The sequence below is a fragment of the Poecile atricapillus genome, chromosome Z (genome assembly GCF_030490865.1).
Source record: "Poecile atricapillus isolate bPoeAtr1 chromosome Z, bPoeAtr1.hap1, whole genome shotgun sequence".
Lineage (NCBI taxonomy): Eukaryota > Metazoa > Chordata > Aves > Passeriformes > Paridae > Poecile > Poecile atricapillus.
This window is the reverse complement of record NC_081289.1, coordinates 112,721,349-112,865,527: the sequence shown is the minus strand read 5'-3', so window position 1 is coordinate 112,865,527 and position 144,179 is coordinate 112,721,349. Positions and strand designations below refer to the sequence as shown.

Here is a 144,179-nt window from a genome sequence, read left to right as displayed (position 1 = left end):
GTTGAAAAGCATGTCTGTACTCTACTTTTTCTTTGCTTTTTAGACTTAGAAGGATAGCACTTCACTTTGGTTTTTGACTGTGATAGATAAAGACCATAACAGATGTAGCTTAAAATATATTGAATGTTTGTAGCTCTTACTTTTTATCTAATTCTGTATTAAGAATTTAGGGATGTTGATTTAGATGATTCAACTGTTAACCAAGTTGTAAGGTATGTCAGTTTTTCTGTAGCTGTGCATGTATATATCATGCAAAGTTTAGATGCATGTCTGACATGCACAGGTGATTTTGTTGATAATGGTGCTATTTTCATTTTTCTTAGAGTACAAGAGAACCATTTTCACAGACCATGACTATAATTGTAGATAGCATGTGAACAGATCCAACAAACTTGAACTGGAGACTGTTCTCATTCACAAAAAAATTCCATTTGTGCCTCATTAAAAAAATATAAATCATGTAAATTTAACATAAAATGAGATTGAAACAGGATCAGCTGGATCAGCTGGGCGCTAGTTGGAGACTCTGTACTGCATTTCCTGGAAGGGTCTAGATCCACCTGGGATTTCTTTAAATGTATTGGAGAGACTTCTTTTTAAGGCTCTTTCTCATTCCCTGCTGGACATAGAAAGATACTTAGTTTAAGGATAACAGCCAGTTGGAGGTCTAAAAGAGAGAAACAATGTTCACTGGAAAAAGGAATGACTGGAAGACTTCAGGGGTGGAGATAAGAGTACATACAAAAGGTTCTGGGCTTGAAGTGATTAGAAAACCTTCTGGCAAAAATACAGGAAAACTAGAAAAACTTGGAAAGGAGGAGAAAAGGTCTCCCATAATGATTTAATTAGGAGTTCACATAGAAATAGTTGTTTAATATATGTCAATCAAATTGTTAAGAAAGCAAGCTGAAGCAGGGAGAACACAAAGCACTCAATAATATACAGGGTCTTGTGAAGTGTCCACAGTAACTGAGGAAGTTGGGAGTTAGGGGGATTCCCCAAGGCACATCCCAGAAGGGCTACAGAGAAGTAGGAAGAGCTGTAGGAAGAAAGAATCATTAAAAAAAAAAACCCAACAAATTACAGTATTTTAAGGAAACATAGTTGGTAAGTTTTATTGGATTTTTTAAGAGTCTAAGCAATGCCAGAGCTGACCTCTTAAGTTGGGTTTCAGACACATTTGTTTCAGAAGTGCTGCAGTCTTACACAGAGCATCTGATTTATAGTTCTTAGGTTTTTTGTGTGTTTCTGCAGAAAGATAGCATAAGCTTAGACTCTGAGCTGAGTGTCAGGAAATCATGGTGTTCTTCACATCTTGGTCACTGACCTGCTATGTGACCTTTGGAGTGTTGCTTCACCTGAGTATTTCCTGGTCTGCCCTGAATATCTTTGTTTGTTACATCTGGTACAACTGTGCTGAATTTGTCTGCCCTAACTGTTCAAGATAATAAACTCCCTAAGATCCCAGGCATTTCTTGCTACACATGTGTGAAGCTCTAATTTCTGTCAGTGCTTTTTTCCCTCTGTGTAAATAGCCGTAATATATGAAGTTTTAAAGGAATGAGGGTACTTTAGCTAGCACCTGTGTAAATCAGAGGAAATTCTGTTGAAACTAAAGAATTTACAATGAGCAAAAAATTAATATAAATGAGGTAGTACTTAAATGCAGAAGTAAATAGGACTTTAAATTATTATTATTATTGCCCATTCCACATAAATAGAATTTTAGAAACCAATATATTTTGATAGAAATATTCTGCCTGTCATCTCATGCTGATTATACATATTTCAACTCATTCTCAGCTATAAAGAAAACTTATTTTTTCTCTGTTATAGGTCACAAAACATGGTAATTATGCTGAAAATTTAGCAACAGTACAAAGAAAACTATGAAGTGTTTGCTGATACTTAACAATTCGCATCAGACTGAAAACATTTGGGTCGACAGTTCAAGTTTTTGACAGTCCTAAAACTTAATGTACAGGAGAGATCAGATAATCGTAAAGCTGTAAAATTATATATGACCATTAGTCCCTCATATTAGTAGCTACCTATACATATTAGTATAAATGAGGTGTCCAGCTGATGCAATGAATTGTACTTAAAGATATTACAAAAAATGTAATGAAAAAAAGCAGATTTTAAAGACAAGATTTCAGGCATAAAGTATGATAGCTAAACAGTGCTCAAGAGAGGATTAGAAAACAAAAAGAGAAAGCGCTGGCCAGAAATACAAAGGCACTTAATTTTTATTCACACAGGGAATTTTAAAACACATAAATGTACGTTTAAGAATATATTGTATAGTCTCTACTGAAACATAAACTACATTGTAATTGTAGTAGTAAGTCCATTGCTGTATCTTTGTTTAAATATGGCTTGTTTTGAAGACAACCTATAATTAAAATCTTTCCATGACTTAAGTCACTTGTCTATGTATTTGTAAATAAATAATTTTTTTTTTCAGAACATAGCACAGTGTATTCATTTCCATTTTTTATAATTCAAATATAGAACATCAAATTGAAATATTTTCAGTATTCTTACCTATGGTTTTCTGCACCTGGATATGGCTTAGGAAATGCAGTCAAAAGAAGATTCTGAATTATTAAGTCAGAAATATATGGTTATAAAGAAACTATTTGTTCTCAATTGTTTTGAATCAAGAGGGATTGGTATTTTGCTAGAGTCTGTAGGATGAGGTATTTTGGAGAAATCAGGAGCCAGCCAAGGAAGACTTCCACCCCTAATGGCAAGTAGGTATAGAACAGTATAAGCAAGCATAGTTTTACAAATTCAAATCTTGCCATTGATGGGGATGAGATTATAAAATTTTATGCAACGAAGTTACTAATTTGTGTCACTGTATATTATTATTATACATTTTAACTGAGTTTTTGGGGTCTGTGGTACTAAGTGCCAAGGAGCAAAAGTTTTGTATGCAAATACTGAAATTGTCAGGCCCTTTTTATACTGTATGACTTGAGGGATTTTCAGAAAAGCCACAGTGGGTTTAGATTTAGTAGTTGAAAAAGAAATACTGTGCAAATCTGTGTACACGTCTTCAAATGTGTGTTTTGGGATGTTACAGAATTCACCTTTTCTAGTTCACAATCTGTCAACCATAGCTCAGAGCCATGGAGAAGGTAGGGCTGCTCTAGGATGTTGGACTGCAAACTGGAGATAGCTTTTGCTATCTCCAAGAGATAGCAAAATAACCAATAGGATAGAAAAGAATGATAATATTTTAAATTATTTCAATGAATTTTTCAGATCTTGTCTGTTATAATCTTAATTATGTATGTGAATCTTAATTATGTTCATGTGTGTTCAGGTTTGCCTGTGTTAACTGAAAAATCAGGAAATTGTGAAATATCAGGTTGTAGATGCAACTGTAATACCACATTATTTTACATTCAGACTGCAATTTCTCTATATTTATGTATAATGGAATTCTGTCAGGTCATCAGGTGAGGCAGTTTTTCCAGGCCATGTGTGCTTTTATCTTACACTTACCACTGTGAAGTTGTGAGTGCTATTCTCAGTGCCAATCAACATAAGACTGTTTAATTTAAATCATATATATTGGTTTGATATCTAGCTTTAGAGGATTTCTTCCTTTCAGCTATTTATTGAATTAGACTTTGAAACTTTGCATCTCTGCTAGCTTTTAGGTGTCACACTGACATTCTCTTAAATGCATCTTTTTGATTTTTGAGTGGTTTAACAAATTCAATTGTTTACTGGTTTACTTTATTCTTAATAGAAAAGATAATAAAATCATATCTTTGTTCCTCCAAGTATACAAAATTATGAGACACGTAGTTTGAACATGTATATTAATAGCTTTTAGAATCACAGCAGAAATTGTGACTTTAGACAGGTAAATAAAACCAACTCATCACCTTATAAATGTGGCCAGTGTGACATTAGTAAAATAATATTATTACCAGTTTAATATTTGGCTGCAGAAGCTTGAATACTGAACTTGGTGAAGGAAGTTAAGTCTATATGTCCTCTTCATCTTTACTAAGAAGGCATCTGCTGGAGTCTCTAAAAATGACATGTGATCCCTGTGAACTGTAAGAATGAAATCAATCTCCTGAGGCTTTCTTATTCCCTTGAGTCAGAATGCTACATGTTATAGCCCTAGGCAAAACAAGTCTGTTGTAGTGGTGTTTTTTTTTGTGTCCTGTCTTGTCCCTTTTCTGATAAAAAAAGGTTATGCTTAAAGGTGTATTTTTTTCAAGTGAAGGACCTGAGGTAGTTTAAATAACATATATAAATATATATTAAACAACATATATAAAAATGAAATTACTATAGAAGAGTTTTCAGTCCTGCTGTGATATCAGTTTAAACATTATTACTGAAAGTACTTTGAAAGTCATTCTTCAAGAGGCAATAAGGAACAAATAACTATGCTTTCACTGAATGTTTATCTCAGCTGCTGAAATGGTATATGACATTTATCTCTTTGTGCCATTTTGTCCATTCATTCTGTTTTGTTTTGTTGATTATGAGGTATTTGGGGTTGTAATATTTCTCAGCCTTTTTGCAACACTAGGATCTGGGCTAACCCTAAGCCAGCAAGAAACATTCCACCACAAAAGTAGAGTTCTTTAAGCTCAGTGTTCAGTTCTGTGAAATTTAGCTCATATTATTCAGAGACAGCTACAACATCTTCATAACACTTTTGACTCTTTAGGAAATTAACCTTGTTTCAAAAATTATTTTTCCACTTCATTTTTGGTTTAACACTTTGAGCCACATCCATATACTTTTCTAATCTACAAAACAAGTGAGTTTCTAAGATTACTTTTATCTAAAGACATCTCCATATTGAGCTACACGCACAATACTACATACAAAATTGTTCTGTATATTATATTCTATTCTTATATATATTTGTGGTTGGTTGACCTGGCCAACAGCTAACCACCACATAGTTCATTGTTGACTCCCTGCTTGCTCCCTTCCCCCAGTAAGACTGGGGAAAGAATAAGAAGAGCAAAAGTGAGAAAACTTGTGTGTTGGTAAGGACAGTTTAATAAAGGCAAGAAAGGGGGATAAATCCCCAAGGAATGTAGATCAATGCCTAGCCAGTCTCTGAGCTGACAAATCACCATCCCCCTCAGATTTTATTGTTAAGCAGTGTATGTGTGAAATGTCCCTTTGATCACTTGGGGCCAGCTGTCCCAGCTGCGTTCCCTCTCTATATTTTGTGCATCCCAAGCCCACTTGCCGAGGTGGCAGCATGGGAAACAGAAGACCCTAACACTGTGCCAGTGCTGCTTAGCAATGTCTGGTATGTTATCAGTACTGGTTTATTTACAAATCCCAAACACTGTACCTTGGTAGCTGCTGGAAGACAATTAACTCCATCTCCATTTGAGCTGCAAGATAAGCCAGCAGGAAAGAAGACTGGCCTGGTTAGTAGAGACCTTAGGCTCAAACTACTGACAAAAAAGGTGTAGCATCTCTGGAAGGATGAAAAGGTAATTTGGGAGAACTAAAAAGATGTCAAGTATGTGGAGAGAAAATTAGAAGGGCCAAAGCTAAACTGAACCTTAATTTGGCCACTGTGGTTAAAGACTAGGTGATACAGAAGGTCTCTTCCAACTTTGATGACTCTGTGATCTCAGACACATGCAGCACACTGTTATTACTATTGTACAAAATGCAGTAAAATATAAATTATCCATGACTTGTGAGCTACTTTTGAGCCATGGACTCTGCCATGATATCTGCACCAGTGCAAGACTGAAATCTGGCTCTACGTAGGTACAATGGTAGCTAGCATCAGAATTGGTCTTGGGACCATTAAGTTTTATTATGCTACAAATAATAATAGTGTGTAAATTAAGATGGTAATTACAGGAAAATTTTTGGCATTGCCTTGATCATACAACATTATTTAGGGCCATTGATCAAATTATGTTAATTCCAGGATCAACGAGTGTCAGTGTTTTGGGATGTGAAGACCTTATTAATAGTGTGCTGTCAGGGTCTTTTTGTCACTTAAGGCTACTTGAGTGTTTAATTAAAAATGACCTTTTAATTGAAAGAAGACCTTTGTCTTTATACATCTCAAAACTGGCAAAAGATGTAGTGCTAAGAAGTGATTACATGCTGAGCATAAATTTGAAAACAATGTATTCTTAAAAATGAATATTTGAGGTAGTGAAAATAAAGTAAAAAGGCTTATAATGGATATATTTCAGAATTCTGTGTAACCAAACATCTGTAATGCATACTATATAAGTGACATGGAGTTGTTTGATAATTTAACAATTGCTACTGATTAAAAAAGTCTAGGAACTATAAGGTCATTTTGTTAGATTTTTAAGCTTCTTTTTTTTCTAGTCAGATCGGTGGCAGTTGCACTGGTCTAACAAGAAGTGATGTAAAGTCATTTTACGAATTAATCAAGAATTCCTATTCCAGTTGGCTGGTAGCAGCAAAATGTACCCCACTGAAATAGCTCTGATGGTAATATATAAGGTAGGAAAATGGCTTTGCTAATAAAATATTCTATAGATTTGACAGAAAAAGAAAAAAAAGCAAAGAGAGAATCTCAAATCCTAGTGTTAATGGTACTAATAAAGGCATTGTTATAAATCAGTATAGTACAGAAGTCATGTATTGCACTGATTTCATTTTAGGTAGCTTGCATCACCAATGTGATGCCTTTTCATATTTTTCATTATTCTGTGCTGCCTAGGTGTGTAGTTCTGAGTTTCATATTAAGTGTTAGTGAGCTCTCTACACAGAGTAGGTAGACAAAACAATTCCTTTTCCAGCTCGATACCAAGGATGATTGTTAAAAGTTTCAGGCCCAAAAGCATAAACAATGGTGGACTGAAGAGAGAAAATAAGAAGGATGTGACTTAATAATCTGAAGCAGTGATTGGACAATTAACCCCAATATACTGATGGACCAAAGCTTATAAAAGTGTGAGACCTCATAACCAGTTGTCCATTTTTTTAGGTCCATATTGGGTGTAGCCCTGGACAGGGACTAGTTCTGACCAAGGTGTATCCTTTAAGGCCTTTCAGTAAATTCCTACTTTATTCTAAACTCTGTGTAGCCTCTGTTCTAGGACAGCCTTCTCAAGGCATCATATGTATTAGTTTAAAAATAAGCAATTTGAAATACAGAGAGGGAAATGTTTTAGTTCAAAATCTACTCCTAGCTCCAGAATGCATTGGATCAAATTCTTGATCACACAACAATGTTATACTGGCTTCAGTACACTCATCAGCAAAACCTATGCTGCTTATTTCTTGAGTTTTATACTCAGTTTCTAAAACCTGTGTGGCTTGAGACTGAACAGTTCTATATTGGAGCATGAACTAAGATATAAATTAAATCACTAATAAGTAAACAATTTAGCACTTGACTACATTAGGATATGACAGATGAGAAAATATCAGAAGAAAAAGCAACTTAAAATAATAGGAAGACTATAATTTTTTAAGGCACTTATTTAGTGACAAAATTTATATCATAACGGTATATCAATAACATGAAGGAGGAAGGTTCAAAAATAGCTAGTCTCTCAGAGTCCAATTTGAAAGTCCATAAAATAGCCTTATTTTTCACATATGGTTTGTGCTCCACATATGCTTTAGTGTATTTGAACTGCTCAAGGGACAGAGGAATTGAAGTACAAGTCCTCCATATGTATGATCTGCTGTGATTATATATAAAATGTGTGCTTGCATAATAAAATCTATTAGTTGTAATTTTCTCTTTCTTTGATTTTTGTTTAAACTTGCTTTTTCTTTGTTCTTTTTTTCTTTCTTTCTTTTTTTTTTTTTTTAATTTTTATTCATTTTGTTTTAAATTGATGCTATATATTCTTCAGTGTCTTTCTCTACCTTCATTTCTGGAACTGTGGGCTAAAAGCCAATTACACTGGTGTTGTGGTTCCTGGATTCCACTGTTGCTATCAGCTTGTTCATTCATCATGAACTTCTTTTGGAGTTTGGATATACCAATAACATTTATGTAATAATGTCAAATGACTATTGCCTGGCAGTGTTTCTGTGATTCTTAAGGTGTTCAAGTGGATGTTTAACATTGTTTATCATCATGGGTTTTTTGTCTGTTTTTGGTTATTTATCATTTTTTTGGTAGCCTTTCCAAGTGGCTTTGTAGGTAATTTTCTTTATATTTTGCTTCTTTAATTTACATCTCCTCTTTGCATCAGGTTATAAATGTGTATATTCTAGAGTGATTATTTATGCCTGAGAGACATTTCTTTTTAAAACATGGGAAGCTGATTCAATTTGATTGAAAAAGTAGGGTTGAACTTAATTTTCCATTCTCAAATACATCTCCTATATGTTGCAAACATATGTATATGTTGTTACTGTTATACCATTCAGATGCTATAAAAACATATCATTTATCTGTACTTTTTTTTATAGTGTGTGCTTTTCTTTTTGGGGCTGCCTCTTCTCTTAGTCTATTTCCTCCTATGAGCTTAGTTCAAGTTGCCCTAGGTCCCTGCCCATCACATTTCAAGTTTCTCCATTCCTCTCAGCTCTGCACTTGCAGATAGGTTTATGTCTGAAATAGTTTGTTGGAAATTCTGTGGCTGGAGGGACCCACACTTGAATCAGAAAATTGGATAAATTTCACTGTATCTCCTCTCCCCAGATTTGTGGAAGTATATTTTTATTTTTAATAATTAAGTTTTATTAAATGCAGAAAAACAGTAAGTTGGGAAGTGGTAGAAAGAAAACAATCTTGGAATTGGATGAATCTGCTGTGCCTTCGTTGAAATGTATTAGCAAATGCTCTCTTATGCCTGTTTCAGATATACTAGAGGCTATAGAATACTTTACCCAAAATGCCAATAAACAGGCTTCATAATCCTGTCGTCAGTTTCTATGAAATGAAGGCATTCTGTAGTATAAGAATTTGAGGAGCTGATCAGCATCAGCTGAGGTGTATCTTAATAAGATGAGCTAATAAGATGAGCTTCACTAGGATGATCAAAAGAAAACCTTCTCTCATTTTAAACTCAGCCAAGTTACCTGTGTTGACAATCACAGTTCTGATTGAGTCATAGAAGTTGAATATCCTAGGAGGATCTTCTGAAAATGGATTGCTACTCTTCTTTTTAGTCAACGATTTTAAAATAAAATTGTCTTGCTCAGCTTTTGATGAAATCATTTTGTCATAGTAACATAAATAATAAACCAAAATTACTTCAGTTATAAAACTGATGAATTACACTGATGTTGAGAGTTATTTCATTTAACCAAAGAATTTAAGATGTAGGAAAGGTAGGAACTTGGCAGCCAGGACAGTTTTGAATTACCCTCTCTTGCTGGGAAACAAAATTTCAGGTTTTGAATAAAGAGGTGTACTGGTGTTTCTGCATGCAGAGAATGTCAATAAGTTTTAAAAAAATAATAAAAAAAATATATATTTGACCATAGTGAAGCCTAGCACTTATGTTCTTATTTCAAGAACATTTCTGTTAGACTGGGTCAGGAAAGAATTTTGATTGATTCTGTGGAAGCTGCTTTGTATTACTAATGATGGCTTTATAAGAATAGTTACTTTGCTAAAGATATACCAAAACAGTATGTACATTTAAGAACATTTTTTGGTTTACTGTATTAATTCATATTTTCTGTTCTAAGTAGCATGTTTTTTAATATCCCAGCACGTATACTGTTGAACCAGTAACACAGAATGAAGATAATTCCGATCTAAAGGAGCTTAGTCTAAACCATGCTGATTTTTCCATCTTATGTGCACTATTAAAAAAAATAACAGTACAGTATTTTTTGCTTATGTCTTCTAGACTCTAACCAGAGAGTTACACCACAGCATACAAGAGCAGAGAACAAAAGTTAAACTGGCAAAAAAAAATGGAAGAAATGAAAGCATGCAAAAAGGGTCTTTCCCAAGAGAGTCTTCAGTTGGCAGCATCTATCCTTAATGTTTAAACAACTAATCTTTACGAAATAGTACAAGAAGGAGATGATGAGGTAAGTTATTTTAAGGACTTCAGTAAAAAAGGCGTAGATGAGAAGATTCTGACTATATCCCTCCTTGAGGAAAAGGATTTGCAGGTAAAGATTGAAATTTCATTGTGCAAGACACAGCACAGAAATCAAGAAGGATTTAATCTGAATGAAAAGTTAGGTTAGAGGCTCATAAGGTGGCAAGACTTATGGCACATATAAATATAAACATACTACTTTGAACATGTTTATGTAGAGATATTATTCAGTATTTTCCTTTCTTGTGAAACTATTTGGCAGGATTATACATTTTAAATAGACTTCTTCATTGAAGAAAACAAAATTAGGATGTGTCTTTCTGTGCCAGATTGATTTTGTTGATACTTCCTTTCTGAATTGTTGCTATACAACAAATTGTGATACCTATTAAAGGTATTTCTGGTAGACAGATGGTTTCTGGGTGAATTCATTGCCTTTTTTGTTGATTCTATCATACATTTTTCTATGAAATATTTGATAGTGTTTCATCAAATCAGTCTATTAAATAGATGCAGTGATAGCATATCTTATCCAGATTTATTTAGTCCTGATCAAATAATAAATGAAGAAGCCTGTACAGTTACTTTAGCAAGTGTCTAGCAGCTGGCCATTATTGTAGCAATACTCTGGTGATGACTTAGATTTAACCTTGTTGGAGCTTTATATTAAAGAGGTCACAAAAAGGGAGTCTTCCCGTTGGTTAAACAACAGTGTATAGTATGTGTATGCACTGATAGGGGATTACACTCATGAATACAAATAAAATGGGCTGATCCCTGCTCTGTTTACTAACATTTGTACAATCCTATAAAGTGATTCAATTTGACAGAGTTGTTCCATGCTTATCTCATTCTCAGAGTAATTTCTACATCCTGTATCATTTTGTTTTAGTCACTGTGAATATATGTGTAAAACACATAAACATAGTTAACTCTAAATATAAAACAAACTTATTAGACAGGAGATGAATTTACACTACACATACACTACATATTCCATCTATCAGTGCATAGACTCAGGCACCTTTATGTTGAACTCATACAATTTAGACATAGATCACACAAACACCAGCGTATTCATATGAAAAGAACATGCTATGCACATTTCTAGAGGCATGCACAGACACAGGTAGGCTTAAAAATTTAATAGAGAACTGATACTTGGTGAGTATGTTTCAGATAACTAATTTTGCAAATGTGATTCTGACTTGCACATGCTGTATACTTAATGTACACTCAGTTACACAATCCCTTTATTGCTCCTGATGTTTTTCTATTTTTAGGAAACAGAAAAGACAGAAATGGAATTGGAAAAAGATAAAGAATGTCTGTGGCATATACAGAAACTTATTGAAGCACAGGTGCTCAATTTATATCATCCCACAATGAATTATAACTCTCTGAGCTGATTAGCTAAATTATTTTAGATTGTAATTGATACATTGTATTTTTAATTATGGTGCTGTTGGTCTAAAGCTATACTGTGCTGAGCAATGTGAAAACCTTGTTTTGTAGCATTTCCTTTGTATTTCTCTTAAAATCAGAGTTACTGTATAGAACTGAAGAGGTGTTAATCAAGGATTTCTGATAGTTAACAGCTAACTTAAGGCAACATAACCAGTAAAACAATGCTGGAGAAAACCAGCGCAAATCTTGGCAAATGTGTTAATTGAATTATTGAAACACTGTATAATGCTTGCTAGAGCGAAAATGATCTGTTCTCTCATACCTCTTAGGAAAAAGAGACCTTTTTTTATGTGTCTTTAAAGTTACTAGTTGTTATGGACACCTGAGGAGTTCATGGGTTTCTGTGACCTTTTACTGTGGACCTGTTTCCAGTCAATTCATGTTTTCCTCATAGCCAGACAGCTGTTTATTATCGTGTCTTCTCGCATTCTCTACAATATTTTCTACTGAGACCTCGAGCAGCTTGTTAGTGGGAAGTAAATATTGATTTGGCATCCTGTCAATGCAGAAAGAATGAAAAAATTTCCACCAGAGGCCCCTCAAACATTTTCCTATCGACATTTTCTGGGCAGAGAGGAAAGCTGCATAGAGGATGACAAGTCTGAGACTAGCAGAAATCCCTGAGGGGTCCATTGAGACTGCTGCTGTGACCTGTGTGATACTTTTTCTTCTCTTTCAAGTCTTTTTTTTTTAATACACAGAGAGTCTGCTGGGATGCTCCCCTCTTGTAAGTGATCAAGGGCAGTTTATTGGCAGGTGAGAGCCCAGCTTTTCTAGCCATAGTCAGCTTTTGTTTGGACATCACTGACAACATACACTGACTCTTAAAACTTTTCTGTTATATTTTTAGTTGTCTCTTTTATTTAAACGATGGGCAGCTGATATCTGGACAGAAATAAAACTTGATTTTTAAATACAGTGTTTCTAATGCATATTCACTAGCATGGGTTCATTGGTGATGTAGTTAATATTCAGTTAATGTGAATGATTGAAAATATTTTGAATGTCATTTTAAAGGAAAATTCACATCAGATTTATGTATTTTACCATCAACAACCTTTGTATTGAGATTGTATCCTCTGACCAGATTTTTAAGAAATAACAGTTTTTCTCTCTTCCATTTTCAAAACTTACTACCATGAAGACTGCTTAATTGCTGCAGCAGAGGAGATAGAAATAGCAGTGCTTTCACTGGCGTTGTCAGAAAAACTAGCATTTTAATTAAACCTCATAATGCTACATGAAACTCAGCATTAAAAGCACAATTATTTATATTCACTCAATTGCCTTAATTTTAAGAGTTTTTTAAAAAATGTATAAATTTCAAGATTCTGTTCATATTATGAACTCCAAAATATGAACCAGATTAATGGAATATACTGAACACTTCTCGTTCTATTTTTCTTTTATTTGGTAAATCGCTAAAAAACTAAGCAGAATTTTAACCAGGGAAAGGACAGTGAAGGAATTGTTGAATGAAACTAGGTATATTAAGATTGCAAATGTTATATAAGGATAGAAGAGCTCATTGCTCTTAGCCATATACATTTGTGTACAAGTTAATGGTGATTTTCTGTGATTTTTGCTCCATCTTGTGGGGCTCCTCAGAAGAAACACTGAGGGTAGAAGTAATTTTTGGCAAGCAGACAATTTTTAGAATTGCAAGAGGATTATAGTACTTTTGGGGAGCAGCCAGCTCTGCTTTTCATTTCTGTCCATGCTAAGGCACATAGATGGAAAGAATTAAGATTTCTTCATCTGTATTTGAGAGCAGCTCATGGAACAGCTCTGTGTTATTGCTTTACTCATATCTTGCAGAGTTTGGTTGTGGTTTCTTTTAGTAAGCTTTGGTAATATTTCTGATCAGCAAACTAAAGCCCACAGTGAAATGTAAGCTTTCTGCAGGGTTTTGCTCACAACTGACTGCCTGCTTCGAGTTACATGTTGGCAAACTGTGTTATCCATTTGCATCTTGAACAAAGATGCAGGATTGCCCTTTTCTGTTATTCTGAGTAAACGTTCAGTGGAAAATTGCATCAGATCACTTAATATTGCAGTTTGATATAGTGTCTTTTTGTGCCATTGAGCCAGGACTTTGGAACGTAATTGCCCAGCAGTATTGATTTAATTGCCTGGGTTTATTTGTGGACTCCTAATTATTGACTGGAGGTAAATTTAATGGAGAAACCTTTATGAACACTGGGAAACTGCTGCTTTTGCTGTTATACATAATGAACTGCATCATATCCCTTTAGATCATTCTTCAAGCTAATTTTATTCTACTGTGACAGTACGATAACATTTAAAATGTCATAGACATTTTATTTTTATTACTGACATACGCCATTTTACTGCTGCACTAGAATTTTGGGGGGGACTGAGCGAAGCACTAGTTGCTTTTTACTGTCGTTTTATAGATTCCCCTAAAGTATAATGATAAAGGATACCACAACTCTGTTTTCACTTCATCTGTACCTTTATTTTGCATACTCTTATGACTTGGAAAAGTCTCATATCTGTCAGCTTTACAAGAATATTAATATTTTAGTGATATATTGAATGTAATGAATATTCTCGCATTCCTGAAACTCACAGAGTTTGTGTCAGAGTTTGTGTCCTTGTTTTATCAATTACTATGTCAAGAAACTAGACCACTACTGAGAGGCTTATGATTTGGAAGAGACATCTCTGCATAGCGATGTTATTATGTAAACAAGAATCATATAATAGGAAAGTATAGTCATATTATAAACTCAGCAGAGCTGACAAAAATCACTTTTTGTCTAAATCTACATCTTGAATGGCCAAGAAGTGGGTTTTTTTCTGTTGTCTCTGTATTTATACTGTATTTATTCTAACATTCATGTAACATTCTGTAACATTCATGTTCTTACTATAGAATAAAAGAATAAAAATAAATCATCTCAATAACTGGCACTGGGATAAAAGGAAAAGGTTCTCTGACCTGTGAAAGACTGCTATGTGGAGAGTTTTCACATGATATCTGCTACCTGCACAGGTGTAGGGGCATCAGACTAATTACACACTACTGTTTGGGCTTGGGACAAGTCCCACATTATAGATGTTTGAGCTTTTAGTGCTTTATATTATTTAGGGGAGAATAAGTATGATTATCTCAACATGTATGTGTGTTTACATCTTGCAAGGCAAGTGATGAGGCTTTTACTCACTTTATCCCTCACATCTGAGTGTGTATATCTTATAAATTGAGCCTGGCTCTTTATAGTAATACTCTCTTCTTATAATCATAAACACTCTCCCGAAAAGCTCACACAAAACAGCAATCTTTTCTGTCTTTTTCACATCATAGGAAACTTATGGCTAAGCCAAGACAATGACTTTTTCTCATGTAACTTATACATGATTTCTTAAACTACCCTTGTCTTTCATTTACTGTGACTTGTTGTAAGGAACACCATCTGAGAAAAATCTATTAATAATTTTGTGTGCAAGTACAGCATGGTAGTCCAATCCAGATTACTGCCTGAAGTCTCCCAGAATTACTTTTTAATGAAATGCAAATCATCTGCCTAAGTTTTCCAAGCACTGAAGCAGATGACAGCATTGATTTAGCATGTCCCTGTGAGATCTACAGCAGCACTTGGCTTTCCTCCCTCATGCACTCCGTGGGATATGACATCTCACACTAAGAAAGCTGCCTAGTAAAATCTTCTCTCGTGTGACTTCAGTATGGATCTAAAAGCCATATTCCAATAGTGAAAACCTCTAGAAAGGCTCCTTTCCCTCTATTCTATGGGCACTCTTTTTGTAACACATCTCTAGAATAGGGTTTAGAACAGTATATTCACTAATCATCAGTTAGGATTTTTCTCAACTCCTTTTTAGGATTTTCACTGGCTTCTAAATGCATATTTCTGTTGCTGTCACCTGGGAATGGACATTAATGACCATAGCTGTTTCCTTCTAAATTTCTTGGCTTGTAACTTGACTGCTTTGCTTTCATTAAATTCTACAGTCTGAGTGTGTCTTTGAACTGCTCACACCCAGAAATGTGTATTCACCCACACACAAACATCTGGGCACAATCACCACTGCCACCATCACCAGGTGTTTCAAGTACCTGCACCTTAAAAGTAGTACCAGCACTGTCTGAGCCACATTCTGGGTACCATTAGCACTGATACCAGGTCCTGATTTTCTTCTCATTATAAGAGGTTAGTCCTGTGCACTGACAATCCATTATGGTATAAATCTATGTTTTATCTCATGCACACAAAAAAAACTACATTATATCACTCATCCTGAACTGAAAACAAGGACAAAATTGGCTTGGTCACTCAAGATAAAAATACAGATAGGCACATAGTATTTATATAATGATGTATATGGAGCCACCATGAAGCAAAATAAGAACAAAGAATAAGATAAAAACCAAAAATAAAATGAAGCATTTATCTTCCTTTTTTCTTTGTTAATTTTTACTTTTATTTTTTAGTGAAATTAGGATGTTTTAGGTATTGGTCTTAGTGCCTAGTTTTATTTCATACTATTTTTTGTGGTGCAGTTAATTCAATCTAAGGCAGCTCTGCAGTGTGTTTGAATAGTTTCTTGTTGGGAAAATGTATACTGATGATCCACATGGGGAGGTGTGAAATAGTTGTAACCACTAATTTACCTAAATACTTTTATTTTTATGTGAACACATTTTAGAGTTGGTGAAGCAGAAGCTGGAGTAATGCTACACTCTGCAAATGGAGATGCTGTGTCTCATTAGAAAAGAAACATTGGCTTGCATTCATTATAAGACTTTTCACTGGCAGATCGGTGTATATTTATGCACTTGTGCTGACAGAGATTCAGACATGTCGTTTAAGGTCAATAAATTTTTTTTTTACAGAAGAGATCTCAAAAAGAAGCTAACCTAGAGTCAGAATAAATAGGTGAGAGAAGGAGAATTAACTGTCACTATTTCTGACTCTTTAGGATCACATTACCTTACGTACACTAAGATATCTGTCTGATAAGTTATGTAAGAAATATGCCTTTCATTCATACAGCTTCCTACTGTCAAAGAAGAAATTTGTAATTCTGGGAAGTCAAATAAAGGAATAAAATTCTTTTAATCCAGATGTAGTTTGCACATTCAGATGTTGTGAAATCATACAGATCAATTAAATGCTACTTCTGTTAAAGCCTACAATACTGTACTGATTTAGCATTGCCGCAATTAATGTTAAGTGGGTTGTGGCACAGGTATTGGTAAAAAAATATGAAAGAAGTATCATTCTGCATTAAAATATCTAATTATCAGTGGGCAAAACAAGCTTTCACTCCTTAGGTGTGCACTTGGCACCCACTGAACTTCCAGAGCCTTCCCCAAGCATATGGCACCTTTTGAAGCTGGGATGAATGCTTTAGAGTAGAGATGACTTCAGTGGTTGTGAAGTTCTGGGGAGAAATGTAAAGGGAAGTTTCAGGATAGTTGCAGAGCCATCATTAAAAGCATATCTGATAAGCTTCTATTAAAAATTAAGACTATAGAGATCATCCATTTCTGGGTGTGTGTATGGAAAGAGAACCAGAGAGAAACATGCAGCAATGTCTTTGAAACCAACAAATGTTGAAAGAATGACATAATGTTCCACTTTCAAATGCTCTTGATTTAAATGAATCACTTAAATGGCAAGAGTTCTTGAAAGATCACTTTGCTATGACATGGAAGCCACAGAGAGTAGTGAGCAGCAAGTAAAATGTAGTTAGAATGATATAAGCCAGAGACATCAATAAGAAGCCATTTATCTCAGGCACAGCATTAAGGAGGTGAAATGTAACAGAAATGGATGTAGTCAAGCTAGGCAAGAAGAATTAGAGACTTTGAGGTAATGATACAGTGTTCTTATAAAAAACATACCTAGAAAAAGAGGAATTTGAGTGAACAGGATACTGGAGTCAGTGTTTTTAAAGTGCAGTAGCAACAGAAAGTCCCAGAATTTCAGATAAGATTATGTCTTATATTATAGAATAGATTTGTGCTCAGTGAATTTGAGCCCTCTATTCCCCAAAAAGTCATCACAATAGCACACAGGAGAAAGCTGACAGGTGTAGAGATCTTCTAGAAATTTCTTACCACAAATGTACATTAATTATGACAGATGGAGACATATCTGGCCAGCAAGAACCAGCCCTTGAAAACCCCCTTTCCTGCAAGGGAAAACGGAAAAAGGAAATAATACATATTGTTGTCCTTTTTCTCTAACTACGAAGTGACTGTTGAGAAGCATGTAGGATTGCCATTGTATCTCTTCACAATACATGCCTTCTATTAACAAGATTTTCCTTTTGTAGATTTTTTTATGACTTGTTAGCAATTATAAATATCAGTATATAGATTTATGTCTGTATATCAGTCCAAATGTTACATTTTGCATTTAATGTGCTTTTATGTCTGGGGTTTTTATTTGTTTCTGTTATATTTTTTGTTACACATCAATGTCAGAAACAAGCACTAGTCTGTCTGGTGAAAAGAGCATACCATTTTCTCTTTCAGATGGAATAGAGGAGTGAAAAAATGAAACTAGAACAGCAATACTGAAGTGTGGAACTAGACAAGAGCTCTAGATTGAAAAGTGTTGCTTTGAACTAAAGTTGTGAAACACAGAAAATTATGATTGGCCAGAAGCTTGTTCCACCAGATTATATTTTATCTTATTTATTTCTGGTGGCTTTATAATGTAAAATTATCTCTCCTTCTGAATGTGCTGTTAGTTTTGGTGTTCTACTGACCCCTCAATCACCACTGATCTCACCATGCAATAAGCTGACAGAGTTCTGTGAAGCTGATAGAGACTTTTCAACTGTCCTGTTCTCTGGCACAGCACTGGCCACTTTGGATGAAGCTGCCAGGACCACTGTTCTGTACCACCTCTAAAAATACTTCCCAATAGTGCACAGATATACCAAGACTTTGAAAGAAAACCTCTGTAAGCATTAAAGTAATGACACTGATAAATATACCAAATCTACTTTGAAAACATTGATTGTGCAAATGCATCTTTTATATCAGAGAAGTTAAAAGAAGTTTTATTTTTTCTCTGTAGATATGTCAATACAATTTTTTGGTATCATGTTTTAGAAAAGCAGACATTTGTGTCACATTCCAGTTAATGCAGTATAACGGAGGTTTGATATTTTCCTTTGCTTTGGGAAGTTTCTTTGTGGTTTTGTTTGTTTTGTTTTGGGGTTTTGTTGTTCATTTTTTGGAGGGCTTTTTTGTTGTTTTGTTGTTGTTGTTTAATTATTTACAAGGTTTTGTGTGTGAGTCTAAGGCAATTTGTGACAGCATTGAGAATTATACTGGTAGTTCTGTCTCTTCCTCCTGAGAGTAGTGAACTTACACTCATACACTACCATTTCTGCATGCCCTAGAGGTGACTGTAACCTTTTATTGATCAGCTGATTGAAGATAAATGACAGAGATGCTGGTGCTGCAGTTTACATCATTAACATGGTCAGTAAAGCATGAATTGTTCAATAAGGAGTTTATCTTTTTTCATTTTACACTGCTCTTTTATCATTTTTATGATAGAGAGCAAATTTTCAGACACTAACCAGGCAGATGAACTTTAAAGATCAGATATGTGTGTGTGGTAGTTGTCAGAAGTAAGTGAAATCTGATAGTTTAAAGATATTTAATAAATGTATTTCACATGAAGAAAATAAAGTTCAATGATCATTTTTCTTACTCTGTTTCTTTTTCAGTTTCCTTTTGCCTCATACTTAATGGATGATATACTGGAAAAATTAAATGAGAAGTAAAAATTGGTAGAAGAGTACAGTTCCCTCATGAAGCACATTGTATGATATTGCTAAAATTTATATTTGCAAAGTGTGACTACAGTGTGTGCATTTTCCTCATGTCTTTCCTCTTCTCATAAAGAACTGTCAATATGCATGTTCAATACATACACAGAAACCATGAACTAATTAATTGTTGAACAAGAGGAATTAATTAAATTCCTATTAGAAAGCAATGTGGTATTTGATTCCTGAAAAGAAAAAATGCTCCAAATCAATGCAAAGCTCAAAATTATTTTCCTTTCAATGCAATGCCAGTGAACACATGTGCAGGTTTTGTAAAGAGATGTCTTTGTTATGACTAATACACATCTGTACAATTTTGAAAGAACAAAAAGCAGTCAAGTAACACCTGATTGTACTAATCAGAACAGTAGAAGTAGGATCTATAAAGGAAAAATATCACTGGGCTTTTAAATTCCTAATTTCTTTAGCTTCTTTGTAAAGTCCAACTTTATGATATATGCTACATAAAAAGAAATGGCTTTTTTAGAAAAAATGAATGATTGTAGAAGAAAAATATTCTGTGTGGAGTAATACAGGAAAAGCTGTATTTCTTCTGAGCATACTGGAACATAATGTGTGCAATGTATTTAGAAGTTCAGTAAAATTAAGTTTTGTCTATTATGTTTTTTTTTCACTAGTAGATCCAGTTCTTTCTCAGCTAATAAGTAGCTGCAAGCTCTCACTTGCCATGGGAAAGTAGTGTAGAGTTTTAGTTAGTTATTTCCACAAAGCTTTCTCTGGCAGTACTAGCAAGTAATTGCTGCTTCTTCACATTTTTGATCTTAGAATTTGAATTCCTCTGGACCAACCCACTGACAAAAGAAAACAAGACAAAATTTTCTAAGTTCATGTGTTAATAATGTTTAGGTCTTACATATGTCTCATTTATGGATATCTTTTACAAAAAGCTCTTTTACAACAGATATCATTATCCATATTGGGTAGGGAATCAAAGATCTATTTGGACTAAGTTCACTCCAATAAAGCATGAAACAGAGGTTTTCTGCATGTGAGACCAGTGATTTTCCTAGGATGTAATAATGTATATTCTAATTTATGGAGTTCTCTATTTGATGTTTCTGACAAAAGGAAGACATCTCTAAACTTCTGCTCAGTTGCACCTGGTGAAAACAGGGGCTTGAGAGAATTTTTATTGGAATTAGAGAAAACCATGCAAACATATTCCACTTGCACCTATAAATTAAGACCAGGAACTAGCCCTGTATAAAAAACCTGCCACATCTTTAGGAATGGTTGACCACCATCTTTTTCAATGCAAGAAATAAGGGTCATCATGTGAAACTGTGTGGTGATATATTCAAAATAAGCAAAGGGATGCCCCTCACATGCAAATGAAACTGAGTTGTTGGAAGTAGTTGCCTCAGGTTTTACAGAAGCTAAATATTTACATGGATTCCAATGCCAATAAAATAATGACAACAAAAATTAAGGAAGATATATCTGTCAAGACATGGAAATCATGCTCTTAGGTTGTCCAGTAATTCCAGCAAGATGTATTTGAACATAATTTCAACAAAATCTCTATTGCAGCTTAGTGAAAAGAGCTTTGAGAGGCCAAAGATCTCTAAAAATTTATCCAAGCTCATTACATTGAGTGAAGAACTGATTCTGATTGGGGGAAAAGCATTAGTTCAACACTTTCAGGATGATATTGCTAACGAAGCTAAACATTAAATGTATTAAAAGCAGTGCTCTTTTGAACTACCTATGCCTACGGACATCCAGAAAATCCATTTAATCCGTTGTTTGTTTGTTTTTTTTTTTTGGTTAAGGTAGTTTTCTCTCCTGGTGCTGCCTGATAAGGCCTCTAGATGGCAAACTTTCCCAAGAAATGGGCTCAGAGCTTTGATCTCTGCAGCCCCCGAGATCTTGTCACACTGGGCTGTCCCTCGGGCAGCAGCAGCTGACGGCTGTGCATGCGAAATTAATGGGCTGTTTACGGTCATTATGTACAGTGACACAAGGGTGATGCCCTGAAATACTGCGACTTTTATATTCATACAAAAATTTATGCATATATATACAAACGTGTGTGAGTGAGTGTGTGTGTGTGTGTGTGTGTGTGTGTTTGTGTTTGTGTGTGTGTTTATGCATGTGTTCATTAAATATGAAATATGCAATGTTGTATGGTTCTTCAAAGTTGTTTAAATGTTTAGCCCTTTCAAGTCTTCATTATGCACTATCAGGTCCTCATGAGGATGTGAGAGACTAAAACATTAATGGTTAGTGTTTCAAACCATCAGGTGTTTGGCTGTTTATGCTCAAGGAAGCAACCCATGTGCAGGGGGTGTGAGCATGAGAGGATGACCATGACAAATCAACCTTTGCTTAGCAAGAAGCTAGGGTTTCAGCTAGATAAGGGAAGAGGCTGAGAAGCAGATCCTGTGAGATGGGATAATGCTTTTAATTCTAGAAGTGTCATTGCTTACATAACTGTCTCAGTTGTAAAACCCCTCTCCCCCTCCCACCAGGAAAAGCTACTGGGACATTCATATTATTCATCCCTTCTGATGGAATATAATTGGCTGTATTTTACTGATGTGAGAGAAGGTGTCATAAACCACCAAAGACCCCCAAAACACTCCCAGAGTAATTTCTGGGGCCTTCTTCTAGAGGAATGGGCATGTTCCACAGTTTTATAGCATGATTCACAGTGTTGCATTAGACAGTGTAAAAGTCTGCACTCCAGGGAAAGCACCTGGGTGCTCCACCTGAACTTGAGTGTATATTAACCTGTTGAACTTTGTTATCATGGTCTTCCCCAGATCAGTAAAGACTGTGACCATCACTTCAACCAACAGACATCAAAATTGCAACAATGAAGTATCATTGATGGATCCAGAGATGGTGGTGTTTTTCTACTCCTATAATTTCTTCTTACTTTTTCTCAAAATATATTGTAAACCAGACTGAAAAATTCCAGTCAATGCCTTAGTAAGTGCCTTGTTGTGTCTGGATATGTTGAAGTTCAAGTTTGTGAAAAGCCTTACTTTGTTGGCGTCTTAAAATTTGCCACATTGCCCAGAGTGAATTTAACAACATTCCCCTAAACCTGCCGAGTGGATTGGGATATAACTGAGATCTGCAAAGATAATCTGAGGGCTGGAGCACCTTTCCTATAAAGAAAGACTAAGAGAGTTGGGGTGGTTCAATGTGGAGTAGAAGAGGCTCTGGGGAAACCTTGGAACAGCCTTTAAGTGCCTAAAGGGGGACAACAAGAGGGCTGGAGAGAAAGGGTGTGTTGTAGTAGGACAAGAGGGGATGGCTTTAAGCTGAAGGAGAATGTGTTTGGGTTCGATATTAGGAGGAAGCTCTTTACTGTGAGGATAGTGAGGCACTGGCACAGGTTGCCTAGGGAAGCCCCATCCCTGGAATTATTCTAGGTCAGGCTGGGTGGGGCTCTGAGCAACCTGTGGAAGGTGTTCCTGCCCATGGCAGGAGGTTGGAATTGTGATCTTTAATGTACCTTCCAGCCCAAATCATTCTATGATTTTTTACTCTAAAATGTAAAAAATTAAAGTCAAAGTACCTGGCAATAGTCACTTCCCACATTATGTTTCTGTAGTGTCATCTGTTTAACCCACATAAATCCTAATTTACCTTGATAGAAATAAAGATACAAGTCTTCCTAAAGATCTCTTATACCAATGGGATCCATTTTTTTCTGTACTGAGGATTCTCTGTCAGAGAAGGCACTGTGTGTGTCTTCCCATGTGCTTCTGGACTTCCTCATTGGCTGAATGGGTTGCAATTTTCAAGGCTAGGTATTCTAAATGAGACTGAAGTATAAGTGTAAGACCTAATAGAAGGAGTCCAGGGAGAGGATCAAAACATCTCAAAGTATTCATGTAGCTATCATGTAACATCTCATTTTTGTATTCTTGAAAGGAAGAAACTTGTTTGAAGCATTATTTTTTCTCTGTCATGCACCTGTTCTATAATCACACATTTAGAAATTAATTAATTTGTGTTGCTGGCTATGTTAAGGTTTGGCTTTTTTCTTCAGGATTGCAGAAAGGCAAATGGAGTCAGGAAGGTCTGAATTTTAATTCTGTCATACCTCCAGCTAGGTTAATTCTCTTTTCTGTTTCACTTCTACTACTGAATAAATATCTAGCTACAGTACAAGCTAAATATCAGAACAAGAAAAACAAAAGCTAATTTCCATTGCTGTGTGCCATTGTTGTGTGCATCACCACTGGATTGCTTCATGTGATTTAATATTTATATGTAACTAGTTGTGCTGGTTTCACATTGATTGACATTTGGGGAAGAAGTAAAAAACCACCCATGGAACTGATTTCTCTGAGAGAAGCTGCTGGGAGCTTCCTCTGTGCCTGGAAAAAACCAATAGCTGGCCAGTTCTGAGAGCTGACAACATTTTGCACCATTCAGAAATTAGATCCGCCTCTGTTAGATCCGCATTTTAAAAGCACCAAGCCCAGGAACCTCCTGCTCTTTGCTTCCAGCCTCAGGAGGTATCAGAGCTCTGGTGAGGGCGGCCCCGCTCCCCTGTGGCCTGTGCGGGGGTTGGAAGCTGTGGGGCAGTGGCCCCAGGCTGGGCCGGGCCATGGCTGCTGACACTCACCAACACCACACTCCCCAGGCTGGTCTGCACCGAGCTGGGGACCACCAGGCCTCGGGAGCGGCTCCAGGCCGTCCTGTCTGTCCCCCTCAGTGGCTGTCAGGTGGAGGGAGGGGTCCAGCACAGCCTGAAATCCAACACCATGATTGCTAGGCCCACTGCCCACGGCCATCTGCAGGCTTGGCAAGATTTAACCCTTTCAGTGCACAGATGAGACCTGCAGACCATGACTCTCCCCTCAGGTGAGAGAAAAGGCCAAAGTGACAAAGGACATGTAGAAGAAAACGTGAGGACACTTAGGTCACTAAAGAAAGAGTAAAGCCCTAGATGGATGGTGAATGAGGAGATGCCGTAGTGTTTGGCTGAAACATTCTTTTAGTAGGGCCATGGAGATGAACAATGATATACTGAAATACCTTGTTTAATTCATGAGAGAGTCTGGAGGGATGAAGTGTTCAAATTGTAAATCTGAGCAGAGGCATCCATTGAAGGCAGGCAGATGTTGGAGTAGCTGTGATCCCATGGGAAGCATGAACAGAGAGAGAGATGAGAGTGATGAAGACCCTTTGCCCCCAGGGAAAGAAGCCTCTTCCCAGAGATGATCCCACAGACAAATGAAGAGAACCTTTGCCTTTGAACAAATCATCCTTAAAATAATAACCCATGAATTCATAGCCCATGGACACAGCTGTGGGAGAGCTGTGAGAGAGCTGTGAAAATGGGAGGGAATTCACAATTGCAGAACTTTTTGCCTAGGTGACTGCTATTTGTGAAAGTGAAAAGCCATCAGAGAACTGTTTCTTGTGGAAAGTCTCCATGGCATGGCAAGAAAAAACTCCTCTCCCTACAAGAACTGATGAAAAGACTGTTGTACAGTTGGTACTGCTTTAACATCCCAGGTTTTGTCTCTGTGTGGTCAGTTGGGAAAGGAAAGAAGTCAGGCAGAGGGAGGAAAAGTGTTCTGGAGGTTTTATTCTGATGCTTCTTATTCTTGTAGTTCTGTTAATAAAGTTTCTTTATACCTTTTAAGTTTTAAGCCTGTTTTGCCCTTCTCCTAATCCGTATCTCACAGCAAGAAATGAGTAAGTGCACCGGTGATTTTAGCCAGCACTAAATTACATCGTGATTATTTGGTGCATTGTCTGGGAAACTTGAATTGGCAAATCTAAATCACTACACTAGTATTTAAAGGGAATATGACTCCAAATGGGTCCAGAGCCAGGTGAGCAACAGGTCCAGCTCTTTGAGGATATTGACTCAGTATCTTGGTGTTTAGGTCAAGATAACAACCTTTCTGAGATAAGTGGAGAAGTATTCACATCTTGCTCAGCTATATATAAGTGCAGCATTCTGTGAGGGGTTACTTTACAGCGTGTTTAGCAGGCTAAGGAAATTTAAGGTTCCTGTCTTTGTGAAAGAATAAGCTTATCAGATTAAGAGCCTATTTGGAAATCTCTATCAGACAGTATAAAGGAGAGGTTCAAGTGACTGACCTATTGACTATTGAACCTATTGCAGAGCACAGATTTGACATTTTTCTGGTATAGAAAAATTCCTTTGGTAAAGGAATCACACAACACTATCTGTAATTCAACAAATCCCAGATTTTGAGGGATGACGCATCTCCTTCATGATTGTTTGTTATGGAGGAAAACAGAACTTTTAGCATAAAACACTTCAATTTGTATTTAAAAACAGTACCCAACCTAGACTGAAGAAATTATGTGGTAGAGAACCCACCAGAGCAGCTCTTTGATCGAGAATTCTCACAGCTCAAGATTTCCCATTGAAATTTTTTAGATTCAGTTTCAAAGCTTGATATTTATGAGTGTCAAAAAAAAGAGAAAAAATCCCTCCATGCTGGTAATGAAGGCTGTGAGCTAGACAGAGCTTATAAGTCATGGTGTGCATGGGGGGATGAAGCACATGAGTGGACCTCAAGCCTCACAATGCATCTTTGATTTATCTTTGCACATTGTTCATTCTGCAGAAAAACTTTTTAATGTATGTGTCAAGTAATAACCTCAATATGTATGATAATTATTGAAAAAGTAGTGCTATTTCCTTATTCTCTTTGGTCTTTCTCTAGTTTTACATGCACAGATTACATTTACCCTCTTAGCTACAACTTTGCTCTGGGAACCCATGCTAAACTGGTTTTCTCAAGGGTTTTGCGTTTATTCTATAAGGAATTTTTCTTCTGTTGATAACCACACATCAGAAATTACCATAGCCAACAGGAGCTCTAACTATAGCTTATCCACGTACAAATCAAGGTTTGAAGGTGTCAGTTGAAAAGATAATTATTTTTACACTAAAAATATTATTTTTTTGTATTATCTACCTTTTATGAATGCAAATTGGAGAACAATATTGATCTAGAAAAGCTTGGGTGAATGGTTATTCAACCATTCACTATCTTTATTAAATTTAATTTGGGATGTTAAGCTGTAGTTAAGCTACTGATTCTGAAGTTCTTTTTCAAATTAGAATTTTTAACTTTTGAAGAAAATAATATATGAAAAATGAAATCTGTTATTTTACCGGAAGAATATCGTATACATCAGAAATCTGGGGAGTGCAGTTCTGTGCTCTCTGTACTGCCTACTCTTGAGCATCTGGCTCAAGATAGGAATTTCTCTTGTCAGTTTCTCTGTTTTCATGCATGTTTTCCCAGGTCTTAGAAGCTTGTGAGGCTACTAGCTGGCACAAGCATGACATGATCTAGCTCTGGAGACCTGTAGTGTTTAGAACAGGATAGTTTGATACTCCGACACAGATACTGTATGAGCTAGGGCTCACCCATTGGCCTCTCTGGGCCCTGAAATGTGCCGTCTTAAGGAGCACAGTCTCCTCCAGCACCTGGATCCAGGAGCTGTGGGAGCAGGCTGCTGATGGCCACACATTGAGTGACAATCATAAGGCAACTAAGTGGTGACTCATGTCCAGCATCAGCCCAGGAAAGCCAAAAAGGTGACAGGACTGGAGACAAGAATTCCTGGGGTATAGGTCAGCCTGGGCTGAGGCACTTTTTCCTGCTTTTCCTGCAGAGCAGATTTCACTTCCCACTTCAGCCCATCAGGCTCCCTTGTGCTGCTTCACTTTTAGCTTTGCTTTGATTCCTTGCTCTTTCTTGGCTCCTGCTGTGCTTCCAATCTGATTTTCCAAGCCTTCACAGTTATGATTACATGATTGTGAAGTTAATGAATGTTTGTATGCCATTATTGTGGCTATTGTTGCATTTGTTTATTATTTTAGAAATAATCTATATTTGATAGGAGTGCCTGTGAAGTGTTAGTTTGTTGAACTAGAGCTAAAAAAAATCTAGTATATCAATTCAACACTGACTGAAGATCATGATCTTTAAAGACAGAAAAATGAAATGCCACGGTCCCTTCCTTATGGGAGATTTCATGTGAGTTCAAAGGGAAAATAACCATATATCACTATATATATATAGTGATAGATATTTTTTAAAATATTTTGCCAATAAAAGTCTCTCCTTCAGAGGAAGTTTTTAGTGGGGCTTCCTAGGGAAGGAAGTTCCACAGAGTAAGTTCTCAGCCTTCTAATATGGAGACAGCTATTCACTGCAGATAATGTAGACTTCTCCTCCAAACAATGAACGAACAGGGAACAGATTGTTTGCAACTGATATAGGTTGCCACTAAGTGTAATAGGAGTCAGATGATCTTTTATTTTTTCAGGACACAGAATTTCTCAGATCATTTTGATCCTTTTCCTTTTCTATGCTTACCACTTCCAATTCTGTAATTGAATTTAAAAAAATGTTTCTACAAGATTTTAAATTAGTGTGTGTTGGACATACATGCTATAAACTCGGAGAGGTAAATTAGGAACTGAAGTATTAAAGTATCAGATAGCTTATTTAGGTATATGACCTTGTGTCTAACACTGGATGGCTCTGAAGTACACACTATGGAGCCAAGTAGGGTACAGGAAGTGGCTAAGTTCCATTAAACACTTCATTCTGCATGGAACTAACTGGATAAGGGGTTTTCATGGTATTAACCTCTCCCAAAATAGTTCTCCCAAAATCTCTTTAAGGTGCTATGCAAAGAGGATTTGTAAGTCGTCTGTGAGGTCTGATTCAGAATTTATCCTGGCATTATGGCAGAAACTTAGCAGGCACTTAATATAGTGATAATTTGAAAATTTGTAGTGAGACTCCAAGGCAGAGTGCAAACTCTATTCTGACACAATGTGGGATAAGTTTCTGTCTGGTTTCATGTGGAGCTGTCTTACCTACTGACTGACATACACATTTGCTGAGAGTTGAATGCCTTCTATTTAAGAGGGATATTTCAATAATATTTCCTGTTCATTAAAATGAAGGATTTGCTGTGGTGCAACACAGATGAGAACAAAAACTGAGCATGTGCTGAATTTTAAACATACTAGAAGTCCTCTGGGTATTAAATATCCTCTTGCTTCAGAGATGACCATGAAAGAAGAATGAAGAACGAAGAATGATGCTGCAATGCAAGCATCAGATGACTGCCAAGGTCTCCTTCCTGCCTTCTCATATCTGTGCCTAGTGTGTATTCTAAAGAAGAGAAGAAAAACATTCAATTTTGGGGTGATTTTGAAGAAATCATCAAGCCTGAGTTTTATGTTTTGTGTTTTTCTTACTCTTAGAATCTCTGTGTCTTCAGAAGTCTTGTGTTTAGCAGAGCAATAAAAGGGCAGGATCCCTCCTGTTTTGTACATGTCACAGACCTTGTCAAGTCCCTTGTAGTTGCTATGACACAGAGGCCATCTGTAAGAGTTGGGCTGATTCCTTCATGAAACTACCTTTAAAACAAAAATCGTAATTTTTTTTATGTTGCAATGAATACAAGTATTTGCCTTGTTTCATTGTTCTTTTGAAACCATAATGTTTAATTTTTAGTCTTGTCGTTAACTGCATGCTGTTAGTTTTGGTGTTTGTACTACCTTTGAATATCATCCTGTATTTTTTCAGAGATACATAAAGTATCAGAAACTGCTTAGTTCATACAAAAAAAAAAAAAAAAAATTCCTCAAACAGTAAGCATATCCCACTAATTGTATTAAGATGATAATTTTTATGGCAATCATTACCAAGATGAAGTCTCCCAGCTTCCTGTTTATGCAAAGCTTTTTTTCAACAACTTTTCAGTGACCTCCAAAACACCTCCTTAGTTATGACTTCAAACTGGAGGAGGTTCTGTGTTGGTAATATAAACAAATCAAAGACTAATTTTGGCACCTTTGTCCACAAATTACTGAGATCAGTAAGTTTTTATCTTGTGTGATTGAGATTGGCACATGGCAACAGCATCTGGAACCATACTAGTTTCAGCATCTGGCTAGTAACTAATATTTAAACTCACTGAATTAAGCCAAGACACATATGTAAAGTAGTAGAAGATCTAGAAGTCTTTATGTCTTACATCCAAAAACTGAAATCAGGTGACAGGACTACAGTGTCCATGTGGAAGTGTGGACTGAGTCAGTCATAGTCCAAGACAGACATAAAAACCAGAGCTGTGGTTTCCAGTGCTGCACTACACCAATCCCAGATCATAATAAGATATGACAGCCTGTGGAGCTCCTCTTTCCAATGGAAAACCCACACTGCTTTTCCTACATTTTAGTTCTCCTGTCATGCTGTGTTGTTGCAGTCTCCTGTGCTGGTAGGTTGTACATTAGATACCTAACCTAGAAGACTAGAGATTGTTTTGAATTTATGATCAAAGAACTGGAAGTTTGTTCAGATGCTATGATAAGGATGGGAAAGCTGTCCAGCAAGGAGATAAACTTAAAAGTACTTTTTAGTAGTTAAGAATTTGTATCTTACAAACAGTTCCAAGAAAAAAAGCACACTAATATGGAATATGGTTTTAAAATATGTATATTTATGTAATTCATAAAGTGAGATGCAAACATATCATAATTTTTAGATCATCCAGTAATAAATTCAAACATCAATGATTTATTCCATCACTTCCTATTCCCTCAAAACTTTTATGTAGATTTTGTGACAGGAATAAGTAATGGCTATTCACTTTCATGCTCTACTCTTCTGAAACCTGCTGACTAAAAAAACAATAGTGACTCATTGCTCTTGTGTTTTTTTGCTGCACAATATTTTTTGATAGTGTTTTAAATGCCACATGCATAAACCAAAATAAATATGCCCCTCATTATGGTCTGTACTTTGAAGTTGTGAATCTTGAAATACTGCTAAAAATACTGTGACTTTTGTATGAGTGAAAGAAAAGTGTCTCACCTTTTCATCAGCTGCTGATGTCCCTAAGTAAACAATTACTTGGTCTAAAAGGAACAGTAAATGGGTAGAAAACAAACATTCCGTCTTGTGAAATATCCAATGGCATTTACTTTACAGGGGTTACACAGAAGTCTATCAATCTAGGGAGAAGAAAATAAATCAATTGTAACATGTCTATAGATTGCCCCACAAAATAATCCTGATCGATGCTCATGAAATTTTCAGTATAGTTCAACCCTGAGAAGCCTTAAATTGATTCTGACTTTGCAGTGGTTTATATATCATTTTTATTGGCTTAATGAAATATACATGTGTACATTCTTCCTTGCCTGCCCTTGACTCTTCCTAATGAGCTCATCCTTTTGTAGCCTTCATTTGCCATAACAACCACCGTAAAGCAAAAGGAACAGCATAAATAATTTGCTAACTAGAGGGAGTTAAACTTGATATTAAGATGTATTCTAGGTATTTTACATATATTCTAGGCTTCGTACAGTCACCCATTCAAGCTTTCTGTCCTACCTCTGCTTATGAAAAAAAATTGATTTCATTGATAAAGAAAAAATTCTTAGATAAAACTATTTGACCACGATTATACTGATCATCTTATTATTTACTGCTTACTAGTATTTCTATTAAAATTTTATAATCCACTGTAAACCCAAGAAAACAATCAGCAAGAGGAGGCAATTTTTAATGAAGAATAGGACTGAGCTTTAAGTGTTGATTCCTAATCAAACTCAAGTCACAGGATAAATTATTGTGTTCATTTTGAATATGGGGTAATGATGACATCTTTGTATTTAGGGAACCAAAAGCAACTTGCTGGTTTTTCAACCCATAAATGATGGGTTCATTTACACCACGGTTTTGATACTAGAGATACCAGAAGAGGAAGGTGCAAAGAACAAAATTAATTTATTTAAATTCTGATGATATTGCTACATCAGGATAAACTCAACACTGTATTTTATTTGCATTTAAACCATACTTTCTGTGTTGCTGTGACACTGTTTTTGCCTCCAGTGTCTGATGTATAAGTGCCACAATTGTAGAGCCTTTTCCATTGACAGAGGTCATCTGAGCACATATATGTACAGTTAACATGCTTTGCTGATGTTTGTATACTTATGGATTTTATCTCTTGGTTGATTATCTTGGCTGGTAAGAATTGAGAGGGAAAGAGGGAGCAAGAGGAAGTTACGGTGTCTTCCCAAGTCTGCTTAATGTGATGGGGCTCTGCTTTCCAGGAGGTGGCTGAATACCTGCCTACATGGGACATGGTAAATGAATGGTGAATGAATGAATTGATTTGTTTGTGTGCACAGTTTTTGCTTTACCTATTAAACTGTTTTTGTCTTAAGCCATGAGTTTTCTCACTTTTACTCTTCCAATTCTCTCCCTCATCTCCCCATGGTGGTAGTGAATGAGCAGCAGCTTGGGACTCAGCTGCCCACCAGAGTTAAATTTCACACCTGTCTTCTTCAGATATTGTTTCTTGTCAAACTGGATGCTCAGTTACAGAGCGCTGTGAACTCTTGCGTAGCTTCCTTACAGACTCTGACTTCTTGTCTCTGACAGTGTCTTATTGTTCTGTCAGAAATTCATTGTGTTCGCCCCACCTCACCTGATCTATGACGTCTCGGAACTTCTCGTTCCAGAATCTGCTCCTGATCTGCTCTCTCAATAGGTGTTCAGTCCTTCAAAATCATAAGACTGTTTCTTTTTTAATGAGGTTAGCCACATGCTCTTTTTTGCACTTTCCTTAAAATATTTCACTTTTTGTACGGAGTGCTATTCTCTCTGGTTTCATAGAATTCAGTTACCATTGCTCAACAACTAAAAGGCATTTAATTTAGCACGTGCTTCGAAACCAAATATCCTTTTTTCTGCTTGCAAAGTGAGGTTTCGTTTAACATTTTTCTAATTCCCATGTCTACAGCCCCAAAGTCTGTACTCATCTGTACAGATTTTAAACTATATTTAGACTTGTAGCTGCTCCACCTTTCCTGTTAGGGTTTCTTTCCTCTGTAAGTGATGACCAGGCAGTGTGGTTTTACAATTTCCCTAAACCAACAGAATAACTGGCTGCCATTAAAGGTAATGATCCCTTCTTTACTTCCCTCCTTTGGCTGCACATTCTGCTACTGTCTATGGCCTGGTGCTAGCAGCTATCTGGATAAATGAAAACTCAACCTTTTTTCTTTGCTTTGGCTCCTTTTCAGCTGTGTAAGTTTCCTGATCCAGTCTGTTGTACAGATCCAGAAATCCAGCCTGTCATAGCATAAAGGTGATAGGAGGGAAGGCAGAAAATCCACAGGCCTGGGGAGGATGAAGAAGTGTCAAAAACTTTACATCCTAATCTTTCTGCTAAAAAGCTATTTACCTTCTGTTCACCTTGTAAAGCAAGACGCCCTATCCAGATTCAGATGTAATACTGGGCTATTAAATTCAGGTTTCTCTATGTGGCAAGAATGAGAAAATGGACCAGATTCTTTTGACAACAGATGCAAAATCCTTTTTGATTTAAATATAAAAAAATTTTGCTTTGGGAAACACAGAAATCAAAGTTGTCCTTGTTGGTTGTTGTGTGCCTAACATCTGTTAATCTGTTTAGTCATGTTTAGACTGTGTGGGCAGGAGAATATCCTGCAAGCAGAATTAGTAACCTGTAGGAAATAATTAGTTTGTATATGTTATGGGCAAAGTAGTACAGGTAAACTGGCCCCATTGTTAAAATACCAAGCTTTATAAACACAGTCCTCAGTTTAGCCTTTTGGGTGTACAGATAGCTCCACCTCTGATTCTGACATTGTGGCTATGTATGCACTGCAGATTTTACAGGTCACAGCAGTGTAATGGTGTGCTGGGTTGATTCTGGGTGGATACCCCACGCCCTCCGAAGTTGCTCAATCACTCCCCCTCCTCAGCTAGACGGGAGAGAGAAAATATAATGAAAGTCACATGGACTGGGATCAGGATGGAGAGAGATTAGTCACTAATTACTGTCACAGGCAGAATAGACTCATTTCAGGGAAACTGGCTTAATTTGTTGCTAATCAAGTCAAGAGTAGGATAATGAGAATAAAAATAAAAAAAAATCTTAAAATGCCTTCACCCCATCCCTCCCTCTTTTCCAGTCTCAGCTTTTCCCCACATTTTCTCTACCCATCCCCAACAGCAGCACAGGTGCACTGGAAATGGAGGTTGTGGTTAGTTCAAAATTTATCTGTACAGCTCCTTCCTCTTTTCTCTTCCCTTCCTACAGTGTGGTGTCCTTCCCATGTGAGACAGTTCTCTATGAACATTTTTACCGTGGATCCTTACCACAGGGTACAGTTCCTCACCAACTGCACAGCGTGAGTCCCTCATGTTTTGCCATCCTCCAGGAGCAGGCTGCTCCAGCATCGGTTCCCTGCGGGGTCAACAGTTGTGCCACGTACCTGCTCCAGCCTAGGCTCCTTTCCATGGGGTCACAGCTTTGTTTGGGCATCTACCTGCTCTGGTGTGGGATTTTGCATAGGTTGTAGCTGGGTATCTCCTCCACCCTGGGGCACAGCTACCTCATCATGGGCTGCACCATGGGCTGCAGGGGAATCTCAGCTCTAATGCCAAGAGCACCTCCTTCACTTTTTCTCCACTGACCTTTGTGTCTCCACTTGAGCTTCTGTCACATGCTCTCGATCCTCTCTCAGCTTCAGATGCTGTTGCACAGTTTGATTTCACTCCCTGGTCTTCTCCTCCTGCCACTTCTTAAACAAGTTATCTCAGAGGTGCTGCCACTGTCACCAGTGGGCTGGCACTGGCTCTGTTGACATAGAGATGGGTAATGGCAGTTTCTTAAAGAGTCAAAAACAGCCTTGCAAACCCAAGACAATTAGGAAAAGTTTAGCAGGAGCATCACAAAATTTTTCATATGCTTTCTGCAAGTGAACCATCATGTGGAAATGCCCTTTGAGGTCCTAGTTCACAAAAGAACAAATCAGTCTTAAATTCAATAGGAAAATTGTTGTCTCCAGGAAGTTTTGGATTAAATAGCACCCAAGTGCTATTTCAGTAAGTTCTTAAAATAGTTGCTGCATCATCTCATTAAAAAAAAAAAACACAACCAAAACAAGCACAAGAACAAAAAACCCCACCACTGTTGCTACAGGAATGTTAAAAAGTACTTTGTGAGAGAGTTTCAAAATGTTTTATTGTGCCAGGACAAAAAAAATTGTTTGTACCTGAAGAACTTTTCTTTCTTTCAGATATGTTTTCAAAACATCTAAAGAGTGCATCAGTTTTTTGGGGTTTTTTCTCCTGGAGAAAGATATTAGAGTGCCATGGATGTATGAAGAGTTCATACCCTCACTGTAAAGATCATGACACAAAAAAGGAGTGTGCCTTGAGGTTAGATAATGATGTTGTAACTGCTCATAACTCTGCCAGTTGTTTTAATTTGAAATCTGAATACAGGACGCTGCTGCAGAATTTGTAAATATACAGGAAATAGAAATGAAGTAAAACTATTCTTCAAGTAATTGTTTAAAAAGGCAAATAAAAATGTTTTCCTTCTCTATTTCCATCTGAAAAGCAAAGTTGCTTATCCACTAATAGCTAGTTCACAGTGTATTCAAAGCTAGCAAAGGATTTTTCTCTTGTGCTCAGTTTTCTCTCTGGAAACTTCATCTAGACTATGATCACTGCACTAATCAAAGAGGAGACTGCTTTGGGAACCATGCTGTAATTCTGTCTTCCCTTTGGAAATGACTCATTCTTACAGAGATTATATGCTATTTCTTATATTTAAGGAAACATTTTGCAGTATTCAAAAATCTCTCACTAATCTTTCTCTCATGCAAAATAAGGCACTATGTGAATTTCCATCTGAAGCCTCTCCATACGTCGGCTTTTATATTTAGAATAAAAAAAATATGTTGGTAACTATATCTGATAGAAGCACATACATTAAAATTTTACTCATGAGATGAGTGAGACCAGACACTACAATAATTAATTTCTTTTATATGATAATGTGTTTGGTGTCACTAATGCCACTGCTTCATCTCTCAAGGAACCCATAAACACAGGCCATTATTTTTAAGACGGTTGTGTGATGACTTGGACATTCATTTGTCTAGTTTCCTTTTTACCTATCATCAGAAGGAATGGTATCATCCCTGGTGCAGGTAACTTCCTACTGCACCTTTGTGACTGAAGGGAAAGAAACAGAAAGATCAAAGATGGCATACAGATGAAGTAAAATCTAACACGTAAATTGGAGAGCAAAAGAGCTGTCAAGAGGAATCAAGACAAAAGTGTAACAGTGCAAAAAGATAAAATATACAGGGAATTAATGATTATGAAAGAACAAACAGAAAAAGGCAGTAAGAAAATAGTTTCGTGAATGAGGTCAGGAGGAACTACATCAAGGAAAACAGATTTCATGGTTGTGAATTTGTCAATGTATGTGAATTTGAAAATGTATGTGAAAGACTGTTCCTTCAATGATTAATACAAGTTGGGTGTCTGATACGATGCACATTTTTAGTCTCTTTCTACAGTGGCATAACTGAAAGTATCTAAACATGTGATAAAAATAATGTAGTAGAGATCATGCAGAACAGGAATTGGAAAGATTGAGATTTGGTGCTTTTTGAAAGTACCCCATGGAATAACAATTGTGCTTGGTCTTTTCCCATTTTCTATGAATAAATTATGAAAGCACAATGTTGAGATTTTGGAAGTGGTCTAAAATAAGGGTTTGTTAATAGCTGTAAGAACAAAGCTGCAAAATTTTTAGCCTAATATGCTTTGAGCACAGAATCACAACATACACTTTCATACTTAATTTCTCTGGGACAATTACTATATACTGTTTTTTTTTGCTTTCTAAACATATCTACTAATTTGTGATGATATAAGAGTTTAATGCACTGAGGTTTCCTTACTGTTAATGCTAATCTACTGACCTTAAGCAGCTTGAACTGAAGATATTTATAGTTTGGCACTGCCTGAAGTCTTGGATGTTGAATGGGAAAGCAGTAAGTTCCCCCTTCAATTGCTCATTTCTGACTATCAGGTTAGACTCTTGGCATTCCATCAACATCTAGGAGCAGGTGGCCTGCTTTGTCTTGTATTCACAAATGTTGCTGAAGTATTTAAAACTACATTAGGGAGAATAGTCTGATGACAGCACTGTGCTACATGACCCGTGATCCAGGGTCAGTTACCAATTTTCAAGCATTATGACAGAGGCAAGTGCAGAGCACTTCCACTTTGAGCAGTTCTAAAGACCCTAGGGGGCTCTGAAAGACCGAAAAACAGATGGAAAGAGCATTTAAGCACTTCTCTTTATAGCAGGGCAAAAGCAAATCTTCTTACTCTTTTTCGTTGTTCTTCTCCAAAATAAAAAAAATATTTTTTAATACTTGGATAACTTTATTGCAGAATCTGCTTTTTTTTTTCTGCTTTGGTTTTGGTTTTTGTTTTTTTTACATTTAACTTCATGAAGCCAAATGAAATTTTGCTAGATAAAAGTGTTTCTGCAAAATTTCTATCTCCTCTGTGGAAGGTCTGACTTTCTAACTAGTCTTAAATTTCAGTTTGCAAATGAAACTGTGCACATAAATTGGGATTTTTAAAATGGATCTTACTTTTAATATGAATGTTTCATTTAAGAAGTATAAACCAAGAAGCAGTAGAAGGAGAGTTTGGGGCAGAATATCAGAAACACATTTTAGTTAATGTGCTGAGCAAGCACTGCACCACTGGAAGTTTAAAATCATCTTTTAGAAGGCCCTTCAAGTCTGCAGGGAAAGAAATTCCCTCATATTGGATGTTCAGACTGGCATACTTGGAAAAAGAAGCCTTCTGCAAAAAGTTGTGGACACTAAATGTACCAAAAACCTGCCTGATTTTACCAATATTATCCTTTTTTTTAACAACCTACATATAAAATATTCACAATTCAACAAAATATTATAGGTACTTAATTAAATACAGTTTACTTTTGCTGTTTACATACAGGTCTTATGGAAGTCTCATTGGCACTTCAGCAAAGCATGCCTCTATCTGTTTAACTGGGAGGGGAGATACCTCCCATGTTAACCAGATCTCTCTTTCCTTCCTCAGTCTCACATAATATTTCCATTAGAAAATATTTTCAAAATAGTTTCCAGCAAAATTATTTTTTAAATATGCCAGATGTTTATACCAGCATATTTTTATTGATTCTGAGGTATTGTTTTCGCACTTTAGCAAAGCCTCAGTGTAAATTGCTGGTACATTTAGAAGACAAACCAACTGATTGCAGTGAAAGTGGCATTACTGGCAAAGAAGTTATGTTGCAAACATAACAAACCCACAAATGATCTTTCTTTCAAGCTATAAGGAAAAAGTATGATTAGAAATAGGTTCTTGCTTCAAAAAGTATCATAAATTTTGAAGTTATTGTCTTATTTCAATATTTTTTCTTCAAGAAGGCAGCCTTCAAGATTTGCCCCTCTAAACTTACTATTAAAGAAAACATAAAGGTCACTTATAAGTTAAAAAAATTCAAACAAGTGAGGTTTTCGACAAGCAGCTGCAGCCTACTAATGGCAAATTATGAAGAGTATCTGAAATAGACACAAACTGAAAAAAAAAGAAAGAAGTATTAATGAAAAGGGGGGAGGACATTTAGATTACAAGGATTCCCCAAATATTTTAAAATAAGCAACTCAAATTAACTATAATTAACTGCCTCTAACTATTTCTATCATTAGCTCTTCAGTCTCTCTTTTCCCCTTCCATCATTATGAGGCTTTCAGGCTATTTTTGTAATGAATTAAATAATCTCTTTATAGTGGTTTGCAGTCTCTCTAGGGAAACAATAGCATTGGGAAAATCCTGTGGACTTATCAGGTAAGCTGTGAATTCTTTGTCTTGAAAACCTACCATTATCTGCCAAGTGAGTGTCAATGACTGGTTTACTTATACAATCTTCAGTTAGTAAGAAGTGGAAATATTTTTCTATATCTTTCCCTTTGTAACAATCTGTCTTCTGCACCTCTTTTGTATTTTTAATACAATAAACAAATGTACCTCCCTCACTCTACCCATGCAGTCTTCTCTTCTACTCTGTCCCAAGAATTATTATAATTAGCAAAATGCCTAGTTTTAGGCATTTAGGTACTAAAGAGACCACATCTAAGGTGACGATCTAGTTATCTTTTAGAGACTATTGACAGAATAGAAGGCAGTCCTGTCATCTGAAAACAGACAGATGAATCAGCTAACTTCTCCTTTAGAAGTAGATCTATCTCTTTATAATTAAATAGAGCGATACAGAGATAGCTTAGATGTACTCTCACTGACTTTGCAGATGACACCAAGCTGAATGATGCAGTTGATACTTTAGAGGGAAGAGATGCCATCCAGGCACTGCACAGTCATGGGCTGGAGAGGTGAGCCCATGTGAATCTCATGAAATTCAACAAGGACAAGTGTAAGAAACTGCACCTATTTTGGGGCAAACCCAAACATGAATTAAACCTGGGAAATGAGAGAAACCTGGGTTGAGAGAAGCCCAGCAGAGGACTTGGGTTATTGATGGACACAAAACTGAATATGACCTGTAAATGGGCACTCACAGCCCAGAAAGCCAAACATATCCCGGACTGTATCCAGAGCAGCGTGGCCACCAGGATGAGGGAGGGGATTCTGCCCCTCTGTTCTGCTTTGGGGAAACCTCCCCTGAAGCAGTCTCTTCACTCAGCTCTGGTATGTCTGGCATGAAAAGTACATGGACTTGTTGGAGTGAGTACAGAGGACAGCCAACAAGCTAATCAGAGAACTGGAACACATGTCCTATGAGGAAAGGCTGAGACAGCTGGGGCTGTTCAGCCCAAAGAACAGAAGGCTCCATGGGGGCCTTATAGCATCTTTCCAGTACCTGAAGAGGGCTTACAAGAGAGCTGGGGGAACATTTGACAAGGGCTTGTGGTGGTAGAACAAGGGGGAGTGGCTGATGTAGATTAGATATTAGATTAGAAATTCTTTACTTTGAGGGTGGTGAGGCACTGGAACAGGTTGTCCAGAGAAGTTGTGGATGCCCTTGAACACAAAGTAGAGGAAGGCTACTTCCATTGAAAAACCTGGGGAGATGCTTATGAATTAGCTAAATACTGTCTCTTTGGACTGTATAATGTATCAATGACTTGTAAAATACGCTTTTCCTCCTAACTTTTTTTTTGTGCCAGGCTCAAATATCATACACGAGATTATGAAAGAGCAGAGAAATGTGATAACAGCATGTGGAAAAAAATGCATGGTTCTCAATTAACCGGTGGAAGTGGCTGTGACTCCCTGCAACAGTTGGATATTAAACCTCTGACATAAGCATATCCATGAGAATTAGCTAATTTCTGAATTTTTCTCAAAAGTAGCATTATTACCCTCTGGAATAAAAATGATTGCTGTGGGTCTATGGTGGAGATAAAATAGGAAACAAAAAACTGTACCTTTTGGCTAAAATCTGGTCAGGAAGGAATGAAATGAGCTAGCCAGTGCTTCAAAGAAACCACGTGTCACAGAATCCCAGAGATGATGTAATTTTATAAAATATTGTCTAGGAAACACTAATGACCCCTTTAGGCTACTAAAGAAAGAGATGGGTTGAGGAGTTTGGAGAGTGCTTAAGATTCATTCTTTTCTTGTTGACATTCTGCTCCCACTTCTTAAGGGGTATTTACATTTTAAATGCTAAAAGGCTAAAGACTGGAGCCTTTCTAACAGGAATCTGCTGCCTGCTTTTATGATGCTCTATCTGGTCTACAATGAAGTGCAAGTTTAGAAGAAGCACCAGGAACTTTGGCTGTTTCACCCTGTCCTGCCTTCTGAGATTACAGAGTCCCTCATGCAGGTATAGAAAAGGTCATGAGAAAATACGCCTTGATAATCCCACAATGTTTTTGTGAACTACTTTGTCATGTTTTTGGGGAAAATCCCTGAGAGGCCCTGCAGCAAAGAATCACAAGCTACAGAGAAAGGACAAGCTATCTTTGTTTTGTCAGGGTAAGATTGGTTTTTGAGGATTTTTATAGTCAGTGGGGCAGAGGGACTTGTTTGTTTTCTATTTTATGTTTATAGAAGAAAAAAAATTAATTTCTTTTTCTTCTTCTCTAGCCTTGAGGTTAGTCCAAACAGTGGTTCGTAATCAATTAAACTAAGACAATTTCATTAATTGTATGACTTCACCTTAGCCACTGGAGAAGCTTTGACATCCAGTTTGTCACTTTCTGTATAACTGTACAAACTCTGTTGTAACCCAAGCCCAGTCATACAAATGATGGACAACAAAATCTACACAGGAATTCTGAAAGCCCCTCTTGTGTAGGGAAGAGAAGGAATATGAATCATCTTGATAGCTGAGAGAAGTGTACTGTTTACTTAATTAACAGAAAGGAATCTATAATATGGAAGCTGTGTGGGTGATGCCAAGCTTGGAGGCTCTCCCTGTTTCAGCTTCTCTTACTCAGTGTCGGGATGGAAACACAAGGCTGGGAACCTGGGATGCTCTATGATCTTATTAAGGCTGGTGCTTGTAGAGTAGCAAGCCTAGTGAGTGTAGAACAGTCCACTTAATGACGGCATGATGTATGCTGAATAACAAAGGCTTCTTTCTTTCCAGCTTGAACATCAAGGTGAGAGAACTCAAGGCACTCGTGTTTGAGATTGAGGTCCCCGGCACAGTGCTTACCTGGGATTGGTTACTTGGTGCAGTACATGGCATTATTAGATGATAATTATTGCAAGATTTTTAGTGAAGCTCTTAATCTTTACATAACTAGTGGAAAGAAAAAAACAAACAACATGAGCTCAAAATGGAGGGAGAAGGATCTGGATGTTCCATTCACAGTACATAACATCCAAAGCAACAGGTCAAGAAATCTTTATGACAGAGGTTAAGAGTTAATGGTACATCATTGAACTAGAATTCACTGCTTCATTGACTGCTCCAAACCGGAGAGATCTGTTTGTTATTTAAAGCTCTTATTCTAATATAAGTTGTTATGAAACTTTGGCTGTTTCATGCTGACTGCGCTGGTTATTTCAATCTCTGAATATTATTTTAACTGCAATGAAGTCCCTAAAAAGGGCACCTTGGAAGGTGTTGCAGTTTCATCCAGTATTTCTGTAATTCCCTCCCAACAAATCTCCCAACACAACTTGTTTGTAGTGTTTTGTCCTTACTAAACAAGCCATGTTTCCATAAAAGAAAATAAATTTGAAAAGTGAGCAGAATCATAGAATGGTTTGGGTTGGAAAAGACTTTACAGAACATCTAGTTCCAAATCCCCTACCATGGGCAGAGGCAGGGAAACCTTTTACTAGACCAAGCTGCTCAGAATGTGGCCTTGGATACCTGCAGGGAAGGGGCCTCCAAAACTTCTCAGGGAAAGCTGTACCAGTGTCTCACCACCCTCACAGTAAAGAATTTCTTTCTAATATCTAATCTAAATCTACTGTCTTTCAGTTTGAAGCTGTTTCCTCTTGTCCTGTCACTGCATGCTATTGTAAACAGTCTCTCTCCATTTTCCTGTCGGCTCCCTTTACATACTTGGAAGGCTGCAATTCGGTCACCCCAAAGCCTTCTCTTCTCCTGGCTGAGCAATGCCAATTCTCTCAGTCTTCCCTCACACAAGAGGTGTTCCATCCCTCTGGTCATTTTAGTGGCCCATTCTGCACTCTCTCCAACAGGTCCATGTCCTTCCTGTGCAGGGGACCCCAAAGCTGATGCAGCACTGCAGGTCTCACCAGAGAGGAGCAGAGCAGAGCAGAGCAAAGGGGCAGAATCCCCTCCCTGGCCCTGCTGCCCACGCTGCTCTGGATGCAGCCCAGGACACAGTTGGCTGTCTGGACTGGGTCATGTCCAGCCTCTCATCCCCCAGCACCTCCAAGTTGTAGGCAGAGCTGCTCTCCATCTGTTCATCCCCAACCTGTGTTGACACTGGAGGTTGCCCTGACTGAGGTGCAGCACCTTGCACTCAGCCTTATTAAATCTCATTAGATTACCTTGGGTCACTTCTCAAGCTTGTCCAGGTCCCTCTGAATGGCATTTCTAGTGATCCAAGATATTTTTTTCAGCAACTTGAGAAAAAATGGCCCGACTGATTCTCAGGCCTATTAGTCTCAAGAGCCAGAATTTTCTTTAGAAGGTATGCATTGTTAGCTACTTGTGCATCACGAGACATGTGTTAGCTACTTGTGCATCACGAGACAGACAGCAGGCTAAAAGTATTTGAAGGTTAAAATACTTTGTAACATCTCCACTGGAATTAAAAATAAAAGTAAATACAAAATGGTCAGTTCTGTACAACTGGAATTACAGCACAGAATTGAAAACCTGAGTAAGAAGTTTTCAACATGAATATAATTGTGATAATTTCTCACTGTGTATGATCTCTCTGAACATATTGTTATACATCTATATGTAATGAAACTGTAATTAAGCAAACAGATGAAATATATCACTATGCCTACGTTAGATTAAGTCATCTTAAAATATGTCTATTCTTGCTGCAGTGCTTCATTTATGACAATCTTGCTGATATGGTACTGTGGGGAACTGCCTACCAACACAGAGATCAGAAGGAGCACTCATTAATTTAAGGAAGAGCAAATGATGCTTACCTTTTAATATGCTCAGTTTCCTGGGAGCTGGGGATGTGGCTGTGCTGGCATCTGTGCAGCTTAGTAGCTCATCATCTGTTGCAAGGAGACAAGGGACAGAGTATGAGCAATTTTGCCTAACTGTTCTGCTGATTAAAATTTTTGATTCAAAAATCTAAGTTGCACACCTCAGGCATGCTTCTTGTTCTTTTGTATGCACACAGACACAGGCATATCTATGCATGCCTCTTGTCTACACTAGAAACAACCTGAAGATGTCCAAAACGCACTTTCAGGACTTGTGGCCTACTAAGACACCAGAGCCTAGACAATGCATCAAGTACATAAATAACTGTGTAAGGTACTCCAGCATCTCTGAAATCGATCCAGGTTATTCAGTGCTGTGAGGTGCCCTAGCTGCAAACTGGTTTACAGATTTATAGGCCAAAGACTGTGTCTTATTTGCAGGTATTTTTCTGATAATTCTTGGTTGTTGTGCTGAAGTGGCTGATCCTACAAAACATAGCTAAAAATAATACTTAAAGAAATTAAGGTGGCTGAAAATTAATTTTAGATGTGATTCTTAAAATATATATTATCCAGACTAGGCAGTATTCATAAATGAGGGATCTAAGTATTTATTTAACTTCTTGCAACAACAAAATTAAAGGATATTAGAAGCTTGGAAAGAACCTGTCCATGCTCTCTCTTCATAATTGATGGAGCAATTAGCAAAAACTAACTAGTTTAGTGCTGGTGGTAAACCAAAAAGACAAGTTCATGATGGCATTGTCTTGCATTTTTCAAATATGTAATTATAATGGACAAGGCATGACATTCACACAGAACGGCAGGATTAATAGCACACCTCAAAGAACATGGACTGGAAGTAAGTAAGTATCTTTGGGAACAGATGGGACAGAGCTCAGCAATACTCTTATCAAAAGCATCCTGTCAGAAAAGGCTTCCATCAGTTAAGACAAGCAAAAAAGTCTTTGTTACTAAGGTATGATGGAAAGAACACAAGTCTTGTTTTCTTTTGGGCATGGGGACAAAAATCATGCTGTACTTTAACAAACAGTATTTGAGGAAGAATATTATGAAAGCAATGGTATTGTGTCCAGTCAAGCTTTTTGTACTTTTATAAGGAAGAACTCTTGGACATTTCAGGAAAACTCATCTGTTGATCATCTATTAAGAAAGAAAATGCATGTTTTAAATTCATGAGACTGGAGATAGACGATTTGGAAGGATGAATCTACCAAATGTGGATAATCTATGCTATGGTTGAAACACACAAGAATTCAACTATTCAAACTGTATCTACTCTGATTGGAAGAGTAATGATACTTAACTGATAAGAACAATGCTGTTAATCCTTTTATTTATTGGTTTGTGTGAAATTAAATTAAAGGGTTTCTGTAATTCAAAAAAAGGATAGGGGTTATTGATATTTTTCTTCCTTGATTCTATCCTTGTTAGATGTTTCCATTTTCCCTTGCTTGTAACTTATTGCCTATGTGTTGAGCACCTTTCTACCTTCACAAGCTGAAAAAGTATTTCCTAATCAGTGAAGGAATAAATTTTTTAAGAGATAATACAATAACAGATTTTTTTTGTTTGTTTGCTTTATGTATCACACTTACATGCCCATCTTTCACCCTTTTAAAAGGCCAGTGTTATTTTAATGTTCATGCAATTATTCATTGCCTGCTGATTTACACATCTTGGATTTAAATGTTTTTGCCAGCTGACCTGTAGTAGTGTAGCCCAGATTAGATTTCAAATGAGGGCTCCGATTTTTAATTTCTGGCTTAATTTCTGACTGAGATACAAAGTTCTGATCAGTTGTGGGTGAGCAAACCTTCTGTGGAGCCTTTCCTATTCATAAGGATGTTCATGTTTTTCTGTCTTAAGTAACTATTGTGCAAATATCAACAAATATTTAGTGTAAAATTACTGACATAGCACCATAGGGAACTTTATAAATACCAAAATTCTTCCTCAGTAAAATATGAATGTATACTCTAAGAATATTTTTCTATTTTTATTTGGTGTTACTTATCTGGAAAAATTCATATTAATAATGCCTTCCAGTTTCTTTTTTCATTTCATCATATTTATCTTTAGTTTTTCAACATGATTTTATTATCTGAGTGCTGAACAGAGTGATTTAGGACTTAGCATCCATGCCATTTTCTCCTGGAATTAGTTTTTTGTTTCAGCAAACAGTTTTTGCTAATGTTTTAATTGTATTTTTAGCACTTTTTTTAAATTTTGGTACACAACTTATCAAGTGGGTTTTATTATGCTTTACATGACTTTGTGCTGTTGAATTACCTACTTGCTTTTTAAGAGAAAAAAAATCTAAAAAGCTGCATCAATTAAGTATGAATCAAATTCTTGAAGACCTATTGAAGTGAATATTTCTACTCATTTCACTAAATGACTCAGAATGAGAATGCAGTTCTAAATTTGCAGATTCAACTGTTGTTATGTAAGAACTATAGTGATTTACAACCTAATGTCATAACAGTCCATGAAAGAAAAGGACTAGGCTTGCACCTACAAAAGTCTTTGTCCTACTTGCACTTGATTATTTCTTGCAGCTGCAACAATGGCAATATTCTTGAGTTATTGTTAGAATTTTTTTTTTCCATGTGGAATAAAAAGTGCTTAATCTATTATATTTATTCATTTAAAAATGGGGTTTGGACTTACAGGTATAGATCTCATAAATACATAAAAATATTTTAGAATTGGATGTGATACATTGCAGGCAAACATAATTTGTTATGGTTTGCTATAGTTTATTAAAACCAGAAGTCACCTCACTGAAGCTAATTTCAAAGCATTATTTAAATTCCTCCAGGAGAAAAAATCATAAATGACATGATATACCAAAGAGCAGGCACTAAATTAATTTTTCTTTGTCCAAGAAGTGTCACTATTTAATTTACACAAAGGGGTTTTAAGTCCATTAACACTGATACACATGAACTGTGTTTTAGTAAAGATAATACTTTCCACTCCCAGTAATATAGATATTCTAAAAGAAATAGAAAACATAGTTAAATAAAAAGAAAAGGAAAGATGTGTGACCAGTAGTAGAAGTGTCAGATACAGCTGTGTGAATACATATAGATGTCTACATATAGATGAGCCAGGGCATTCAATTATGATTTGGGTTGATTTATAGCCAGGCACCATACCATCATTTCAATCAACAGGCAGTGGGAGCAGAAGGGGTCTCATACCCTTGAAAATGAAGGATACCTTGTATCTCCAGCTCATCACCCCAGTACTGAATTTGTCAGACGTTTATATGTCTATTTATTATTTATTTATTTATGAAATTTCCACATAAAATTTCTAGCAGACAGAAAATAGCCAGCAAAAGTTAGATCCTGAAATGTTACCACGGAATTCCAGTTATCCAGTAACATGCAAATATATTCTTAATTTATAAGAATAATTTAATATTGTGGCATTTATAATTATCATAGGTTTACTTTTTAGTTCTTACTCTGTTTCCAGAATGAAATGCCCTCTCCCAAGTACTTGGTACAATGGGAGTTTTTCGTTAAAAGCACAATGGCTGGCACAGGAGACTCCCACTCTCTGCCTAGCATGACCATATGGTCTCATTTTTCATCCTTTAAAACAATATTACTACTAGAGTGGATGGAAGTGTTTCTGTGCAGACCTGGGCCTGAGCCAGAAAGCAGTGCCTCCTACTTATGCTCAGGACAAGGCTGTTACCATCTCCCACTCTCTAGTGAGAACAGAGGTATTCTCATTGTGCCGTTCTTGATGGATGAACGACTTTGATAATGCTTCCAAAAGCACTCACAGGACTTCCATTTCAGATCCTTTTCTTCACTGCAAGTCATTTCCAGGAACTGCACTGTATCAGTGATCTGGGGGCAGGCTCTGCCTCTGGATGCCCATCGTCCGTTTCCCCATACCTGGTCAGGCTGAGATGCTATGTGTGCCTGAAGACTGCAGCAGCACGGTATGGCTAGGTGCAACAAGCCTGCGTGTAGCACCATGGCGAGCCCTCACAGAGTTTTTAAACAGCTTTAGGTGCTTCTGAAAATGCTGACTAACTAGCTTGAGTGATGAGTGTTGTGATGGAATTAAACGCCAATGTAGTGTGGCTGCTTTCGAACAGCTGATGAGCTGTGAGTGTGCATCTCCGTTGTGCTAATTTGCAGCACACATATGCAGTGACTGGTTCAGCCTGCAGAGAAGGATCATTGTGTTTGGATCACATTGCTCATGTTGTTTAGTCTTTTGCTGGCAGAGCCTAATAATTGCTAATTACTGTTCTGCTGGTGTTTGTAACACAGAACTGCTAAAGTACGTGACTTTTATCTGGGTTCTAGGCTTTTGGTCTCCAGCCAGCAGCCACACCAGCAGGCTGAAACAGGCAAGATTTAGAAGTGCTTTTCTATGCATCACTGGCAATCTGACGGGAGAAGAAAACAGCATTTGTTGAGAGAATCCCAAATAGCCGGGGTTTGACTACAAACTGTGCTCCAGCGAGGCACAATCAGGCCCAAAGAAGCTGGCGTGGCTAGAAACGCTTTTTTTTTTTTTTTTTTTGTTTTTATTTTTCCCGAAAACTGGCTAACACTGATATTCTTTTGTTACTGCTTTCCTCTCCTGCCCCCATTACTGCTCCGCCAATTTCTTTTCTGGCTCCTTTCCGCGGGTGATGTCCCGCGGGGACGAATATCCCGATCCCTGCCTGGGAGGCTGCTGAGGCGAGACCGAGGTCCGCGCAAGGCGGGGAGGACGGAGAACGGGCCGTCACCCGGGCCGACGCTGCGGGGCGCGGGTGTCCATCCCGGGCTGTCCGCGCCCCACGAGTGCTCTGTCTACCGTCCGGACACACGTGTGCGAGGGCTTTTACGCCACAGGCGGGGGCGGGCCGCGGGTCCCCGGGCCGGCGGCGGCCGCTGCCGGGGCACCTGCGGGAGGGGGCGGCCGGAGGCGGCGCGTCCTGCCCTGACGTCACGGCGCTCCCGCACCGCCGTCGCCGTCTGACAGCCTCCGCCGGGCGCGGGTGCTGTGCGGGCAGGCAGGGCGCTCCAGCTCGGCTCGGCTCGGCTCGGCTCGGCTCGGCTCCGCTCCGCTCCGCTCCTGACGGCTGCAGCGCGCTGCCCTCGCCATGTCGGTGGCCGGGCTGAAGAAGCAGTTCCACAAAGCCACGCAGGTACCGAGCCCTCTCCCCGCGCGTGGGGCGCGCTCGGCTGCGGCCGGCGTGTGCGTGGGCATGCACGGGTGTGCGTTGTGCGGGGTGGTGCGCGGGTCTCCGTTCGAGTGAGAGCAGGGTGAGGGGGTTTGCGCGGATGCTGTGCCTGGTCGTGCGTGATGAGTGAGCGTGCGACGGGCCGTGTGTTCTCACGGGTGTGTGCGGAGCGTGAATGTACACGGAGGGCGCTGGGTCTACAGGGGTACCTATCTGTGGAGGGCCGGGGCTTGCCGGGCCGCCGCGCCTCCCCCCACTCGGCTCCGGCCGCGTTGCGGCAGCGGGCAGGGGTCTCGAGGTGCGAGAGTGGCACCTGGGCTCCCCTGACCTCCGCGCTTGGAGCCCGCGGGGACAGCTGCTGGAGCAAATCCCGCCGTGGCCTCCGACCTTCCCTACCGAGGTCTATGCACCTCTGTTTTAGCCTGACTTCGGGGAAACAGCAATAAACATGACCTTTTTGTTTTGTGGGTCTAGACCACAGCTGAAATCTGAGTAATGAGGTTTGGTTCCGTTTGCTTTAGGCATGGTGTGATATTGCAAGAAGGTCAGGGTGAGTGTTTCACCAGTAGTTGAATTGTTTCATAATGCAAAATTTGTGTGTTACAGTCTGGGTACAATTCCTGACTCAATGTGCTTTGGGGCTAAGTCTGAATTGGTTTCAATGGAAGTCAGAGGAATTGCTTTGGATCTAGAAAGCTGACACCAAGACCTGTGCAGTGTAGCTTTTTTTTTTTTGGGGGGGGGGGTGGGGGTGGGGGGTGGTGTGGTGTGGTTTTGGGTTTTTTTTGTTTGTCTGGTTTTGGTTTGGTTTGGTTTTTTTGGGCTTTCTTTGGTTGATGGATTGGTTGGGTGTTTTGTTTGTTTGTAACTAAGTACAGAATCTCCAGTTATTTCCTACTACTTGCCGTTGCAGACATCTTCAGGTAGGAGTCTTGGTCACAGCAAGCAATCTGTAGATGTGGTCAAACAAGGTATATTCAGCTGTTAGACTTTTCATCACCCATGTATTTCCCTTTCTCATGTATCTCATCTCTTGCGCACTGTGGGGAAGTATTCCCTGAAAGAATGATCCTTAATCCAAGTATTTGTCCAAATTCTGATTTTCCATACCTTGCAGTTACACCAGGACACATTATAACTCTGAATGCAATGGTTTTATGCCAAGTCCTGCATAGGTGCGTGCAGGCATTGAATAACACTGTGTCTCACCTTTCATGCCACATTGTGCTGCATCATTGGTAAAATAAGCCTTGAAAGAAAACGGCTGCGCTCAAAACAGATGCCATAAGGAGCAGGTAAGGGTGCCTGAGCCCATCCAGAAGCGCCCATCTGCTGCTACTTTGTTGTTTCTTCCCCTGCTGCCTATGGTGCTATGAGAAGCTCAGGAATCACCATTACTGCAATGAGTTCTGGTACTGAAAATATGAATTTCAGTGGCTGTGCTATCCATATTTAAGAAGCAGGCAAGCTTTAGTACTAGAGGTCTCAGTTCTCCATTATTGTAAGCTAACGAGAATGCATCTACAGCAGCAGAGGAAAACATCTTTTTTTTTGAGGGAGCATGGTGTGAAAGGTCTGTACATGATGTTTTGTCCTTCAGATGACACTCTCACACTGATTGTCAGCACTACGGTCATTTAGAAGGAAGGAAGAGTTTTAGCTGTCTGGATCCAAAATATTTCAGTCTCTGATGCCAGATTTAACAGCCTGACATCTGATGACCCAGGGATTTTTGACCCCAGCCTTGACTTTCTCAGTTTGTTTCCACGCAGGCCATGAGGACACATTCACGTATGAGAATGACTCACAAGTATGTTGAAGACAGACCTGCTTATTGGCTCATTTGCATTATGAGTGAGAAATCCATGACATAGTTGTACTGACCTTGCTCCAGGGAGTAATCCTTTTGACTAGTGATTAAACCCCAGGTGAAATACAGATTGACATTGCTGGCATGAATGAAGCTTTACAGATAGGACCAGACAAACAGGAAGTTTCAAAAATTCTAAATTATTGATTTGGTTCTTACTAATATAATTAATTTATTTGATGTGCTGTTTTAGTAGAGTCCCAAGTTGTATCAAGAACACATGTGGATTATTTTATAGAATATAAATAATTTATTTAATTTCATTTATTGTTTTCTGTCTTGTGAAATGTCAAACTAACCTGCATGAAGTACTGCCAGTTTAGAAGCCATGCTGAAGAGCTTAATGCCTGTCAACTTTCATGGACCAGCTGCAGCAGGAGTGAGTCATTGAAGAGCAGGAAGATAGTTTACACCTTCTGGAATGAGTCGACTGTTCACCGTTTTGCCTCTCAGAAAAGCTAACAGGTTTACGTCTGTGCAGCAGAGTAATAAAGTTTAGAGAAATCTTCCTGAGTTTGTAAAAGCAGGGTGAGTCTGGAAGTCATGAATACACAATTGCAAGATGTTACACTGGCCAGTGTGGAATGGGTTAGATTATTCATTTACTTCTAATAACCACAAAGTACCTAAGAAGGAGAAATAACCCCATTTGAATGTTAACATGCTGCTGCAGATCTATCATGCATCCTGAAGCTAGGAAGAGTGATCTAAAGAGTGTTTTTCCAGAAATGGGCAGCAAAGTGCCGTGCCACCAAATGGCAAAAATCCCTTTTTCTTCAGGCACGCAGACTCCTTTGCCAGTAGTGCTATGTATGATGGTGTAACTGGGAGAATATTGCTTCCTACAGATTTATGCACAGTTTTAAAACCACCACAATCACTTTGGGTGACACAGATTTGACACTCTGGGGTATTTAAACAGACTTGTTTTAAAATAGCATGGGCTTTGTTTCCACATGACTGCATTGATTGCATAATGTGGCTCTTGTGAGGCACAGTCAAAACAAAGCTTTCAGAAAGTAATAATTTTGTAGGGAAGGAGATTAACAAAAATTCTGGGAATGGCCACATCTGATGTTCCATTTGACACAACTGAATAAATGTGACTGACATTTAAATAGCAGTATGAGTGTGGTGGTTTGAACCAAAGGCCTGTTATATGGTTTCTTTTCTACCACTGTATTCTGCTTTTATGATACATCATGATTAAATTTGTCTCAACACCAAGACCGAGTTAACCAGTTTATACAGTTTTGTAGAGAAAAATGTTTGATATTGAAAGAAACATCTGAAGAAATTGCTTCCACTCCACTCATCATTGTCAGTAGCTTTTAGATACCCTTACTTTAGGTGGAAAGTACTGTGCTTCCTTCTTTAAGAAGGTAACCTGTGAATGGCACAGTAAGAGAATGACTCTGCTGGTTAATAAGAAACAAATGAGACTCCTGCCTAACTATCCTGTTGTCCACAAAATTCTGTGGTCTTGCTGGGATTCTGTGCTGATTCAGAGCCTGTCTGCGCAGGTTCTGTTGTGAAAAAGAGAATATCAGGGTTTATCTGCCTGAGTGTTTTTTTTTTAATTCCTTGGTCAGAAGTATATAAAATGTTTTTCACTGGAATCCAGTTACTAAACAAACTCCAACTAACCAATTTTTGCTGTTCTCTGTTAATATCAATATTTTCCTAAATCTCTAGCACACTGTGTATTCATAACATGTTCCTGACTGTCCTACCGTGTTGAGGGGGAGCTGTGTGTGCTTTTCCAGTGATAGGACATCACCTGTATTTTCCAGCTGACTGTGGTTGAAGCTGGACTCATGCTGGGTCTGCTTTTCTCCTTCCATGTTTCCTCACAGCCTCATCCACCAAGTAATGGTCAGTTCCTGTGTATGCAAAGGTATGTGTGGGAGTTGGTCTGGAAAGCTGGGCAGCATTTTATTTTTCTTAGTGCAAATGCTGTGTCATGTGCCACTTAGGTGCTTAATGAGCTCCCTTCTCATGTGGTGTGGAAACTTGTGAGCAGTCTGAGGAAGGGAGAAGGAGAGAGGTTTGCAGGGTGGTGTGGCTCTGAGGAGAGTGCCCGAACAGGCCGCTAAAAACCTCTGCCCAAGAGACACGTACCACCAGCAACCTGTTGGTTGCTCTCAGTGTGGAGCGCTACCTTTTGAGATCAAGGAAAGGGAGCAAATTTTTGATCTGGAAATAAAGACTATTTTTAGAAAAAAAAATACTTAGCTACAGAGGGTATTATTTCCACAGCAGGTAGGGAAATTCCTTCTGTTTGTGCACTCTAGCTTGATTGCCAGATACATTATTCACATTTGGCATCATTCCAATGCGTCCTTTATTGATGTTACATAATTGAAAGGGTGAAAAATTGACTTTAATCTAAATTGCGCTTTAGTTGGATACTGTGTAACTCTTCTGAGTTGTAGATGGCTTAAACAGTCTGCACCAGTTCTAAACTCTGTTTCTAAATCTGATTGGAGGAACCGCTGCTTTGTGTGCTAAAACAATCATGGTGTTTTTTTGGTTTTTTTAAGATTTCTCAAACATCTATTACTGTAGTATCTTTCCAACTGATGGATACACTTTCGATTTTTATGTATCTATATAAAAGCTGGAGCACTAAATGACACCCATCTCTAAGTTTTCTCTCAGTGGTGTCTGGAGGCAAAGAATACCCATGGATGCTGTTCTCAAAATACAGCTTGCGCCAGTTTTTTGTTTCAAATCTTGACTTCCATTTAACTGGAATTATTACATAACAAGGAAGACCTGGACACTCTTGGTCACTCATGCATAACTGTCTTTGAGTTTTAAATGTGTCCTCATGACTAACGTACTGATAGATAGCATGCTTCATAAAAGTGCTGGAGCAGCAAAACCCATTTTAATTGAAGAAGGTTTTGCAGAGATTACTGTGCAGAAAATTCTGTAGTTTTACGTAGCCCCTAATTGCAAATAGAAGGGATATGCTGAGTTGGTCTGACGTATTTCTTGTGAAGGATGGAGGGTTGAGGAGCTTGAACATTGACTGTCATGACGTAGTAGTGTACCAGTCAAGTCTTTGGCCTTTAAAAGTTCGGCAAGAGGGACAGAGTTGAAAATCTGTTTTGTGGGCCTGAAGAAGCTGCTACCATTCTGTGAGTACATCTGAAGAGAAACTGTATGGACAGCATTTACTGGGAAGTGCCCTGATGAAGCAGACTCATGGCCCTTTTATCAGTGAAAGTCTGTGGTATGTTCAGGGACAGCCTAAACATCCTCCAAACCTCTTGTCTTAGAGCTAAAATGTCTTCCTTCTACTGCTTTCCAGAAACTTCTGTGACTGATTCTCAATTTCTTCTCAGGTAGTGGCCCCTGATGGACAATGGTGGTGCTTATCCCTTCTTAAGTATATGGAGATAATTGAGACGAGAGAAAACTGAGCTAGAGCATGGTATTATTGCGATAATGTTTGCCACAGCACAATTACTTTGCTTTCTAATCCTGCACTTAATCTTGGAGACAAAATAGTAGCATTTGTGTAATCTGAGGTTATAGCACGCCACAGTAATTCATCCAATATGCATATAAGTGCTACCAGTTAAAATTAATTTTTTTTTTTCCTTCCCAAAGTGGAGAAAAAGAAATAATTAATTTATTATTACTCTGCTTACATAATAAGATCTTTTCATAACATTTCCCTTTATGGAGGGTCTACAGACCTGCATAGTAGAAAATGAAAAATTAGAAGGGATTGTTTGAAGTTCAGCATATTTTCAATTTTTCTGTACATGGAAATCAGTATGATGGACCTGGACAGAATGATTTGTGGGTATGTAGTTGCACTTGACGTAATAGTGATGATTGTCTTGTGTCTGTGATGGAGGACGTATCTTTATAAATAAACATATTTCAATTTTTTTTTTTTCTTTCTGTAGACTGAAATTGGATTGACGTAATTGTTGCAGCATCATATGGTTCACACTGAGTGCAGCAGTTTACTCTCACCTTCTTTGCCCATCATCATTCCTCTGCAGAAAAGGAGTGTTATTTGATCCCAGCAAAGGTGCTGCTGAGGCAGCAGCAGTATAACCTTGTGGTTTGGTGTGATGCCAGAGGACCTTCTAAAAGAACAAAAAATTCAACCACTCATTTGGCTATTGTACCCCTTACTGGAGGAGGGCTGGAGAACTGAATGAATATCTATTTCAGAGTAGATAGGTGCCACTAGCTGGGATCATTGTCAGCATTGGTGTGATTTTCATCAGGCTGTGTTTTTGTTCTGTGTTCCTTAGATTTATTATCACTGTCAAAAGGTGATTCAGCATTAAAAATGCTGAATCTTATGTAAGCAGAAATTCTAAAATAGAGAAAAATATTGGTTTTCCCTGCCTTTCCCCCCACAATTCTATGGCAGCAGAACACTTCATGCTGTTAAAATGTTTACATTCCCCTCTGCCTCCATCATATTTTTTGTGGATTTCAGTTTGATGTTTTTAATTCCTTGTGTTATATATATATATATCGGTTTTTACTCTTTTTGATTGTCTAATTTCCAGTTTCTATTGGCTGCAAAAGGTCTTTACATGTGAAAAGAGTTTATCTAAACATTTCAATATAGGGCTTGTTTTCACCTTTGTGTTAAGAAATCCGGTGGCTGTTGTGCAGAAACACCAAAGATGCTGTTTATCTTTCAATTTAAAGTGTTCTTAAGCACTAGACATCACTTTTGTTCTGTGTCTGTGGGAAAGAGTGCAGCTACAATGAAACGGTGGTAGGAGAACAAGACTCATTAGAGATAAATACTGTGGCTTTTTTTCCTCTAGAAAGAAAAATTTCTTGCAAATGTTGTTGATTTAGTCTTTTATGACTTTTAGTAGACTAACAAAATTTGCTCTTTTAAGCAACACTAGACAGATATTTTTGCTGAGTTCTTTTCCAATCTGTACACTTTTCAGCTTTAAGGTACATGCCAGAAATTCCTTTTCATGCAAAATCAATCTAGACGCAGAAAACCAATTAATAATTCATAAGGTATAAATGTCAAAAATAAATGGTGTTTGCCTTTCCAGATGAATCATTTAGAGCTTGTCTGCCTTGGAAAGTTATGGTGTTGTAATCTACGACTAATCTGTGGGCTGAATTAGAAATGCTGCAATTTTACAAGTATAACTCTGCAATGGATGGGTTTCTTTCTGCTTGTAGAAGAACTGCTTTTCAACTTAATTGGTTTTTTTGAAAAGGGAGTTGAGGGCATCAGACCAAGACGCATCCTTCCAGTGTGATGAAGGTGTTTGCTGAACTGCCTAAGGTCTTACAGATGACCAGTTAGTGCATTTTTCTCTACTAATGCACCATATTAATTTGTTTTTCTCTGGGAATATTATCTTTGTCATCCAAACACAGGTAAGCTAAAACTACATTTTGCTTCAGTTGAGGTAAAAGGTGGTTTCAGTACTTATAAGGAGGTCCTAGTTGAGTCTTGTGTTGGTTCCTTCATTCATTTCTTGCATTGGTCAGGAATGGATGGAATTTGGTTTTATTTTCTACTGTTATGAAGGGAATTAAGAATTTTTAAGACAGAGCTGAGGCATGAAGAATACTCCAACCAAATGCAAACATTTTTAGGAACAAAAATATTTAACTGTGGAAAGGTAACTTGATGCTCAGAATAGCCATGTGAGTCCATGTTTGCTGGCTAGACTCCGTCATCCAAGGAGTCTTTCAACTAGTATTAATAAATGGAAGTTTGTCTTTCAGGAAGAGTGGTTGGATCTTATGTTTTTTTCAGTCTAATTTTGGGTTTTAAATATGCACATAGTATTCTGAGATTGACAGGAATCTTCCTTTCTCACAAAATTGCTGAAAAACAAATTGCCAAATATGAGGCAAATTTACCACTGTCAGAACTGGATATGACAGTTGAAAGCAGTAAACATAATGTGCCTTTCTTCTGGACTGCAATAAGTATAGACATGTAAAATCTGAATCTTTGAAGTATGGGAAGATGTAATTGCTGAAAACAGGCAATCTTAGGTAAATTATATAAATCTTTAGCTTTTTAACACAGAAAAGTATTTTTTCCTCTATCAGACTTCTTCTGTTTTGTTTCACCTATGTAAGCTGCTGCAATAAAAGGCATATAGAAAAAAAAGTTAAGCTTTGTATGGTATAAATGGGATTTTCTTACCAGAGAGAGTAAGAACCAAAAATATATAAAACATCAAAACACACAAAATATCAAAAGGTAATTAACTTTTTTTTCTTTGTTTTACAATATTATCATTCAAAATGTGTAAGCCAAGGTGATTTTGGACCAGTGACTTTTCAAAGGCCTGAACTGGCATGTTTTAGGAAGGCTGTGTTTTTATGGCCAAAAATCTGTAACACTTGAAATAGAATAACAAAAGCTCTACAGCTTTCGGAAAGTATCCTGTTTTTTATTTAATGGTAGACTTGGGTGGGGGTAAAACACTAGAAAGGAAGATGAGTGAGGATGAAAGACTGGAGAAGTTCACAACAGGAATCCTTAAAAACTGAGCAGAGGCAAATTGTCTGCTCTGGTATGTATGGGTGGCTGACTAGAGGGAAAAGGAATGGCAGATGTTAGTGAATGAAGCTAGCACTTGCTGTTTCCTGCTTCATTAACCTGCTGTTTCCAGGATTCAAGTTCCTGATCCACACAGTGATAACCTGTGTTGTTCCAGCCCAGGAGAAAAGATGACTCTTTCCAAAACACATACAGCTTAAGTCTCACCAATGGGTTAACGAGATCAGCATGAATTAAATGGTGTCTGTCTGTATAGGTGGAACTGAATGTGATGAACAAGGGAAAAAGCCAACATTGTTTCTGAGATGGCAACCCCAGCTGTTGCAATTTCCTGTCGCACAGCAAGAAAGAATAAGGAAAAGGCAGTACTCTGCTGCTGTGATTGCAGGGTAGTCTTTTAATAAGAACTGCTGGACAGCCGCTGAAAAATAAGCTTTCTATGACTTAGTGCTTTTTTCTTTCCCTAGGGAGAGTTTGCTGTTCTGAGTAAACTGACAGAGCCTTTATGTTTTGTTTGTGGAAAGTTTCCCCAGCGCTGGCTGCCAAAGGTTCTGCTAGGTTTTGATCAGCCAAGTCCCTGCATCAAATCAGTGACTCATACAAACAGTCTGGTGAAGCACAAGACTCTCCCAGGCAGAAGCTGAGCTCTGGGCTAGCGTATTCCTGCGGCCCCCTGCAGTGCCGTGATGTGCTAGGGCCTGAGGTGCTGTCAGTGACTGAAAGTACCCAGACAGGCTGCCAAGGCAGAATACAGTAACTTGTACTGTCTGTGCAGATCCATAGCTTTTGGGGATATCAGGCAAGATTGTCCCGGTGTGTCTTGCTCCTCCATAACCCTGAAGGAGGGGGAGGACCTTTGTACGTAAATGAAAAAGCACTGCTGCAGACGCTTAAGATGAGTTTCAGTATATCTATAGAAAAGGAGCTATCCTGCTCTGTGCTGTTCAGTGCATGTCTTAAGTGACTAAACCACATATATTCTCCTTTGTCAGAAGAACGTAAGTCTCTGGGCGTGTGTGCATTTGTGGCACTTGAGGTCTAGAGAGTCTCGACAGCAGGAGCTGGGGTTTGGCTGGCTTGTTTCTTGATGAACATCCTGAATGTACTAGCCAAGAAACGAGACAAGCATGCCTAGATTGAGCTTCTGACTGGGGCCTATTGGTTCCAATGTAGAATCTATTCTAATAACAAAAATAAGTTCCTGAGATAAAAATGAATTGAAATGTGGATGGACTTCTATTTGAAAATGTCTGCCAGACTATAGGAGAAAATGCATGTGATGCCCAAGGGCTGGCCTTACACTCATCTCTTTTGGGCTGGTAGGGTAATTGCTGATTTATCCCTCTCATTTTAAGAACAAGACCACTTCCCAAATTATGTATTAAAAACAGCTATATGGGATTTCTAGCAACTTCTATAAAATGCAGACAGTCTACCTGAGCAGATTTGAAAGCTTCTCAAGAGACATACAAACATGGTGCTGTTATGTCTTGTTCCTTGTAAAAGACTCTTTCTCTCTTTTCTTCCATAGCACATTGGAGCAAGAGAGATTTGAAAATTTAATGAAGCTGCAATAAAACAGCCTATTCTAGTTCCATATTTTTCTCATTTCTGTTTGCAGATTAACTACATGCGTGCCCAGGGAAGCTTTCTTGACCTACAAACAAATTGACTTCTGTGGACTTTTTTTTTTTCCTGATTTCCTCCTGATATTTCTTTAAAACCTTTGGAAAATATTGTTACAGTAAATTGCATTTCCTTTAAAAGCTATATTAATTTTCCTGCAATAAAATTAAAGTTGGGAAGGTAAATTAACAGCCGAGGGAGAAGCCATGGATGTCAAATGAGCTGTTTGTTAAAGAATGAAGAGCGGATCAGGAGTATAAGCAACAGTCTTGTGGATGGCTGTGACAGAGGACTCAGGGCTAGAAACTCAGGGGATTTTTAAGCCTGTGATGGAGCAGGTAGCAGGGAGCTACAGCAAGTGGGGAGAGTCGGATCAAGTGTTGTGTTTATATGCTGTGTTTAGCATTTTTATTGACACTACACTGAGGACTTAAGAGAAAAGAATGTGAAGAATATTTTTTTTTGTCTCTTTTCTATTGCAACGTCATGTATTTAGTCATGATACCACAGCACACCACAGTTATATCACTATCAGAATTCATCAGGGTCTGGTATGTTCATTGCCTGGCCTAAAGTCCCCACTGTTGCCCTTGAGAGTGACTGGGTTTGTGGTTATAGGTTTAAGGTTTGAAATATTAAAGCTTAGAAGCATCAGAAAGCATGGCTGGGATAATGCCAACTTGCTCCTTAGTATTCCCAGGTGAGAGGTGAGAGTGCTTTAAAAAGTTGTCACCCTGTTTTTGCTTTCATGGTCTTGCCTTGGAGGTTACTTTGTATACATTGAAGAAGAAAGTAGTAGTCATTTCTAGTGCCTATGCTAAGCTACAGGGAAGACTGGAGAGAAAGGTACAGGAACTCTGTCCTATCATATCACAGATAAACCTAAGTCTCTGACAGAAAATCCCAGAGAAGAGTTGAAGTGGTGGGGGGAAAAGATAAATTAAAGTATGTTTACAAGTACTTTGTTTCCTGCCACAGCCCTCCTGAGCCTGTGCCAACAGGAAAAGCTCTGCAGTGCCCTCTTCTGCAACCATTCCTTTTCCCACATCTCTGCTTCAAAGTGACCAGGAGGGAAAAGAAATGACTTTTTGTTCTTTCTCTCTGCCATCCTTTGACATGTGAGGAATTTCTGGTAGGGGTTGTGGGCCTAGTTTCCTCTGCAGCAGGTCAGGGTGAGAAAGGAGCTGAGACTTAATTCATTGTTTTTGTTATTGTGACTCCTTGGCTCTGCTGAAATAATATATTTGGCTAGCAGGCTAGAAAGGATGGATTTTATTTTTATACCTTATTTGTTTTTAAATAGCATGAGTCCTTTCATTAGCTATTGCTTTAAATTATAAAACAGTGTAGTATAGCTCTTAATTCTTTAATGTGGTATTTTAAAATGTGGATAATCCATTAAGGAAAGCAGAAAGCATTTATGTATTCTCACAGGTTTTGCAAGCAAGCAGTGCATAATCAAGATTTACAAAAACTTTCCCAGTGTTTTGTTTTCAAGGGAGACTTGATACAAATGTACAATGGAGGTGACCTTGTTCTTAATATGAGACATTCACTATTGCATGTGGTATATGCTTTTACTCAGCAGCAAGAAAACGGCCTCAAACAGACTAAGTTGTGCAGATCTGGGTATTTTTTCTCCTTTATCAGTGACCATCAATATCAATTACAAGCATTCAGAGGTCATTTTAAATCTACTATTATTATTATTATTATTATTATTATTATTATTATTATTATTATTATTATTATTATTATTATTATTATTATTATTATTATTATTATTACTACTATTGTTATTACTATTGTTATTACTATTGTTATTACTATTGTTATTTCTATTATTATTACTATTATTATTAAAAGTGTTTTAGCAGCATCCCAAACATTAAGGAAACACTGCAGAATCCAGATGTTTTAAATCAGTAATGCAAGAGCAAAACTTAGGATTTTGTTATAACCATGTGGTTATAAGACATAAGAGTTTTGAGGGGAAGACCACACTTAACAGCAGAAAAATGACAGGCACTGCAAAGAGCCATCAGTAATTCCTTCGACTCATTTTGTCTTCTTAAAGTTTACCTCCTTTGAGAGCTGCTCCAGTTTTAAATGTGTTCCAGATCTTTGACAGTGTGTGATTGTGCCCCTCCATCTGGCTTTCTTACAGAGTAATGTAGCAGCTGACCTGAACTTCTGAGGCGGTGTCTGCATTAGAAAGTCATACAGTGTGAAAAGTTTGTGAAAATTGCAGGAAATATTCCAGTTCCAGACTGGTTTTTCTATGTCATGTCAATATTTAAAGTTGTTTGGTTTTTTTTTCAGACAGTTGTGAAGAGCTCTCTGTTCTCCTGATGGGTTGACTCGAGTTTTAAATTTAGTAAATTGATTGGCTACCGCTAATTTCTTTTGCAAGCAAGGGGGTAGGTAGATGCAAGAGGAAAAGTAACATCATCCACCCAGAAAAGAAATCATGTAGATTTATGGACCAAGAGGTCAGTATTTTAAGAAATGGTGTAATAATGAACAGATGTTGCAGAGCAGGTTTCTTTACCTTCATCTCATTTTAAAGAACTAGATTGTATTTTCTGAGGCACAGAAAATACATGAGTTTAAACAGGCTAGAATGGAGCTCCTGAAACACTCCCTGTGATCTCTGGTGGTCTTGGTAACACTGCTGATTTGACATCTAGAAGTGTCATCTTCAGGAAATCTGACGTACTGGGTACCCTCCTGCAGCACTGATTGTTCATATCTCCAAGGTTTGAATAATGCAAACCAGGAGGCTGCTGAGGAACCGCTTCTGTACTCTATCGTGAGTTTTGGTGACTGCCATAGTTGGCCTAAGAGGTGAAGGATCCTGTACTACTTTCTTTCTGTGCACCCAGACACAAGCTAGGCAGTAGATGGTTGTAGTAACCAAAGGGTCCACACTGGCACTGCAAGCTTTGCTTAGAATTCCTCTCCCTGCTTTGCATAACTTTTGTCTTACCAGTGCGCAAAAGTTGTGACAGTGGAAAAGCAGCTGCAAGCTCATGAGGAATCTGTGAATTCGTGATGTCTGGGTGTGCCAAAGAGGGTAGCTATTGTAAATGTGGCCTTGAAGGCAAATGTCTATTTATTCTGCTTTTTTTGCTTTGTATTTCTTTATATTTTGCTGATCTGAGTCATTGCTCTCATGCAGCCAGAACCCAGTGTGAACCCAGACTAGAGTGTGTATGATCTTGACTGATGCTGGTCTTGTTGAAGATACATGCTGTGCAATTCTGACTTGCTAATTTACCCACATGTGCAGTGCTAGTGAGTAATGGTACTGCCATACCTGTTTATTGTCCGTGATTTGAAATACATTGTTTTAAAACCACGCTTTGCAGACAAAGATAGAGCTGTGATTTCTCCTTGACATGAAAACTGTAGTTCTGCTGTTGATCAAGTAATCGGTGGGACTGGAAGATCTGATTAATTTAATCTACACTCAACAAGTGAAGCTCATTTTAGGTCAGTATGAGAACACCCTGGATTCTGCATCCTTCTGAAGAGTCAAGGGCATGATGCCCCCTGGCCTCTGGAGGCTTATCTTTCCACATACTTCCAGCAAAACAATGCACTTCATCAGAGCCACATGCCATGAATTTTAATCACCTTCAAATTCTTTATTTGCATCGCAACCTGTTTTTGTTTTATGATAGGAGAATTATGTACATTTATGTTATTTTTAAAGCCTTATATTTAATGTCTTTGAAGAGCTGAAGATTTAAGTTAAGAGAGTGTACTTGGAAAGGTAAATTTTCAGCACTGAGAATCAGTTGATCATAATTAATCATCTTTTTTAAGTCTGGGCTGTTCAGCTACATTTCCCAAAGTTCACACAAAAGCTTGATAAATTGTAATAAATACCGTTTCCCATGAATAATACTTTAGTCAATCAGGGAGTTTATAGTTTTGTTAATATATGAGGGTAAGAGCCATTCTGTATTTAAACTGATGGGTGTACCCCCTATTCAACCATAGATTTGCTCATGTCATTATATATGTCTAGTTCTGTGGAGTCATTGTGATCTCTGGAGTCTTGCTTGGTAGGGGCATGTGCAGGGCAAAACTTTCAAGGCTGCATGGACTTTTGTAGTTTTTAGAAAGCCTTCTTTGTTACAGAGACCAGTCATGTAAAGTGGATAGTTTGTTTTTTTCCTTTAAATCTTCATAAAGCAGATGTCATCATTGGTGTACTTTACTGTCATGCTGTAGAAAGAATGCTTATCTCTACTTATGCAAATAGACTTTGTGAGAGCTCTTTCACAAAAGACTGTTCCTTCTGTTTACTTCTGTTTCTAGGACTATTACAACTTTTCTTCCCATAAGAACTGATGACATCACTGAGCAGTATTACAAGTGATCTTCGTCCTTTTTTATGAACTAATAAGTCACACAGAATTTTCCAAGGAATAGGCCACAACCTGAGTAACCTGTGTTGTATTTTTTCAGTGGCATGTTCAACAATCAGAAAGGTCCAAGATCATGTGTCTGAATAACAACACAGAGATTGCTTTGCCTTCAGACTGCTATAGCTGGTGCTGCAAGTAACTAAAGATTAGTGTATCCCAGTGGAATCCTACCTGTGTCGTTGCTGCTGTGAGGACAAAAAACAGACAAAACCAGAGTGTGACAGACACTTTCTTTATACACTTCCTTCAGACTGAACATATTTATACACTAACATGGTATGCACAGTTTTATGTCTTGATTTCGTGAGTGACATCATGAAAAGTAGCTGTCCCCCAGAGACTAAGCCAGCTTTGCCTGTGTTTGGATGTCTTAGTATTTGTCTGCTTCTGGAATGATGTATATGTGGCAATTACTCTTTCTCTCTTCTGGTTCTTACCCTCTCTCAGGAACTATGAAGCTCTCAGGAACCATATAAATACATTAAATGCACTTGCTTTTTTACACTATAAATGTATTTGGGGTTATAGCATTTCTTCTGCCCACATAACCTGAATTTTTCCTGCTAATTTCACATACTCGTTCTCTGTGGAAAGACCTGTGAGTCAGTCTTTGCTTCTCTGCATTTGGAGATGAATTTGAAATTCTTGAATCCAATTAGAGTCTCCCTGTAGACATGCAAGCTTTCTTAATTTCATGTTTTTCTGGTTTACTTGTCCTTGTGGAACTAGCAGTGAAATTATTGTGGTGCATCTCTATTCACGTATCTGTGTATGATTATGTATCAAGCAGTCCCAGCCATTAGGGAAGTGAATGTAATACTCAGAGAAAGGAGATACGTAATTTTGTGTATATGTCCATATTATTTAGGTATCAGCATAGGAGACACTTAGATATAGACACCTTACCCATGGTAATCTGAAGTTCCTCTTTAGGCAATGAAGTGGTACAGCAGAGAAAATGACTAGCTATCATTACCATCTGACCAGTGCAGAATGTCTGAAAATGGTGCATCCATTGTATAAATGTCTGCTGCAAACATAAACAAAAGAGAAGATATACTAGTCGAAAAGATCATCAAGCTTTTGGTAGCAATCTTAAGCTTGAGCATTCAAATCAAAAGATGAAAGTGCCTTCTAAAGTGATAATTAATATTTTATGGTTTATATCCAAGCAGCAAATCATGGTAGTTTAAGAGACAAGCAGTACTATTTTGGTGTAATCAATTGTGAACATTTAAAAATCTTGAGGTGAGACATTATGATACTGAGAGACTGAATTAAAAGTATGATTTTAAAAAAATACACCAGACTTTGCATTGTTCTTGATGTGAAATTTTGTGTGTTCATGATTCTAAACCTTTCATGAAGTGCAGGGGCCAAATGTATAGTTTATAACTCCATGAAGTAGATAATTTCAAGTAAATTGTTCACCTCCAAGTTCTGAAGCTTTTATGAAAATAGAAAATAAAATTGCAAGATTTCAAAGGTAAAAAAAAATTCACAAGTTTCATAATCAAAGTGAGTCCCTCCATAGACTAAGTAAATAATGTAATAGATGGTCTTTTCTTCACAATGTTGGAATTGCAATAATGACCTTCCCAGTAAGTGACTACAGCTGCTCTTTGTTATCTCTGAAGGTCTTTCAGCCCCTCGGTCACCTTCCTCTGGACACACTAATAGTTCGATGTCCTTCTTGAACTGAGGTCCCAGAACTGCACACAGAGCTTGAGGTGAGGCTGCACCAGCAGAGTAAAGAAGAATGATCATTTCTGTTTCCCAGCTGGCGATGCTGTGCCTGAGGGACCCCAGAACACAGTTGCCCTCCTGGCTGGTAGGGCACTGCTGGCTCATATTCAACTTGCCATCAATCCAAACTTCCTCTTGTTTTTTCCGTGAGGCTGCTTTCCAGGCTCTTGTTCCCCAGTTTATACATACACCCCAGATTACCCCGTCGCAGGTAGAAAATTTTCTCTTGTTCAGTTTAATGTTGCTGATAGTTATCCACCTCTCTAGTTTTATCCATATCCCCCTGTAAGGCCTCTCCACCTCTGAGGAAGTTCACAGCTTTTCCTCTTTTGGTAACATCAGCAAATTACTCAACATACTTTCAGTTTCTGTGTCCAGATAATTTATAAAAACATCAAAGATCACTGGCCCTAAAACTGAGCCCCGTGAAGCCTGCTGGTGACATCTGCCAGCCTGATGTGACATGATTTACTGTAAGCCCTACCCACCAGTCAATTTCTCACCCAACATGTTATAGACTTTCCTAGCTGTGTGCTGGACATTTTGTCCAGCAGGCTACTCTGAGAGATGGTGTATTAATCATATATAATGAATGTTTTCATTAAGTGCTATACATCACATCCTCTCCATTATATAACGTTTTAACTATTTATATTCACAACAGAGTGTGAAACTTCTTTAGTCAGATCTTAAGACTGTTAAATAAAGTTTTCTCGAGTCCTCTATAAAATTTGCATTAAATCTCACCTCTTCTAGTTCTACTCTTTGAATTGTTTTCCCATGTCTTAAACTGCAGAGATGACTCACCAGTGCTGGGTGATATCTTGACCCCAATGAAGTAGTTTTATAAAAACAAATGTATTGCATTTTTTTCTGCACTGAGAGCAGACAGCTGCTGACACTCTGCCTGTAGGGTGTTATTCAGTGACAGAGGGAAAGGGAAGCTGTAGCAAAAGGATCTCTGTACCAGTATGGAAATATTAGCATGTACCACTGATAAATAACTTTGATTGCTGTATTAAAAACGTGCTGGGATTAAAGCCATCCTGAAGCTCTTAATAGTAAAATGAACTGAAGAAGAAAAAATTACTTTGCTGCTTATGTGTGAATGGCTTATTTTGGCAGGGGTCTGGAGATCAGGAGTCAAGTCAGTTCCCAGCCAGCACTTTGCGGTTAGGGCAAGTGTAGATCTGCTGGAATGGTGGGTGTGAAAAAGGAAGCACGGGAGTCTGGTTATGTGGTGTTACACATGCTGGCCAAAAAGCCTGAAGTTGAAGTTTAATAATTAGTTATGCGTATCTTGCAGGGAAGACCAGGCTGCAGGAGGCTGCTGAGAGGTGTAGTGTCAGCCTGTGTCATGGGGATCAACACAGATCTTCAGGTTCTTGGAGGATGCAGGGCCTGGCCTTCAGGTTCTGACCAGTTAACAGTGTAGGAGGCTCTCTGAAACATTCAGTTATGCTTTCAGATTTTTCATTTAGGTTTAAGGTTTTGATTTGCACCTAGGAAGACAGATGTAACATTGAAGTAGAAGCTTGTGGCATAGATATTTATACATAACATATCAAACATTTATGTATAGGCACTTTCTCTAGCTTAATTAATTCCAACTGTAGAAAACGTATGGACGTTTTAAGTTCTTAGTATCCTAATTTTTAATTTATTATAAAGTATAATAGAACTGTTTTACATAATTTGTGAAAGAAAATACATTAATTTTCTAACTTAAGTTCTGTACATTGATTTTCTTTGAACTTGAATTCTCAAGCAAGTGGTTCTTAAGCTACATCAGATGTGTTAAAGAGTATTCAAAACCCAAATACTGTCAAAATTTGGTAAAGACATAAAATAATATATCCAGTGATGATGCCAGCTATTCTGATTGTCCGTGATTCTGTGGGAAAAGATAAGTCAGACTGAAAGGTTTATTGCATCTTTCACTACTATGTGATAATTTAGCAATAGTTTAAACCTTGTTAATGTTGTGGTATACTTAAAGCACACAGATATGTATGGGAGATTAAGTATGTTGTTTTTTATGTCCACGTGAAATACAAATTGACTGCTAAGTTCCTAATATAGTGTTTGTTCTTATTTTACTGGTGGAGCCATTGGCCAATTTGTCTTGTAGCGATGGTTCTTCCTAATCAGTAATCAGATGATACATGAGTAGTGTTTTAACACCATCTGTAGAATGGAGCAGTTTTGCTAAGGAATATGAGAACTGGGGATTTAATTCTACTAAAAAAGAGATATTAAGTAAGTCCTTTCATGTCAATAATGACTTTTTCATAGGAGCAGAAAAATTTATGTTTCAATTCTAAGCTGACTAAAAGGGCAACACAAACATTCTAAAGACAAATGCTGGGATTAAAAAATGCATTTTTTTTAGAGTTGTTTTGAGGGAGGAAAAGTGCTGATGCATTTCCAAATGGGGATGCACTCTTTATAGGGACTTCTGACATCACACTAATCCCCTGATGTTCACACAAGTAACTTTAGGAAATGGTAGTAAACAATTAGTTAAGAAATGGGTCGTGTGTGGCAACAGACAAATACTTTGGACTGTACAGTCCAAATTACACCAATAGCAATTGGTCTTTCAATAACAGTCTTGTTTTGTGTGATAAGAGTGCCTTTGTGACGTGATGATGGCTAAAGTTCTGACACATATCAGGCTTTGAGACAGTAGCGATGCCCATTATCAAAATGCCACAGCACAGCTAAGCCACAGTGACTGTTGTACTGCATGCTTTACTCTGCAACAGGCCCAATCCAACTTAATTTGGTAAATTACTTTAAATTTATTTTAAGTACTCTACATAATCAAACACTGTCAGAGGGGAGTAGTTCATTGTTCAAGGCTCCACCATGTGGAGGCCTACAGAGAAAATCTGAAGAAAGTAGGTCTGGATGGGAGATTTAAGATATCTATGTTTTGTAGGAATGGCATATCTAATTAGGACATAAATGGAAATACTTGGCAGGGTATTTTGGATGTTCAAAAGAATCAAAAAAATAATTACTTTGTAATTGAACTATATATAGAAAAGTCCACTTGACGTTTCAGTCATATTCAACATAACCTAATTCTCAGTGTGCATGCTTAAGATTTAGTTGCTATGCCAAGCAGAGGAATTATCAGTGAACTAAGGGTTAAATGAGTTCTGATTTATTGGAGTCCAATGGTAGAGGAACACTAGAAGAGGTTACCACATTTATCACAGGAGTTTTTAAATGAGACGGTAAAATAAAGTACATTGATTTGTTGGCTTTATGAAAAAGACTATAAAAATATGAGCTTTTTATTTTGGGCTTTGGCAATTGAGAAATCACTGCAAAAGATATGCAGCATAAAAGCCAATAGTGACCTGAAATTTGCGTCATAATGATAATGATCCCTGTCTGGGAGGCATTTCAAAGTCACATTTCTTCTAGGCTTCCCCAGAACATTACTGATTTGAAAATTGAATCTCCCACTGTTCTTTCCTTTCTGCTTGCTTGTGCAGACTTCACTGACATTGGAACAGTGATACCTGTTCTGGCACTTCCACCAAATCTGATTTCCAGAATAGAGTGTGCTATGGGTTGGAGTCCCAAAGCACATTATTACCCTGTGACCTCTCCTTCAAAGAAACTTCACTTACTTTTAGCTCTTGCTTTTGTTCATTTCAGCCTAAGGAAAAAATCTCTGGAGAGTTTTGTCTTTAGTCTACTTTTGTCTTCCTTCCAGCAGAACACTATTTATTTTACATTCCTTTTCCATTCAGATGTATTTAAAATGTCCACTAAAAGAGGGACACTCAAGGAACTGCTGTCTTGTAATTCTCTGTTCCATCTTTCCTTTGGACTCCCCCAGGTCTAGCCTTGAGGAGGCACTGAAAAAGTACTGATTAGCAGGCCACATCATGTGCTAAGAAAAGAAAAATCAGACTTTTTGAGAAGTCTATCTAGACATAATAGTGTTGCAACAGACTGGAACTGAGTAGCTAGTATTTTGGACTGCTATGTGAACTGGTGCTCCCTGAGGGAAACAGTGACATGGTCAGTGTGAGTTGTTCAATATTATTTTCCATTCAAACTTCACACTCTGGCAAAGGCATAGAAAGTTAATAACACTTTTCTGTTCAGACATGGCATTTTCAGGATACAGAGAAAACATCTACAGGTCCTTATCCTTGCTATTTCTTGATCTTCTTGCCACTGATAGCTTGGAAGCAAAAGCACTTGGAATTAGCAGATAAACTGGTTTCTGCAAGGAGTCACTAAAGAAAAACAAGTTCTATGCAATACTTTGTCTCTCTTTGCATTTCTGGCTATAAATGGATAAACACCACACTCAAGACTATATTTTGAAATTAAAATACCACTTTTTTAGTGTTAAGTGGTCAATTAATTTTATATGCATATAAACAGAAAGACTTATTACAGTCTCCACCAGAAACCTTGGCTCTGACTCCTGTTTAAACAGTGATTACTGTTGTGGCTGAGTGTTGGGTGACTAAATGAGGAACATCCGTGACTAAAGGTGCAAGATGGTTAAGGTTAATCTAGGATCTGTAGACTCCCTGTCTGGGTTTATTGTTGGTTTACATGATGCAGAGATAGAGGATAGGAAGGAGCCATTGTTACTGGATCAGGGCTGATTAATTCTGTTCATTCCTTCAAAATGTAGTTGTTCTCTTTGTGGCTGGCTCAAGCTGGGATGCTGACAACAGAAAAAAAAATTGCCATTGTTTTTCTAAGAGGTACAAGTCATTTAATTCCTGATGAGTTCTACTTAAAACATATTTCTGCTGTAGAGTTTGTCAGCATCCTCATCTTCAGACTGTCAAATATGCTGTTGAAGCTGTGTCAGTAGCCCTGATTAACATGTTCTCTTCTGCTAGGAGTCACAGAAACTATGCTGAAATCTTTTAAACTCACTTCTTGAAGACCCACATTGGTCTTTTTTTAGGGTGTTGAGCTGCACATCAGCATTGTTAGGAAGGTTTTAAAGATGGCACCTTAGATGCCTGCAATGTATAAGATTTATTTCCTGAGTGTTGCCCTGTGAGCACTGTTTTACCTGGTTTTGGTGTGAGGTGAGGCGACAGGAAGCAAGGGCTGATCGCTGGGAAGTGGCACTGCATTCCCTGGCAGCTGGGAGCTGCTTAGTGACTTCAGCACAGCAGGTTCAGGCCACCACTTAACAAACTTCAGTTACCATCACTTATGAGTGCTCAGGGAGAAGGGGGGCATGGGAGACACACTTCACCCCGTGTCTGGCCTTTTCCAGTTAATTTAAGAGTATTACAGTGGTTATATAATGGAGTGTTCCGGGAGGCATGGGCAGCAGATCGTGTGCAGGAGGTTGCCTGATCAGAGGAAAGCTGGGTTATGAGCCATTGTTTGGCAGCTTTGTCCCCTACCCTCCTGAACTGATTTGTTGTCAGCTCACAAAGCAGTACAAGCTACTTTTATTCTCTTGATTTGTCTGATAGGATGTTAAGATTGTATTTAGTCACAGGGTATGATAAGCTCTATATGGCTTAGCCGTAGGTTATGTAATGCCGCACAGACACAGGCTGGAGTTCAGTTGGGCCCAGGCTGGCTGTGCAGCACTTGAGCTGCAGCACTATTGTCATGGCCTATATTTATCCATTTATTTAGGAACAGCTCGTCCATTTCATATGGTCTTTATAGAAGATGCTAAGGACAACTCTTAAGAAGCCAAGGCATCTGGAATAAGTCCTTTTTTCCATTATTTTTTTAAGCTATAATGCTACATGCATAGAAAGTGAATATCATTGTTGTCAGTGCTTTGCCATTTCTAAACTTTCATTGGTGAGACCCATTTAAAAATATTTAAGAGCATCATTGTTACCAAAAGCTGATACAGTATACAGTAATAAAACCTGAATTCTTGAACAGTTGACTTAAAGATCATTATTGAAATTTAACCCTGACAAGATTTTTAAACTGTTTGCTTTGTGCTTCATGTGCACTGCCCTTAGACATGTAAAAAATCTGTTTAATAAATGTGAACTCAAATCAGATATTGTTGTAGATATTTATGAACTTTGCATTCCTTCTGCAGCTCATTTACCTTATTTTCTTTATAAAACTGTTTTTTAAGGCAACTTCAGTATTTCCTTAGAGTATTCAAAGTTTGCTTAGAATACTTTTGTGCTTAAGTAAAAGAAAGCAAACAGGTATGGAAAGAGAACAATAGGTATGGAATAATTTGTAGTGTTTGGATGCTGTTTAAAGACATTTTTCCTGCAAGTAGCTTTTATATACTTGGTATATACTGCCTTTTGATTGTATACCTTTTGAAAACTCACTGTCTCTGAAACATGTTTCTTGCAAAGACAGCATCTTATGACGCAGCACTACTGTAATGATGATGAGGAAGAGGCTGTGGATGTTGTCTGCCTGGACTTCAGCAATGTCTTTGACACTGTCTCCCACAACTGTCCTGGAAAAGGACAGGTGCAGCTTTCACTCTATTAAGATGGCCAGGCTGGACGGCCAGGCCTAGAGAGTGGTGGTGAATTCAACTGGCATTCAGTTGGCATCCAGGTACTGGTGGCATTCCCTAGGGATCAGTGGTGGGCCTAGTCCTTGTTAATATCTCCACTGATGATCTGGATGAGGGGAGTGAGCGTGCCCTCGATAAATTCACAGACGACACAAAGCTGGGCAGACTTGTAGGTCTGCTGGAGGGCTGGAAGGCTTTGCAATGGGATCTGCTTAGGCTGGAGACCAACCTAAGCATGAGATTCAACAAGGCCCAGTGCTGGGTCCTGCACTTTGGCCACAGCAGCCCCAGTAAGTGCCACTGTCTGGGGGCAGAGTGACTGAAAAGTGGCCCAGCAGAAAAGGACCTGGAGGTGCTGCTGACAGTGACTGTACAAAAGCCAGCAATGCCCAGGTGACCACAAAGGCAGATGGCATCCTGGCCTGTACCGTCAGTGTTGTGGCCAGCAGGGCCAGGGCAGGGATTGTCCCTCTGTGCTTGGCACTGGTGTGGCCGTACTTTGAATCCTGTGTTCAACTCTGGGTCCCTCAATTCAGAATAGATACTGAGGTGCAGGAGTGTATCCAGAGAAGGGAAACGGAGCTGATTTGGAGCACAAGTTCTGTGAAGGATGGCTGAGGAAGCTAGGGTTGTTTAGCCTGGAGAAAAGGAGACTTAGGGGTGACCTTATCTCTCTAACTGCTACTTGAATGGGGGTCAGCCTCTTTTTCCAGGCAATTAGAGACAGGATGAGAGAATATGCTCCTAAGGTACACCAGGGGAAGTTTAGGTAGGGCATCAGGAAGAAATTCTGCACAGAAAGGCTGATTAGACATTGGAGTAGGGGAGGGAGGTGGGGTCACTGTCCCTGGAGGTGTTTAAGGAAAGACTGAATGTGGTATTCAGTGACATGGTTTACTTGACATAGTGGTGTTCAGTCACAGGTTGAACAAAGATCTCAGAGACTTTTTCTAGCCTAATTGATTCTGTGACAAGTATCAACCAAATCTGTTGGCTCTTGTCATTCACTTGAGTAATTTCTTCTGGTTCCTAAACTACTAGAAAATGATGTTTCAGCCACAGATCACAATAGCAATGTGACTACTGTGAAAGATAAAAAAAAAATGAGACTCTGCTGCTGTACTACAACCAGTTAACCAGTTGTCAGCAAGTTACCAGTGTACAGCAAACATTTATTTCTTCCAGGATTATTCCAGTTGTAGCCATGAGCAATGATAGAGCACTGGGCTTCCTGCAGCTACTTGCAGATGGTGAATAATGTTTCAAAAGCTTTCAGATCTTGTAGAAATTATTTTCATCAGGTTTTGACAGATGAACTTTTGATAGGTGTAATGCTAGTGTCCATTGGGAAAGTACAATATTTAAATGGAAGTAAATTGCTTACCTTTGAAGGCTTACCTGTAAGCTTTATGTGGTGTGATTTCAAGTGCTTATTTATGTTATGAATATACTACTGTCTGTCTGAAAGAGAACATTCTGGTGTTTAAAAGCTTCTGTTATGCTTTATTCTGTTAAAATCATTGCTTCCAGGGAAATGCCACTAGAACTTAAACATGAAAAGTAAGAATTTGTAATGAAAAATTATTATCATCCTGTAATTTAAATGATTCTCAGATTCAGACCCAGAAACCAATTAATATAGGAAAGACTAATGGTTTTATTTCTGAATATATGGAAACTTTGCAGGCTGCACTAAAATGGCATTCTTTACTTGTCATGGACTCTGTACTCTGATTCCTAAGGTACTGGCTTATTAATTGATGCTTTGAATACAAGATACCAGTGTGCAAGCATGGAGATATAAGATTTACAAATAAAATATTCCAAAAGTAACTATCATGATTGCATGAAAAAGTAAAATATGAATAAGCAGTGAATATATGAAAAGTTAAAGAAGAATCTCAAAATGTCACAAAAAAGTTCTGTCCTTATAAGAAAAGGTGCTATCACTTAGACTTTGATCAAGTTACAGGAGCCACGCTTTTGTGTGGAACTGTTGCTTTAGTCATGGAATAGTTATTCAGTCACTCCAACATTTGTAAATATCTTCTACAAATAAATCAAACTGCAATAAAGCAGTTGGATAGTCTTGAAACAGTATTGGTACTTTAACTTTCCCAGCAGTGCCAAAATATTCTGACGAGTTACCTGTGGTAGGATGAAGACTACACACTGAAGTGGACTCTCAATAAATTAAAATGTCTAGTGAAGATAGACATGTTGAAAATATTTTGAGTCAGATATGAGTAATCAATGAACATGTTTTACCATAAGCTGTCCTAAACTATTTCAGCAGAATCTGGTGTCTTGCTTACTGTATTCAGATAGTGAAAAAAATCTCACTAAAATCAGAAACCAAAAGATTGTACTCAAAAGTAGATGGACTCATATCAAACTGTAGGACTTGTACTTGGAATAAAAGTTTTTTCAAATATCCTACCGAAAATACAGCAGTGAATCTTGTAGTGCTTTTGTACAAGTCAGTGTACAACCACTTGAGATTTCTCACTGGAGAGAACTAGATATTGAAATTGAGAGAGCTAGAAAATGGAAGTACATGGATTTGGAGGCTATACCCACCCTTGAATAAACTTATTTCCTACCAGAATATATTTTTGTGGTAAATAAAAAAAATTATACCGTTGTCTATAACAATAGTTCCTTCACAAAGTCTGTCCTCCATGTACAAAAATTTTAGATGGGAAATAACAAATCAGTTAGAGAGTAAAATATAGACAAGGTATGCTCCACAAAAATTGAGATTGTCAAATTTCTATGCTATTAATCTCCCTAGGAGAGATTATAAGGGGTGTTAAGAATAGTAACTATTTTTGATAAAGAATTGTCATTGTTTAGGAAAACCCACATCTTTTTCTCCACTAGAAGACAGTAACCTTATAGAAATACTTCCTTAATGTTCTAAATAGAAAAAAAGCTGGACATAGCAATGGGGTTCAGTAATGACAGCAGTTGTGGCTTTCACCAGCCTAACAGTGGTTATCTTTTTGCGTGTATGAGTAATCCTCAACCTAAATTGAACCCAGCTGTCTTAGCTTGTTATTTAACTGCTGCAGCTTCTGGAATAAGCATGTGTTCGGCAGAAGCTTCCTGGGGATTATCCATGCCAGTGAAAAGGAAATTGCAAAACTCTGACATGTGTCTCACAGTACTGGAAAAATTAATTTTCAGTTAATGATCTGGACCAAATAGGTAAAGTTCATTCAACTGCCTTCTAATTGTGATGTGTTATGATTATGCCACTCATCATGAGAGCTTTTCTTTACGTGTCCTCTTCATAGGTCTTTAAATATTTCTTTTTTTTTTAGGGAATATATTTTACTAATCATAAAAAAAAGGGAAAAAGAAAGGATAAACTTCAAAATCTCTGCAACTAGCCAAATGCAAAATCTCTGGAAAACTGACATCTTAAAGAAGCCATTCCCTTCCCTCTCTGTGCAACTGTATCAAAATGGAACATTTTCTCCAAATAATTTCTGTGATTCTTTTTTTTTATTTAAAGCACAGATTTTGGGGAATTCCAGAAAATCTACATTTTGGAATAATTTTGCATGCTTTTTCCAGACTTAAACACATATGAACTTTCTCGCTTTTATTTTTGAGTCTGTGAAACCTGCATGTATGTATGTATAAATAAATGTTTCTCCGACCATTTCATATCTCACCTATAAGAGATAAGCAGTTTAAAACAACATTCCTTTAGAATGGCTTTTGTAGTCTTCCTAAACTCCTGTCAGTTAATTTCTTGAAAGGACTTTTCCCGTGGTTGGTCTTCATTTTAGATTTCTCAAAGCTTAATTTTTGAAATTATGTTTTACATCAAGAATTGCATGTCAATCCCTTAACAGTTAGCGGTGACTTCTAGTTATTGGAAGAGTCTGACTCTTCCACTCTATTAAATTTGTAAGATGCATATAAATCAGGGGCCCAAGAGGATGTTTTCCTTTCTTGTTTTCTAGGATTTTGATTTGTCTTTCATCTTAATTAAGACCATAGCCAGAGGAGAAGTTGAAAGATGATGACCCATACAAATTTTCACTTTACAGTAGTACAATCCGAGTTCTTTACTTGATAGCATACATGATGATTATAGAACTTGGGATGTGTCTCTTTTACAGACACAATCAACTGTCTTCAAGAAAGGTTGGTTGTTTTGGGGTTTTTTTCCCCCTCAGCATTTGGATAGAGGTTGTGTTTTTGATTTTTGGGCCAGGGGAGTGGATTCTGGTTCTTTTCACTTAGTGCAGGGTCAGTGAACTTCTCTGGAAATTCACAGACCATCTTCAGTGAAACTGGTAGATGGGATTAAATAAGCAGAGTTGACATGCTTGTGGTAAAACTCCATTTCGAATTGTTTTTTTCTTTTTTCTAAAAATGAAACTATTAGGTAAATTTCACTTTCACAGGAATTGTCTACTTCTTAAGTAAAATTTGAACTTCTTTTATTAACTATAAAAAGTATGATCAAAAAATTTCAGGGAGATATATTTCAGATGTGTTTTTCCCTCTATGGGCTAAGTTCTCATGTGGGACTAAGTTGTATGAAAATGGGCATGGCCTGGTATGTTGTGAGTTACTTTGTTTAAAGAGCCTTCCAGAGAAGGAGGGGCTAAGTGAGGTGGTTAGATTTTATTTAAGGGCATCATGATACCTTTTTTGAATTTTTTTACTAGAAAAGGGTAAAGATAATGTATTTTGACTATATTTGATTTGATGCTTATAAGAATATTTTAAGGTAATTATCAGACAGTAAAAGTACCTTCATTCCTCAAGTCTACTATTTCTATTGAATTGAAGACAGGGGAAGATGAAGAGGATACTTCAAAATTGTGTAAATGTTACTTAATGAAATCCTTTGAATTAAAGTGCTAGTAAAATTTTTTGTAGGGTAATGCCTTTTTTAATCTTTATACAGGAAACAGATAAATTTGCTTCAGTAAAAGCTTGCCAGGTAGTAATTGAGAAAAATTGTCGACAATTTATTCAGCTGAGAGCAGGCATCGCTAAGTTACAAGATCACCTGGTAATGTGGTAGAAACAATACTTCTATGGCAGAGTATTTTACTGTATTTTCTTTTCATTGCTCCTGATTTGTTTCTCAGTGTATGCAGACAAGTAATGACTGTATCATCTCTGCTTTCCTAAAACATAAAACTGCTAAAATAGTGTGTCTTGTAGACATCTTTCAATGTCATCCTGTAATTTCTGCATTTATCTTCTGCACACTTACAGAAAGAGACACATAAAAAGAGACTAGCCCTTTTTTTTTTTTTTTTTTTTTTTTTAACGTGGTGGTTTTGGATTTACCTGCAAAAATAACAGTCAATCAATGTGTATATCTGTCACTTTTGCATTCCCATACTTAACCTGGGTATTTTGAGGGGATGTAGTGTTACTTTGATATAGAATTATTTAAACTTCCCAAATGAAGTGATTTGAAACCTACCATGAGCTACCTCTATCTATAGCTTTATTCAGACATAGAACCCCAGCTGATGGGAAGACCTTATTTTCAGCTCTTAATATTGGAATATATTAATGGCATCCTGCTGAATTTTATATCCAAGAGCAAACGAAATCATCTATCTTTTCCCCCACTTTCCCACTTGGAAAATAGTGGGATGATAATCATTCATCTTGAAATTCTATCTGCACTTGGATGTCATCCAGTGTACCTCTAAAATGAGTCTTTTACCACTTTCTGCAAAGAAAAACATAGAAGTAATACTAATTAAATTCCTCATTATATAACATAATGTGATGGTACTGTGAAAACATTAGGGAATACAGCCAGGTATATCTGCTAGGTAAGTAATTTTAATTGCTTATAAAACTAAGTGTACCTATCTTGAGAGTTCTTATAGCTCCTGAGAACTACAGAAGAACCTTTTGGGCTTTTTATCCCTACTTTTAAAATTTTGTAAGTTGTTTAGTTGTTGTTGTTTGTTTTGGTTTTTTTGTTTGCTTGTTTGATTTTTTTAAGAGGCAATGAAGACATGGTCTTTTCCTTGGCCCTTTTTTTTCAGATGCAAATCATAATTGAAAAGCAAGGAAGAAATAGATATTTTTACAGCAGGGGTGTGAAGTTTACAAATGAACATCCTAGTACCATCTGATATAGTCTTTTCCTTTGAGATCAAGACTTTCTACCATTTAAAGATTTTGGTAAATATTTATTTTGAATTAAGAAAAAGGAGGAAAAAGTTTGAAACATTATGGGTAATCCAGAACAGAGGTCTGTGCTCTACAATAAGAAACTTTTTGGCATAGCTCCTCTATTAGGAGGTAACATGACTTACCGTATTTGTAAGTTATATCACATAAAATTGTTATGAAATAATTAATTTTTTTGGACTAAAATAAAGTGTGTTTTTTGGCTATTTAGAGTTTTATCCAGCAAAATGTGCTATGGAGAAAGTGATATGGAGTTTATTGTTTGGCTGATGGCAGTATTTCAACAAATACAAAATAAATTGAATAAAAATGTTGGAACCCACAGTAAATCTTTGTCGCACTACAAACTAGTAAGTTTTGTCTCAATAAAAGCTTTCAACTTTTTTTTGTTAGCAGCTATATTAAGCAGACAACAGCTGCTAGCTGGGATGCATATAGGTCTGTACTTACACTCGTAATGAGTCATTCTGATTATGCTTACCTTTGGGTTACTTAAAATAAGTTATCTCACCTAGTTATTCCTGTATCTGACACTCATAATACCATTTCTTCTGTCTGAATTTCTTACTAGAAGATACATTGTCATGGCCTCATAGCAATGGATCTTCTTAAATTGTTGGGTTTTTTTTTTCATTTCAAGGGTTTTAATTCTTTCTCAGATGGTAAAAATTTTGCTTTCAAACTGGTTATAGGAGAAAACTGTCAACTTAAGCATAAGGTTTGACTAAAAAGCCAGGATTTCATAGAAATTTGATAATACATAATGGTTTATAATACAAATCCAGTGGGACCTGAAGTAATATATACTCTGGATGTTTTGGTATTGAGGACTAAGAACAGAAAAAACCCTGTCTCAGTCAGGCTGGTTCCCTTGTGGTTTTTCCTCATATGGTGGGATGCAATTTGCACTGGTCTTGGACAACAGGTCATCAGTTCTTTTGTGTGAGTTATGTCACTGTTGCTTCCTCCAGTCAGAAGATGAATCAGACACAGTTGCCTGACAGTTGATATTTGGATACTTCTTGGAGTAAGGTCAGTCTTATTCTCTTTGACTGAAGAACTTGTTCTCAGGCATTGATGAGCACAAAGATCAGCAATGAAAGAGCCATCTGTTACTTTTCATTTGGGGCACATCACAGATAACAGATCATTAATTTATAAGCCAGTTTTATTCCTGCATTGGTTTACCATTCTCTGAGTGTATGGAAGGAGCTTGAAATTCTCTGTATAATACGACTTCTTGACTAAGTTTTGTGAAGGTGTTGTATGTCAAAATTAGGAGATGCTTACAGTGCAATTGTAGTTTTATTTTGTAAGGTAGCTAAAATTGTCTTTTATAGTTTGGATTTTTTTGACATCCTAAATGTCAAAATTTTTTTTAACTTAAAAATGTCAGGCTTATTTTGATAAATTCAGACAGATTTTTTTTCTCCAGTATATACGGACATACAGTAATGTTACATGTTTTGAAGGCCATTTGCCCCTACAGCAGATGTAGTTGAAATCTGTCCCTCAGATTCTAAATTTTAAATCCTGAGAAATCCTTTCTGCACATTCCTGGCCCAAAATGTTAATGGATTTTAAAACCTTGTCTCACCTAGTCTTTAGTTTTGTGACTACAATATGTCAGTGACTGGTTCTGTTTCTACAAACAACCAGCTGAATTCTAAGCTTTAGACAATTTAGTAGCTGAGCACCTTGCTTATAATTCAGAAGAACAGGGGTTAAAAAACTTAACTCTTATCTGTCTGAATCAGTCAATGCTTCATGCCTTCCATGCAGTAAGATTTGGTCTCATACTCACCGTGGGACTGTCATCTCTCTTTATGTGGTGGATTCACTGTGCCACTTCTCTTACCAGGACCTAAAACACTCATTCATAAAATGGGAGAATTCTTCTGAAGACTAGTAATGTTCATCATCCATGCCTCCTGTTTTTCCTAGCAGTCTTTCAGTCACCAGACTGGGAATATTATACCTTATTTCTGAATCAGAAAGATCTGATTGCTAAACAAGCAAACAAGAGGTCTTTTGAGTGACCGGGAACATGGCTGTGAGATGTGATCTTCTCCTACCTGGTTTGTCCGTATTGGATTTGGAAGATTTGTCTAGGGACTGAGAATAGGGTAGTGAGTCAAGATTTGTAACATCTCTTGCTTAAGGTATTTTACTGCCATATAACTTTTGTTATACCTAATTTTAATTTAATGCTAAGCAAGACTTGGCAAAGGGTCTTAAGCATTAGTGTTATAATTAAAAACCTAACGTAAACCATAGATGTGCACAGTTACTGAAGTTTCTGTACTCCCTTCCCTTAAAAAATCTCTGAGGGTGTAGAAAGCTGCAAATGGAACAGAACCCTGGCTGCAGGTGGAAGGTGAGACACAGGAAGAACAAACAAAAAATTGTAGTTTGAAAATTGAGGTTACTCTGGTGCATGTGGGTGTTAGTGGGGCTTCAAGTGGTCTTCAGATGTGTGATTCAGTACATTTTCCTTTTTAGCAAAACATCATAAAACAATTAATTTCACAGGACACTAGCGCCTGATGGTAAAACAAGCAAGTTTTAGTAGTAATTGTTGCAAGAAAAGGACTGGGCAGGGGGAAGGAAGTGTAATGTTTTAACTTCCTCACAACAGTATTTAAATGCTGGCTGTGTCTTAGGCCGGCTGGTTACAGTTGACCGTGTGCATTTAGAGCAATCAGGTCAAACATACTCTGGAGGCATCTGCTGCAGTATAGGAGCAGGACAGTGGGATAAGGAGGGAATTCAGTTTACAGAGTATGCATCGGTGTGTCCAGATCCTGTGACCCAAAAGGTACCTTGTCTGTCAAAGTGTCAAGCAGGGAATTTATGTAACTTTCCTCTGCTCTTTTATCATGCTGGTGTAGCAAGGCCTCAAAAGTAGAATTCAACTGCTTTTCCTCATTTTCTGAGAGCAAAGTATGTAACATAGGGTCTGCTGAGTCTTATTTTCACTCATGTTTTGCTTTACATGAAGGAATTCCCTGTATTTTCCCCTGCTGCTGTGAATATTTGGGGATGCAAAGTTCTAGAAATCATGTGCAGTCAATTTTGTAAAGGCTGTTTTCTAAAAATGAGGAGAAACTTGGAGAAAATGGCATCAAAAGTGACTGGGGGATTTAATTGAGCAAATACTCTTTCATAGAGCAGTAGCACTTTTCTCTTACAGTGCTTCCTATGACACTGTCTAAAAGATTTTGATCTCTTTTCAAAGATGAGGAAACTGAGGCAATCTTATAGGCAGTTTACTTGGCTGTCCTGTGCAAGTATCATTTGTATGGGGTGTGAATTTTAAATGACTAAAACCAAAAGCTATTTTTTTTAATGCTTTTAGTGGGCAAATGGGTCATGCAGCGCTCTCTCAGGATTTTGAACACAGCATTTCTGTGCATGTAGAAAACCCTGATAAACATGATTTGCTTAGTAAAGGTATATCATTGCTATTGACATGCAGGCAGAGAAAATATTCCTTATGTCATTATCATTCTTACAGTTTCATCTGTAGAGTTAAAAAGCAGAATAGGTTAATGACATAAAGATTACTAGCATGTTAGTTTTACCCTCCTGGAATTATGAAGACCTTATCAGGGAAACTTGTGTTGCTAATGTTTCAACCTTCAGTTTAAAGAGATTGTGTATGGAGAAAGAGAGGGAAGGGAAGCACTCTTACTAATTCCTGGTTTTGTTAAAAAATCGAGCTTTTCCATTCTGATACTGATGTCATGATCATATAGACACCTGCACTGTTTCAGTTAAGCTGCATGAAGTTAGCACCAGACAGGATCACTCTAACAAAAGTTTTGTTTAAAGAGCACTGTGGGCCTGATGAAATCTGTTTTCAGAGGAATGGGGCAGACATAGGAACACAAGTGGAGGTGTGATTATCTCACAGCTACTTACATCTGTATTAGTCAAAATCCCTGGTAAAATATCCAAATGCACTTGTTCCTTTCCAGATAAACAGACGTTACATGTAAGTGAACAGCTTGTGTTAAGAACATCAAGCTGCTAATTAAATTCTGCAATAGAGTTCACATTTACTTCATTTAATCACCCAGTGAATATAATCCTAAGTATCTTGCAAGAAGGAAATTGTACTTCGTGAAACTTCATATCCCTGACAGAACCAGAGCATTGAATGGTTCTTGACATCCAATTATCTTCCTACATACTTAAAAAAAATAGAACCTGCAAGTACCTGACCTTACATTTGATTCTTCATGTATCATCCATAACAAACAGAAACAATAAAATATGTCCAACTTGGAGGATTCTTTGTTATATGTACAACTTCAGAAGCTGGTTCCTTAAAACTTTCTAAAAATAACCGTTCAACAAGTAACAGAAGGACCAGTCTCTTTTCTCTGTTTTTTCCTTTATGATCATGAACTGGATCAGTGAAATTAAAAATAATAGGTGGCACTGAGAACCCATTAAGAAATCAGTCTCTTTGAAACTGAACATGAGTAATGCCCACTCCCCTTACAAATTGTGCCACTTGAGGATGGCAATGACAGACTACGATCACAGGAATTGCCTTATGATGAAGACATAATGCTGTGTAATTAAAGACTGCGGCTAAGTTTCTTCAGATTGCTGAAGAGTATCAGCACCTGTTAACAGAAACTAAATTTTCACTTGTTTTTTAAAGAGACCAAATATTCCAAGTCACTTGAATAATTTTATCACGTGGAATATCCACAAGAGAACATGGTATGAAGATAATGTTATGCAGACAGGGAGTCTTGATAAGCATTCTAGTTTTTGGATCTGTCTTTAGCAGAAAGAATTTCATCTGTTTCTTTTCAAGGAAAAATGAAATACCTACCTTCTGAAAAACACTGAGGACTAGTAAGTGGTGCTTTCTTACATCTTGCTGTTATACCTCGTGACCTTAGATCGTTTGGTTTTCCCCTATTGTACTGCATTTTGAGCGTGTTACTCCAGAATAAAAGGAAATATATGGGAAATTTGAAAAACATGTTCTGTCTCATCTTTTATAGGCAGGTGAGTAGATATGAAATGAATATCTGTTGTTGGGTGTTTTATTACATTATACGTAATATTGTAAATTAATTACGTTTGTACTTCAAGCACTGGCTTCCATTATGGCTGGCATATTTCCACATGTAGCCATTAAGAAAGAATAACTGGAATATATATTTGATCATTCATCCTTCAGAGAGGAGGTGATGACATAAGATCTCCTTTGAGCAAGACATCCTTGGGAACTATATCACACCAGTCTAAGTACAAGGTCTATCTACAGCTGCAAAGCACAGTGCCCTACACCTGCAGATTGCAGATGGCTTACCTAGATGGCCAAGACACATTTTAATATATATTTCAAATGGCTGACTATCTGAAAACTCAGCTGAACAGCAGTCAGCATCCTTGATGCTGACTCTGGATTTAAATGAGGAGGACAGCAGTTTGTCTTGGCTGCATGTTGCTATATTCTGCTCCTGGCCATGAATTCAGCTGCTGCACCACTTTGCTTTGTGGTGGAATTTTTCCTTTAATGAGGAAGGTGACCATGGCCAAAATTATCTCCTTCTGAGACAGTTTTCTTAAGCTGAATTCTTGATATTTTTAATAGAAGATAATGTAGTTGTGTATATAGCAAGAAAATGCACATTTCATGAAGTAAGTGCAGATGTGCCCACAGCTTTACCACCCATAATGGCCAGTATGAACTGGCACATTTTTGTCTCCAGATTAGTAACATCTGGAAAGAAAAACTATTTTGTTGATGGTCCTCCTTGTATTCATAGCTAATTAGGATGCAAGCTCCTCTTAATCTATTGTATGGTAGATACCTGGGTTAGTTTATGTGTCCCAAACATAGGGGTTTGGTTTTGGGTGCTCTGTTCATATTTCTTCTGATAGTATCCTGAGAATGACAGTATCTCTATGTTGATATGTTTTTAGCAGATTTAAAAAGCAGCTAATATTTTACTGCTGCAGAAGGACATTTGGGACATAGTAGCTCATATTGCATTTTACTGTAGCACCCAAGCCAGACAGTCTTAAGTCTTAACTTGCAATGCAGTTACTCTCACTAGGACCAGATGGAGCTGCACAGTCACACTGCAGTTGCCAAGGGTAACTGCAGTAAAGGCAAAATCAGTATTTAAAGGCCTGAGTTACGTATCTCCGAATTCCCATGGGGTGTCTGAAACCAGTTTCTTTGCTGTCTACTTCCGATTGTGATCTATCAGTCACTTCCTGTGCTCTGCATTCTTACAAACTAATGCTTTAACTCACTGCTACAGTCTTTCAATAGTATCTAAAGATATTTTGCACCAACGTGAGGAGCAAATACCAAATGATCATTTAAGATAATGAATGAACCTGGCACAGTGCTGTTGAAATTATGAAGAACAGTAGAGGTCGAAATCAGCTTTGCTTTGTACTCTTCGCCTTTGTCAGGGGTTGAAGTTAGCTCTTAGATTCTCATTTGCTGTTTGTATCAGGATCATTTACAAGGCTAGCTTTTAGCTAGATGAAGATTGATCAATCTGAAGCTAGATGCATGCTGAACAGTCTGTCCTTTTGATACAGTCAGTAACTGCAACATCCTGATCAGAAATTAAAATGTGTAAGTATTAAAATTTATTTAGATATAAGATGCTAAGAGTCTTAAACTAATGAAGAAAAAGAGCTTTGCTGCACCTTTATTTAGCATGTCTCTTTTCTGTGCTTTGGGTCATTTGCCCCTAAACCAGAAGAGAACAGAGCAAGGAAGGAAACATAACTTCTGCAGGGAATATTGTCAAGCCTCCACAGCATGAAAAAACAATTAATAAATTATTTTTTTTTTAAAGCATACTGCATTATCAGGCTAATCATTCCATTAATCATAACATTAATCATATTCAGAAGTGCAGCTTGCTTTTCGACATAGCTCTTACTCATTGTTCTACAAAACATATCTTCAGCAGGTAAGGCAAGGGAAAGTTTCAGCAAGGAACAAGAATGAAATAGCATAAATAGTAACCAGCCTAACGAAAAAAGTGGGTTTATGTTCTCTCCAGCTGAGACTCCATTAGAGTTCAAGTGATGCAGAAGTAGCACAGCTTAAATTGACATCAGAGGAAATAGAGATTCACAGAACTTCAGCTGGGAAATGAACTCTCATATTCCAAACCCTCTTTTTACTGACTGTGGATGCCCTAATAATATCTTTAAGATGAAGAAATGTGCATTGAAAAGAGTTGAAGGTAAATTAGGGTCAACCTCTAGGATAGAGTAACGTACCTCAATGCTGTAGTGAGTAGCAAGCTTTTATGTATTCGATTAAAAGGTAATGAAGGCTCCAAAACTGGCAGCTCCATCAGGGAGACATCCCCATGACTCATCTTGCGTAAGCAGAGCTGAGTCTTCATGCCAAAAATAGAATAAAATACTCCCATTCTGTGGAGTGAAAGCAACATAATTTAATTTTCCCCTTTTTAAATTTTGTTTTGTTTTTCTTTTTCCTTTATTTTAGTTGTGACATTTTGGCTCTTAATTAAGCAACATTTTCACAAACTCATAAAGTCTCAGCATGGTATCAAAAAAAAAAAAATCAATCCTATGTGTTGAATGTGTAAAAAATTTTTGCTACAACTAGATCATTCATTACCAACTATTTTAATTGTGATAATTTTCAATTTGGAGGGCATCTTATTAAAAATGGACATTAATTACCCTGTGTTCCATCATGATTTTAGAAATTGTGTCTTTTTCAGGACACAATTAAGGAGTCCTTTTCTTAGATGTATGGAAAAAAAATCCACGTAAGTTTTTTCTTTTATATTGTATGACTGTAAATGGTTTAGATGAAAAAAAATAGCCATATTTTTACTGTGTTTTCAAAGCACCATGCCCAAAGATGTATTTTTTATCTCTTATATTTTGTCATAATACTATTTTTAAACATAAGATGTTAGTCATAAGAAGTCAAGACTTTTGAAGTAGCAGTAGCCATGACAACCTTCACTCTTGGGGGTGCAGTACAAGGTCTGTTGCTGTGTGCTGGACGTATACTGCATGTGACTAGATGAAATGTTACTGTGTATGGTAAAATTACTTATGACTTCATTAAAGACTACTTTTTCTAGGTCATGCAACAAATTATCTGCAAGCTGCAATTCAGGAAATTAGTTGTCACTGCTGTGCTTATTCCATCAAACAGTAAATAAAGACACTGTTGTGCAAGCAAGGTCTATTAAACAGGACATGTTTTGTGGATTATTCTTTTTATTTCTTTCTAATTTCAGTTTTCTTCTCACATTCTGCATACTTTTCTTTATTTCCTCCCTTTCTTTTTCTTATTTCTCTGATTTCCTCTTTTTTTCTGTTTCTCTGTTTTCTGTTTCTCTTCATCATCCTTTATACTTTGCACTGGTGAATTTTTAAACAAGTAAATAGACTATTTTTTTAACTTGTAACATGCACATGTTTTTTAACCCCATCTGATCTTTAACTGCATAATTTTCACTGCATTCAGTTGGAATAATTGTGTTGTCTTGTGATACCTACCTTTAATTATTTCAGAATTAAAATACAACATGTTTTCTGAAGACATGTTTTCCCTGAGGACATCTGGGGCTAACCAAGAAAATATTTGGATGACTGATGTTCTCTTGAGCACCATCAGTATCTAGCAATGCAGTTAGAAATGTCTGAGTGAAACTCTGAAGCCCCTGTACTGCAAAAAACATTCTGTGAGCAGGGTTTAAGCTTTGTATATAACAGCCAAGGTGTTTATGATCATGTATGATTGTCAGTCTATCAATACAAGATTAAAAGAATATCAGAACTGTATTTAGCAAACATTAAAAAAAATAAGGTTGTCTACAGTGTTTTTATCAAAAATAATTCAAACATGGTTTTTTAGCTCTCTGGTAATAATTAATATGATGGGAAATGATGTTATGAAGAATTTTATCTTTATGCAGGTTATGGTTTTGTTGTAAGACAATTCTGTACAGATTGCACAGTAGAGCTGAAACAAAGTAAAACCCATAGGTTTTTAAGTTAATGCTGCCCATTCCATATAGTGAATGAGAAAATGATAATGAAACTGCAACTAGTTAAAAAAAGTAAAAACATATACTTCAGTGATATATGCAGAAAGCAGACTGGGAGCTAAATTAAAGTTACTTAGAAGGTCTAATTGTGCCATTTCTTATATTTCTGAATGCATCTATAAAACCTGCCTCATCTTTAAAACTATTTTATACATGTGGTTTAGTTTATGTTTTTATGTCTATAAAATACATTTACACAGACAGTATTTTTACAATAAATATAGATACAGTATTTCAAATATAATTTTAGATTGCAAATAACTAATTAGAAATGCAATTTATTATTAAAGATGCATTAATTATGGTTACATACTATTATAAACTCACATACTATTATATATTTAAAATATTTAATTTGAAGTTTTATATACATATATATCAAATCAAACAATACATATCTTCAAGATAAGACAACTGCTGCATTGCTTTTCTGAATATTAAGGAATTTTTACTTTTCAGCTGGACAACTAGAACAAAGCTAACCTATTTTTTATAAAGTTTCTTGAGAATGAAATAGGAAAAAAAATTATTCAGGCAACAGCACCTTAATAATTTTATGGCATCTTAGATCTACTTAATAATGAGACCATCTTCTGATCAGAAAGGAACAACTTACATAAACTACTTGTTTTGTATGTTGTTCATATATCTGGATTTCTGGTAAATGTGGGAGTTCCTCCACATCAATATGCAGCTAGATGTTAGCAAGAAGCTAACAGTTCACTTGTACCTGTATTGTTACGGGCGTACACATTAAGCTGCGCTGACAGCAGCGTAAAGTGAGATGTTCTGACAGGCTCTGTACTGGGATGTAAATGTTACACTCAATGTAAAGCCAGTCACCTGGCTTTCAAATGGCAGGAGGAGGTTAGTGTAAAAACTGTCCTCCCTTTTAATGATCTGGTGGCACCTACTTCTCAGGGAAATCAGTGGGAGGACATTCTATTCTTGCTCTTTTGAGGTAGGAGAGACCTGGAGTCTCCTCTCCTCGAGCCTATGCATTGTGACCCTGACTGCTTAGAGGGAGGATGGTGGGGCATTTGCTCTATTCCCCAGAAACAGTCTTGAAGCGCAGAGGACGGTGGAAATGAGCTGTGGACCATGACATTTAATAAAGGTATGTGTGCTAAGCAAAACACCTGGGAAACTCCAGACAGGAAGGGAGGAAGAATTTGGGGAATAGCTAGGTTCACTGGGGCATTTCATATTCTGTAGTGTGGGGACAGATTGGGCATGGCAGCTTTTCCCCAAGGGACATGAAGGAGAGCCTGACAGGGTGGTCTTGTCCAAGTGCTATCAACTTCTCTTTTGGCCTGGTTAAATCAGTCTCTAATGCAAAGAATCACAGAGGTGACAATCTTGCTTGTGATCCCCCATCTCCCACTACAGTATGCTCTTAATTTTTGTTCATTTGTACAAATTAAGAGATAAATCTGGTCCCAGGAGAGCTTATTGTGATCAGCAGAGAATAATCTCATGCACTGCATAGGCCGGTTACAATGCTGCATGTTCGTATCTCACGTGACAGTGTGAGCAAACTGACTGTTCAGACGATAATAGTGGTACAGCTAGCATATTAAATGATGTGATAACCCTTCTTTGCGGAACTTGGACATAATCATGTCAATTGCTCTTGTATGTTTGACTTCATAACATCAAGATAGATCAGTAACTTCTGTATTTGAAGAAAATCTTCTCTAAGCTATACAGTATTTGAGCATGTGGAAAGTAAGCATGACTACATAAAGTTTAATCTACAAGGTAATAGATGGATTTTTCTTTTGATTTGTGGGAGATGTGACTACCCTGTTCCTTTCTCTTTGGCATTTGTACATATCAGAAAGTCAGTGATGGCCCATGTCTAAATCTATCCATGATTGAAGAATTGCTCCCAATATTGTATTTTGTCAGGACTATCCACCTTCAGTGTATCTCTTCTGAAACACTTAGGTGAAGGTCTATATTTAATTTAATTTTCTTTATTTTTTTCATTTACAAGACTGTCCCTTAGATTTGAAGGTGGCCATTTTAATTTTTTTTTTAAACTCTAAATTCAGCTGAACCAGCATGAAAGAAACCTGTCTCATAAGCTGTAAATGCAAAACCAGCACATAAACCAAAAAGAACATTAATCTGGAAGGCAAAATATGGAAAAGGATAAGTACAGGAATATATTGAGACCCTATGCTTTATGATGATAAAAAGTTCATTATGTTTTGAAGGAATACTGTGGGGTTTTTTTGTTAGTTGGTTTTTTTTTAGCCTATTTTTTTTGTTGTTGTTGTTTTCAGCTGTTTATTTATTGAAATAAAATGCTCTTGCATTTTTCTGAGTATTGCTAAATGGCTCAGAAGGCATATTAAACAGCCTAGAAAAATGCTGGGATACAACAGTGGGAAAAAACTGCTCAAAAAAAATTATATTTACTGACAAGAAGTCAGTGTACTTCTGAGTGAGGTAACAATTCTAGCATGATAATGCAAAGTATCCTGTAGTTCTTAAACGATAGGGGAATTTCCTTTTTTTTTAATCATAGAGCTGCTTGAGAATACCTCATTTTGTAAGAATTTTTTATTTTGGAAGAATTTATCTGTATCTTAACTCTTATGTGAAATATTTCTTTCAAATTCCACCTCCTTGAATGCTTTTAACAAAGCCACAGAGTAAATCTAAACCACAAATGATTTATTAATGACCAGGCGATGACTCCTATTTAAAAGCTGGTAAACATTTTTCATGGCACAAGTGATAATGTTGAAGTTGCATGTCTATATAGACATGTGCTGTGTTCTGCGCACAGCAATCCCATGTTATTTATTCTGAATAATTCTGAAAAGAAGGGCAATGAAGCTGGTGAAGGGTCTGGAGCCCAGGTCCTGTGAGGAGTGGCTGAGGGAGCTGGGGATGTTTAGCCTGGAGTAAAGGAGGCTGAGGGAAAGCCTGTTTGCTCTCTACAACTGCCTGAAAGGAGGCTGTGGTGATGTGAGGGTCAGCCTCTTCTCCCAGGCAACCCGCGACAGAGGAAGAGGAAGCAGTCTCAAGTTGCGCCTGAAGCGGTTTGGATATTAGGAAAAACCTTTTCACGGAAAGGATGATCAGACATTGAAAAAATTTACCTGGGTTGAATCACCATCCCCAGAAGTGTTCAAAAATCATGTGGATGTGGCGCTTAGGGGCATGGTGGACTTCGGAAGGCCAGGTTAACTGGCTTGGACTTGATGGTGTTATTTGAGGTTTTTTCCAACCTAATTGAATCTATTATGCTAAGACTACCTGTGAAAAAGACATATTTTTAGTAGTAATTTACCTAAGACCATGGAAATTTGTTGATAGGCTAATCAAAACTCAAAACTGACTTCTGGTTATCTGTGCCTGCTTTCTCACTGTTCTGAAGGTTTGAGGCATCTGTCCTTGGACAACATTTGCTTCAGAGACTCCCAATACCCACCTGCCCTCTCTGCTTTGTATCTGCATGAGCAGCATTGCACTGCACTGAGTAGGAGACATGTTGCATGAGATTCAGGCCTGGTTGGATTAATTATCAACCTCAATAGGCCACATTCTGGTTTTGCAGTGTGTAGAGTTCTAGAGCAAGAGCTGTCATAGCTTACAGGATTCTAAATGTTTTTTCAAATAACCTATTTTCTTGTGAAATGTATGACTCCCATGAAACCATGCAAAGCTGGGAGGGAGATATGGGACCTCTATCACTGATAATGTCACAAGACACTGATTTAATCTTAAAAGATAGTTCAAAGCTTCAGCAGAAGAGAGAGAGAACAGACCTGACTTGCTGTTCCTGGTGAGGAGCTGATGAGCTGTATTATGTATAACTGGATCTTGTGGAAGTGTCTCTGAGCCTTGCAAATAGTGAATTGCAGTAGCAAAGCTGAGAAGCAGCAGACTGTCAAATCACTGTCTCAGGGCAGTGCCAAATAGGCACCACAGCTTGAAAGCATTCTGCAATTGATTAAAGTACTCTGCTCAGTGCTATGCTAGAGAGCTATGAGAAAGCAGATACTTCCTGCAGAAAACAAAGCAGAATTTAAAATCTGTTTAGGGATCAGAATTCCACATCCCTGTTATCTAAGTGAGAAATTTTTTATAAGGTGAGAACAAGGACTGAAAATTTATTGAAGCAAGAATCTGTTTGATATAAAGAAAACATGATTTAAGACTAAAAGTCTTTACTATAAAGAAGCAACAAAGACTTGTCTGTCTCAGCTTTTATGTCATCATCAGTCACAGTGGGTCTCTGTAAGCAGAATACATTCTGTATAAAATGTGATCATATTTATTTCTCTTTTTCAAATAGTGGTACGAACAAATTTGAGTTGTTTCTGATTTTCAGGAAACCACAAAGGTTTTAATTATTACACTGCTACAAAAACAATATTAATTTCTAGTATGTACAAGAGAAATTATGGAAAATTGTTCAATAAGTTGAATTAAAGCTTATATGTTTGAAGAAATTACTTCATGAAAACTGTGTTAAGGGACGATTTTGTGTTCTCTAAAGTGGATGTAAAACAAACCAATTAATGCAACCTAGGATGATACATGATCTGTGAAAATGTTACTGTATGAGTTATTAAAGTAATTAAATGACCTGTCTCAAGGTGCTAAAATAACTCAGCACTGGTAATGAGGTTAACAGGGTTTGATCTATAAGTCACTAGCTTGTATCAAGACGAATTGTGTAAGTGGAGCTAAAAGTAATGATGCTTCTTGTCTGCTGCAAAGCAGTCCAATACCCTGTTTTAAAACAAAACTGGCCATGTTCAGGGAATTAGTCTTCTAACTCCAGGGATGTTGCTGCGAACATTGAGTGACACAACATCTTATAAACAAACTTCGGCTGTTACCAGCCCAGGAATTTATGACCCTGGAAAAAAATTGTTTTTCTGACAATTTATATAAATTTTCAATTAAATAATAACAATGTGTTATTTCTAATGGGTTTTCTTTAATCATGTCTTTGGGATTGTGTTCTACTGCATCAAAAATATTACTTGGTTGAGGGTTTTGCCTGGGCTTTGTTAGATATAGAGTGAGCTAGTGTAGTACAATTTTGTGGCTATTTGTGACATGAATTTGTTTCGTATGATGTATTAAAGTAAAATAACCTGATTCAACATTTACAGAATAAGGGCACTGTTTTAAAAGTTATGTCCCTCTGAGCCAGTTTCATAAACTGAAATTCCTTGCTAATAACTCAACTTTTTTGTGGTTATTTTATTCAGCAGTATTATATATAGATCCAAGGTTTCTCAGCTATGCAAACAGATTGGTATCAGCCAGAAGCATATTCTAACCTTTTGTTTACACTACAGAATTCAAAATATATTGTTCACTTTTGCATTTTTTCACATAGACCTCCTTACGTTTTCACCTGTTGATAGAAATGACCTTTGCTGGGTTAATTGGTAGGAGTGACAGCATTTGCTAGACTTATTCTAATGACTGGACAATTAGTTATCATTAAAGCTAATATGATTTAGGAAAATTAATCCAACTGTGTATTTAGTTGCCAAAATACATAAACAAGTTTTAACCTTAATATTTATAAATTAAACTGAAGTTATTCAGCTTTGACTAATAAAATACCATTAGATGTTTCAGAATTGGAACAGAATTCTAGTATGAGAAAACTGTGGTTTTGGTGGATGTGACGCATGGAGACACTGCATCATTTTGTTATAAAGGTATCCTTTTACCTGTCAGTAGGTGAAGGGAGTGTTTATTGTGTTGCTATCAATTTTTTGTATCAGTGTCACAAAGTGCAACCACAATGTTTATCTTCTGAACTGAAACCCTATGGGCTTGCAAACTGATAGAGAGTTAGCAGGTGCTTTCTGCAGGACAGGTGATGGTAAGGCCAGTTATATATGTAGGTGGTGCTTTGTGGTTATTTAATGGGTTAGCAGTCAGTTGTTTTGGGACATTGGTTTGATCTAAAGTTTCTTGCTAACATACTCTGGGATTGAAAATACTCCAAAACCTATACCAGAGTTGTGAGGTTTCAAGTATGCAATGGAGAAAAATTTTGGGACGGTTTTATGGTCTAACTCTGGGCTGGCATTTTTTCAGTTCTACTTGTGAGCTGCGTGCTTTGCTTTGTCAGGAAACATGTATACTCTAGTGAGCAGCTGTTGAACTGGTATATGTTAGCCTGCTACTTAACTGCTCATCACAATATATGCAAAAACCCACCAAGGATAAAGAAAAGATCAGAGGAATAATGACAGGCTTGAGAACCCTTCTAACCTACTGCAAAGTACACTGAAGCAGGGACTTGTCATCGTAAAATACCAAATAAATACCATCAGAGGGGGAATGTTGGATCATTATACTTAATGCAAAATCTACAATGATTTAAAAAAAAAAAAAAGCCTCACCTCACTAACTAATTGGGGTACATTCTCCTTGTGGTTTGAACTGACAGCAGAGAAATCCTTTGCATAGACAACTCTTGCACAAGTTAGTTTGTTCCATTGTTTCTTTGATCTGGAGACTTTCCATCCACTGCATGCATAATTAATCCTTTTGTGGGAAGTCTCTGAAATCTATTAAAATATGTTGCTAAAACCATATCCAAGTGCTTAGATGAAGGCGAAACTGCAGATGTTGAAATGCTCTTCCAGTTCATGGTCTTGAAAAATAGTTTTTATTGTCAGAAAGATGTCTTTCACCATGTAAAGAAACACAGCAAAATATTTATATAGTGGAAAAGAGCTAGATAAATTTCATTTCATACTTGAAAAGAAATATGTTTAATATAGTGGTTTATTTGAGTATACTTCTGGTGTAGCTACAAGAATTACTTCTCTATGCAAACTAACTTCCCTATGCAAAAGTGCTAACATTAGTACTGCAGAGAGACATTGGTATAATGACAGACATCTTTTCTTGCTGTTATTCAGCACATGGACATTAATCTGAAGCAGAAACAAAGTGGAATCCATTCAGGATATTGAATATTTGCTTGAGATATAATCCTTACCCAGTAGCATTAGATACTGCTCAGAAAACAAAAGTGGTGTGAGTTAGTATGAGAGTGAGGAAAAATAATAATTTGAAATTTGGTTTAAGTGGTTTCTATGAGAAAGAGCATTATAAAGCATTTTAAAACAGTATTTATTCCTTTTAGATTTATCAGTCATTGCCATTTCTCCAACATGTACTCTGTTAGTGACTAATGCAATAGCACAAAAAAATACTGATTTCTGTGGTTGGTAGATTCTGATCCTAGAGACATAAGGATTTTTTTAATAATAGAACTTCTTATTCCTGACTCTCTGTCTACAGAGATCTTTCCCATTTATTTTCTCCTTAATAGAAATATTTTAATTCCACTGGTGCTCCTCTGGAAACCTTAACTCAGGGACAAATGAAAACTGGAGTGTGGAGCACATGAAAGATTCAGCTCTGCGGCACTCTCATACTTTTGAAAGTGTTGTGTTAGCTCCTGAAAGTATAAGCAATGCATCTTTCTGTAGGCCGGTGTGACTGGGCTGAAGGGCTCAGGTCAGGCTGCTTGGACCTATTGCTGTCATTCTCTAGCTGAATTCCAGCCAATCCTTCCTCACTACCGAAGGCATTTTGATGTCTGTTACAAAGATGGATTTAGCTTCTTACTGAGCTATGAGTTGGAGTATAGGCTTTCAATTTATAAACAGAGGTACAGTTCACCCCAAAAAAATTCTCTTTGAAATGAAAGTACTTAAAATTCTCCTGCTGTCCAGTTCAGCTGAAATGTGAATCACAGAGTCTAGATAATTGCACATAATCTCTTAAGCTAGCAGAGATTTTGGTCGTATTGCCTCCCTGCCTAAAAAACACCAGCTGTCATTTTCTACACTCTCTGGGACCTTCCTTCCTTGTGTTCAAACCACCTGGACAGTATTTTTTGTCCTGGTGAATAGGAGCTGCATAGCTTCATGCTTATGTTGCAGTTGCAGCTATCCTTTTCCATTTTAGATTTGAATAGCTGAAAAATCTCTGCATGCACTGGCATTTCCTTTGTTTTGAGTCAGTTGTTTTATTCTTGCATCCAGCAATTTCTCTTCAGTGTTCTGTTTATGCACTGGTTTAATTTTCTTGTTTTGATTGTTCTAATTTTCATCACTCATTTGATGCTTTTCTTTATATTGTTTTTGGATATTGTTTTTACTGCCTTTACGGTTCTGTTCTAAGTGTTTTTTTGCTTGTACTTTCCAGTAAATCTATCTTTCATTTCAGAAGTAAGAAAAGGTAAAATTTTAGATTGTATTTCTTAGGAACATTATTATTGGTGACTTTATTGACAGTTCAAGATTTGTAGAATAACATAGGTTTGAAAAACATTATAGAACCATCCTTGAAGCTACCTTGAGATGCTGCATATGTCTTTAATAGTCTGCTACAGAATGGCATTTAAGCATCTACCACACTGCTGTTTTTAATTTTTATTTTATAGCTACTCTCTGAAAAGTCTTTACATGGGGCTTACAAAATTCTAAAAACCTGTGAGTTTAGTAGTGTTAGATGTTAGCAATGTGGTTAACTACAGATGAATCAGTGGCACATCCAAGAGTTAGAATACCCACCACCATTTGTAATGAGGAAAGAGCTGTGTCCTGATTATGAAAAAAGGCTCAAAGATAGTATTCTCTTGAGTCATAGCTTCACCAAAGTTTGTATAGCTGGCGTAGTTGAAGCTAAACTGTGTGCAGAGATATATCTACAATTTTTCAAGAGAAGGATTAGCTTTGCCCAGGTACAAACACAGAATCTTCAAAAAACAAAGCTGGAGCATGTTTCCTCCTGAACAGTCTTTAAGACTTTTAACGTGTCTCTAATACCTACATCAGACAATAGCAAAGTATGAGCTGTGTCTTTAAAATAATGAATATAAAGCTTCACATAATGGTGGTACTGTCTAAGAAAATATTATCTTCTCTATCACTGTCTTAAATGTCAAAGAATACTTACAAAGTCTCCTTGTTGCTAATAGTAGCTGGCAAAATTGACAACAGCCATTACAAACTGTACATCCTATATATGCAATTTAAAGTTCAATGAACGTAGAGTTATTTTGAGGAGCTGCCTGTAATAGAGATTCCTGGTAATGGTGCCCCTGTAAAGAGGGAGGAAGGTGTCTTAGGGAGTCAGATACTACAGCCAGAAGAATGTGAATTAGGTAAGAAGTTAGGCCCCTGAACTTAAGAAAAGCAGACTAGCTCTTTAAGGAGATAGTCAATAGGATCCCCTGGGAAGTTGCTCTCAGGGACAAGAGAGCAGATCTTCAAGGAAGTCTTCCACAAGAATATAAGGGCTGGCAATCCCCAGAAGCATGGTATCAGGCAAAGAAGGAAAGAGACTGGCATGTCTGAATAGGGAACTTCTGGTCAAACTAAAGGAAGAGAAGAAAATGCAGACAGTGAAAACAAGGGCTCATAGCCTGGGAAGGGTGTAGAGATCCCTAGGTTTAGTTATGTAGGGATGGTGTGAAGAAGGCCAAGGCAATGCTGACCTTAAATTGGCAGGGTATATAAAGAGTAAGAAGGGCTCCTTCAGATATGTTAACCAGAAAAGGACAGTCAAAGAAGGTGACACCCACCTCTCCCCTACTCCATAAACAATGCTGGAGAACTGGTAACTATGGATAAGGAGAAGGCTGAGATACTCAACAATTTTTTTTTTTTGCCTCAGTCTTCAATGACAACCTATCCTCCCACACCTCTTGAGGGGATGAACAGCAGGATGAGACTGGGGGGTCTAAGTACTCACAACTGTAAGTAAATGTCACGTTCATGATCACCTGACGAACCTGAATATATGTAAGTCTGTGGGACTTGATGAGCTGCATCCCAGAGTCCTGAGGAAATTCACTGTTGTAGTTGCCAAGCTGCTCTCCTGATATTTGAAAAGCTATGGCAGCCAGGCAAAATCTCAGGGGACTAGAGAAAGTGAAAACATGTACTCATCTTCAAAAAGGTGAAATGAGACCCTGTCAGCCTCCCCTCTGTTCCTGGGAAGATCATGGAACAGATCCCCGTAGAAGCTGTGCTAAGGCACAGGGAAGATCAGGAGGTGATTTGAGACATCCAGCATGGCTTCACCAAGGAGAAGGCCCCACCTGGAGTCCTATGTCCAGCTCTGGGATCCCCAGCACAAGAAGGATATTGACCAGTTGACAGACTGCCACTAGGGATCAGAGGGATGGAGCACGTCTCCTATGAGGAAAGGTGGAGAGAATTGGGATTGAACAGCCTGGAGAAGAGAAGGCTTTGGGGTGACCTAATTGTGGCCTTACAGTACCTGAAGGGAGCTGTGAGAAAGATGGAGACTCTTTACAAGAGCATGTCATGACAGGATAAGAGAGAATGGCTTCAAACTGAAAAATAGTAGGTTTAGATTAGTTGTTAGGAAGGGATCTTTTACTGTGAGGATGATGAGATACTGGCACTGTTTCCCAGGGAAGTTGTGCATGCCCCATCCCTAGAAGCATTCAGGGCCAGATCGGATGGGGTTTTGAGAAGACTGGTCTAGTGGAGGGTATCCCTACCTTTGGAAGGTTCTCATGGGAGCTGAGAAACTAATTTCCACAGGTGAAATAATGCGCCAAAGCAATGAGTGCAGCATTGATGATTGGCTAAGACTTGACACAGGTATTAAATGTCACCTTGCAGTAGGTTTCATAAGTTTTCTCTATGCACATATTTCATGTGTAAAACAAACAATTGAAGTGATGTCATATTGATAACTAAGGTTGCCGATTAAAGCATGTTTTATGGCTACTGTACATTAAAAATTTCAGATATACAATTAATCTGTATGTTTTTATGTTAATTTATTATTCTTTCTCTATATTAAGCTCTGATTTGATAAAAAAAAATCTGTCACATGTCTTTGCAACTTTCTGTTTGGTGTAAATCATGTATAAGTATGATCAAACTGCACAGCCGATCTGAGGATTTCAGTGCATTTCCTTCCGTGTCATCAGAACAGCAAATTGTATATTTGGAGCATCAGTGTTTGTGATTTCTGTTTCTCTAATGCCATTTCTGCTGTACATAGATTGTTCACTGGTTAGTAAAATATTTCAGTAGGTGAGATCAGTGGCAGATAATTATTTGTTTTCATCCATTTGTTTTAGGGATAAAGATCTCTGATAGGGTCTGCAGTACAGGGCAGCTGGGATACCAAGAAAGGAATTGTAAGCATATGAAATGGCTGAAAACAGAATGGTTGTGTGCAGACAGTAAAAAACTACAGAGGAAACTCAGGGGAAAGACTAGAGTTCCACAAGCATTGGGCATTGGACTATTGTTTTACTGTAGCCTAGTGGTACAGTATGGACAGCTAAGGGAGCTGCCTATAGCTGAAAATTTATGGGGCTGTATGTCAAGTATTCTTATAGTATCTGCTATCTTGCATGTTCCACAGAGATTCCTTTTAAAAACACCCTGTGCCTCCTGCTTGGAGTTAGAAAAGGTCAGAAAACAATTACTTCAGCAGTGAGAAAGTTTGTGCACAAAAAACATTTCAGGATCAATTTTGTATCAGGGCTGGGACTCTTCCAAGATGCTTCAAAAGTTATCCACAGAGATTGAGCGTTTTTGTTCTTTTTTTCTCCTTCATCCTGTTTTGTTGGGGTTTTTTCCACAGCGTTTTATAATATCTCGCTTATGACTCATGGCTTACCTGACATCTTCCCAAACAAAACTACAACAGGCTGACCTGATAATAAATTGGACTAGTTAATAAGAAATGCTACTTGTGTGGGAAGTAAGAGCGAGATTGTTTGTATAAGACCGGATTATGATACCTCAGAGAATGTCCCTCAAATCTGAACAGTGATGCGCAACTATGTCAAGACAGATGTATAGCTGGCAAGATACCTGCAACTTTTCTGCTCTTTAGCTGCCATTGAATACTTGCAGAAATACAAAAATCATTTGTGGTGTTGATAGTGGATCTAAAATTGTACCAGTGTAAGGAAAAGTGAAACAAATTTTGAATGATATTTTACTTCTGAGTTGTTGCAGTAAAACTACGCTGAATTCTGTGCAGTAATGGTTATTAATATGTGGTAATGACCTCTATATGATGAATATTGTCTCCTATCTGTGCAATCCTAACTTAGATCTAAATTAGATCTATCTAGGACTGTTTTGTTATTTATATATATATATATATAAATTGGTTACATGTAGATTTTAAAAATAAAGGATACTTGAATAAGAGTGTTTGCATGATTTAGGGAGCTTTCTGGGCAAGACTTCACCATTTCTTCAAATGATTGGTACTCTTTTTAAGAAAAAAACATGAAAAAAGCTTACTCTTCACTCATTTGAGGGACCTATTTTATATCCTAGAGTTCACAACAGGCATCGGTATTGGGAGTACAGCTCTTAAAAAGGTGGGATTTTTGCGATTTTGGTTTTTTGGGGGGGATTTTTCAGTGCCCATAATTTTGGATCCTAGAACTTCCTTTTTTTTGTTGCACCCTTAGTTTATAAATCAGTAAAAATGTACTGTGTTTCTGAAACTTATATATTAAGCTATGGTGCATAGCAATTGTCAGCCTTGAAACCAGCAGATTTCTTTTTCTGTATGCATTTCGAGGTGATGCTTCCATAGCTCTGCATTGCATTCTGGCTTAGTTACCTTGCTTTCTTGAAATTTCTTCTCTAAATATTTAGCTTGATAAAAAGGTGGTGAACAGATGGTGAGATTGCAGGACAGACCCTTGATCACATCCAACTGTTATCAGCCTATATGCAGAGTATGAACCATTAGCCTGTGAGTCTGATTGAATGTCGTGCTTTTAAACCAGTAACTAAAAAAAAAAATTACTTATTTTTTGCTGTGAGATATGGATTAGAACAAGAGCAAAACAGGCTTAAAACTTAAAAGGAATAAAGAAAGTTTATTAACAAACTATAATAATAAGAACACCAGAATAAACTTCCAGAAAACCCTTTTTATCTTCTACTGTTCACCATTCCCTTGTTCACATGACAACAGAGACAAAAAACTTTGGAACTTTGGTGTTTAAAAACAGTCCCAATTCTTGCTAGAGTCTTTTCATCAGTCTTTGTAGAAAAACAGAAGTCTCTTTCTGCTAATCTATAGGGTTTCTCACAAGAAAACTATTTTTGTTATAGTTTTCTATTTCCTTGTTGTCAGCTGCTCAGCTGGTATAAGATGCTGGTATCAAATGCTGGTATCAGAGCTCACTCCTCCCATTTCACATCACTCTGAGGTGTGTATGGGCCATGAGTTTAGGGATGTCATTTTAAGGATGAGTTATTCAAAGGCAAAAGTTCTCTTCATTTGTCTCTGTGAGCTCTACTAGAAAACAGTTTTCTCATTGCCTCTCAAGGCTTCAAATCTTCCAGCACTTCACTGTATCACAATTATTCTTTTTACTCAAAATTTACACTTTGAACACTCTATTCCTCCCCATACTCTGTCATGAATTAAAGGAGTCTTTTTAAACTACTATTGTCCATCTCCATAGCTTTAACAGAAAGATATTTCAGCTGTAAAGCATCTCCTTATTCTCTCTTTTCTTACTGTCTCTGACAGTCCATAAAGTCTCTTTACATGCTGATCAATCTCTTTTCTTCTTTCTGGATAAAAGGATTAATCTGCAAGTCTCATCTGGGTAATGAAAAGTTTAAAATCTTGCCCAGGCTTTGTAGATGGTTCTGCCGGTGCAGGATCTGGAGCCGTCTGCAATAGAAAATTCCCCATGGCTGCTCTGGAGAGTGTAGTCGCTGTTTCGGCCCTCTGCAGGTCCAGAGTTTTTTCTCCTTCTTTACTCGGCAGTCCCCAGTGAACTCCGTCACTGCAGCTGAGCCAGGGACCGGCCTGGCCCGGCCAGAGCCCGGGGCAAGCCCCGCAGGCCCCATCTCCCGGCCGGGAGCTGCTGGGCCCAGCCCAGCCCCTGCCCGGGCCGCATGGACTGGGCAGGGAACGGGAGGCCAGCTGGAGCTCTGCTACCTTTCACAGCCAGGAAACAAAGAGAACTAAAGTGCCTTGACTTTACGTCTTAAGGTAGGGTTCACAAGTTGATCTCCCTTTTCAATGGTTAAAACTGCTGTCAATTTCCAGTAATGACCGATAATTGGTCAGGAGAAAAGTCCCAAGCAACTTCATCTTCCTTGGCTCCCAAAACCACCTTAAAGGTAAAGTTACCCCATGACATGGAACCATTTTTTTATTCATCTGCTTGATCATGCAGACAGTAGAATCTCTGACTAATTGCTGGGATAAGCTCAAGAAGTGTCAGTACCAAGATTAGGAATGCTAGGCATTCTGGCCTTATTCACACCCTTTACAGTTGTTCCCACTGTGTTTAGCAGGGGGCTTCCATTTGTCTCTCTATTCTAACACAATAAAAGAAGCTTTTTCTGCATTTCTTGATGTTTTTTTGCCAGTTCTGGCTTCGGCTGAGCTCTGAAGATTTCCAATGCTATCCCTGTATATACAGTCAAGATTCCTACATTCCTTCTTTTCAACCTCTCATGGTTGTCATTTCCTGTGCATAGAAACTCAGCTGTGCCTGCTTAGCCAAGCCAAACACCTGATGTGTTTCCCTGTTCTCAACATGGAGACCCTGCTCGTGCTCAGGAGTGGCTGCCCTTCAAGGTGTGCCAGCCTTGCTGCACTCCTTTGCCTTCCTGTACCAATTTCTGTGTGATCACATTTATAATCTCTTCTTGATGAGCCAGCTTTCCCAGAGGCAGCAGGTATATTTGTCTTGGGACTGCATTATGCAATGCAGACTTACACTTGTGCCTCAATGGTGTCAAACAGGATATGTTTGATACTAATTTCAATTTTGCAGTTTTGTCAACACCCTTAACATCACCAAGTTTTGTTGCCTCTGCTGGTGAAAGTATTTCCATGAGGTAATTAGGAATATAGAAATTAAAAGAAAGCATGGGAGTGGGATGTTTCACTAACTGACTTAGTCCTTAAAAATTTTTACAAATACTGCCTGGGATAAAATCCAGCAATCTTTTGCACTGCACTGATGCAATTGTCTCATTTATCCACAAAACAGCAAGATCTGTCTGAAAACCCTTATTACCATTTCCTCCGTTAAGAAGACTGACAGATGTAATACAAAATTACTGTTGTAATTTTGTATTACAGAATATTTGTAATGTATTTATCCTTTGTAAAAGCAAAACCTTTCATTAGATAAGCAGGCTACCATGCAGTAATTTTACCATCTCAGTACAATCAAAACACATAGTTTATAGCTTTTGGTAACATTCTAAAAAAAATAAGATTTGCTGTGTCTTAGCAGCAGCAAAATTTGTAATGACAGCCAGAATGCCTTTACCTGAGTAAGAATGGTTGGTCATTTACCTCACAAAGAGCTATAGATGAATGGATTGTTAGTGGGTAATTAAATTAAGAAGTGCTGTATAATTAAGGTCATGGAGAATATCCCTTGATATTTTTGCTTTGCAAACAAGTTGTCTCTCTCTTACGTATTTAATTGCTTAGCACTTTCTGGTACCTTTTAAAGTGGGAATCACTAGATAAATTCTCATTGATACTATGATAAATCAACTAGACTGAGTGGTATTTACACATATGGGGGAATTCAAGCATTCTGCATTTGTAATGTGGTTTTCTGCCTTTCTTACGTTACTTTGTAACCCACACGTTTATTGATGACTTAGTTCTCAGCACTGCCAATATCATGATAGAAAAGGGGCTGATGAATCAACAGGTCGCCAACCTCCAGTGCAAGGTGTCTTCCACAGGGTCTGTCAAAAACGTAAGAAACACTGTAAGATAGAAATTCATCAAATCAGGAAGAACATGATCTTGTCCTGTGCAGCCTTGCAAGATTAAAGAAAATTTCCTAACTTGCATGACACTGAAAATGGTTCTGAGGTAGCAGAAAATTTTTGTGAAAAAATCTGAGAGCAAGCTACTTGTATATGTACTGTCCACACAAATTTCTCCTGTGCACTAGTTGATCTCAATAGTTTCTTTTGGACCTTCTCCACTTTACATGAGTTCCTTCCCTTCACTTGCTTCAAAATTTGAATCTGAACTGTTTGAGAAATTCCTAAACATTCCTAAATCGACTCTATAGTGTACTTGCAATTACTAGTTATAGGTATTGTTCAGATGCCCTGAACTGCAGAAATCTTTTCTGCAGTTATTAGTGATGCTGATCTTGCTGGTTCTTAACTGTCTTTACAAAGGGCAGCTGAATCAGAAGCTGTTATGTAGAAGAGATTGCAGAGAAGAACCATGATCATGCTGTATTGTTTGAACAGTGCTCAGATCAGTCATCTCCTTGATTGTATCACATGACATGGTCAGTGTCATAAAAGCTTCCTTTTTAATGTTTTTGTCTGCAGCTTGCAGGAGGCTTTATAGCTTCATGAGGGACATGATAGGGTTTTAGACATATCCTTTTGCTGCATTTTGTATGTCAAAATTGAGGTATATCTCTCCTCAGCACTAGTACCTCAGCAGTGGCAAGCATACAGTCCTGACAGATTGAACTAGCATGATGATGTATATACTGTGTATAAAAATAGTCCCAGTGTTCCCCAGGCAGACTTAGAGCTCCAGATACAAAAGAGAGAAAAGGAGGTAGAGACTACTCTTCAGACAAAGAACAGTGACATAGAAACATTAGCAGCCTCATTTCCAAAAATGGCTAGCTCTGTTTGTTTATGGGTTAATACATCTGGTCCAAATCCTGCAGTATTTAGAGGTAAAATTTCTCCTAATTTTAAGTAGGATTTTTTATTGTGAGAGGAGAAGAAAATTGTAACTTGATATTGTTTTGTGTTGATTTATTTTTCTGGTTTCAAATTTTATGTTGATTATAAAATTTGTTATTGACAAAGCTATTTCAGGGCATAATGTCCTTATTTTAGGGTGTTTTTTCATACTTAAAACTTAAGGGGTTTTTGCTTTTTTTTCCTGACACTCCTACAATATAAGAGAAGGGAGTACTCATTTGCAATTCTAACTGTTCATTTTGCTCTGTTTGACAGAAGCAACATCATATGTTAAGAAAAAGTATATTGGAAAAAGCCCAACTTCACAAAATAACTTTATGCAGCAAGTAAGAATTAGAAATTTATCAGTTACTCCTAAAGATAAGTAAAATGTTTGTTATAAGAGAAAATTACATGCTCTTTTCCATTAAGCATAGTCATTCTTTCTTCGATTTCCTCAGTAATTTAAAGTAGCATTGTCCCTCAGATTGGCTGTGGTAAGATAAGCTTGAGAATGAAATAGAAACTGTAGAGCAGCAAGCCTTTTCATCTCCCCACTTTCTACTAAATAAAATGGGTCATCAGTCATGAGAGTGGAGTGCACTGCCAGGTTATCGCAGCAAAGATTGTACTGCTGCTGAAATGGTAAAAAAAAAACAAAGTCAGGGTGGCTTCTGGCAGAACTGATGCAGGAACAGATCCTACTGTGGTGGTATGTAGTGGTCAGAAATAAAAGCAAATGGTTGGGTGGCCACGAGGACAAGAGCTTGTAATGATTTTCCTAACAGCTCTACAAATAAGTACTGCCTCATGTTTGTGAAGTACAGGAGATAGTGTTTATCTGGGGGTAGCCTTTCATCCCTTAGTACAAAGACTTTGGGCTGTGCATTTTTACCATCTTTAAACATCTTTAAAAGGAGATGCAGTTGGCTTTAGATTTCTTAATTCCACCCCCCTCTCCCCACATGCCACTGTCCCCTTTCACAAGTGTAATGGCATAACCAGTTGTACATTTTTGTGGTGATGGAAGGAAGTCTTCTCCAAGCTCCTATCTCCCCACCACTGGGTGGGGAAGGTGCATTTAAGGCAGTTCAAGTTCACTGCAACAGCCACATATGCTTTCCCATATGTCTCTTTTGAAACTTCTAATACACTCAGGATTCAATGGATCATGGCTCACCTTGTCATGGTCCACATCCTGTAGTGGAAAAGTTAAGGGTTGAAGAGTAAGAAGTGAAAAGTCTTGAGAGCACCAATAGTACATGTGTCCATACAGTTTTTTGTCCTGATTTGTGTATCAGGGCAATCTAAGATTCCGTCTATCAAGCTCATTTTCACAGTACCATTATATTTGATGTTCTTTTAGCTTTTGAGAAGTGCTGCTAATACTGTGTGTCAAGAATCTCTTTTTGTACCTCTTGTTTATCATTTTTCCATGTTCATATTGTCATAGAGTGTCTGGATATGAGATTTGTAGACCATGATCAGGAGGCACAACATGACAGATTTGTAAATCCATCACAACTCCTGAGTATTTTAAGGAAAAGATATAAAAATGGTTTATTTTTTCTGTGTTTTTCAGTCACAGAGTAGCTAAAGAATTGGGTCACAGGGAAAATGTTATTCACAGTTCATCCATATTCACAACATAGCTTATTTATTGTCTACCAGTCTACAGAACTTCAAAGTGAGTGACAAGCTCAGCATAAATGAAGTATGAAAAATGAGATACCAGTATGATATATGTCTCCGTACTTCCTAGTTTCATTTCTAGATAGTTTTCAACCACTAAAATACTTGATTTTGAATTGCCATTAATGGTGAAACAGAGAATACTAGCACTTAGCCATCTACATTTATATATATATATATATATATATATATAAATCCCCATTCATCTGTATTGATATGTATTGTAATGCCTGTATTACTCTGCCCCCAGCCTATGGTACTGCCTGGGACTCTTGTAACCCGAGGGTAGGACCCAGGACTTGGCCTTGTTGAACCTCATACACTCAGCCTTGGTCCACCAATCCAGCTTTCCCAGATCCCTCTGCAGAGCCTCCCTGCCCTCCAGCAGATCAACACTTCTACTCCACTTCGTGTCATCAGACAACTCACTGAGGGTGAACTCAATCCCCTCGTTTGTCATTAAGACGTTAGTGGCCCCAGTTCCGAGCCCTGAGGAATACCCACTGGTGATCAGTGACTGGTAAATCCAGCTGCCACCTGGATTTAACCCCTTTCAGCACCATTCTCTGGGCCCAGCCATCCAGACAGTTTTTCACACAGTGGAAAATGCACCCACCTGGTTTCTCTCAGCTGTGTCAATGGCTTTACTGAAGTCAAGGTAGACAACATCCACAGCCCTTCTTCCCCCATCCACTATACTGGCCATAACTCTGCATCACTTCTGCGGCTTTCCTTTTGTAAAGTCAGTGACAATTTTTCTGCTGATATCTGTCGTAAAAGGTCAGTTCTGGCAACTGCAGCATGTTTCCTAAGAAGCAAATTTTGCTACTTTTCTGCTGAGAAAATTTGTACCTCACAAACATTCTAACTCCAAGATGCGGTGACTGGTGACTGGGATCCTCATTAATCCATCCTTCTACTGATGTGGTGTAGAGAAGAATATGTATGTACTGAAATCTGGCTGCAGGTGATAACGAGACTTGGGTTATGCTCATTCAGTGAGATACCTCACTGTAAAAACATCTCAAACACAGTGGCACCTGCCTAAATACTAGAAGAAGATGGTGTCTTAAGGTGTACAGTTTCAGCTGTAATACAGGGTTTCCTTGTTTACTGATTTTCTGAAGACTGTGAGGATAAATGGATTTAAAATACTTTTTAAATTATGTGTACATGAGACACCATCACAAGCAGATAACAGTGAAAAGTGTGCTCCTCATAGACACAGGTGGTACTGTAGAAGATGCAAGAGTCTTCTGCCTGCCACTGAATTGTTTGTGCAAGCTGGTCTAGAATTTTCTCAAGATGGAAGATGCGTTTAAGGCAGTTCCAGACCAACAGTGCATATTAATATGTTCAAAGCTGACACTTCTGGATATAATTTTTGCTTGCATGTTTCTTTCAGAAACTAATTTTAATGTAGTATTTTAAAGCAAGAAACAACAGTGGGAAATGTTTAGGACTTCTCAGGAATTACTTTTTACATCAGGTTGTGTATACTGCTAACCAACTTCCAAGGCAGAGAAAACCTGTGAAATATTTAGTGGCCTTTCTATCTCTGTGTTTCTTTTACAGCCAATTACATGTCTTGAGGCTGTGTGAGAATACAGTCCAACTTATTCTTCCCCTCACCTCCCCAGGATGAAACTGGGTGAAATGAACATGTTAATTTTCTGCAAAATGAACAGTAGTTCTTACACTAATTAGTCTCATTCATTAAGAGGCTACTGCTGTATTTTTATCTGTGGTTGTGATGTTTAAATTTTGACATTTGAAAACCTCATCTGGTTTGCATTTTTATTACTTTTTGCTTTTACATCATCACAAAATAATGTGTGATAAATTTCCTATTGAACATAAATGTTCTCTATTTAATTAGCAGATTAGCATAAAGGATCATACATGCTTTGATATCCCAAGCAGACTAGAATATGTTTTTATCCTAAAATTCATGACATATTTTAATACTTGCCAGTATGGAAAACATGAGGAAGACAGAGGGAAGAAAAAGTTCTGCTTTCCCCTCTTGTGTAAGGTGATTGTCTTCTAAAACATTTCTCATTAGGTTATTTCAAATGGAAGGGGAACCCTATGCATTTCATAGCTTTATTTTCCATGTCCCTTTCATCTTATTCTGTAAAGTACAAATATTCTTTTTTCTGAAATGTAATACCTGTGGGATAGAACCTGGAATAAAGCAGATCAGTGCCTGGCAACACAATGTACATGTTTCCAAGAAAACAGATGAAAGAAGAAGTAATATTTCACTGATAGGGCAGCATAAAGCATCTGTTAGAATTATTTGTGTTATAAAAAGAAATCTGATTTATGTGTGTTACACCAACTGAAGGGGCTGTCTCCTTTACGCTCTGGTTTCCTTGCTTTTTTTCACATGCCCTCTCCTCTTCTGCCAGGTGGTATTCTCGAAGGTAGCAGATAGTAACCTCCACATGTTTTACAGAAGCTGTAAAGTCTCTATGCATGTGGCAAGGACTGTATGATGTATCTTATGTCAGCTGTATACTACAAAATGGAGAAAGTAGGTGTCACTGAGATGCCTGTAGATGTGGAGGCAGGCAGAGTCCATGGGCCTTTCTGAGTCTCTCAAAGACAGATGTCTTCTTTCTTAATGGGGTGAAATAAACTAATCTAAATGAACTATTGCTGTGTAACTGTGCTTGACATGAATATGCATCTGTCTTTCTAAAAAGGAAGGCTCTTAGGATAGCTCTTCATCTGCAGTAAATGCTGAAAGAGTCAGGTGGGGCTTTAGCACCACGTCTTTTATTCCCACGTCTACATTTCTGCACTCTTAGTTGAGAATATTACTCCCTTTATGTAGATATGGTTTTATTCCGTGTATGCTGTCTAAAATGTGGTTGCCCATTTTTCAGAGGAAAATGCCTCTGGTGTGGTTTAGGAAGGATCAAATAGCAGCATTTATAAAATCTTACCTTTATTTTTTGTGAAGACTTTGGTATTTTTCAGACTTATTTTATCTCATCTCTGAAAACAGTCTATTTACATGTGTGTGTGCATGTGCACATTAGAATCTATTGTGCTAGTTTTGTTTTCTGCATGGTCTAATTTCATTATGGAGTTTAAAAACACTCTTATTGTCAGTGATGGACTTGCAGACACTGAGGGCAGGGAATGGCCACAAAAATGGATTACCTGTTAAAGGCAATTCAGAAAAGAATCTTCTATCACTTTTTATATTTTTGTAAAAATTAAGACATGTAAGCAGTTCCACATTTGCATCTTCCAAATCAGTTTTTAAAATTCAAAGTCCTCATTTTTAATGAGTTTTCACAGCCAGGTCCTGAAGACCTTAATAAACTGCCATAGTTTATTCTCATAAACTGTTAGAATTGCAGGGAAAAGGCAGAAGGCAGCAACTGAATTTGTACATAAAGAGGAACGTTATTCTTTTCTGTGAAACTTCAGATATGTATATAATTAGATCTACAATGCCTCAGAGGTTTGACTGCTATGTAAGCCTTAAGGACTGACTGTAGAAGACTGCAAATATCTTGAGATATTCAAGGGTGTAAATTTTTACAAGTTTTGAGCTGGCCACAGATCCTTTTAGCAAGGACCTGTGTCCTCTATTGTTTGGGTTTTTTAAAATTCTGTTATTTTTTTTAAATCACATTTTCATCAGGATTCCATCGAACAAATTGTGAGCTAACATTAGCAAAAATACCTGTTTCATTTTATCTCTCGAAAATCTGTATATCCCTTCTAGCAGTAGGACTCTGCTTTGTAAATAAGTTAAAAACTTACTGAAGAGGTCTAATTTTCCTTTGTCACAGGAGCCTTCTTGGAGCATCAATATCTTGAGCATGGGCTAGAACCATAGACTCATTACTGCAACTAAGGCAGAGTTTATTGTATTGTTGCGTGTTGCACTGTGATCAGATGTGACAGTGGTCATGAACCAGTCAGCGAGATCGATGCTACTGTATAATTTATTTTCAGGAGGATTTTATGGTAATTTTTCTCATTTCTTTGGTACCTCTTAGAGAGCAGTACCTATCAGAGGGCACCAGACTCAGCTCTGCTTTTGATTAATACAGATGTGTTTGTGTAGCTGCATGGATGTCAGAGGTGCTTCTGGTGGGTCTCTATTTATAAGGTTATGTTTCCTTACATTTTAAAATGGCCTTTATCATTGGCAGCTGACACATACAGTGTTGAAAGGAGGAAAATTATCATCTTTAAATTTAGATATTAATCCCTAAGGCTGTGGCTATGCCCTCATTTTGGTAGAGGGGTATGGTCTTCCTCCATGCCAGGGAGACTGACAGAATCCCTCTGCTGACCTTGCTGCAGCTGCAGAAGAAAAGCTGCCTCTGCTGTGGTTGGGCATGCTCATAACACAATACAGTGTCAGGTTAAGTGGTGCCTCCAGTCATTTTCTTCTATCTGGGTATGTTTCATCCAGTCCTAAGTCACTCAGTATCCCCTCTCTTCTTTTTCTCTTGGATACATCACAGAAGCACAAAAGGCACGCCACCATTTCTGTTCATCCAGGGGGTCACCCCAGAAGTGCCCAGTGGCTAATGGAGCATTACTTTGGTATTGTAGTGCTCTCCAGCCCTGAGAATAGGCCAGTGCTTTAGGATATATTGCTCTTACATGGTGAGTTGAGACACAGGACATCAGTTTAATGGGAAGACATTCAGTTTAATTTATATAGTGCTCATGTGGGGGGAAAAAAAAAATCTTAAAGCAGATCTCAGCAATTTCTAAATGTGTTGTTATCAAATGGAAAGTGTTGGATGGGTTTGGCTTGTTATGTGTGTAGCTAATAAGCTACCAACACTGCCTGCAAACCATATAAGAAAATATTTTGGACTGGCACTTTGCTGTGCTGTGTAGACTGCCTTTTAGAAGCAGTGCCAATAGGAAAACCAGAAATAAAACGTACGTCAGTAACAAGCAACAGCTTACAGACCAGTTTTTCCTCACAAACTTCTTTTAGTATCTTTTCTTAGACAGATAAAAATTAATTCAGTGAGAATTAATTCCAACAAACTCTTTTCCAAATGTAGCAGGAGCAACTTCACAATAGCACAGTTTGTACAGCTGCTAAATTGATGAATCATATTTAATCCATGTTCTCTTATCCTCTAGAATGTTCCCTGCATTCTCACATTTCCAGATGTTAAAAACTAGGCTAACTTTACAACCAGCAGAAGGCATGTAGACAAATATACATTATGTAGAGGTGTAAACTATGCCCTAAATGGAATTTGGTTGCTGTAAATTTCTCATGCTGGGGTTTATTTTTTGCTTGTTTTTTAGTATTTTGTCAGGTTATGCCCTATTTATTTCTGCTAGACTTTAATTCATTCCTGTATTGAGGGAAAAATTACAAAGCTTTAACACTCTATAAAAACGGGCAGTTGATTTGCCTAACAAAGTCACATCTGCTTTACCAATCAATATTATTGCATCACTGCTTGCATAATGCTGATCAAGTATTTGGACTCTATATTGTGGAGATGTTAGCAAGATGTAGACTGTGCCCTAGCACCCTTTACCTGCTATGACTCTTTTTCACTGACTGTGAAATACTCTACTGTTTTCAAAGTTGACGTCTAGCACATGTAAGTCAGCTGGATCAGTCACCAAGGCTAAACATTCTTCGTGAAGAGTGAGCATGAGCTCAGCCTCCCAGCTGGCAGCTTAAACCACTGCTGCAGAAAACACAGTTCTGTGCTGAAATCGAGTAGGTGAGGACAAGCAGTCTGGTGACATCATTTAAGAATCCATGGGATGCTTTAAATTTCCTGTCACCTGTGCCCAGATTGTGTCTGCTTCATGGCAAGGTAGGCATGTGTCAAGTGAAGCAGTGGGATGGTAGAGATCATATTTTTTTGCTGAATTTAGAAGCTACATGAATAAAGCAAATGTGTTAATGTGTGTAGTTTAGCTAAGGTGGATCATGATCCATAAATACGCTCCAGATTAACTAACTGGATGGATACCTGGTCTGTGTTCTTTTACTCTCTTTTTCCAGTCCATATATTGTCATATTGTACATGTGCCACTCATTTGCCTTAAAATACAGCAACAAAATATAAAGGTGCAATTCTGTCTACCTAGAAGAAGCAGCTTCCTTGGAAAGCCTCATAAAAATTGCTTTGGAGACATGAGAGAGGTATGGAAATTTGAATGAATATGTCATTTTATGGTGTACGCTCTTTCAAATACAAACCCTATATTTATACATGGTAATAGAACATTATAGGTCAGGAGCTGGCAACCGGTAGCATTCCAGATTAGAAAGTTAGTGCTGTGCACCTTTCTAAGAAAGACACCTGAGAACTCCAGAAATTTTTAGTGGGTTTGGACTAGTGTTGCCACTCTCTCAGAATTTCCTTATCACCACCCAGCTGAATGAGCTGCTTACATTAAAGAAACAGGCAGCTACCAAATTTTTTTGGCACTCAGGGAATATACAGCACAGATGTCTTCCTTCTCTGTAGCAGTGCAGTGTAGGTCAGGGCTCCCACTACTGATGTGAACTTGTAAGAAATGTGGATCTGAATCCAGATTCCTTTGCACAAAAGTAAAAAACCAAAACTTGTGGGCATTTTATTGCCCACAGGTTCACTATAGAGATTGACTGAATCATGGTACTGTTGTCATTTGAAGTAGAGATACCATACAGGAAGAGATTCTCTGCTCCTTTCCTGTAATGCAAAAAAAAAGAGCAGAGATTGGCATATCTTCCAGCTAACACAGCCACCTTTTTAATACCAATTTCTTCCTTTTCTCATACTGGTGTCCTGCTGGGGACAGAGAGTGTTGAAAAAAGCACACAGTGTTCTGACTGTCTTCAGCTCTCTGTCAGCTTTTGAGTTTCTGCCAGCTTCTCTGTCAGCTCCCAAGGCCACTCTAAACTTTGGAGGTGCTGGGGTTGTGACCAGCTTTCTGGCTGAACTTGAACTTCGCAGAGAGCCAGCCTCCTGAAGTGTGTGTTTGGTAAACAGGCGAGACTTTAGTAATAAGTTTAAATGCATAAAATTAATTCTGTTATCACGTTGCATTGCAGTGTCTCTGCTATCAGCCCACTTCTGTCACTGGAATGCATAACACTGCTTTCAATTTTTGTTTGCCATAGGGTAGTACCTTCCTCATTGTCAGAGTGTGGGTGTCTCCTGGCAGGGGCTTCCCTTACAAAGAGACAGCACGGGGCAGTACACCAGTGCTTCCTCAGCAGTTCCTTTCCTGCCCTCACCCTGTTTGTTTTCACTTACCAGAGGACAGCCTCCAGTGTAGTGCAGCAGCACTGCAGCAGAGACTCCGCAGTAACTCCTGTCAGTGCAGAAGCTTGCGGCATACTTTCACATTGTGCACTAACGCTGAATGGGAATGACTTCCCCTGTATTGCTGGAGTTGCAGAAATTCTGCAGTATAGTCCTTGGTAGTAATTAGAAAGCAAAAGGCTATATCAGATTGAAGATTGTTCCAGCCACACACTTCCTTACCTTTTGAATACTCTGGTTTGAAGATGAAAATTAGAAAAAGGGACTGAATCTAAATGAAAAGAGTAAGAACATGGGACAGGTTTACAATGCGTATTTCTTTCCATGTAACAGTGCTGGCGGTTGGGATCCTGACTTTTATATATCCTTCTTGAGGAGATATAGTTCAGCTGAGGTATTTTCTTTTGCTCCACACTGGCATTACTGGAGAGCCAATCCCACAAAGAGTTTCATTCATGGTTTGACAGGCTTTAACAATGGCCTGTCTTTCACGCTGGCAGTTCCTGTGTCTTACGTATGTCACATCTATAGCCAATTTCCCTCACTTTCTGACCTGCCTTCAGACTGTTAGTGGAACTCATAAACAGGGCTATGGGCCCTACTACTAGCAGCTGTGAGGACTAGCAAGGCCAAGCTATTGTATGTATAAAAAAGAGTATTTAGAAGATGCTTTGTGAGAGAAGAAGGCAAGCCTTTTAGAGTCCAGTCATAGCTTTCCCTGCTTGAGTTTCCAAAATTCAGTTTACTTCCTGGTCTTTGAATAGCACACTTTATTGTTCAAACTCTGAATCCAACAGCAGAGTCAAGGGAACTTTTAACAGAGAAAAAAGCTAGACAGCCTGTGGCTAGTTTGGTGTTGCGGTGGAACAGGCCAGTAAACAAAGATTTCTAGCAGGAAGAAAGTGATTTCAGTGCCAACAGGGGACAGAGTATATTATTCCGTGATTAAATATATCTACTGAGTGACAGAAGGGAAAAAGAAAAGATAATCTCAGGCTTGTCTGGCAGATGCTTACCTAAAATACATCACAAACATTTCTGTTAGATATGCTGCTGATGGCAAGCAGTAGCAGGTGCAAATTAATGCTAACCATTTTCCCATGTGCTTTGCAAGTGCATTTCTTCATTTTGCCATGGAGGAAGCAAAGCCTCTGTGACATGATCAGTGTCTCAGTGAAAACAGAAAATAAAAAATTAAGTTCTCTGGAGCTTCATAGATCTCTAGGATTTTTTTTACCTTTTTCTTTCATACTGTCTTCATGGCCCATTACAGCTGCTGTGATAGCACTGCTGTCTGTCACTGTCACTGTGCTCCTCAGTTCTGTATGGGAAGGATCTTCTGGTGCTGAGCTCCAGCTGGCTTGGTGGCCCGCTATTGTGGCTGTACAGCTGAAGAGAAAATTTACAAATGAAATGTAAATGGGCATTACTGTAACTTAAATGTATGCTAAATTTGATCCTGTTTTCATTTTACTACTGAAGTGGCTTTTCTGTATTCTCATGTTGTGGTCTATTGACACTCTCTATTTTGCACAAGTTGTTTACATATTTAAAAGAAAAACAGAATAAAATTCAAATAATTTTAAATGCAATGTTGAGTGTGATAAGCTTTCCTTGTGAAATTTTTTGTGTTTAATGGAAATGTTGGGTTTGCTCAATTTCACTAACCAATAACTATAATGTGAATGCAAGGCTTATCACACACTTCTGGCTTGTGAGATTTATCATGTTTGTTGAATTTCCTGAAGCTTTCCAAAACTAATGATATTTGATAATTTGGCTTGTAAATGAGGACTATCCTTATCTAGATGGTTATTCTGGAAAAATTGAGTGAGATTATTCTATGTCAGCTGAAATAATTTTCAGTATATGATAAGGTGCTGTGAATCAACATATGATTTTCTACAGGATGTTTTCTACAGCCTCTTAATGTTTCTGAGATAAGGTATATCTATATTAATATGGAAAAGTCCTTCTTTTATTCTATATTTTGATGCCAATTGAAAAAGAAATACTCTAAAATGCAGCTAATTTACATATGCTTTTGTGGTGGGTTTTTCTTCCAGTTCCTGTTCTAATTTATCTGAATAAGCAGAAGAGCTGCTCTCTTGCTGACTGTTATTGCTGAGAATGGGATTTGCCACAAAATGTTTCATAACCTACAGAGAATCAGGGTCATGATCATAAATATAAATTACAGATGTCACATGTTTTCTCTGGTAACAAATTCTGATACCATAAATGCAAAACAGTGCAGGATCAGACAGACACAAAAAATTAGCCTGCAAGTAGCAGTTTTCTTCTTACTCTACTGTGTGGATTGACAGAGTAAAAAAAAAAAAAAATCTTGGTTAGAGACTGTGTATTTTTAAAAATAAAAATATTCCTTTACAAATGTTTTCTCCTGAAAAGTCTACAATGTTGGAAGACCATCACCATACTTCTCATACCACACAGACTTATTCCCATTAAAAGGTGTACTTCTCACCACTTTCTTTCGCAAGTCAGTTCTATCTTCCTTGTGTTTGAAAAGCTCACAAAGCATTACAGCATTTTAGAGCCTGTTTGGGAATTTTTAACAAAACTGAAGATAATTCTGTCACTGTTCTTCCTTATTGTGTTACTGTGACAGAAAAAACTTAAAATGGCCAAAACAGCATGGAAGATGTAGACACCTGTGGAAGAAATACTGAGCAATCAGGAATGAGAAATCAATAAGAATAATTTAATGAGCATGAACTAGAGAGACCATTATCTTTCTCCATTGTGAATTTGTAAGCTTCATTCATTACTCTCTCCCATAGCTTTCATATAAATAAAAAATTTCTTTCTACCAAATTGTCCACTGTATGACAATTTGATAGAACTATGTGACAATTTGATGGGACTCCTTTGAGGAGTAGAAAATTGTGCCATGTGTTTGGAGTTAGGAATGCATGCAATAGGGAGACTGGTATTTTTCAGTCCTGCTGTGGTATGACCACTTTGCAAACAGGGCATTTGATTTGCATCATAGGGAAAGGCAGTGAATTGTGTCGCTAATCTATTTAAAGCTGTTTTTCTTCTCCTCTATAGAAACAAAGCTGCTATCTATACTTGCTGCCAAACTAGTCATTAAAATTAATCAAACTGCAAACTCAGGTGACTACTAGTGTAGTTTAAGGTGGATCTTACTGTATTTTTAAGTTTGGGTAGTGTCATATCGTATTCTTCAGGAATTTCTGGTCATGGTTGTTTCACCTGTGAATTGTTCAGAACTCTGGTACTAATCAGTGTCCTGGAATAGCTGTCTAATGCATGTTTGATTTATATTATTATTTGGTTAATAATGAGAGATGACAGCAGCAGAGACACACCTTTAGACTAGGACTGCTGCATGAGATATTGATTAAGTGATCATCACTGTATTCCATAAAAGGTTACAGGAATTTTCAAGGTATTCATAGTGACTGCACAGCATTCTTTTGTCCTTTGACATGCTGCATCATAACACAGCAATACAGAAAAAAAAAAAAAACAAACCAGGGTTGTTTGCACAAATATATGAAAAATTGAATAAATGCATTCATAACTATGGGTAAACAGGTTTTGTTGTTTCACATGAAATCCATCTACAAAATATCATTCCTGTTACTATGGCTAATGTTCCAGCTCCTATCACCATTTACAAAAATCTGTGTTCTTAATATTAACTACCGGGGGGAAAAAAAAATGGATTTTTTCCCCTAAGTGTAAGAATCATGCTGATTTTTTTTGTTCCTACTGAAACTATTCTGACCAGCAGATGTCAAATTCATATTCTGCCTGGGTGGAAATAGGATCTTTATAAAACTGAAATTTACTCTAAGGAACCATATAGCACTGGTTTTCAGTCAAGTAAAGTATGAAGATACCAACAGTAAAACATGAAATTATTAGAGGTAGAGGTCTGTATATTCTTGATTCATAAATATGTTTTCAGGATATCCCCTCCTTCCTTAAAAAGCCTAATTTTAAATCTGTTGTAAAGCAAGAGCCAAAATGTTGATACCTTGAAATTATGTAGCCAGAGAGACTTTTAGTTTCTGGGTAGTTGTAGCTTTTAGCTGACGATATTCCTTAGAGCTGCGGAAATCTTTGGCATGAAAGCAGATCCCGAGCAGATGGAAGCTGGCATGGCTTCATGACCTCTGATAATCAAACCTGACAATCCTAGATACTGATGGAGTGGTAGCCTTAGTGAAAGCTTTAACAGTTGATTTGGAGGATGAATATAAACAGACTGGAAAATTTCTCTAAATTTGAAAGCAAGTTTTGAAGAGAGGGGTGACCTGCCTTTTTGACTGCAGTGACCACTCCAGAAACCTCTTGGTCTGTGCTCTTAATAGTGTCATACATTCCTCAGCTAAAGTAGTGATGAATGTGAAAGAAAGGAGCGATTGCTATGGTTTATAGATGTGAATTAGGACATTTAGGGCATCTATGGGTGTGAAAGAACATGTCTTTGCAAATCCTCATCAACCATGAAAATATTTCAAAATGATGACATGTAGAGCTACAGCCAAAAAAAGGGCCAGGAGATTAGTTACTTTTGAGTATTTTGTAGCCTTTGAGTTGAACTACAGATGTTAAAAATCTGTTTTGAATATTTAAGTGCTAGCATATTAGCATACTGTTATTTTCAGGGATGTGAAATCTTTATGGGAGGAAGCTCCTGTGCAAATTTAGCTGTATTACCTGTTGTAGGATATCCATTTGCAGAAGATTCATTCATGAAACTAAAAATTAACAAAAATTTTTAGAACACTGAAACTATCCTTGACTGCTACACCTTACAGTACTGTGTTTGATTCTTTTGGGAGTGCTTCACTTATCTCTGCAGAGTACAAGTTTATTAATACAGACCATGCAAATTTATTTGCATTCAGATTATTGGTAAGAGGGTGTCTGTATGGTTTTGCACATCTCTTTTGTACAGGAGAGATGGGATAAATACAGTTCCTTATTTTTGTCATAGTAGTGTTGTTTAATTAATGGACCATTTTGGCTACTAATTTGTGAGATGCTGACAGAAAACAAACAGAGCTGATAGCTATTTCCTGTTGCACAGATAATTACAGCCTGTGTTGGTAAGTGCTTGGCCATGATGCACTTGCAGCTTTGTCATAATGAACTGAAGTGACTTTAAAATCGTACAGATGTCTGGATTTTAATAATTGAATGTGAGTGACTATGGGTATTCCTCCTCTTTATACTAAAAAATGGTATAGAGGACTTACCACAGTAGTTAAAACCAAGAGGGGAAAAGTGAAATTTTTCTTTTTTTTCTTCTTGTTTATTGCTGGAATCACTTCACTGAAATCAGTAGTTAGTAACTTATATGGTGATTAATTTCTTATGAGAAATACCCTCCCAGTGAAAGATTAATACATTCACTAGATCATACACACGTGATTTAGTTGAGGGGTTATACCACTGAAAGACTTTGTGACTGACAATGCAATTGTTAAAATCCGTTTTGAATGGTACTGTGTAACAGTTACCTTTCAAATCTGTTATTGTCAATATTACTGACTGTAAAGGGAAACAGTTCAATGTATTACATCGTATCAGGGAAATAAAACAATAGCACAATATAATTTTCCAATTAATTTTCTAACTGAATATTTTATAAAAAAAAATCCAGATTATTTGCTAAAGTCATACTACCAGAGTTCCCTTTATTTCTTTCTTTCTAGATAAGTGAGTCGTGTATTTTTTACATAACTTACATAACACTCAAGCTCTTTCATGGTGTGCATATAGGGTTTTTTTAATCAATCTCTCTGTCTCTATCAAGTTTATATATAAACTCTTGATTTTTGCTGATGATATACTTTGGATTGAGTCAATATCTGAAAGTTCTCAGCCTCTTGCTTCTGGACAGCTACAGCCACATCTTGGGAACTTCTTATTGCTTTGTGCTTAGGTATGGTTTCTGTCCTTGGTAAGACTGGGTCTCTGAGGGTTAAGCAGTAATATGTTGTTTCCAAGTTTTTAACTTTAGAGTGTGTTTAAAATGAGTTTTTCAGAAGGAATAAAAAGTCTGACTGTTGTACTGACTTAACAGGAAAAAAATAGCATTTCTACAAAGAAATGTTGTAGCTAGATGTTTCAGTTGTTGCTGAATATGTTTGTTGTTCTTTGTTTAATTGCAGAAAGTGAGTGAAAAAGTAGGAGGTGCAGAAGGAACAAAGCTGGATGATGATTTCAAAGAAATGGAAAGGGTAAGTCTAAATACAGCATATATTCATTATTACCATGTATTTTTTCTTTCTAGGACATGAATTTCAAAGGTTTTGTCCTGGAATCACTAAGAGAATTTTGAAATACTTAACTTTTATTCAGCAGGACTGAGTTTTTCATTTTCTATTTTTTTTGTTTTCTAACCAAGGGATCTGTATTGTATGGCACTCCATAATGCAAATATTTCATTCAGAGATTGAGACTGAAGTCATCTACAAATTAGCTGAATTTAAACCATTGTAGGGATCTTTGGAAGTTGAGTTAGTCTACAAGACAGCCATTTCAGTGGTGAAGGGTGCTGGTAATTCTCAACTCCTTGAGTATCAAGGCACTGGGCATGGCAGTGGCACTGGGGTATTCATTCACAAGTTCGGAGGTCCTGTTAGGCAGTCTCCACTTGCAATGTGTTTCAGGTAGACGGGGCTAACCCTCCAGAAGGCAGCTTGGTGAGGCTGACAGTGATAGCACTGAGTGTGCTAACTCAGTGAAGGGTAAAAAAGAAGAAAAAAAGCCACAGCTGTGTGTGGCAGTGATGGTCTTTCATCTAAAAGGATCAGTAGGGGCAGCATTTATTCAGGCTTCAACTTTGAAACGTATTATGAAATCCTGCAAGAAAACCTTGTGCTAGGAGATTTGTAAGGTATGTATCTGATGTGTAAGTCTGATTAAGAGAAAAAGCTATTTATCTGTACATTTGTATAATGAGGTGGGATAAAAAATCTTGGATGGAAAGTACAGGGCATATCTTTTGTACATCTTACAAAGAAAGCACAGAGTTGGTTTCTCCCTCTCAGCTTCTGTTCGAATGGGTAACCAGTACAGGCATTCCAACTGGAAGATGTTAACAAGGATTCAGAAAACTGGGTAAAGTTTAGAGTGGAAAACAGGACCTTGGAACAGCCAGTTGTTGGTCCTACATCATGCTTGTGGGTGGGATGGGTTGGTAGCCCAGGAGACAGGAGCACTGAAGGCTGAGGAAGGAATGGAGTAAAGTAATCAGTTGCCTCCACACTCCAACCTGGCCCTGTTTCCACGGCCAGCTCTTCTGCAGGCAATGGCCATTACTCCTCTGCACATCCATGGCCTTCTGTTTCCTTGCCCCCACTGTCCTCTTCAGCCTTCTAGCCATTTCTGTGTTCCCTGCCAGGCAATTCAGCTACGTGTTCACCCAAGTCTGGCAGACCTCTCCTGTTTCTCTTTGTAAAGGATGCAGCAAGACACAGCAGATGGCAGTGGCAACAGGAAACAGGAAAGACATCATGATGTAACCAACCTATCTCAGGTGTTCTTATTTAAAATAGGAACTTGCCATTATGACAAAGGAGTTCACTCTGTGGGATACAAGCTACCCTGCAGAGTAATGCAATGTGTCCTCATAAATACAGAGTACAGGACACTATAGGGATCCCCCAATCTGCCAAAGCAGCATTTTTTTCTCTGAGACCTGATTCTGAGAGTAAGAATAGTTGCATGCTTTGCTACATTCAGTCTAAGATGTGGATAGGGACTGCTTCCTAAGAAAGAAAGCCTTCTTACTAAAAAAGAAAGTAGAAGAAAGTAATGCTATTCAGTTTTAAGTTTTTTAAAATCCTAAATATGGGAATCAGCCAGGGAGAAATAAATGGTCAGTGCATTTATGCTGATAATTTTCTTGAGGTTTCTTGAATCTGGGAACTGAGTGATATTTAGTCTTCCTTACCCCAGTTTTAGCAGACCTTGCTCTGGAAGAGGTAAACAGCCCATTTTATTAGTTAGTGGTTGGTTTTGAGTGATTTCTGCTTTCCTCTTATTTTGCCAGTTATTAAGGGATCAAAGATAGACAGTTCTCCAAAAACTGTTCCATCAAAAAGCTTTCTCAATTGTGGATGGCTCCCAGGGTGATAGAAAGAAATTTCACTGTACAATGATCAAATGTTTCAATAACTGTACAAGGTATAAAATTCCTAACACATTCTGAGGTACTCTGTACTAACGGCTTTACTTAAGAATGGACCTGCTATCAACTGAAATGGTGGAGTCATGCTTTAGAAGTTTTGCAGGTATTACCACCATTCTGGTTCCAGGACTGTTCTGAAGTACATAAAAATAAAACCATAAGAAGAGTTAAAAGAATTGATAGGAACAAAATGAGGGAAAAACTTCTTCCTTTTGTCTAACTTCCATGTTTCTTTTTGTTTAACCCTCTGTCCTCTAGAAAGTGGATGTTACCAGCAGGGCAGTTATGGAAATAATGGCAAAGACAATAGAGTATCTTCAGCCAAATCCAGGTAACCTAATTTCACAATTTTACAATTTTATAGCACTTTCTGAAAACAATCTTTCTTACCAGTATGAAGTCTGACAGCTCTTATCCTCACTGGTGCAATTAAGGTTGACACAAAATTGGTGAAGTTACTGTAAAGTAAACAACAGAGATGAGTACAGCCTCTTGTTAGGTTGTCACAGTGAATGAAGACTGGCTTTGGAAGGCAAAAGCAATTTCCTTCATGGCACAAGAAGAGATATACCACTTTTCCTCTGGTCCTCTGCCAATTTCCCATCCTTGTTATAGAAGAGGGATGGTGTGAAGGAGCTGTTCATGTCATAATGGAGAAAAGTACAGAAAATCAGGTGTTATCAGGCATGTCTAAATTGAACCCTCAAAATAGAAACCAATGAGTCTTTTCCATAGGGAGATGAAAGAACAGCTTTGATTGGGCTGATGGAGAACTACATGGTCCTCTTGCTGAAGGTTTCTTGCAGGGAAGGGTCATCTGGACCTGTGACAAACAAATAAACCATTGCATTGAAATGCAATGGAAATTATGGAAATTTCTGTAGTGATCTACTAAGATACGTGTTTTGATACTACATAAGTCAATGTCAGCATCACTGGTAAGGTCAATGGCGTTAGCTTGTGATAAATCACAGAATCACAGAACATGCAGAGTTTGAAGGGACACTTAAGGATTATTGAGCCCTGGCCCTGCACAACACCATCCCCAAGAGTCATACCATATGCTTGAGAGTGTTGTACAAACACATCTCAAACTCTGTAAGGCTGGTTCTGGGACCACTTACCTGAAGGTAAAATTAGCCTGTCTACCATAAATATCTTAGAGTTGCATGGAACTATAGACCAAATTCACACATTTACACTGAGAAATTTTATTCCTTATAGCTGGAAATAAATTTGAACTGCTGTGAGATATTTCAGCTCCAGTGTGGTATGCTGAAGGACTATTGCTGGTGCAGATTAATTGGTGATATTTTTATGTTAGACCATAGAAGAGAAGATAATATTTTGATGATGCTGGCAGTGGATTTTGGATAAAAAAAAAAAAAAAAAAAAAAAAAAAAAGAAGAAAAGAAAAAAGAGGAATAGTATTTACAAGTTCAAGAACTACTAGAAAGAAAATAATGATGACCAGACTTTCTTGTCAGCAGATGACAATCTATTTATGACTTGAGTCCACAGCTTCATTGCTCATCATAATGTATTCTGCAGGAAAAGCAACAGGATTAGCAAACATTATGGGGATAGTGATAAAATTGTTAGCTGCTGTCAAACTGCTGTTAAACAACACTGTGTAGACTGAGTAATAAGCTTTGGCTGTTTAGTGCTTCTTTGCTATCTTGACATATCTCAGTGGTTATGATTGCTGTGAATTGTGGAAAAGGCTCACAGCAAAAGCAGAGAGCAGAATTTCTCCAGGTAGCTAAGGGTGTGATTTCAGGCACTTCTGGCAAATAAAAATTTGCAGTGCTACATGAAAGAACAGTTTCATAGTCTAGCTGCATACCGCTTCTTCTGCTTGTGCAACTTTTTGATTCAAGTAGAATCAAAAAATTAACATCTTAATAGGCAGGAGGAAGATTCACTTTCATGCCCATATAATGAGACCGTGTTGTTCATTCCACAGGTAAGAGGATAGGAGGAATAAACCTTTCCAGCACTCACCTGATCTTAGATTGTTTTATGTCAGTTGTGAAAGGGCTCCCTATAGTGAGAAGAACTCTAATCTATTTTTTCCATAAAACAAAAACTTTTCTCCTTTAAAATTCCCCTTACAGCTGTATTACCTTTTACGTGGCTCACCAAAAATGCCAGCTTCTAGTATTTCCCATTTGCTTTCTCACTTCCATAGAAATGGAATGTTACATTGGGAAAAGGAGGGGAATTTAACAAAACAAAACCAAAACAAAACAAAAAACCAAACCAAAACAAACAAAAAAAACCAAAACCAAACAACAACAACAACAAAAAAAACCAACCAAAAACCACACCAAAATCTGTCTGTTCCACAAACAGGAAAGAAACCCTTTAACAGGAGTATTTTAAAGAAGATTAAAAGTTTACCTGGGTTTGGTAGGAAGAAGAGGATTTGGGATGTAGCACACATTCCTTGATAAATAAGATGTGCTTGGAGAACACTTGGATAACATAGTACTATGCTACTACAGATCGTCTGAGTCCATGGTGTTTTAAAACATCAATAAAAGAAGTATGCATCATCTAACTTTTACCTTGCTGTCCAAAATATAGCCACTTCATTTTTTCGTATTCCCTCTTATATTTCTTTCTTTATTTTCTGAAAATACTTCCATTTGCTTCTGATTTAATTTGACTTGCTGCCTCCATTTCCCTGACTAATTTTGTTTGTGCCTTATTTTCTTTTGTGCTTCTGTATTTTCTTCTTGCCACCATCATTTCAATGACATTGAACTTCGTTAAAATGCAGTTTCTTAATCTGAACAGTCAGCAAGTCTGCTGACTGTAGTTTTGTAGTGGGTAGAAACAGAAGGCATCAAGAAATTCAGATGTTGAAAAACATAATCTGATGGCACTCAAGGGTAGTGGAAAAACTAAAAAAAACAAAATTACTAAATGTTAAAAATACCTTGCCCTTTCATAGCTGCTTCTCAGACAAAATAAGTACTGTGAGACTTGCCTGATATTCCTGTGTCTGTTTCCACGTCTGTGTCTGTGCAAACAGATACATAAGCTGCAAAATTAAACATACTCAACAACAAGAACTTGCTTTTGATATGCACTTTTAACAATAAATATATGAAAAAAATTTTTTTACACTAGTTTGTTAATATTTCATTTTGCTGAAGTAATGTGTGCAAGATTGAATTTTGACCAATGAAATCAGCACACAACAGTGTGAACTACTAATGTTTTGTAAACAGGAAAACTAATTTTAAGAGCACCTTACAAAGTCAAGCATTTGGAAGGGGGAAGGTAGAGGTATTCATAGTTGCCCTCCAGCAGCACACACAGTAACATAGATAAGAAACATGCTCTGAGTCTGCGTTGCTGGCACTAGGATTTAGCTGGAAAAATTTGAAGTCAAGTGGCATTAACTAATTCACTCTCTTCAGGCCATTCATATGCTGTAGTTACAAAAATTCACTAAAGCACATCAGCAGACAAATTAGTTCTTTTGTATTTGCTGTCTTTTTTCCACCAATTAGGATATTTGTGTCCTTTCTTTTAATATTTATTCTTCAGTTGTGTGTTTGAAATAAAATGCAAGCTAAAGTACAGTTGAAAACCTTATTGAAATTGGTGTTTCCATAAATCCCCATAAAAAGCAAAAAGTGTTGCAAAGGTTGCTACACATCATGTTTGGGGACATTGACTTTCCTTAAGGTTCTACAACAGAAAAGCTTTCAAACATTTCAAAAATGGAGGATATCACGGTTTAATCTTGAGTGTACCTAGTCTGGACTTTTCCTTGAGGGCAAGACTGGCTCATTCTGGTATCCATCTGGTACCTAGGGATTTTAAGATTAAGAAGAATTTGGCAATATCTTAAAGATTTTCTTCTCTGTCACTTGTCAAACGTGCTATCTTGGGAATATTCCTGGGCTTACTTCTGTCCAAGTCATTTCAAGGGAAGCTTTGACTTAAAAGTTTTGGACAGAGTCTCCTCTCTAGTCTGCCAGCAAAATAAAAGCAGTATTGACCAACAATATTTCATTCCTTTGCTATAGAAAGAATTGATGAAAAACAGGGCTTAGTCCTAAACTTACATAGCATCTTTAAAATACATTTTGACTTGCTCAGATAAATTTAAACACAAGAATGGATTCATTCCTTTGTAGGCAAACAGTAGTATGTTTGTATCCTCTGTCACTTTCCTTCTTCAGCTTCCAGAGCTAAACTTAGCATGATCAACACTATGTCGAAAATTCGAGGCCAGGAAAAGGGGCCAGGCTATCCTCAGGCAGAAGCCTTGCTGGCAGATGCGATGCTGAAATTTGGCCGAGAACTTGGTGAAGAATGCAACTTTGGTAAGTTGTTTACTTCCCTTTCCATTATAATGGAATAAAAATGGTAGGAAAGTTTCATATAGCTTTCATTATTAAAGGGCTGCACTCTTATAGGGGAAGAACGTCTTCAAGAAGCATTAGAGTTCTGCTTCTCTGCAAGAAGCGTCAGAGTTCTGCTTCATCCGACTTTTTATTTGAGGTTGGTCTAGGCCTCTTTAGAGTATCTTTTGAAGATTTTGACTAGAGAAGTTCTTCTTAGAAATTATGGTCAAATTGTTTCCCTTTGGACCCATAGGCTTTAGCTCTCTGTCATAAATTGTGATACTGTGGCTACGTTGGACTGAAATATTCACATGTACAGAAATTGTATTATTGTCTATACATATATGGAACAAAGTGCTCTTGACCTCAGAATCCTTAAACTAATTGATACTGTTGTCATTGCAGGCAAGGAATAAAAACTAATAGATTTTTAATAAGCTTTGGCCTTTTTTTTTTTTTTTTTTCCAAATTCCATATTTTAAGGCACTAATGAACACTCCTGTCTTATATGCTGACTGCTTCTCCCTCCAAGGCCAAATGAGTTTACAGCTCAGTTACAAATTGAGTTACAAATGTTAAACTGACTCTTAAAATGATGTTTGGCAGTAAAGTTATAGAAAGATGACATTCACAACAGCATTCTTTTTATTTCTGTCTTGTCTGTGTGGATTTCTGTTGCCATTTTTGCATGACAATACACAGGACCCTCAAATGGGACTGTGAAAATCCAATTCTCTATTTGAACCATCATAAAATTGTTTTCCTGACATAAAGACATTTAGAATGGGAAAAAAGTACTTTCTTACTTGTTTTATGTAGTTCACTAGTAAGCTTAACAGATGTAGTTTGATTTGTGCTAAATACTACTGATTTTTTTTTATTAGTTGCCTCTCATTTACTAAATTTCATACACATTTTTAAAAGGAAAATGAAGAGCTAATATAATCTAGGTTCTGCAAATTGTATATTCTATGATATTATATTCTGTGATAACTGCATTACCATGCAGCAGAATAGGTACAGCAATTATTTTTGAATTCTTAATTAATAGCAGCTATTACAGCTATTTGTTACCCTTTGTCCAAATCTGGAAGGCTGTCTCATTTTGCAATGCATTGCTGGCATCTGCTACTTGGGAGACAAAGCTTCTTCTGATTTCTCACATATTTTGATTTTCAGACCCAATTATTCTTTGAAAGTGGTTTGTTTGTTTTTTTTTTTTTTTTATCCCTAACCTATACATAAAACCAGGAGGCTATGTTTGAGCTTTTTGCTTTTCTTTTTATGTAGCAGAAGTAAAACAGAATGGTAATTTTTGTGGTCCTCAAGTTAATCTTGGAGGAAATTTCAAAAGGCAGTTAGGGGTTATTGATATTTATGAGCTCACTTGAGTAGTCTGTGTAGTAGACCTCTTAAGTGTAATAGTAAAGACTATAGTCTCATCAAAAAAAACTTTCATTAAAGAAAACAATCTGTGAAATCGTTAAGAATTTTTACATTTGGTACTGTCATCAGTCTCACTGATAGAAATGGGAAGACCTAGACTTGAATTAAAACTGTTTTTAATACAGTGTGGTGATGATACCACCCCGTAAATACAGTTAATTCTGTTCTAGCATATTTATTTCAACAGAGTGAGAAATGAACTGACAACAAGGGATGTGGAGGAGCCTGTCTTGGCACAGCATAGAACCACAAATTCAGCTGTATTACAAGGCATGAACTCTGGTGGTTGCAGGAGTGTAAAATCTAGTTGTTGCTCTTTCACTTATTGCGTCATCCTCTGTTTCTTTCCTGAACTTGAGACATAAAATTAAATACTAACTGAAGTTGCTATGAAGTTTCCATGACTCAGTTTCATTCTACGGTGCTTCAAAACTAAGTTATTTTGACTGCATCTTTTCTTTCAGGACCAGCACTTGTTGATGTGGGAGAAGCTATGAAGGAGCTTTCTGAAGTCAAGGACTCTTTAGACATGGAAGTGAAGCAGAACTTTATTGACCCACTTCAGAACCTCCATGACAAAGATCTGAGAGAAATACAGGTATTGCCCTCCATGCTGAATTTTAATAATGCCAAATGTGTGGACTGTCTCTATGTTTAGAATGTTTGTTAGTTGTGTAGTTTAAAATGGGGCATTCAGTTTTGAAAATGGCCTGATTTTTTGTCTCTTTTGGCTTGACTTTTACTTTTCAATTCTGTGTCTCTTCTTGATGCTTTAGTAAGGGAAAGATAAAAATTAGAACTTTTTTGATGGCAAAATTTTCATTCCTCTGCAGGCATGAACACAGTACTCTAATCTTGCCATTTGAAAGCTCCTTTCACAAAATAGATGTACCGATGTTTATGTTCCATATTCTAGTGTATGGCAAATGCTTATCTTCTTAAGTAACTGCTCTTCTCAGCTCAGTAAGGCTTTCAAAGCATTAAATGTATGTGGATGAAGGATATGTTTGATATAATTTAGAAAATGGGTAGTTATAAATATCGTAGTGGATAATAAATTGGTTCTTCTGAGAGAAAGTAAACACTTCAAGTAATCATGGTCATGCCAGTAGCATTAACTTCTGGCAGCTGCTAAACAGATGAACATGAATGTTATCTCAGTTAACAATCTAGGAAATCTTCAGTATGAGATAGAATTAAGATTATTTAGTGGTCTGATGCAAATTATAAAAAAAATTCTTGTGTTGCTCTGTTTGTGAGTGCTGTTCACAGACAAAAATGTACTAAGTTGTTTTTTGTACTAATTTTCTTCTGAACATCTGGGGGGAAGAAAAACACAGTTTTCAGGTAATTCTTCATTACAGTTGAAAAGCAAGAAACTTGTGTATCTTTAATATAGATGGCAATTGAAGTTGTCCATTCTGCACGGTCTTTTATTAGTGTTGGTCTGTCATTTAGATCGTTGCTTCTTAACTGATACATAAACCCACATATTTAATTGTTCTGTATTTCTCTTCTGTGGGAAAGAGTTAGTAGACAACAAACAGCATATTCTCCCAAAAGTGCATAGACTACCTGCTTAAAATTCAATATCAGGAGAGCTGGGAAAGATCCTTTATTGTCTGCTTGCATTCGTGTTTTTTGTTTTTTTAGCATCACCTGAAGAAAATGGAGGGTCGACGCCTGGATTTTGATTACAAGAAGAAAAGACAGGGCAAGCTCCCTGATGAAGAACTTCGTCAGGCTCTGGAGAAATTTGATGAATCAAAAGAAATTGCTGAGTCAAGCATGTTTAACCTTCTGGAGATGGATGTGAGATAAGCCTTGTTAATCTTTGACCAGAGTCTTAGACAGATAGTGGAAGCACTTTCCTCCTTGTTAGACAGAGTGAAAGGCTCAGAAGCTATAGTGATGTACAGTATGTTCAAGTAGGAACAATTTCCTAGGTATTTTATAGGTAACTGAGCTAGAGAATGGAAGTCCTCTGTAGCATTATTGTGCTTCCTATCTGCAAAGCTTTACTTACAAAACCAAAGTATTTTTCTTCTTAGAATTGTATAAATGTAACTAATTGTGTTTATTTGTGGGTTTGTGCCAAGGCTTTTATGTTTTTTGTTTTGGTTAGGACTGAGCAACAAGTTTGTAGTTTTTTAAGTTTTAAGTTTTTGATCTTTGTAGTAACGTTCATGTCCAGTGTGTGCAAATAGTGATGGCCAACATTACACCATTATGGCATTGTGCACTATGGAAACTGCTAGCAATTGCTTTAACCACAGAGTGGGGTCTGGGTGTTTTTTTCCTCATGAAGTGGAATGCTCTCTGCCCTCACCACAAACAAGAAGACCACAAAAGCAGAAGCATGACCGTAGTCCCTATGGTTCTGTGCTCTTCAAAGGCAGGGAGGGAGAAGGTGTATTATACTCTCATTTCAGTCTCATTTTTAATTTCATAGTGTTTGCTGAATGTGGTAGGTCTGTAGGCTGCTGTTCATGCAAATCAGCCATGGAGAGATAATCAGTGGAGAGGAGTTGCAGTTACCATTCCAGATCAGGTCATAACCAGATGTGGTAATAGGTGATATGTAAAATATGTAAATATTTACTGCTAACTACAAAGATGAATCAAGGTTTTAGAGAGATACATTAAACTGCCTTTGCAGTGGACAGTGGTCTTTATTCTCTATTGCCTGAGCTGTTAGTATTCACCTAAAATTTTATGTTTTATTTTCAATCCTTAGATTGAGCAAGTGAGCCAGCTTTCTGCTCTTGTGCAAGCCCAACTGGAGTATCACAAGCAGGCCACACAGATCCTACAGCGAGTTACTTCTAAACTGGAAGATAGGTAATGCACTTTTTCTAAGTTTCTTGAAATAGTTTGGTGGTTTTACAGAGGTAGAAAACCTATGAGTAGAATTCAGTGCTGTTATCTTTCCTGACTTGGTACTTGTACTTTTATGAAATCAAGGGCCATTTCAATAGATGATTGCAAGCTGAGATTTAAATGTTTTAGAGATGCATCTCCTTCTGTGTATGAGTTCAGGAAAGCACCTCAGCTCAGCAAAGCTATTAAATGTGAGTTAATTGAAAGTAAGTGTTTATAAATACTGAGTTCAGTGACACTTGCAACTTTAGATTCCTTACTGTTTGTGCATGTATTCACAAAGTGTGCTTATTCTGAAAGAAAATGTTAAAAAATGACTTTGCAAAAGAGTTTCTTGTTGCATTCTCTACTACCTGAAGATTTTTGTGAGCTGGTAGTGATATCCTCATTATTATCCACTTAACACTCCTCCTATCAAGGTCAAACTTGGTACAAGACTTGAGCTATTTCTTCCATCGCCCTTTGAATAACTGCATGTGCTATCAGAATTCCTACAACATCTTTTTTTAAAAGAGTTTCATCATTTTTACTTTAGAATTTTTGTTTTTATCAAAACAGATTTATCAGCTTCTCATATACACTTCCTTCTTCAAAGAAATTTAACATTCAGGAAAGTCTTCTCTACCAATATGGTTCTGGCAGCCTCTTAGTAAAAGCTGGATATAATTCCCAAGCGGAGTTAACGTTCATATACTGTGCAGAGGCAGCCGTTTTCTGATGTCATTAGTATAGATCAAGTTGCTAATACTGCTGGGTCTATCAGTATTAATTTTCTCAGAGCATGCATCCTGAAAACCTCATTCAGTTCTAAGTCTTACAGTCTTTGTGATTAGGAACAGCACTTGCTGTGGGTAGGCTGTCCAGCTGACTGTTCCTGGATACAGTTTCCAGTAATGTCTAAACAGCTAACAGACCAATTTTTGGCACTTGCAGAAGACTACTGCAATTCACTCTCTTTACAGAAGCATGAAAAAGTCCTCAGGAACAGGTATTTTATTCAGTAGTCCATAAATTATGCCATTAAGTGAATATACATCTCTACAATAGACTTTCTGTATCGCTTCAGATGATCCTTAGCCCTTTTGAAATTTCTGCTGACTTGTCAGTATTTTTGCTTTAAGTTTCAGCTGTGAACGATTTTAGCTTTTCAAGGATCTTGCATCAGAGTGCTATGGTAATTCAGTTGAACTAAATCTTATGCATCCCTAATCATAAAGAGGCTGCTGGCTAAAGCATACTTTATCCACACTGCTGGACACAAATTGAACACTGTGATGTGTTCACACCAGAGATGAGTCAGGGATGTAGAGCTGTTACTGTCCACGTTACTAGTCTTTCCCTGCCAGTGATAAGCAGGTAGCTATTAATGCATAACCCCTGGGATTTGGTTGGGATTTTTGGTTTTGTTGTTTTTTTTTAAACTCTATGGAGCAGAAAATAAATGATTATTTATTTCTAAGCTGAGCAAATTTGTTGCTGTTCACTGCCAGTGATGTCTATAGCACCTACTGCCCTTTTTCTAGGTACTCTTTGAAAGAGTGAATAGAACCAGTTCATGCTGGCTTATGGCATGGACAATGTCTTATAACTACGAAGACTGTCCTGTGTAAAATATTCACAATAGAATTTTTCAAAAGTATGAGATAGACTGCAAGAACTAGGAAAAATTTAATAATGCACTTGTCTTCTATATTGTCTGGGCTTAGATTTTGTCTTTGTTTAGATTAGACTTCAAGACTTTGTTCAGGAAGTTCAAGTGAAAGAATTTAATCTTTTTCTATACATTAGTGGAAGGAATAAACTTCCTTAAAATGCCATGATTCCAGGAACTGGGGAACATTAGGAGCTTGGTGAACATTGGGAAACTTTCAGTAAAATTAATAAAAAACTGGAAGGTCAGCAAAGACTATTTTAAACTCCCTTTTTCACCAAGTGAAACAAGGATGCAGTTTTCCCAACATCATGACAGAGCAGCTGGGAAGCAGGAATGGTTTTCTTGGAGGTATTTATTTTCCTAAGAAACATGGCTTATGCTGAGATTTTGGATAGTTTTTAGAAAGTCAATAGAACTGTCTGTCACCTTATAGTTCATAATCTCAAAAAGTGGTATTGGTTTCATGAAAACATTAAATGTAACAGAACTAATTTTTCTTAAACATTTTACTGTCTTGAAAATGTAACTTTTGCTAATGAGTGGAACAAAACAAAGGCTTTTTATTTATTTTGACCACTTCAATTATTTAAGAATTTTTTTTTTTTGCTTATGGGTTTGGTTTTTTTAATGTGGAAGAAAAACACTCGCTGGGAACTGACTTATATTGGTATTTTGGATGGTGAGGAAAACCTTTTTATAAGAACCAAAAGTCAGTAAGTTAGATGCAGATCTCTTCAATAGATAAATCAAAATGTGCTACCAGCAGCAAGTCTAGGGCAGATCAAGAAAAGGTTAGAGAAATAAACTTGTGTTTCATTTCTGGAATTAGAAATACATGTGGCAGTTGCAAGTTGCTCTGATTCTATTCATGCCTTCCTTGGATTTTACCCTGGAATCTGTAAATAAAACCTTCCCTAGAAATTATAGATTTCTCAATTAGAAAAATAAGTTGAAGTTAATGATGCATAAATGGTTATTTTGATACTCAGGAAGACTGGACTTTTGTCCCTTTGTGAAACAAGTATTCCAAATTGCAAATTAACCAAGTCTGCAGCTGAAGTCAGTACATTCCCACAGAGTCTTCTTACAAAATGACAAGAGTTGGCATCAATCAGCTGAATAATTAATGCTTGCAAGGGTTAGAAGTAAAAAGTCATGCTAAAAATGGGGACAGGAATGTTTGTAAAGCCCTTCTCTAAGCATTGATAGTCACGTAACAAGTTTTTCTTTATTATGAGCTCTTTGTTTTTGTTAGGTAAAAGGAAGACAAATTGCTAGTTTTCTAAAAGGAATGAAGAATTGACAACTTCATAGCACAGTCACATCAGCTGGTTTGCAACTATTGTTGTAAACAAAAAGGCTACTCCAAATGACTCAACTTGTTTAGTATGGATGATTGGTAGATGAGAACCTCAGCCTTGGACATAAGGGTATTTGGTGCATCTCATCTGCTAACAAGATATTAACTCTTGTCATTTAACCTTCATGTTTTGGCAGAATAAAAGAGGCATCATCTCAGCCCAGGCGAGAATACCAGCCCAAACCCCGTATGAGCCTGGATTTCTCGACTGGTGACAATACACAGCACAATGGAGGAATATCCCATGCCACCACACCCAAACCATCAGGTAATGTCGGAGTTTTGTGTCAATGCAGAGATTGCATGCTTTCTTCTGAAGATTAGGTTTTCCATGAGGGAAAATGAGTTTGGGGATAGAATATAAGAGACAGAGATGTTTGGACTGTTGTTTCTTTGTGAAGTGTTCATATCCTCAGGCAGGAGAACAGAGGTGGAGTATCCTCTCCTTTAAATATGTCTTTTGGTCAAAAATATCTTCTGTCCTAGAAGATTACCCTGAAATATAGAACTTTACAAAATAGGCACTTCAAAAACCAAAATAGCAATTGAAAGCTTTCCATGAAAATGCAGAAAACTAAGGCCAGCCAGACCTCCATAACTATATCCTGCTTTTTAAAATCAGGTATTACAAAACAGTGAGCCTGCAGGTAAAAATAACTGAAAATAAAAACTAAGCTATATGAGCTATTTTCTTTGTCCAAGTGGGAGCAGCACAAGCAAGATTAAGCATTAGTATGAGTGTGCATAATTACTATCTTAAAGAATGGTTTATTTAATACAGTAGGTTTATTTAATATCAGGAGGGATTATTATTTGTTTCTTACACAAGAATGACCTGTTATCCCATGGTATGGCGAGGGCTGGCCTCTGTCCAGACCCTGATTTTAGTTATTTAGTTATTTAGTTTACCTTAGTAAACCTCAGTTTACCTCAACCTTGTATGACTAGTTGTTTTTTTTCCCCTAGATCTTTAGTCAGGACTTCCTTTCATTCCATCACATCCTGATGTGAATGTTTGATTTTCCTCCCACATGTAGGCAGGAACGATGTCTCCATTTGTCACTGGCAACTGGAAATTATCTTACACAGTCTTGCAAACTACTAGCAATCTCCTCACTATGCTAACAAGGAGAAGGATATAACAGATTCCTTGTGCATGAATGTGGCTTGAGTTTTGCATGCTGGAGCTGCTGGAGCTCTCCTCATTTCACCAGTAATTTTCTTCACTCGTGAACACTTGTCTGTGCTAAGCCAGAGCAGACATTTATACTTCCCTCTTTAGTGAGCAATATTTAACAATTTCTGCAATAGGGGTTCTTTTTTTGAAATGTTTATTGGTTTCAGAGGAATGCCTTCTTTGAAAATTCTTGAACAGATGTTTGGGGTGATTAATTCAAAGAGTTTATTTGCTAATTATTCTAAAATTCAGCTGGTAGAAATGAGGATGGCAAACATGCTCTAAGGTGTGTTGATATCAGCACAGTAGTATTCAGGACAAAGAAACCAAAATACACTGTGAGCAATATGTAAAGAAAATAATATTTCACTATAGAATTTAATAAATTACATCTGGTATTTGAAAAACTTGCTCTATTGAGATCTAAAGAAATGGAAAATTTTTGTCCTAAAATAACTCAAGGATAGGCCTTCTAACCAGTGTGTGTTCAAAATGAATATGCAGAATGTTTGAACCTGAAACTTACTCATCTTAAAGCCAGTATTCATGAAAAAATAGAATTTCTTAGAACTATCATAATGGTGAAGTGGCATGTGTTGGTTAATTCAGACCACTGGAAATACATGAACTTTTACTATGGAAATTCAGGATGAGAAATTATTTTTTACAATTTAGTGCTGCTAAATCCTACATATTTTGACCAGTAACAATTTTGGGTTTGGTAGGCTTGAAGCTATAGAGACTTCAGGAGGGAAGAAGGAGCATATTTGTTAATTTCATATAAAATGAATTTTCATGTGAAAAATCCAATCAAACTAATGACTTACAATAATATCCATTAGCCATCCTAAAGAGTTTATGGTTTGATGTTCATGAAGTAGCATATTAGAAAGCTCTCCATTTCAAATTTTTCTGAATCTATCCTGATGATCCTGTAATAAAGTGTTTTGTGGGAATGGAGAATAAAAGTCTCTGAAAACATGGTACTAAACTTCAGAGGATTAGGATCAGATACAGTGGTATAGCTGTACCAGTGAAATTTCCAAATAAAGGGCAAACACACGGTTATATTTAGACTGTTCTTTTAAGCCACCACTTATACTACTTACCTGAGGTAAACAGAAAAAGCATCTCTTTGTCAGTAAAGCTGGAAATATGTTAAGGCTTTTGCTTAATTTTTTGTGTTTTATAGTCAGATAAAAATTAGATTCCAAATTGTTCATAGCTGTGCTTCCAGGTCTGGGCTTGACTACAGCTCGGTTCTTTTGGGATTCTCAGAGTTTTACCAGCAGGCACTTAGAGTAACTGAAGACTGTCAGAAACTAATAGTTGTCTTCCAACAAAGTTTGGCAATTCAGATAATGAGGGATAACAGAAACAGCAAAGTCTGTCAGGTACAGTAGTAAAATGGGTACTCTTAAGTGTTGAGATTTTTAAGCATGTTGTTTCTGTGTTTCTTCTCCTTAGGTGTTCACATGGATCAGCCATGCTGCCGAGCTCTGTATGACTTTGAACCAGAGAATGAAGGGGAGCTGGGATTTAAAGAGGGTGATATAATCACCCTCACTAACCAGATTGATGAAAACTGGTATGAGGGGATGCTTCATGGCCAGTCAGGTTTCTTCCCCATCAATTATGTTGATATTCTGGTTCCATTACCCAATTAGGAATGCTGATCCACCACCTCTGACACAGATAGCTGTGTCAGTACCACTGCTTTCAGAATGCTGCTTCTTACACCTTACAAGTGCAAACTGCAGTGGTTAGAGTTACCAATTCCTAATGAGCATCTTTGGTTTACGTGTTGTCATACTATGTGGTGGTGATGCGTTGTATCTTCTGAGCCAGCACAGCGTGGGTTAGTTTATTGACTGTGCTGGCCTGGTAGTAACCAGAGCCATTAGCAAGATGAAATGGGGAAGATGATGGCAAGCAAAGCAGGTAATTCATAGTGAAGTAGCAGGAAGTGAAGGTGGTGTTGGGAAGATAATGCCTATCACCACCGTATAACTTTTTCAGTCTTAGTTCTCTATAAAAAGAGGGAAAAATTCTTGCCATTCCATCTTTCCCTTTCTAATGATACAGTTCTCACAGGTCTAACATTGACTAACCAGAATTGTATCTTCCAACCAAACTGGCTGGCTGTTCTCACAGAGAGAGTGTAAGTGTAGATCATCTGGTTTCTCAGAAAGTGAACCACTGTACTGTGTGTCCTGCTGCTCTCTGCTAAGTTTTATATTTTAATTATTGTTAAAAGGCCTATTTCCCTCCAGAGGTAAACTGTAAGCTATCAAATGGGGATTCCTGTAGTAGAAATGTTGGACCACAAACCACCTGAATTTGCCCTTCAGGAACTTTCAGCATGCTCACCAAAATGCCAGTAAATGGGCAAGATGGGGAATAAAACTGGCATTTATTTAATGTTTCTTGTCAAGTCTTGGCACAAAACCTTGCTGCTTAAGCACCAGATATCCTTCGTAAACTCATTCACTGAGGAATACAGTAACCAACCAAACAGAACCCTCATTTCATTTGTTTCTGTCTGCCATGTGTTCTTTGAACATCATTTGTGCATACTCTCTCCTCAATGAGGACAAAATAAAACATGTTACTTTTTTGTTGAGCAACTGAAGACATGTGGCTGTATATACAAAAACATTTTCCATCTGTTTAGTTGGTTCTCCTGTGTTCCTCCTTCCTGCACTTGGTGTGTATAGTGCTGTGCCTAGCTTCTTGGCATTCTTTTGGTAACAGTTGCAGAAGTTCTGTTAGTTTAGTTATCCAGAGTTCTATTTATCTAAATTGTACAGACTCTATCAGAGGTTTAATGTGCTGCTTCGAATGTGCCACTTCAATACTGGATGATGTGAAATGAAGACAATTCCCTACTGCTTAATGTATAAACTATATCATGGAAAATATTGTTATTTCAAATAAATGCTGAGAGAATAATTAGAATAATTTTGTGGGTTATTGCTTTGTTGCTTTAGAATCTCTTTTGATAACTTCAGCTAACAAGAATTTTATTTTAGAAAGCACATTATTTCATGCGTGATTTTTTTTATTTTATTTTTTTTCATTATCATTTTACTTCAGTAAAATAAATCTAATGCATATAATGGCCTTATAAGCAGGATAAACTTAACACTGACCACATTAAATTAGTGTCTCAATGACTAGCATGCAGTCTTGTAGATACAGGTTATTTCTTACTGAAGAATCCTGGTGTCCACAATGCTAATGAAGCTTAAATAATCTATAGTTTATTTATGGTTTTAAGTAAAAAACAGAGATATCATCACAAGCAAAGCAGACTTGACTTGGAGAAAACTAATTTAAATAATTTCAAGTATTTTTGTGCAGTGAGAACAAAAAGACTTACTTTTCCTGTTCCAGTTCTCAAGCTCAAATTCACTCCTGACTCTCCCCACCACCTGCTCATTGACAAGAGTACATGTTGGTGTACAGTATGTCCATAAAAGCCCCTCTGCTGCTTCTCCCTCCTCATTTTTCCCCCCTTTTTCAGTGGTGAGTTGAGCACAGAACTAAACATTGTGGATATCTGCTGGTGTATCATGGACTGTCTCCACCTCATCATTCTTCAGCCTTGGTGTTCCCTCTGCTAAGAGTGTTTCTCACTTTTATTTTCCCCATCTCTGGCTCTCTGCTCTATGTTCATGTCCCAGTGAACATTGACAGAGACTGACAGAGTAGACGTCTTTCAGAGATGGCACCTCATTCAAGGCTCAGTTCAAGGTCAGGCTGGATGGGCTTCTGAGCAAACTACTGTAGTTGAAGATGCTCATTGCAGGGGTCCTGGACTAGGCGACATTTTACAGTCCCTTCCTACCCAAACTATTAAAAAAATATAAATACAGATACAATTCCTGTAACTTTTTATTACAGTTCAGTAACAAATCCTATGGCTGGCCTCTAAGGAAATTTCTATCAGTGATCGGAAGAAATCTGCTTCAAGCTCAATGGAACCTGAAACTTTTACAGATGCATTAATGGTGCCATACTACAGTTGCTGTTAGTTAGTATTACTATAAACAGTTACAGTACTGTTAACTATGTTCATTATCAAGGCCTAGCAGTCACAGGTACTGCACAGACACACCTCTGTTTTGTCAGATTTTTATTCTGTAGCATTTGTGGAGAGCATGCAACCACAGGGCAGCAACCTCAGAGATAAATTTGCGTGATTTAGAGCAAAAGGGTGATTGGCATGCAGTGCTGGCCCACCATGCTGAAGGGCCCTGGTTTTAAATGATAGTATTTTTCAATGAATGGGACCAGAAGGATTGTACAGAATAGTCATCATGATGACATAGGCCTGGTCTGGACATGTTGCACAATTCTTAGCACTTCCTTCTTGCTCTGTTCTATGTCTCCTTCAGGTAATACCTAAAGAATGCTTTATTCCTGAGGTGTTAAGGTCAAAATCTGGCTTGGCTAAGAGAGGAAGTATCAGGGCTGATCTTAGCCTTCACTAAGATAAAGAGGGTGATCAAAAAAAGCAGGAGGGTGTTTGCTTTTGCACATCAGGTAGTTCAAAGCTTTGCCTATGAAGCTTCGTGACTCTTTAATTCTAGAATTACATAAGATAAGCTGTTGATGGATATAATCTTTTTTTCTCTGGGAGAATTACAACTTCTGTCATCCTGCTTCCTAAGATGCATGTTTTCAGAAATATTATAAAAATATGACATGGGTTCCTGGTTACCAAGCTTGGCTGCAGAACTGCTCCTCACAGAGGAAGTTAGGAAGTCTGCCAGCACTGAGCTATCAACTGCCAAATATAGCTAAATGTTTTACGTTTGATGTTGGTTTCTTTTTTTCTGTTGAACTGTAAGGTTCTTAGCCTGCTTTATTTATTGCAGAGTGAATCTATGTGAAAAACACAGCAAAATACCCCAACAGTTCCCTGAACAGTTCTCCATCTAAATAAAGAAGTGATTGAAAATGTGTTTTTTTCTTCTTTTAAAATAGCCTCTTCCCTCCAGAAAGAAAGAAGATGGTAGTCACATCCAGAATTTTGTATTCGAATCTGGCTTACAGACAATTCTCCCTTTGAAGATAGTCATGCTGCTTTTCCCACATGAACTACTTTGACAAGACTGTCATGCTGCTTTTCCCACATGAACTGCTTTGACAAGACTTGAAAACTGCTATGCTTGAAAACTTCTTTTCTGGTTTCACACTTCTGGGTCTTGCAAATCTTTATGGCCACTTGTACACTGAGTAATAGTTCTGCTTCAGAATGTGTCCTAAGCTTCTCATATCTCATGAAGGCAAGGATTCAGGTGCATGTAGGTCAGTGGAAATGGGTCTTCTTACCAGCACAGGAGTAGGCTGGCTTTGCAAATGATGGGCATATACTTGGGTAACATTTTAAAAGCAAGTACATTCTATAGATATGTTTAATTTTCTGTAAAGCACAGTAGGTTGGCTTAGACTTAAGCTCAGAACATCTAGAATGTTCTGTAATTATTATTTTATCTGGTAGTTCAGCCACAGACTTGGTGAAATTTTCAGAGGGCTGTGCTGTCTTTCCTTGCCATTTGATCTAACATATTGCAGAAGATGAGAACAGATTTGTCATACATATTCTTGCTGTGCACTGTAATGTACAGAAAATTTCTAAGCTGTTTATCTTTGTTAGTATTTCCTTGGAGATGCAGCACAGTGGAGCAGTCACAGAAAGAGCAGATTCTGCTATGCCTTCCTAGAGCTGCTGGCTCTTGCAAGCTCTCTTAGCTCTGGGACACACACAGAAAACATCTCCCTTTCAGGTGCCACTAGGGCAAACAGTGGACAAGCTGAAGTCCATGTAGTTAGAACCATGTCCTGGCACACAACTCATTTGGTGGGGTAGTGGCAGCCAGCCCCATGCTTCTTGTTCTCCCTGGCACAGTGCTTAGGCCTTGTGTCTTTCACTTTCTCCACACCTTTTATAAAACATGGAATTGAAAAGAAGCACTAACAATGCAGGGAAAGATAAAGAGGCTCAAGCTCTCCTGTCTTCTCTCTTCATCTGTGAATGGAGAGGCTCCAGGAGAGCCGAGGCCTCTCTCTGACAAGATCTGTTTTCCCAGCACCTGCAGATACAACTGGTACTTCTTTGAGTCACTGTCTGAAACTGGAGGATTCAGCAATTTATCCAACCACCATCAGCAGTTCTTATCTAAGGACTTTCCTGTCCCTCAAATAGGGACTGACTTGTGGTATATCCTGTGCTCAGAGGCTTCACATGGGCAGCAATATCCTTCAGTAGGCACTAGCTGAACAAGACAGCTGTTTTAGTAGCATTTCTAATGATCCCCATTGTCACTCTGTCTCCTCCCAGACCAGAGGTTTACAAGGTCATGCCAGAGGTTTACTAAGGATATAACAACTGATGCAGAGAGAGAGAAAGCATGGCTTCAAATAGGGACCCTGTGGCAGGGTGTTGTGGGGCTGCACATCCCTGGACTATGGGTATAGTGCCCTGGACCTGGCACCCCACAGCTATTTCCTATTTCACCTCCCCACTGCAGTTAGCTCTAACACCACCCTCCAAGGGCTGCAAGAGTGGCCTCCTATAGCTCCCTGTTAGCAGTGCTGTGCTTCTATACCACAGACCACTGCTTAGGTATTTAACTTTCTTGAACTTCGTGTAGCCCATTTCTCCAACCTGTCCAGGTCCCTCCAGATGCCAGAACTACCCTGTCTATCAGCCATTCCTCCCTGTTTTGTATCATCTGCAAAATTACAGAGAGTGCCTAATCTTCCAAACTAATAATAATCAAATCACAGTGTCATAGAATGGTTTGGGTTTCAGGGAAGCTTTGGAGATTGTCTGGCTCCAAGCCCCCACCCTGCCATGGGCATGAATGCTTTCCAGTCGATCAAGTTGCTGAGAGCCCTGTCCAACCTAAGTTTGAAGATTTTCAGTGATGAGGAAAATACTCTGGGAAATTTGCCCCAGTGTCTCACCATCCTCCTTGTAAAACAATTACTTTCTTATGTCCAATTCGAATTCTCCTGTTTCAGTTTAAACCACTTGTCCCTTGTCTTGTCTCTACAGGCCCTTTTAAATAGTCTCCATCTTTCTTATAAGCCTCTTTTATATGTTGAAAGGCTGAAATAAGATCTCCCTAGAGCCTTGTCTTCTCCAAGCTGAGCAACCCAAAGCCTCTCAGCCCTTCCTCCTAGAAGACATGCTCCAGTCCTCTGATCATGTTCATGACCCTCTTCCAGCCATACTTTAATGATGACCAAGTTGAGCAAGAATGGACCCATTACCAGTGGTCACTGGTGTGCACCATTCATGTCTGATCACTGTGCCACTGAACACAGCTGTCTGGGTCCAGCCATTCATGCTCCATCTGCCTCTCTGTCCCCTGGTCTGACATAGTTTATTGGTTTGACTATTGTCAGGTAAAACCTCAGAGAATGTTGTATCACAAGACTCTGATAAATGGTGTCTATTTCTGTAGCACTTGTCTGTATGTAGAGCAGACCATGGAATCCTAAAACAGTTTGATGCTTAAATGATGGCAAGATTCTTAAATATTGAATACAGTAAGCATGTCATCTACTTCCATGTTAGTTGATGAAATAAATTTTCATAGAACCAAGGATAAATTTAGATTTGTAGAGTCTAATTCAACCTCCTTCTCAGAGGAGGTATGATTAGATAATACTGCTCAGTGCCATCTCTGGTTAAGCTTTGAACATATATAAGCTGGAGGTGCAGTTTCCCAAATTTCTATTTTTTTTAGATTATTTTTTTTATTTTTTTTTTTTTTAGAGAGGTAGAACATCCTTTGTTTCTGATGGAAATAGTAAAATCACAGAACTGCAAAATTTATCTGGTATATGCTGTGCATTATGACTCTGCGTGGCTGTTACAGCTATAATAGAGGACTGAAGTATTTAAGGGGTACTGAGGTATCTAAAATGGTAGATGTGACAGTATACAACTTGCAAGTTGACTGCATATAGAGAAGAACTCCACAAATACCTTGGCAAAGTTTCAAACATTTAACATTCATTTGAAGTGCCTGTATTTAAAGTTTGGTTTCTTGAAGTGCCCACTGAGTTTTTAATTAGCCCACTTTTCCTTTGTAAGTTTCCTCAAGTATTTGTATTTTTTATTCAGAAGCAGTGAACACTTGGCCATCTGTGACCCTTTGCAATTGATAAGCTAGATAATCCTCTGCCAGTTCTGCAAGTAGAACCCAGTTCACTATGCAGTTACATTTTCTTGACTTATGTTGAGATCTCTTGGGTGATTCAATCTTCCACACATCTAAAATGTTGAGCAAAATTTGGAGCACTTAATCTAACTGGCCAGTCCCAGTCAACCATTTCATATCCTCACCTGCCTAGATCTTCTACAGATCACATTAGGAAGTACCCAGAAGATGCTGGGTAGGAATGTAAGAGGTATCATATGCCTGAAGATTCAGCCCATGTATGGGTTTGCATGACGAACAAGGCCTTCTTGGCTTTAGAAGAGGAAGAAAGGAAGTTCAAACTGCTAGTAGGAGGTTTCATTAGAACCATCCTTTCTTATTGCTAATACTAGAAATGAATACTTCCTAAATTATAAGGGAACATCAGAGTAAGAAAAGGAGAATTTTTTTTTTTCTTTTCTGTTCTTCTAGATAAGGGATGTGTGTTACTGGACTTTCTCTGATTTTAGCCTGGAAGTGAAACATGATCAAAGGTGCTCCTAAAACTAATGCTGCACAAAGATAAGAATAGTCATAAATGGAAAACCTTGCAAGCGTAATTTAATTCTTCAGCTTGAGAAAAAAGGTAGCCTCTCACAGCCCTTTTGCATTAGGCTGCAATAGCTTGTAATAGCTCCAGTTACTCTAATGCAAACTTGAGCCATGAGGAAAAGACACAGTGTGATGATAGACAGTGCCACACATCAGTGGTGATATCTAGAGGAAGCTGCAGATGCATCAGCTTCATCAGTCCTACATTGCTCTTCTGATCGAATGTTGTACCCAGCTCCTCTGCAGAGGAAGGGAAGAGTGGTATCAAGGCAGCAGATCATTTTCAGCAACTCCTCTAAGAAGGTGCTTTAAAGTGTCATCTTCCAGGAGCAGAACAAACTACAGATATAAAGTAAATAGTAGGCAGCTGGTGTAGTAGGCAGAATGTTTATGCCATCATTTTAACAGTTCTGATCAAGAGGCTAAAAACCCCTATTTTTTTACGTATGTATTTTCCAATACAACACAGCAGAACTGGTATCTCAGCTATGAGTAAATCTGAGGTAGCTGTTAAAAATTAGTAAGCGCCCATAGGCAGGACATTTAACATTTCACCACATCCTCAGAATTCCTTCTCCCAGAAACCGCTCCTTGCTTTCACTTTGGGCCATCATGAAGTTACTGTTTGCTTTGGCCTGTAAGTCTAGCAGCATCTCATGGCGTTCCCAAAATCAGAAGGTCGCATGCTACCTGATCAGTTTTAGTTCTAGGGTAGAACTCAGCATAGATTTGATTTCCCATGCTTACAGAGAATTGTTGCCTGGTTAATGCATTTAGTTTTAATTCTCCAGCTGTACAATAGGGATAATAATAATATCATATTTCACTGAGTGGTTGAGGACAGATATGAATGTGCATAAAGCTCTCACAGTTTACACTGTGCTTGAGAAAAATATTTGTTGTTTTCTTTGTAAAACTATGGTGTTAATCCAGCCAAAACAAAATTTCTGCTTTTATTCAAGGCCAGACATTTTACTTTTGACAGTTTAAGAATATTTACAAAGCATTAATACTCTAAAACTTTAGCTGAGAGTCTGAAAACAGAATTAAGCTGAAGGTGTGTTCCACTGAATACTGGGATGCTGTTTGGAAACAAAGAAGGAGTATTAATGCATTGCAATTTCATAGTTATCTGGAGGTCAAAACATTAACACTTCACTAGACTGTTCAGCAAAATGGTGATGTGTGAGGTGCTCTCCACACCTTCATGTCAGAGGGCCTGTCAAGTAATACTGCAACAAGCATCAGTGCTCCTATTTCTATTCTGATTCTCAGCTTGCAAAAATAATAAAAAATGTCCAGCTTACACATTTTTCATTTATGTATGTCTAAAGGAACTTAATGGAACTCCAAAATTCCCTGTAACCCAAGAGGATGTGTCTCTTCCGGCTTCCCTGCAATACTGAAGTATGAAGAGTGGTTTCAAGAAACAAGTCTGCTTATCTGACTTTTATGCACACTTTGAGAGATACTCATACTTATACGAAACCACAGCTATCACTTGATATCTGAGGCATCTGTTTTACTTGATGTTTTCCTCCCTCTTGATAGTGTGCAACTGTCAATCTATTTCTAAGCGTAAGCAGGTCAGTAGCCCATTTTTGTCACAGCTCCTGTGGGGAATTAGAGCAGGGAAAGATCATGCAGATGCAGGAATTTCACAGTCCTTGCTGAACTTGTATGGTCCCATGAGATGTAGAAAATTTAACAGAATTTACTCTCTTGGTTTCTATTTTCATACCCTGGGAAGTATTTTGTCAATTGATAATGCACAACTTGCAGCCTTGTTGATGCATTATGATTGTGGCTCATTCTGACATGCACTCAGCAGCCCCTGGAGAAACCAGTCTGTTTCTTCAAGCTGCATACAGCCTATGATACCTTTACCTTTTCAAGACATGAGAGGGAGGTAAATCTGGTTTTTGACGAGTGCAAGACGTTTGAAAATAAACGCAGCTGTCGATCTTTTAGATTTTGTACCACAGCGCGATACAAATGCCTCATTTTTGTTACTGTTTGGTGCTACTACTGTGAGCCAGTAGAGGGCACCCTGACATTTCATTTTAGTGTTACTAACTTTTAAATAGATACTCTTTCTAAAATTTGAAGTTTTAAAGGATACTGTTAACAGACGTAGAGACTTCTACAGATAATGGCTATTGTACAGACACGATTTTGAAAGCCTACTTTCAAAGATCATCAAAACCTGAATATTAGAATTTAAAATTCCCCAAACAACACAAAAGCCCAAGCTGTGGAAATTGCTGACATTCATCCTACTTATTTTCAACTGTCACAGTTTCATAATGTAGACGATTTTTTTTCCATATTGACCTTCAAAATTGGTTAATAAAACACACCTAAGAGTTGAAAATTCCAGTAAAACAGTTGAATAGCATCCACACTATCTATCCTGTAAAAATTTATTTTTAGCTGTCAGCTTGCTA

At 37.7% G+C, this 144,179-nt stretch overlaps 2 protein-coding genes across 4 annotated transcripts in view; both read left to right on the top strand.

Moving 5' to 3' along the window:
* CNTLN (centlein) overlaps positions 1-19,337 on the top strand; it is a 192,699-nt gene extending 173,362 nt beyond the window's left edge. Inside the window, 4 exon segments of the mRNA XM_058825890.1 lie at positions 9,805-9,887; positions 9,889-10,014; positions 11,312-11,389; positions 19,236-19,337. Of these exon segments, the coding sequence (XP_058681873.1) occupies positions 9,805-9,887; positions 9,889-10,014; positions 11,312-11,389; positions 19,236-19,337 (389 nt within the window).
* A 28,490-nt stretch (positions 19,338-47,827) lies between these two features.
* On the top strand, positions 47,828-135,916 carry SH3GL2 (SH3 domain containing GRB2 like 2, endophilin A1). Of its 3 annotated transcripts, none has more exons than XM_058827040.1 (9): positions 47,828-48,074; positions 118,051-118,119; positions 120,333-120,405; positions 124,277-124,420; positions 126,352-126,485; positions 127,541-127,699; positions 128,625-128,728; positions 131,919-132,049; positions 134,426-135,916. In XM_058827040.1, exons 1-9 carry the CDS (start codon positions 48,030-48,032, stop codon positions 134,623-134,625), a joined length of 1,059 nt encoding a protein of 352 aa, XP_058683023.1. In that variant the 5' UTR covers positions 47,828-48,029; the 3' UTR covers positions 134,626-135,916. The 3 variants fall into 3 exon arrangements, with proteins under 3 accessions (XP_058683023.1, XP_058683025.1, XP_058683024.1); XM_058827042.1 differs by having other exon boundaries at positions 47,922-48,074; positions 118,055-118,119; XM_058827041.1 differs by lacking the exon at positions 47,828-48,074 and adding an exon at positions 50,489-50,508.
* The last annotated feature ends 8,263 nt before the right edge of the window (positions 135,917-144,179 follow it).

Bases quoted from the DNA above. Each gene is read 5' to 3' on its own strand.
- SH3GL2 (XM_058827040.1), top strand. From the start codon at position 48,030: ATGTCGGTGGCCGGGCTGAAGAAGCAGTTCCACAAAGCCACGCAG. The intron at 48,075-118,050 runs GTACCGAGCCCT...GTTTAATTGCAG, and splicing joins AGTTCCACAAAGCCACGCAG to AAAGTGAGTGAAAAAGTAGG. The intron at 118,120-120,332 runs GTAAGTCTAAAT...TCTGTCCTCTAG, and splicing joins ATTTCAAAGAAATGGAAAGG to AAAGTGGATGTTACCAGCAG.